The sequence below is a fragment of the Rattus norvegicus genome, chromosome 2, assembly GCF_036323735.1.
Source record: "Rattus norvegicus strain BN/NHsdMcwi chromosome 2, GRCr8, whole genome shotgun sequence".
NCBI lineage: Eukaryota > Metazoa > Chordata > Mammalia > Rodentia > Muridae > Rattus > Rattus norvegicus.
The window spans coordinates 44,716,722-44,839,518 of NC_086020.1; the positions used below are offsets into that span (position 1 = coordinate 44,716,722).

The following is a 122,797-nucleotide window of genomic DNA, read 5'->3' on the forward strand; positions in this document are numbered from 1 at the left end:
AAATGCGTATGGTTTAAGCCACCCTATCCATGGCATCTCACTGTGGCATCTGAGTTGAGTTCAAATCTCCTGGAAAAACAAAACGCTCGGCTCCAAAATAGGGGAGGGGCTTCGGTGACGTTTTTCTGAGACACAGAGACTAGCAACATGTCTTCCTTTAATGAATAAAAAGAGTTGGAATTCCATAATTCCCAGAACATCAAATCTGTAGGCTAATGGTACAAAAAGCCAAGACCTCATGCTGCCCTAGACACCTGCTCAAAGTACAGTCCATCACATTCAACAGAAATCACCCAGAGAGACTTCCCAGGCTGCAGCCCTACCATCTCCAAGTGTGATAATCCATCAAGCTGCTTTTGGAAGTGACACTGTGCTCCTGGGAACTCAGGCCACCCCCAAAACTCCAGTGACTGTTTCTAGCATCTTTGAAAGTATAACTACTGTTGGGATTTCAAAATCAAGTCAAGCTCTTTGGAGAAACACAGAGAAAGTCCAAGCAGGGTGTAGAACAATTCGTACTGGAGCCTTCTCCCAGACAGAAATGCAAGCACGGACGATTGAGTCATCTTCCCAGCCCTGGCCCTCCCATTCCCCCTGAACAGCTCTTTCTGCTTCCATGCCATATATATTCATAGCCTTTCTTTTCTCCTTGTTACAACGTAGACATGATACCCAGAGCTTAAGCCACCATATTAGACCACGAAGTAAATGATATTTGATGATTCATGATTTCTATCTCTGAATCTTAAATTTCTATTTCATTCATGTACCTAACCTGTAGTTTTCTTTTACCAATTGTTAGCTGACATTTACCTCTTTTATCCTTCAGCATTCTTCATGAACCCCAATCTGAGTGATTCAAAATGGCGGAGTGCTTTGACCACAAGAAAAGCTGGGTATCATTCCTGCTGTGACTCTTGCCAGGCAATAAACAGATGGACATGTAAGGAAACACAGGAACAAATTTTCTTCTCCAGGGGGTTGTGGGGTCCTTCTATTGCCATAGAAAGAACCTCATTGAAGTTCTTAAGTTTCCTTTGTGCTTACTTATGGAAGTTCTAACCTGTATTTCTCCTATTGCAACTTAGAGAAAAGCTTTACCATCTTTAAATGGAAAAAGAAAAGAAAAGAAACACAGGACTACCTGCTGCAGACAGCACTGAACTCCCAGATCACCAGTGCTCAACTCCCCGGTCACCCAGCACTCAACTCCCTGGTCACCCAGTGCTCAACTCCCCAGTCACCCAGTGCTCAACTCCCTGGTCACACATTGCTCAACTCCCAGGTCACCCAATGCTCAACTCTATGGTCAGCCAGTGCTCAACTTTCTGATCATCCATGGCGCAAACTTATTTGAGGTCTTACTAGCTGATAAGTCACTGTGGTAGAGTTGAGACAATGAAGCTCTCCAACAGCTGTTTCTGATTAGTATGCTTGGCTCTAAAGCCAAACTCCTGACTTGAGGCAAGAAGCCAATTATTTCTAAGCAAGGTTGAATCTTGACTTTGAAAACATTCAGGGATTAGACTATTCAATGAATCGGAAAAATGTTTGGCTGGATTTTGGGTTTATTTTATTTCATTTTTTTTCTTTTGAATAATTGCCTTCCTCCTGCTATCTGCAAACTCTAATATGGTTTTTCATGTCATACATATAAATGACCCTTTTTCAGTGACTCAGGATAAGTTCTGAAAATGATAAAGAATAGTGTGCTTCCTGGTACACTGTAGGTCTTAAATACATGGTATCTAAATTGACTTCTTTAGTTTTATGCTTTATGATTTCCATTCTCATATGGACCATACCACCCCAAAAGTATCCGTATCAGTAGGTATTATACCTGTGTTGTGCTTCAATAACTGAAAGCTCAAAACAAGGCCACTGATTTAAGAAAGTTTAGTAGTTATAGGCATGATGGCCCATGCCTTTAATCTCAGTGTCTGAGAGGCAGAGGTAGGTAGATAACTGTGAGTTCAAGGCCAGCCTGTTCTACCTAGTGCATTACAGGTGTCTAGGTCTACATGGTGATGTGATGTCTCAAACAAACAACAAAAAAATTTAACTCAGCAGCTAAAGGCGCCTGTCACCAAGCCTGATGACATGAGTTCAATCCCCACAGCCCACATAGAAGGAGAGAAGACTCTGCAAAGTCTGTCCTCTGACCTCCATGCATGCTCTATGGCATACACATGTATGCATGCACAAGTGCATGAGCACACATACATACATATACACACGCACACACACAAGAGCATATGCTAAATAAATAAATGTAATTTAACAATTTTAAGAGCACTATTCTAAATGTTGAGAAATCCAAGGTCAATGGGCTCCCCCTCTGGCGTGGCCCCTCCTACTGTGCCAGCCCACAGCAAAAGGCAAGAGAGCATGCAAGGGAAAGTGAGAGTAAAAATCTGAACTCTCTTCCTCCAACCCTTCTAAAATCCACACCAGTCCATTCCTAAAGACCGAGCCCTTGAGGCCTAAGCACTTCACAGAAGTCACCCTTAGTGCTGCTGCTCTGGAGGGGGCATTTCCAATGCACAATTTTGGGGGAAGCTCATTCTAAAATGAGCATTAGGATTTATGACTATTATTTTTATGTTCTAAATCTTGCTACAAAGTAGCAATTATAAAGAGAGTGTCAAAAGATGTATCCAAAAGTTGCCATCCTTGGAAGCACAAGACCATTTTTATACAAGGATGCATACATCCTTGGGCACAGTTATCACTGTGGTGACTGTCTGCAGTTACATATGAACATGAGAATTCCTCTTCCAAAGCTGCTGCAGGAAACCAGTTCAGCTCATACTTGCATATGCATAATGACAGGCATAGAACTCACAGTGGCTGTGATACAGATCAGATTAGGTGTCATCATCAACAGATGGATGGATAAAGAAAACTCGATACAGACACACACCGGTGACAAAAAATGAAAGCATGATGTTTTCAGGAAAATAGATGCAACTGATAATCTTTATGTCAAGAGAAAAGACCCAGGCTCAGAAAGGCAAACCCCATGTGTTTGCTTACATGAAGAACCCGTGCATGCGTGTGTATGTGTGCGTGCGTGCATGCGCACGTGCGTCATGAAAGGGAAAGGTGATGGTAAAAAGGAGAGGAAGAGATCTTTAGGGAGGTAGGGAGATAGGATAACGGAACACATTCAAAGAAGACAACATAGTCTGACTGTGGAAAGAAAAGGAATGAGCTAGAGAGGCAGGGGTGGTGTGGACCCAGGAAATGGGAGGGAGTACGGGAGAGGAACAAAGAGGAAAAGTGTAGCACATATACAAAAATACCATAAAGATGGGCTGACCAGCTCAGCTGCCTCCCAGGCCCCGCTCCTGGGCGCCAAGATGGCCCACCCCAACATCTACCAATGAATTGCAGGAATGCGTGAAGAGGCCAGTCATACAGATCCAAACCTACAGGATCTCCATGACACAGGGCAACAACAGAATGCCTAAGAGGAGTCTCAGTAAGAATTGATTGAGTAGCAGAAGTCAGAGGCCTTGGACCAGACCAATGAGTCACTGCAATGAACATTTGTAAGCAAAGAAGTGGACTAAAGGCTATACCATGGGACACAGTGTGACACAATACAGCTTCCACAATGAGTTTTTTTTCCTCTGTTGGAGGAAGGTTGCAAGGGTGGAAGGTAGGTACAGGGGAGGGGGAGATGAATGGGAGTGGGCTGCATGATATGAAATTTACAAAGAACCAATAAAAGGATAAAATTGGAAGAATTGTCCTGTGGAAGAGTTAGGGCGAGGATTGAAGGATCTGAAAGGGAGGGCAACCCCACAGGAAGACCAACAGCATCAACTAACCCGGACCCCTGGGAGCGCGCAGAGACTGAGCCACCAACCGAAGAGCGTACACGAAAAGGAAAGAAAAGAGAAGAAAAGAATGTGATAATGAAACCATTACTTTGTATGCTAACCTGAAAAGGCTAGTTTTAAAAATTCTCTTTAACTAAGACCTACCATGAAGCCATAAATTTCTATGCCAGAAGCAACTGGAAGACTGGCGCTTTCCCAGGCTGTGGCTTGGGTGACAAGGGAAAAGTCTGTGGGACACCCCGTAAATGGAGTGTGAAACTAGTATACCAACTACCCAGCAGTCACCTCCTTCCCACACACAAGCAAGTGCAGCTGCCTCCTCACTGGCTCCTTCACTGCCTCCTCGACACTTCCCTGGCAGCCAGTGGAATGTTTTCATTCCAAAGGCTTCTCCAGAGCTCTGAAGCTGTAGTGCATCGGCGGGAGCTGGGCAGCCCGGACACCCAGAATTCAGGGAACCTGAACTGGAAATCACCCCTGCGAGCTATCCCCACCTTATCCTTGGAGCAAGCTGGCCTGGAGTGGACCTTGAACTTGCCTCAGTTTGCTTCAGAGATTGGGTGCGAGCATACGGACCACTAACAGTCTAGCAATCTGCATCAAAAGCTTGCAGGTGGAATTTCATGCCTAAATTTCCTAAGAGGAAACAACCGAGGTTATTCTCTTAAAGGCTAGCCTTTGCTGTACAGCTCTTATGCACTTAAAAGCATGTCCACCAGCAAACAAACAAGAAAGGGATGTCGTATCCACTGCTTTTTTTATAATTCTGATGTTATAAACAGGGTTGGTTTGGGGATTTGTTTGTTTGTTTTTTCATTTATCTGGTGTACTATTTTTTTAACCCACTTTTCCTAACATCCTGTTGGGCCTACGCTGCTAAGAAAGCCTCTTATATACTTGGGGTTGGGAAAGGGGAGCCGGAAGGGAGGCTGCAGGGAAGATTGTGATGAATTTGAGCAGAAAATGTCTTTGACAAATGAAGCCTCTCTTCCCTTGCCTAATTCTGAAATGCCTCTAGCTTGAAAGTTCTCCATATGCTCATAGCTGTTATTTAGGTACACCACGCAATTTCTAAACAAAGAGCTTCATTCTTGGCCTCCACATACACAGCCTGCAACAGCAAGGCAATGTTCCACTGGATAAATATAGGAGAATCTGGAGCTGAATGAGACCACAGGCCTCTGTATAAAATGCAATTGGCAGTAACAATAGGACAGTATGGATAGTCAGGGCCGATCAGTCAGCCTGGGAGGAAACTTCTGCTCGTTTTCAGAGAGCTCCAACATTCCCATCAGTATTGCTCAGCTAGGGTTGATATAACAACACCTTACACTGAATGGCTTAAATTGCGGAAAGGTAGCCCCACAGTTTTGAGACTAAAGGTCTAAGACCGAGATCTTAGCAAGGGAGATTCCTTCTGAGGCTTTCAGAATCTGTTCTAGTTCTCTTCTGGATTCTGGTGGTTTTCTGACCATTGTTATTGCCTCTGGGCTTCCACCTTGAAATCCACATTTGTGTTCATATACTGCCCTTCTCATGGTGGGTGCTCATATACTGTCCTCCCCATGGGTGGGTATGTGCCTATGTGCACAGTTCCTCTTTCCATCAGCACTAAAACTAAGAGTCTAGGCATAACATGTGGTATCTGCAGAGCCCTTTTTCCAAACAAGCTCATACTCCTCAATACTGGAGATTAGGACTTGAACTTGTGAGGTAGCAGAGAGAGAAAGAGGAGACCCCTAACACTGCCTGCTATAAAACTTTCTAAAAGGGACCGATGATGTGCCTGGTGGGCAAGCATGCTTGCAACCAAGCCTGATAACATTAGTTTGATCCCCAAGATCGTCAGGTGAGAGAGGAAACCCAATCACAGGCTGTCCTCTGTACATGCGTGGGATTAATTAATTAATTAATTAATTAATTAAGCTTTGGCCATCCTGGTAAGTTTTCTGAACCATCATTGATGCCTCCAGAGAAGACCTGAGTCTGGAGTTCTCTGTTAAAATGAGAAAGGAGGGGCTGGGGATTTAGCTCAGTGGTAGAGCGCTTACCTAGGAAGCGCAAGGCCCTGGGTTCGGTCCCCAGCTCCGAAAAAAAAAAAAGAACCAAAAAAAAAAAAAAAAATGAAAAAAAGAGAAAGGAGACCACTCATCATCTCTCCAGTTCTGACCTTTCTGGCCTCTTCTCTCAGAAATTCAATGGCAAAAACCTCACTTCACTGAGAGGCACGCAGTCAGTATTCGTAAATCTCTTCAGCCAGGTTCCTCTACCTGAGCCTCTGAAGGAGGATTCCACAAGCCGAAATGGGGGAAGCAAGAGAGGGCTTTACCAACTAACTCCTTCCGGCTCCTGATCCCCCGCCCCACCCCCGCCCTAACTTCCGTTCCAGACTAACCCAGGATGACCCAGGCTCCTTCCAGCTCTCACCACGATTCCTTCGACTCACTCTCATATCAGAGAAACCACACCACAGATTTTCAACCTGTGGGTCATGACTTCTGGTGGGTTGGCAGACCCTTTCCCAGGAGTCACCTAAGACCCTCGGAAAACGTCTCATAACGTAGCAAAATTAGTTATGAAGTAGCATGGGAAATAATGTTGTGGTTACGAAGTCTCCACCACAGGAGGACTATAACAAAGGTTGACAATCACTGAACCACAGGGTTGTCTTCAGACATGCCAGCTCCCTGATCCAGAAAAGTTCGATTTTACCCAATTTGGATTAGCTATCCCAAGATCGTACTTACTCCAATAGAAGAAAAAGCTTGTGGTCAGTTCAGGGGTACCCTAATGAAAGCCAGTGGACACTTTCCAGGACACATGGGGGTCCTCAAAAAGTTCAGATTTTAAAAGGACAGAATCCTTCATAACTGAGGATGAAAATCAGCTCTGGAACACTGGGGCTTTGACACATGCACAATAGCTTTCGGGGACCTGCTCCCTGCAGCAGAAGCTGCTACACTTACAACCCACTTCATGAATTTTAAGCTTCCCACGGAAGGAGTAGGTGTTTATTGGCAAATAAAATATCCACCATCCACCCGAAACTGTCCTATATATTCTTTGCAAATATTAACCCGTTAAAATCCACACAGCCACTTGAAGCAAGTGCAAGTTGTCCCTCATTTTACCAACGAACACGGTGCACAAAATGTCAAGCAACTTGCCTGAGCACACCCAACCTTTGAGTGCTGGAGCCTAGATCTGAACTTTTGGTGTTAGTAGTCTGGGTGCCGAACTGCTGCAATGGAGGACTAACCACTAACTATAACTTTTAAGGAGTTGATAGAGCAAAACGGAAAAGGAAGTAACCGGAAGCTGCAGCTGAACCAAAACGCAGAGGACAAAACTCCTCCTCCTCCCTGTGGAACAGTCCTGGCATTTGAGCATGCGCTTTCTCCCACTCAAGGAACCTAGCCAGAGAATAAACAAAACTGTGTTCGCTGCGTGCGGGCCCTGCAGCATAGTGTGAACCGTCAAGGCGGATGTGCCTGCTCTTATCAAGACAGCATGGAATCTCAGAGCTGCTGGCTGGGCTGCAATGTCCCCTCTTTGCTTAATCTTCTGTAAAAGCAAATTCTAAAATGGCGAACAAAAAACCGGCCCAATTTTTATTTAAGAGTATGATTTACCCCTGTGGGGAGAAGAGTACTACCTAAACCTCCCACACTTCGTGCTCAGCTGTCACAGAGCCTCGCTGCCTCGCTGCCTCTGCCTCGGAGCAAGGAGCATGCTGGGACTGGCTTCTTTGGTTTTTGGGTAGGTTCTTCCCTCTTGGGGAAGAAGTTGACCATCACCCCCTTGGAAAGCACTCAGAAGCCCTCCCCCTCTTTAAACCAATCTGGACTACAGCATCTGTCAGATGCACCCGCAAGGTTGCTGCTTCTCTGCAAAGGCAGGGATCAGAGTGACTACAGCTGCTCACTAAACTAAGCTTAACAACCTTGTTTACTCTAGCAGGTTCCTGGTAAACAGTGCTGAGGCCGAGGGGCCTGTCCTGTTTACATTAGTGTGACATATCCCAGTTGGGGGTCCCAGAGCAGGGCAGAGGCTGCACTCCCCGAATGCCAGCTGTTTAGAGAGCCTTGTGTTTTGACAAATGGTGTTTATGTAAGGAACCACTGTTGATGCGATCTTTCTATCAACTCTGAGCTTATGACGTAGATGGGCGTTGTTCTATTTCAGGATATTCCAGGTCTCCCTGAAAAAGGAGAATCATCAGTATGTGTAAAGACGAGAAGTCCCCCAAAGGTCACACTCCAAACACAGTGTGACCTTCATGAGTTTTGGGCCTCTGTGTCAGCACGTCTTGACGTCAGCACTATCCGCATTTGGACTGGATAATTGTAGAAGCTGTCGAGCGCATTGTTCGGCTTCGGCAGCATCCCAATCCTTCGCAAACTAGATGCTAAGGCTACATTCTCCAAGTTATAGCAAACATTAAATGCTGCTAAATGTCCCTTGGAGGAGTGAACAAAGACACAGACCCATTACCCACCTGCGCCAAGAAGCACCACCACTCAAAGTTAAAAGACCGTAATTCTTCTAAAGGCCACAAAGGGCACAGACCTTTTGCAGACTGTGACGGGCAGAATTGTTTGCTCCGTTATCCGTGTGTCCTCAGAAAACCTGTTCTGATCCTGCTTGTTGAAACCTAGGGGCATGTATATCTAAAAGCCCTGAAGGAAAATTTCCAGAAAAGTCCAACTCAGCCAAAAAGGATGAGCGGCTGCCCTCCATATGGTCTCCTCGCTAGGTCCTTTTAAAAACATGTCCCGTTAACCTTAAAAAGGAAGGAGATTTGATGTGCTGTGTGATACAAATGAAACTTTTAGACTGTACACTAAGCATAACAGGCCAGTTACAAAACAAACACAGCATGACGGCACTTCCACACGGTACCTGGAGCAGCCAGATCATAGCCAGGAGGTGGAGCCGTGCATCCCCGGAGGTGGGAGTGGGGGCAGTGGGGAACTGTCGTTCACTGGATATAGAACTTCAGTTTTGCAGGATGGAGAGAGTTCTGGATGTATGGCGGTGTGCATGTTCACAGCGTTGCTGAACTGAACATATTTATGGTAACAGGATTTAAATGGTAAGGTTTAGGTTACGAGTTTTTATGACAACAAAAAGAAATACTAATAAAGGAAACTAGGAACAGACAGCAGGGCGAGGTCTCCTTGTGCTCTAACGAGGTCATATCCGAGGCCTGGAGGACCTCCTCTCCCATCCTAACCTATCCTTCCAGTCTGAATCCTGACAATGGACTGAATCCACCCCATGCCCTAACTGAAAAAAACAAAAAACAAACAAACAAAAAATAACAACTTAATAGCCTTTCCTCGCCAAGGGTGACTTGTTTCTCCAATGAATCCTATGTACATCTCAAACCATTCCTAATTTAGTCAAATTTCTGAAGTTTTGACCTTTTCGAGTTGATAACCAGGCGCTAAGAATTAAAGTAATAGGCTGAGGAATTCCCACACAGGGTCTACTAACTCCAGCACACACCAGAATGTCAATAGCCCGGTGGAGGGGGTGAAATAGAACAAGGTCACGGAAAGAAGACAGAGGCTGAGGTGGGGGTCATAGAATCTGGTTCTTTTCTAGAAGTTTCCATGATGACCAGGAAAGGACCCTCACACCTCAAGTTTGGTGGTTAATGATTCATCTGTAGCCTCCTGCGCTCGGTAAGTAGGAGCCAATGTGACAACCACCTACAAGTCATGTGCTCTTCTGTGGCTTTCAAAAAAGTTAAGCAGACTGTGTGCTCATTTCTTCTGGTGAGGATACCCAATGACACTTGAGAGTGTATATATGATCCTCCTTAGTGGCCAAGAGCTGCTGTCAGTGAGCACCCCAGCATGCCTACCTTGGAGTTCTCTCTGCTTTTATGAGGGCTGTGTTGCTACCCGATGCCAGTCTGGGTTTTTACAGTGGCATCTCCAAACTGCATTCCAAATAAGGAGTGTGCGTGCAAGGAAGTTGTTTTTTTTCTTAAGGCATACAGAAGGAAGTTATACCATTTGCAGAAAATGAATACAAGTGGAAATACTCATATTAAGCTAATTAAAGCCATCACAGGAAGACAAATACTGTGGTTTTTCTCATTTGTACTTCCTAGATTTTATAACTATATAAAATCATATATATGGTGAGAAACTATGTAGGGGAACAAAGAGGACCAATAGGAGGAGAAGGAAAAAGAAAACGTTCAGAAGTCTGAAGAAGAAATATGCTCAACATGCAGTGTACACATATATGAGAACTTAAAATAAAAGAGTCTGTGCATATAAGCACAGTTTATAATATATACTATGTATAATATATAATGGCATACATATAATATAGGAAAGCATGCCCCATATAATAACATACCACACACATACAGTAATATACATATAAAAATGCTTAAAACATCAGTATAGCTTATTTCTCTTGAAAACAATGTAGCTTTTCTTGCATCTCGATGTTAATGAAATCAACACAATCTTATCACTTAAATATAGTGCTTTTGTTTTGCCTAAAATATTACTATTAAATCAATGGTACAACCACCAGACTATCAGATATTGCAACGTGGAAACACATGAGTGAAATATACATGTTTAGTATTTAATAAAAACATCTGTGGCTTTTAGGATCAATCTGTATCCTAGAGCTGTCATTAATCAGGAGATGACGGTTGCTGAGGCAGTTTGCCCTGTCCTCGGTCACCTAGAAATGGCCTCCAGCTCATCTTTTGCATGAATGCTTTGGGGCATCCTATATTATTATGTGAATATTCTAGGGTCAGGTGACCTCTCGGATGGTTATGTAATAGCATTTCATTCCAGGTCAGCCAGGGTTGTATAGTGAGATCTGTCTCAAAAAAACATAAAAAGAAAAAAATCTATCTTTACTCTCTAAGAAATTAAAAAGTAGATAACCAAGGGCAAGGAATTTATAATTTCAAAGAAGGCAAATTTATATTAAACTAGGTATTCTAAGATATGAACCTGATAGTCATCTTCTTTTTACCACAGTGATCTCAATGCAAAACTAAATTTTCACACTAGACTGCAAGTTTTAAAATATCGAGGAATGGGCTTCAGTGATTTTAAAAGATTTAAAGTAGTAGTGTTATTAATTACCTACATATGTGTGTGGATATGGACACATGAATGCAAGTATCCATGGAAACCAAATCCTTGGAACCCTAGGAGCTGCGGATACAGATGGGTTTTAGTGGGCAGACACCAGTGCTGAGACTCAGACTCTAATCCTCTGAAAGACAGTTCTTAGTCGTTGGGCCGTCCTTCCAACCCAGGTCCATTGCTTTTGATATAAGAGTCAGTATCAGAAACAGTACTCCTTTAACCACCATGGAAAGGAGATTAAAACTCAGTCTCAGTAGACACTAAATTTATCCCTCTCCTGCCTCACTCTCCTGGGTGGTGGAATTCCAGACACGTGCCTGTATTCTTCTTATTAGAAATACATTTTTGTCTTGCCTTTACATTTTCCTGGAAGTAGGGTTTGTTTGGCTTGTTTTTTCGTGGCTGCTTGTTTGTTTGTTTGTTTGTTTGTTTGTTTTTTCTAGACAGGGACTTAACTTGTGTAATCTCGGCTGGAACTCAATACATAGACCAGGCTGGCTTCAAACTCATAGAAAGACACCTGTCTCTGACCCCTGAGTGCTAGAATTAAAGGTGTAAGGTTCCTCTTCCCAGCCCATTTTCATCCTTAATAAAATTTCATTTGTGTTAATTTCTATCTTTACATTTTAAAACATTGTGATAAAATGTGATTATTTCTTACAGCAATTGATACTGCATTTGCCCATCTGCTGTGGTTTATGTGTTCATGTTATTACATGAGTTTCCTTCAGTGCTTTTGGACTTGTTATGACTGTGTCCAATGAATTCAGAAGCCCTCCCTACCTTAGTGGATATTGCAATCTTACTGGAAGACGGGGAAGACTTACGGCAAGCTTATTTGCTGACACCAAGCATAGTAAAAGGTTAACTTTTTGACAAGACATAGAAACACCCATGTGTACTTAAGGAGTTTTATGTTGCAAACAACTAGGAGATTTATGATACCAGATGCTGATAACAAGTTTTAAAACGAAGTAAATTGAAACTCTTGATATTTCTTCAAGTGTAGGAAGGTCAGATTACCATACTGCTTTTCATCCTGTCCTGACAGGGCAATGGTCAACACAGGATATGCAGAGTCCTGATGACTGTGTGGAAGGTGGAGAACAGAGCCAGGGAAGGGTTTAGGAAAGCTATTGTGGTTTGAAAGGGAGGTCCTCCCGTATAAGCGTTGGTCAAATCTGAGTGCTTTGAGCTAGTCCAATTCCTAAAAGTGCAACATCTGTTATGAAATGTTTAGATAATATTAGCATGCTTTGAGACATACATAGAGGAGAGATATAGATGATAGATAGATAGATAGATGATTGATAGATGATAGATAGATAGATAGATAGATAGATAGATGATAGATAGATATGTGTATATGTGGTGTGTGTGTGTGTGTGTGTGTGTGTGTGTGTGTGTGTGTGTGTGTGTTGGAAGTATAGCATCAGCATATGATACCTTATAGTTAATTTATAAAGAAAGGAACCTGGGTATGAAAATCAAACTCTATTAAGACCAAAGGAAATGGCGCATCACCAAAGAGTAATACATCCTTTGTTAGAGGAAAAGCGAGATGGTGGTACTGTGCACCACCCACCTCCCCAGCTCCACTTCCAGGGGCTCCTACCACAGGCTTCCCCTTAAGAGTTCTGCCACCGTAAAACAGTCTAGTTATCCCTGCAAAGCTAATGCACTGTTCTTTTTATCATTTAATCCATTGATCTCCACTCCCAAAACCGGAGTCTCACATGCAATCCAATCATAAGACTAAGATAAAAAACAGTGTGCACTGCCTGACTCAAAAAATTTACATTGTTGTTGGGGATTTAGCTCAGCGGTAGAGCGCTTGCCTAGTGAGCGCAAGGCCCTGGGTTCGGTCCCCAGCTCCGAAAAAAAGAAAAAAAAAACTTACATTGTAATGGATCCAACAGAATGCCAACCAAATAAAAAAAAATCACTGCCCTGTATTCTAGAGGGATCTATAAGATGAGATTGAAGCAAAATGAAGTCTTTACCTTAAGGAGAAGAGGACTCAGGAAAGATTTGGGTCTGGGTTATTGAAAATGGCGGGAAGGAACACTAGATACTTAAGACAGAATTGAAATACATCGAGCGAGACATGGAGGAAAGATATCCATGGTGGAGGTCAGACCTGGCAGGACAAGGAGCTCGGTGAAGGACACCAAAGGTGAAGAACACCAGAATAAGAGCTTCTGATGATGACCTCTCAATGGTGCCACATTCTTCCAAAGGAGAAGACATTGATGACTTTCATAGCCCCAATCGTAGCAGCACCAATAGCAAGATAGATAGAGGATAGATAGGTGATAGATAGATAGATAGATAGATAGATAGATAGATAGATAGATAGATAGATAGATAGATTGTTAGATAGATTGTTAGATAGATGATGGGATAGATGATGGATGGATAGATAGATGATGAATAATAGATGATAGACAGACAGAATGAAAAAGGAGGTGGAGCTGTTAGAGTGACTGAGAGATGAAATGTGGAGAAGCATTAGCTACTTCAGAGTTGTAAGCACCCTGCCCATCCCTCCATCCAGCATCAAATGGGCAGAAACTAAGAGGAAGGGAGTGGTAAGAAAGCCACTGAGCAGCAGTTGCTGTGAAAGATGCCTTAGATAGGCAAGAGTCTGCAAGTGTGGAGAATAGCTGGTCTGCCTTACCAACTACTCCCTTCCCACCAATATTACAACATGCGGGTCCCCTTCAACCGTTTCTGTGAGCGATGCAGTCAGAGGAGGAGGTCACTGGTACCAATCAGTTGTTACCTTCCATGGATACCACATCAAACCTTTAACAATAGGAATGTATTGTCTCAGTTCTGGAGGCTACAAGTCTTAGAAGGTGTTGGCAGGGCCATCTCTAGGAGGTGCGGGAAGTTCTTCCTGGTTTTATTCCTTGGCATGCAGATGCATCCTTCTGGCTGGCTATTTCTATGAGGTACTCTCTGTGTGCAGCTGTGTCTTCATGTCATGTTTATAGAAGGACATCAGTCACATTGGATTAGGGGGAACCTGTCACACTTGTATAACGTCAACTTAAAATATACTCACCAAAAGTGAGTATTCTGGGGCACTAGGGATGAGAAATTCAACATATCTTTCTAGGGACACAACTCACAGCAGCCCAGTACCGAGCTTGTAGTTCAAAATCGTGAAAGAGAACTCTTTCCTCTCCATGCAGCTTACTCAGAGATCTTGCCCACTATAAGGTCAAAGACAGTAGACAGTGGTATAATCTAATACAGAAAGCAAGAGTAGCTCAATGCTTACAGGAGCAAAAGATATTTAATCCTCCTAATGCGAAAAGCTTGTATGAACCTGCAACTCCACTGTGATCTATGCCTCTGAAGTCTACAGCCTTCATTGCTCCATAAACATCAGATTCTACACTCCGCCTCATTATATAAGACCACACAGCACTTCATGGAAACATAAAGTAGGCAACTCGGTCCTTAAAGCCTATGTTTTAATCAGTTTGCAGCTAATCAGGCAAAGAGTGTATGTGGCTGTTGTTTGGGGACTATTGCAACATCTCCCAAAGACTGTAAATGTCCTTATTTGCAGCAAACTATACCCAAGATGTTAGCGAAACATAAGCCATTGCTATGCAGCTGTGCTACCGTGAGGACATGCTCTCTGCAGGTGAGGAAGGAAACAGACTTGGCAAGTAAAAAGCAAAGCTAGCAATCAAGAGGAAACTCAAGGCCAGGACAGGATGAGGAAGGCCTGCAGACAGCCATTTACCTCCAGTACACAGTAATTTAACTTTGTCTAAATATTCAGAGGCATTGCCAGGCAATGGTGGGACATGCCTTTGCGTCAGCACTTAGGAGGCAGAGGCAGGTGGATTTCTGAGTTCAAGGCCAGCCTGAAACAAAATCCACAACAAGTAGGGCTATACAAAGAAACCATGTCTAATGTGTGTGTCTGTATCTGTGTGTGTGTGACATATATATGATATCTATACCACACACACATAATTTATATATACATATATTTTCGGATGTGCTACCAAATAGCAGATACACAAACTCTTTGCCTTGTTAGCTACAAACTGATTTAAAAGATATGCTTTAAAATTGAGTTGCCTACTTTATGCTATATGATCTTATTCAATGAGGCAAATTGTAGAATCTGATGTATATATATATATATATATATATATATGTATAATATACCATACATATATGCCATATATGTATAATATATATGTATATATTTACCACATATATATTTACATATGGTGTGCAAGGAGCCTGGAGTTGAATTGGTTATGAACTTGGCTCAAACTGAGTTTCTAAGAGTTCTGATGGAATCAACAGACTTTTCATTTTCCTGATACAAAGAACTCTGAACTTCTAGGTGACTTTTAGTTTCTGTGCTTTAGTTTGCTTTCTCTGTTGCTGGGATAGAACATTAACCAAGAACTACTCAGGGAGAAATGGGTTTATTTCATCTCCCAGTTTACAGCCCATCATTGCAAGAAACCAGAGCTATGAAGAGACCTGGATTCAGAAGCCAAGGCAGAGGCCATGCAGACATGTTGTTTTGGGCTCACTCCCATGTCCTGCTTAGCCTGTTCTCTTATACAGCCAGGCCAGCCTACCCAGGGATGGCACTGCCCACAGCAGGCTAGGCTCTCCCATATCAATCAGCAATTGAAAAACTGCCCTGCAGACATGTCCACAAACTTATCTGATGGTGGCAATTCCTCACTGAGATTCCCTCTTTTCAGGTATGTCTAGATTCACATCAAGTTGGCAGAAACTAACAATGACACCCTGCAAATGATGACTGCTAGATAAGAAATGAGCGTCTTGAATACTAAGATCTGGAAGTTTTTGGAACTCACCTGGAGGTCAGGTCACCTTACGTTCCACCAATAGCATCATTGGAGAAAAATGCTACTTCTTTTTACAGAATCCTGATTTTTAACATCAACAATTAAGGCTTCAGGATTCAACCAAGGAAGCTGAGTGCAGTAGTGAACACCTTTGATCGAAGCAAGCCAGTCTCTGAGTTAGAGGCCAGCCTGGTCTACAGAGCAAGTTTCAGGACAGCCATGGCTATGCAGGGAAACCCTGTCTTGAAAAAACAATAAGCAATATTGAGAGAGGAAGGAAGGAAGGAAGGAAGGAAGGGAGGGAGGGAGGGAGGGAGGGAGGGAGGGAGGGAGGGAGGGAGGGAGGGAAGAGGGAGGGAAGGAAGGAAGGGAGAAAAGAAAGATCAAACAAGCAATCCTCCACTAAGCAGCCTGTTAAAGAGTTCTATCCAAGCCCCTAGCCATTCTCTAGTGACCGGGCTGAGATACACTTAATAGCCCCTTCCCATTGCTCTCATAGCACTCTATGCAAGAGTGACCCCATAGCCTTCTTTCCACTCTCCCACAGTTATCTCTTCTTTTAAGATTTATTTATTTACAGTGTTCTGTATGCTTATATGCCTGCATACCAGAAGAGGGCACCAGACTTCATTTTAGATGATTATGAGCCACCATGTAGGTGCTGGGAATTGAACTCAGAACCTTTGGAAAAGTAGCTGGTGCTCTTAACCTCTGAGCCATCTCTCCAGCCCTCCCACTGTAATCTTTAGCATCTTCTTTGACTCACTAAAGGGTCCCCATGTATATTTAAAAGTTCACAGCCCATTTCCTTATTCATCCTTGCCCTCTGCCCTCCCTGCCACTGCCTTACGTCTCCAAGAGCATTGAAATAACACAAACTACATTCCATTTCTTTCTCCACTCCCACGAGAGATGTCAGGCACACAGTCCATCATCTGTTGACCTTAACTGAAATGTCTATAGTCACAAACTAACATCTAATCCAGCATCTCAACAGACAGGAAGTATCCCCTACCTCAGGAGAATGTGGGATGTGAGGTCCCACACAGAGGACCAGTCAGCAAGTGCCATATAAAGGTGTTGCCTATGCCCCATCCCTCCTAGGTAGGGGTCCTTTTCTACCAGCTGCAGTCAGTGAACAGCAACTTCTCCTGTAGGTGTCTATTTAGACCATCTCAAACAGAGCCTGGGGGTCATGTGTGGCCACTTGTTTCAGAGTCCCAAGGTTCTTTCTCCTCTTATCTTTTGACTTAATTTGTTTCACTTACTTTCCTATTCATTTTGTATAGCGTCCCTGTGCCATGTGTGCTGGCTAGTTTTATGACAACTTGACACAGGCTAGAGACACTCAGTGGAGAGGTGGGAGCCTCCATTGAGAAATCCAGGTATTGGGGTTGGGGATTTAGCTCAGTGGTAGAGCGCTTGCCTAGGAAGCGCAAGGCCCTGGGTTCGGTCCCCAGCTCAAAAAAAAAAAAAGAACAAAAAAAGAAAAAGAAAAAAGAGAAATCCAGGTATGAGCAATACTGTGGGATATTTTCTTAATTAGCGATTAATGGGGAAGGGCCTGCCCATTACGAATGGGACCACCCCTGGGCAGATGGTCCTGAGTTCTATAAGAGAACAGGTTGAACAAGCATACCTACTGGGAAGCCTACCAGTAGGTATGGCCTCTGCACCAGCTCCTGCCTCTAGGTTCCAGCCCTGCTTGAGTTCCTGATCTTAATGCTTTTTATACTCAACTATTATGTGGAACTGTGAGTAGAATAAACCCTTTGCTGTGCACTATAGGAACTTCCACTGTCAAACATAACAATGCAGCTGCAGCAATGGAGAGATAGAGAAAACGATGGTGAGGAGAGTAGGATCAAAATAAACTCTGTGCATGTGTGGAATTGTCAAAGATAAGTTAGCACATCAGAACAGGACAGACCTAGGGATATAGCTCAGCAGAAGAGCTCTGACCTGGTGTACGTGAAGGCCTCGGGGTTCAATTCTCATTGTACACACAGGGGAGGGGGGGATCGGAATCTACACTATTAGAACCATGGCTATTACAGAAGTATGACTCACTGAACTGAGCATCTGGTTAATGTGAAAACCTGAGGTGGGTGGATTACAACTTCCCACCCTCAACAGACTGGAGTTTCTCTAAGTCAGTCCTACACCCCACAGCATCACCTGGGAACGTGTGCGAAATGTGCATTCCAGGCCCCAGCCCAGATGCTCTGAATCACAAACTCTAGATGGGACCAGCACTCTACACTGGAACACACTCTGCTCTAACCAGTGGCATGAGAACATTGAAAGCCAATTGAAGAAAGCATTCAGCATACACACACACAAACACACACACACACACACACACACACACACACACACCACACACACACATACACACACACATACACACACACACCACACACACACATACACACACACAAACACACACCACACACACACACCACACACACATACACACACACAAACACACACACACAAACACACATACACACACACACAAACACACACACACACCACACACACACCACACACAAACACATACACACACAAACACACATACACACACACACAAACACATACACACACACAAACACACATACACACACACACAAACACACACACACACACACACACACACGGTCTGTTGCAAGAGGCAGTGTGGGAGTATCTATCTGTTGTGTGTGAGCCTCAGCTCAGGTCTGGAGAGGGCTCAAGGTGAGCGTGTGTTCTTGGGTTCCGTCCTCAGCCCAGATCTGGTACGTCTTAGCAGTTTCACTGCTTTCTCTTAACCAGTGAGTCCTTTGCTCAAATCTCACAGGTGAGGGCTTGTGTGCCAAGGTGAGACTGTCATCGTGAACTGCTAAAATGCACTGTTCTCCTCCAAATTTTATTTTAACTGTGTGACCTATGACCTCAGAATCACAGATCATTTGTTCCTGTGATAGACTCTGTATTCCAGTGAGGCTCTGTGCAGTTAAGGACTCTGATGATCTCAAAGGCGACTCTGCTAGGCTGAGGAGCAGAGAAAGCAACTGGAATTTTTCCCTGTGGAAACAAACACAAGCCAGCCTTCACAGATCTTCTTCTCCTGAACTCTATTTCCACTTACAGCAGACTAGAGAAGTCTGAAGACACCTTTTTTTTTCAAAGATTTATTTATTGTATGTATACGAGTATACTGTCTCTGTCTTCAGACACACCAAAAGAGGACATCAGATCCCGATATAGATGGCTGTGAGCCACCATGTTGTTGCTGGGATTTGAACTCAGAACCCCTGGAAGAGCAGTCCGTGCTCTTAACCACTGAGCCATCTCTCCAGCCCCTGAAGACAGCATAAAACATACAAATCCCCTTTTAAAGTCACATGAAACATACAAAAATATTTTCATGAAAAGATCAAATAGCTAGTGAGAGACTGGAAAACTGGAAATTTGGAAATCGGGACCTACAACCAGGGCTGTCACCACGGCAGAGACAGAAGACAAGGCAGTACTTTTGTCATTTTATGAACACAACAGGAAGAAAATGAAGACTCTCAGGAGATACCGGAGCTGGGGGCGGGGCTTCCCAAGACTATCCTAGAAAGGAGCACAAGTTTGTATGCTGCTTGCCTGCAGGTTGCTCAGTTCAATTAACATGATATTCAAACACCTCCAGGCACCTAGTGAAAGCCAAATAAAAATCTTCTCCAAAAGAAGATATCATATTAAGTCTCAAATTATTTTTGCAAGTCCAGTCCAGCACATGGTACATGGTAAAATCGTAGCTCAGTGACTGGTGACACAGGCTTATATTCCAGCATTTGGGAGTCAGAAAGAGGAGAACTATGAGTTCAAAGTTAACCTTAGCTATACAATACATCCTAGACCAGCCTGGGTTAAATGAGACCTTATTACAAAAATATATAAAATATTTGCCATCGTCCTCACCATACTGAGCCCTGGGTTAAAATGTTGACAGAAGCCAAAGAAACCATGAAGTGTGTTGATATATATGAAACAATATATATCGCTCAATGTTGGCGTATGGTGGTCCCTGGTTCAAGGAACATATAGCTTCCAATCGCTCAGTTTAAGGAATGGAGAAGTCAACCAGAAATTTAGGAAGGGCAAAGACCCATAGCTGGGGCAGGGGCCCTGGAGAAACGAGTATTCATTGGCATTTGCAGTGGTCATCTAACTCTGAATCCTGAGTTCTGATCCCTTGTGTGGCTTCCCAAGCCAACAGCAGATGGACCTGGCAACATTCAAGTAAGGTACTCGCGGCTTTCCCGGGCAAAGGAGAATTTTCTATTATTTAGAGAGACAGGGAGCAGCCTGAAGGACAGACTGACATACAGCAACGCACAGCCTTTTGTCATGCCCAAATCAACATACCCTCAAAAAAACTGTTAAGTCAGAAGCCAGCGGAAGAGCAGGATCCACAATGTGCAAACAGAAACTTCTCACCTGCTCCTGTGTTTTAGGAACTATCCAACGTAAGCACAAGACCAAGTGTTGATAGAACTGTGTGAAGTGGTCATCCGTAGCCTGTCTGTGCTGTCCACTTTGCTTCCTCAGAGCATCAGTACCACAAGTGAGCCTAAAGAGCTTGTGTCTGTGTCTCCTATTTCCTTTGAGACAGGATGCCAGACTCCTCAGAAGCCATCCAGTGTGTGTGTGTGTGTGTGTGTGTGTGTGTGTGTGTGTGTGTGTGAGATCAGACACATTTCCTAGGTTAGTCTGATCCCAAAGTGCCTCCTCAGTAAATAAGCTGTTGTGTTCTCTCTTATAAAATATCCACCCCTTGTTTTGCTGTTGAAAGGAAGAGTAGAAAGACCTTGAACATTCGAAGAATTTTTTAAGTTTAATCTGAGGCCCAAGACAGAGGTGTGAAGTCTCCTGGCATGGAGAAAGGGTTATGGAGTCAAGAGAGGGCTGAACTCAGCATTCCTGCCTCTCTCTCTCTCTCTCTCCTTGGTTTGCCCCTTCCCCCTCCCCTCCTCTCCCTGTTTCCTTAGAAAGATAATCCCAGATAAACCACGACAGAAGTTCTCTACCTTTGAAGCCCAGTTCTCCATGACAACCTACATTCACAAAAGAAGTAATGGGGCAGGCTTTGGCTGAGTCTTTGGATGACAGGGTACAATGTTTAGTGAAGAAGATGACCATCCCACATCGGAGAAGCAGCTATGGGTGAAGAGGGAAACTAAGGGCTTGAGGCTGTTGAAGTTCTCAGAAAGGGAAAACAGGGACAGATCACTCTCCAGTCACAAACTCAGGGTAACCAGGCCAGTCGCTGCCTTTGCTACCTTCAGCTAAGACGGCCTCAGAATCGGAGCCCCGGCTTGACAGGGTCGTGTGGTCCCGAGGCTGTGTTGAATGGCATTGCCCTTCATAATGTACAGAGAGCTTGATGCACTATATTACCTCACTGAGACCTAATCTTCAACCTAGGAAACAAGCAGTGGGTTTTTATAATTCCCTTTGAAGGGTAACAATTCCTGGAGACAGGAAATTAAACACGTTACCAAGATTAGGCTGTTGATAGGTGGGCAGGTGCTGGCGCTGGGACGCCCATTCTGTCTAAGCCTTCTACCACCCAGCCATTTGAGAATTTCCCTCATCCCTGGATCCTGTATGCAGGTGGGGTCTATTATGTCATGACAACCAAGTCACTGAAGTTTAGAAAGTCAGTAATGATGTCAGTGTAACCTAATCAAGTTCCTGTCCTCACAGCAGCTGAAATATACTAACCATGCTCCCCACCCCGTGTGTGTGTGTGCGTGTGTGTGCGTGTGCGTGTGCGTGTGTGTGTGTGTGCGTGTGCATGTGTGTGTGTGTGCGTGTGCATGTGTGTGTGTGTGTTCCAGAATAGTAATTTTCTTGGAAACATATCAGAATTCAAAATAGACTTGCAACATTTTTGATAGATTGTGGATGGATGGATGGATGGATGGATGGATGGATGGATGGATGGATGGACAGACGGATGGACAGATGGATGAATGGGCAGATGGACAGTGAAAGGAAATACTTGCAATGATCTAGCATGGATATTCATGTCTTGGAAGCAAACCACAATTGCACTTCTCCCTTCCACGAATCTATACCACAGACGTACACTAAAAATATATGATTCTGTAGAAGAAGGTAAAGCTTGGAATGTACTTCAAATCAGATTCAGGAACACAGTTTTGTGGAAGAGCCACATCTAGAATGACTTCATTTTATTAGTGAGGAAAGTGGGATTATGGAGCTTACTTGAGGTTACACAACTCGTGAGGGACTAACTCCATAACCCAGTACTTGAAGCTCTGTTGGCACTGCCATTAGATGCTTTGACCAGAAGACATCCCCCAGTACCAATCATGTGAGTCCTAGAGACAGCTCCACTGCCCGCAAGGACCACATTTGGCCATCTTATACAGCCAAATGTGGCACATCTTTTCTCCCACAACTTAGATGGGAGATCAGAAATGTTAACTGAGAAGAAAGCCTGGCTTATTAGTCCCATCTTAAGCAGAGGAAACAGGATTAGAATGAAGCATGCAGCCAAATACAGCATGGCTTTCTGACTGTACAATTCATCCTTCAAGACACTACAGGGTCAGGCTGGAGAGACGGCTCAGTGTTAAGAGCACCGACTGCTCTTCCAGAGGTCCCGAGTTTAAATCCCAGCACCCACATGGTGGCTCATAACCATCTGTAATGAGATCTGATGCCCTCTTCTGGTGTCTGGAAACAGTGACAGTGTACTCATATATAATAAATAAATAAACCTTTTTTAAAAAGAAAAGGAAAAAAAAGACATGATAGGGTGTCTTGAGCATGACACAGGACCCCCCAGGGTCTACTATCACCTGAGAGGAGGGTCTAATCTGAATTAACAGAAAGATACAGATGGAGAGGCTCACTCTTCCCAGAAGACTCAGTATGTCCTAAAAGGACCAAAGTTAGCACTCTTTGAAAAGGAACTGGGAGACGTCCCTGCAGGAATACATGTTCAGAAACACTGTCTACAACAAGTGTGTGTGTGTGTGTGTGTGTGTGTGTGTGTGTGTGTGTGTGTGTTTCGTGAGCAAATCATGAAGCCAGAGAAGTGGTGTGAAGAAAAATGCAAAGCAAGCACAAAGGTTTGAGTGAGACTGTGTAGAGAGAACCATCTTGGATATTAGGGCCGCTCTCGGAGCTAGTCAACAAACACTACTTTTAGAGGAAAACAGCCTTGGAGACGGGATGAATTTTTGCCGACAGTGTTTTGCTGCCCTCTAGTGTTCAATTTCTATTTTTAAAAATGCGGTCAACACATCTGGGTTAACATGGTCTTTCTGTCCTTTCCAATCTCCCAGAACTTAATGATTTCCTGACTGTCATTGCACTAGGCAGATTAAATCACAAACTACGTTCAGTTAAAGACACAAATTTTGGTGCTTCTGACTAACACAGGATCTTACTGTGTAGCTCAGCCTGGCCTTGACCTCACTGTGTTCTTCCCTCAGCCACCCAAATGGAGCATGCATGCACCATCAGGTCTGGTGCATATAGAGACTTTTATGAAAATGTAACATATACATATGAGTGAATAGTGTTAACAATAAATGTACCGTCCAGTTCAAAAGAAAGTGAGAATGAAAGGTTGTGATGTTTTTTACCAAAAAAAAAAAAAATTTGAGAAGGCAGACATGTTTTTCATCATGTGAATATCACATAAAATATACACTTACCAAGTCATCATGTGGTACTGATAAATATGTAAAAATGTGTATTCCAATTTTAAAATAATAATTCTAAAAATCTAACACATGACAACTGCTTAGCACATAAATGTCCTTTCTGGGTAGAGATATTCAGTTCTGTGCAATACATGCATTCTTGTGCAATAAAAAGATACCTATAATTAGTGACCCTGTATTATTCAGTTTAAATGTAAACTTTTCCTTTTAAACTTTTGCCTCTCCTTCAGATATCATCCACTAAACTGGGTGGCTTAGTCCCACAAGCCAGAAGGAAACCTGAAAGAGCAAAGATAAAGCCAGGCTGTAAGTCACTGTTTAGGTTACTCTAATATAGTTTAAGGAAAAAGTAACGCTATGCCTGAGAGAAGTCTTCAGTACCCCGGTGACTTCCCAACCAGAGCAGGCATCTGAACACTAGTGTTTTGTGTATAGAACCTTAGCCCCAGCGCTTTTGAAAAAAATAGTATCAAGATATGTCTGTTATAAGAAAAAAGAGAAGAGAAGGAAGGAAGGAAGGAAGGAAGGAAGGAAGGAAGGAAGGAAGGAAGGGCTCCCCATGTGCAGCTGGAGACATGGCTCAGCAGTTAAGAGCACTTGTTGCTCTTCCAGAAGACATGGGTTTGATTCTTCACATTCACATAATGGCTTACAGCTGTGCCTAGCTCTAGTTCCAGAGGATCTGGTGCCCTCTTCTGGCCTCTGTAGACATTAGGCACACATGTGATCCGTGTCTGCTTGTGTGTGTGATGCCATGTTTCCTGACATAATGATAATTAATTAAACCTCTGAAATGTAAGCCAGCCCCAATTAAAAAGCTGGTTTTTTTAAATAAGAATTATGTGGCCATGGTTTCTCTTCTGAGCTATAGAAACCCTAAGACAGGGTGATACTTGGATTTGGAAGAACCCTCAATGACATGGTGCTAGGAAGGTGGCACACGTTGCACACATGCCCCTAGGTCCTAGTACTGGCCCTTCTTCTTTGCTCTCTCAGCCAAACGACGACATGCATCCTGACCTGTGAATTAGCCAGCAAACAGCAGAGTTATAGGAGGGATGAGGATGGAGAGTGCAAGACAGCCTTGTCTGCCTTCACGTGATTGTAAACTGCTGCCTGTCCTGCACTTAGGATCACTCTAGGCAACCGGTAACCAACGTCTGCTGATAAATACATACCAAGGTTCAATACACCACCTCTGAGGAACAGAGGCAGGACTCCTGAATTCCTATTTGAAAGTTTGGGGGGTTTTCAGCTGTGTGTGTGTGTGTGTGTGTGTGTTATATTTTTATAATATTTTTATAAAATTATTATATTTGTTAAAGGACTTGTCACATGAAAGCAGGAATTGTTTTAAAACTGCCTTGCAGATGTGGACAGTCATTAAAGTAGGGGGTGCTAGGACTCCAGTGGGAAAGGTGCCATTCACTAAGACTCTTCAGTACTTTTTTATTGGCGGGGAGAAGGGTGGGGTGGAGTGGGGTCAGGGTTTCTCCATATAACCCTGGCTGACCTAGAACTAGCTCTGTAGACCAGGCTGGCCTCAAATTTGACATCCACCTGCCCCCCCACCCCAACCCACCCCACCTTGGTGCTGGGATTAAAGGCATTCGCCACAAGCATCAGGCCCTTCAGAACATGTTTAAATGTGTTTTGTTGTGTTGGTATTCTTGCAACAAGATACCTGTGCAATTCTATGCATATATTAATCTCATTTCCTTCAGAAAAATGAAAGCCATGATAACTTCTTGGATACAAAGTTACCATGTGTGCTGTGCCAGTAGACATCAAGAGCTCTTTGGCCCCCTCTGCTGGTCACTAAGATATATACTTGTGAAAACACTCAAGTCTAAGAAGCTCACTTGAAGCTAGCAAATTCCTTAGTTGAGGTTTCTCAGAGCAGCAGGGAAGAGTGTGTGTGTGTGTGTGTGTGTGTGTGTGTGTGTGTGTGTGTGTGTGTGTGTGTGTGTGTGTGTGTGTGTGTGTAGTCTTCAAATATATTTGACATTTGTTGTCATGTCAGAAAAGGAATTGTTTCCATTTCTGAGTCCAAAGGGCTTCTTTTCCTCAGCCAATAATTTCACAAAGCTCTAAGATGTGTTTTTCTAAATGTTTCATCTGTAGACAGAATACCAAATAGAAACTTGCTTGTGAACTTTGCTTGCTTTTTCAGGTAAATTCAAGGAGTTATGCAGACAGAAACACTGAGATTTGTGAGTAGCCTAAAGTTACTGAGGGCTAGGCAGTGGTGGCACATGCCTTTAATCCCAGCACTAGGAGATAGAGATCTCTGAGTTCCAGGACAGCCAAGGCTATACAGAGAAACCCTGTCTTGTAAAACCAAAACAAACAAATGAACAAAAGAACAAAAACAACAAAAAACCCCAACAGTCTAAACCTTCTCCAACTCCTGCTCAGCAGAGGATTGTCCTGGAAGAGAGCCAGGGGAACAAGAATACACTTACCTAATGTCTCTAATGTATCTGGAGGGCATAGGTAATTCCAAGGCACCCTATGGATTCTCACTGTTTTAGATTACAAATGTAATATACAGTTGCCTTTAAGACTATACAATACTTTATTCTTTTTTAAATCTCCTCCAAGTCAAGTAGAGCTCATGCATGTATCCAAGAACCAGTGAGGCTGTGAGCTCCAAGACAACATGGCTACACTGAGACTAACTCTGTAGGTAAAATTCTGACTATGTAAGCAGTTCCTGTTCTACCACCCACATAAAAAGGCAAGCATGACAGCACAAATTTATAAGCCCGTGTCTTAGTTAGGGTTTTATTACTATGAAGAGATACCATGGCCAAGGCAACTCTTAGAAAAGAAAGCATTTAATTGGGGGTGGCTTACAATTTCAGAGGTTCAGTCCATTATCATCATGACAGGAACCATGGCAGCATCCAGGCAGATTTGGTGCTGGAGGAGCCAAGAGTTCTACATCTTGATCCAAAGACATCTAGATCCAAAGACAGCCAGGAGGAAACTGTCTTCTACAGGCAGTCAAGAAGAGGCTCTCTTCCACATTGGGTAGAGCTGAACATAAGAAGAGACTTCAAAGCCCACCCTTAGAGTGACACACTTTCTCCAACAAGGCCATGCCTCCTAATAGTGCCACTCCCCATGGGTCAAGCATTCGATCAGCCCCAAACCTATTTAAACCACCACAACCCAGTACCAGGGAATGGAGACTGGAGGATCCCTGTGTTTGCTGGCCACTTAGTCCAGCCAATCACTAAGTTCCAGGTTCAGTAAGAGACCCTATGTGTTGGTTCCAGATCCTATCAGATGCTATGAAAAGCGCTCCACACACCACACACTTAGACTTATATATCTGAATGCTTGATCTCTAATTCATAGAAATGTTTTGAGAAGAATTAAGAGGCATAGGCTGATTAGAGGGGTTTTGATAATGGGGATGGGATGGTGAGCTTTGAAGCTTCAAAAGCCTACTCCAGGCCCATTCTCTTTTCCTCCAACTTGCAGATAAGATGCTACTGCACCAGCACCATGTCTGCCTACCTCCTGCCATGCTTCCCACTGGTCATGGGCTCACCCACTGAAACTGTAAGCAAGCCCCCAATTAAATATTTTAATTAACAAGTTGCCTTTCGCATGATGTCTCTTCAGAGCAACAGAACAGTAATTAACCCTACCTCAAAAACAAAACAAACAACAACAAAACAAGATAGAAATAAAGAAAGACACCTGGACACTAACCTCCACAAGTGCATATAGGAAGCATAAACCTGCATGCATACACACACAGAAAATAAAATTTTAAAAACTTCCTTTGGGTTATGAAACATAAAACATAAATTGGTACAGCCTGTTTTAAAGGCATTGCCACAAAATTAAATAAAGGCAGTTCCACAGAATCTATCTTTAAGATCATTTTTAAATTTTTATTCTCTATGACCCAAAATTAATACATTTTTACCTCTGTGACTTTCCTTACAAAGGGACAGGCTGGTGAGATAGTTCAGTGGAGAAAAGGTACCTACTCACGCTTGATGGCCTGAGATCAATCCTTGGGACTTACTTAGTGGAAAAAGAGAACTAACTTCTGCAAGTTGTCCTCTGACATCCACAAACGCACAATGTTGCACATAACACACACACACACACACACACACACACACACACACACATACCACCACCACCACCAACAACAACAACAACAACAAACAACAAAAACTATCTTGAAAATTAAAACAAAATAAAAGAAAAAAAGAAAGGAGGGAGAGAGGAAGATAAGAAGGGAGGAGGAAGGGACTTATCTGGCCCTACTTCCTATTTACTCTGCTTCCTGACAGCAGATGTAATATGATCAGCTTCCTTGTTCATTCATTCATCCATCAAAAATCTTATAGTTATACTAGGTCCAGCTGGTATGAAGCCACTGGACGTTCTTAGAGTGAATCACTCTGGTCGGAGAAAGCATTCCAATATGGAGCCTAGAGATCATGGAGCGAGTATGTTGTTTTGAAGTCAGCCAGATGGAGCTGCCAAAAGCTGCAACAGATTGTCCCCTGCACTGGGATCCACAGCAGCAGACTTGTTCCTCAACAACAGGGTTTAGATTTACTGAATTCATGCTTGCCTAAATAAATTATTGTAGGATTTTTCCTTCCCCAACTCTAGTCCTTGGTTCTCTCTTCAAACACACTTGGTTTTATCAGAATGTGTATCCTGAATATATTTCTTAGTGTAACCAAAGTCCCAGCCTGGACTCTGAGGGCTCCAACACGGTAAGTCCAGTCACATCCCTGTTATATAATCCTTTTTCTCTAAGATAGAAACAGGCAGAGAAGCTTAAGCAGAAAAGTAAATAACTCAAAGTAGCATCAGGAAGTCCCTGAAACTGATGAGTTCCACTAGACCCTTACCTGAAGGAGTAAACACTGAAAGCCACGAGTCCTTTTCAGAGTTAGTGAAGCTGAACTACAAAGAAGACTGTCAAAGGAAAAATGTTGCAAAGACTCTGAGACCAGACCAATTGCCTGAAAGAAACAGAAACCTACTATACTGACTGGAAGAGGTTTAGACTAGAGTCACTTAGAAAGGACACTCTCCAAACTGTTGAGCTGCCTACAGACTGTGCAGTATGTTCTGGGTTTCTCAGCTTTTGTAAATTGTCACCCATGTTGAAGTGGACCTTGGTGCAGCTGTCTGAGTCATTTCTGTTCCTATAAGTAACTAACCTCACCCATTTTCCTGTAACCCCAATAAAACTCATTGGTTGACCAAGTTGGGCTTTGATGATATCCGTACTTAGGTGTGTTGTGAGATCCCTGACAGGGGTGAGTAGACATGTGTGTGTCTCCTAGGAAAAGTTCTGTAGACAATAATCTCCATAAGCAAAGCAGACAAAACTAATGATGAAAGGCTTTTTGCTAAAACGGCCGTTTTAAAAATGAAAATGAAGTATTTTAGCCTAAATTCAGAGTACTGACCTGAGCTACAGGCCTAAATAATCAGTTGGGGCAGGGGATAAGGTAAGCATAACCTGCCAGCCTTTGCTAAATTGTGGTCAAGTTTATTATTATGAGGCCTGGTTCTTCAGAGTGAACTGACGAGCCCTTGTTGTCTCTTTGATACCTCAACCCAGCATATCCTGCTTACCATAACTCTTCACCCTTTAGAAGCTGTATCTAGCCTCTACCTATCCCCTGAAATTCTGTGATAAACATTGAACAAAATGTCTACTCCTCCCCAACCATGGGTGTGTGACCAGGCCTGGCCTATAACTCACCTTTTCTCTGCTCTTGTCCACAGAAGGCAGAAGCAGAATCTCCCAGGGTTGCTAAGCTTTCTGCATTAGAAGGCAATTAAGCATACGTTAGTAGAACATGTGCTTCAAGAATCTAGTTTTATGGCCATCTTTCACATCCTCTGAAGCATCATCTTATTAAATGAGCAGTTACAGTTTTGAGATCTGGTAAAGATGAGGTTGAATTAAGGAAATATTTAACCTAGTGTGAGTGGGACATAGTTATATTAAGGTGGATTTACTATAATTCTTCATGAGTCACTGGTTTTCCCATACATGGGTCTATTGCTGTAAGCAAGTTTTTTCCTGCTTCTCTAGGTTAGTAAGTTGTGGAGTTGGGATTCAGTTATAGCATCAATAACATTAACATTTCCTGTGGTTTTCACCATGTTTCCACCTCTCTTCTTGGCCTCTGCAGCCCTTACCTCAACTCTCTAACACCTCCTCACCAGCCTTCACCCATTTAGACATTTTTGGTATTGTTAATATACTGCTGATCTTAATTGTGGTAACAGTTTAAACAAAGAAAATATAATTTATATGCCATTTCAGCTTTTTGAAGTCTCAAAGTCCACTCCCAGTGATGACACCCTTCACCCAGTGAGGTCACACCTACTGCAACAAGGTCCTTCTCATATAGTGCCACTCCTCAGTCAGGTCACTAAGCATTCAAACATATGAGACTTTGGGAGCCCTTCTTATTCAAACCACAGGCATTCTTACTTCAAAGGCTGCTTAACAACAGCCACCAAAATAGAAAAAAGTAAATTACCTAAAATTAGAAGGTCATTTGTATATAGAACACACTTGGTGGAATTTTTTCTCAAAGTTAAAAATTTTAGAAATTCATAAGCTATAAAACTGAAAAAGAGGGCTGGAGAGATGGCTCAGAGGTTATGAGCACTGGCTATTCTTCCAGAGGTCCTGAGTTCAATTCCCAGCAACCACATGGTGGTTCACAACCATCTGTAAAGGGATCTGATGCCCTCTTCTGGTCTGTCTGAAGACAATGACAGTGTACTCACATACATAAAATAAAAGTAAATCTTAAGAAAAAACCAGAATGATTAAAACTAGAAGATACTGTCAGATGAGATGACTCACACCTTTAATCCTAGCACTTTGGGGGCAGAAGCAGGTGAAGCTCTGAGAGTTCAAAACCAGCCTGGTCTACAAAGAGTTTTCCAGGACAGCCAGGGCTATTATACAAAGAAACCTTGTCTTTTAAAAAACAAGCAAACAAACAAACAAACAAAGCCTAGAAGATATTCTTGTATACTACTACTAATAATAATAAAGACAAATTACTTGATGAGGAAAGATGGATTAATGGACTGTCTTTTTCTTTTAGGGGTGAGAAACTACATTGACATTTAGCCCAGCCTCCCTATTAGCTGGGGAACTACAGGAAAAGTAAAAAAAAAAAAAAAATGTTTTTTCTTAATTAAAAAAAACAAAAGATAAGAGGGCTAAAGAAGTGACCCAGCGCTTAAGAACACTTGTTGCTCTTACAGAAAATCCAGGATTAGTTCCCAGCACCCACAAGGCAGCTCACTACTCAACAGTAACTACAGTTCAAGGAAATCTAACACTTCTGGCTCTGTGTCATTCAGGCATGAATGTGGTATATATACATACATGCAAGTAAAATACACACAAGAATAAAAAGGGAAAAATATAAATAAGATGCTGTGAAATGTTGTCTTCTGGACATAACATGCCGGTTGTACTCATAAATTCACAGCACCTATGGTTACCTGCAAGGAGGCGGCAAAATGATGAAGGTGGGAAAGGGATGTGCTGAGGTAATCAGAAGTGTGAAACATAAAAGCAGGTATGATCAAAATATACTGTATACATGTATAAAGTTATCAAAGAATAAGAGGTATCAAAACACTTTTTAATTCCCAAAACAGAGGCAAAGGTAGTTGGACCTCAGCCTCAATTTCAATGCCAGCCTAATTTGTATAGCAAATTCCATGAAGCTCTAAGCTCTAGTCTCTCTCTCCTCTCTCTCTCTCTCTCTCTCTCTCTCTCTCTCTCTCTCTCTCTCACACACACACACACACACACACACACACACACTACTTTTTAAATAAACATTTTTTTCCTCACGTAGTCTCACTATGTAACCCTGGTTGGTCTTGAACTCACAGAGATCTACCTTCCCATCTGTAGTGTTGGGACTGAAGGTGTTCCAAACCATGACTGACAAATATTCTTAATGTAAATGTTCTATTGGGTTGATTTTTGTTTTAATGTCTTTGGGAGAGTGAATTTGTTGCATAGGCTGGTCTTCATCTCCTAGGCCTAAGTAATCTTTCCACTTAATAAAAACAAAAGTTAAAGACTTGGTGTAGTGGCACATGCCAGCAGTTTCAGCTTTGAGCGGTGCAGAATCAAGGCTGGTTCAGATACATAGCAAGCCTGAGGCCAGTAATGGGCTGCATTAAACTCTGTCTCAAGAAGCACAAAGTGCAAAAGAGTGGCCATATCACAGATGCACTTGATCGAAATCTCAATTCCATATTTTCCTAGTCATAGAACTGAAATTCTTCCTATCCTTCCTTACAGTGACTTTGGTGAACTCCAGGGCCACAGTGCCCTAAACTGGCCATAGGACAAGCAGCTCTCTTCAGTCATCCTTTGCTATTCATGAGGTACTGGTTTGAGGGACACTGAAGATATCAAAATCCAGATCCAAATGTCACCTATACAATTGTATAACCTAAACATATCCTACCAAATATTGTATATAATCTCAACATATTTATATCAATGCAGTGTAAATATCGTAACTTATCATATGGTAGTATTTGAATAATTTAAAGAAAGATTTGCATAATCATTTTTAGATATTTTCAATTCCTGATTGGTTGACTCTATACATGACTCTATACATGCCAATAAAGAGGGCTGGCTGTATTGACCATCAGAGTGACTGAGTGCAGCATATTCTCAAATTTCAGATTCCAAACAGTAACAGGGACAAGAACCCATATTTTTCTATACTTACGAGCTACATGTAAATAGTCCTCACTTTTTTAATTAGCAGTACAGGAACCCCAAATTCACACAAAGAAGTTCATGCATTTTGTAAGAAGCATATCAAAATCATAAATAGAAAATGCAAAAATGTCCTTACCATTCTAAATGATTTAAATATCTACTCTGAAAAGAAAGGCAGTCATTGAAAAGTACAATAGCAAACAATTGGGATGAAGGGCCCATGATAGCTCAAGAACCCTACCAAGTATAGAACTCACCCTCTTAACCAGGAAACTAACTGCAATATCGCAAGTCATTAATGTTTCCTGAAGAATTAGAAATGAACAAACCGGGGTTGGGGATTTAGCTCAGTGGTAGAGCGCTTGCCTAGCAAGCGCAAGGCACTCGGTTCGGTCCCCAGCTCCGAAAAATAGAAAAGAAAAAAAAAAAAAAAAAGAAATGAACAAACAGTACACTTGTCATGAAATTGTGAAACTATCTTACAATGAATAGGGCCATTTCAAGTTGTATCAAAACAAAAGAGGCGGGAATGTAATTCATAGTTTATTGTACATATGCAAGATAATTTGAAGTGTAGAAAAGTGTTAGTGTATAGAAATAGCAATGTAAGTCAAAGGATGCTCAATTTTCTTTTAGAAGAGCCATTTATAGATAGACAGTTGCTGAAAATTAGGACTAACTTTTCCAGTAAGAGAATGATCTCCCAACAACAGTATTAATAACGTGTCAGCAGCGGGAGGATGCTCAAATTTTAATGTAGTCTTCCTAAGATGTTTTGCAACATTATGACACTTGAGGGCACTAGAGCTCCATGCTTTCTTCCCACGTAAGATTTTTTTGCTTTGATTTTCCAAATTCTGCTGGGCCTAGTGGCCCAAATCTATAATTCTGACACCTGCAAGTGGAAGTAAGATGTTGAAGGTCATCCTTGTCTGTGTAGCAAGTCTGAGGCCATCCTTTGCAGCACGAGACATACACACTCTGGCAGGGGAGTTACATTCTCAAGAATTCACACCCTTCAGTGCACAGTTATAAAAAGATATGATATATGTATTATATAACTATATGTAAATATATACATATAATAGTTATATATTCATTATAATATATACACATATATATACATGTATGTATATATATGGTTTTCCTCAAGACAGGACCTCCCTCCAACTCAAGAAGAGCCACCTGTCCTTAAGAGCTAGAATTAAAGATACGCACCATTGTGCCAGGAGATAAAAACTGTGAAACCATTGTATAGGAGGGGCTGCTTTGGCTGGCTATTTTGTTAGTGAATTCCAGGATAGTCTTAAACTCATTGTATAGACAAGGATGACCATGGACTTTTTGAGTCTTCTGCTTCAGCTTTAGTGCAGGAATGTACTATGAATCAAACCCAGGGCTTTATGCAGCAAAGTTACATCAGCTCCTTTAATGAAGTCCAGGTCCTTATTCAACCTTTCCTCAGTCCTAGTATCCCAAGAAGTTTTCAGTTAATACATGCTCCTCTATTTGACTTTACTAAAGGCCACACCTGAAGGAGTTCCTTACTCATAAGGCAGTTATTAAGCAAACATAATAAGGACTTAGAAATTAAGATGCTCACAGATAAAGCGCATTTAAGTCTAGCATTCCAGTTTTAACATAGGACCCTTGCTGTATATGGTTCACCAACCTTTTTCTTCCCTTTTCCAGAGGTCTTCATATCACCTAGGCTGGCCTCTACCTCCCAAATGCTGGAATTCGCACCACCACCTGTCTCTAGTTTACCAGTCTCACCCTTATAACCTTTTTAAGCACCATTTCTTCTGAACCCAAAAGCTCTATAGAATGCCTTTACAGACATTCCTGTTGCCTACAAATTCCTTCCACTCTTGCATCCATCCCCTTGATAGTCATTCATGAAGCCCAAGCAAGAGAGCTGTAACATAGTAAACTTTTTTTCCCCTACCTTGCATTACCCACCTAGCTGATGGGCAATAAAGTCATACTTCTAGGATAGAACACGTAATCTATAACTTGCTTTTTTACCCTCAGGCCATTAATACTCTACTATTTTATTCCCTACAAGAGATCTACTACAGAGAAGCCAAGAAATTACCTCACACCAGGGCAGAGTGGCACAAATCCTTAATCCCAATAAACTAGGGTCAGAGGCAGGCAGCTTTCTGTGCGCTCAAGGCTAGCCTGGTCTAGAGTTCAGGTTAGCAAAAGCTACATGGTAAGACCCTGTCTTAAAATAAAATTAAATTAAAATCTCCCTTTTGGTGGACATAGGTCTATCCTTTAAAACTGTCCCATTTCACCAGTTTCCCCATTTTCTCAGTAAATCTTCATTTATGTTGCACTGATAAATCTCACTAATTTAGAATGAAATATATTTTAGCTTTGGTTGAGTACAGCCTTACAGATGAATTAAAAATAAAACTGTTGGGGTTGAAGAGATGGCTCAGTAGTTAAGAGCACTAAATGCTCTTCCAGGATTTCGGAGTTCAATTCCCAGCAACCACATAGTGGCTCACAACCATCTGTAATGGGATCTGATGCCCTCTTCTGGTATGTCTGAAGACAGTTACAGAGTATTCAAGTAAATAAATAAGTCTTTAAAAATAAACTTGTTTCCTTCAAAGCTTAAAAACAATTTTAAAAAGCACAACATTCAAAGAAACAATCACACCTAAACTTCCATTCTAAAGTTTCTAGCAGCCTAAATCTTAGTATTTCCAACAGGGACCAGCAACCTACTTATTTTCTATAGCTGCTTTGGTTATACAAGGATACCACTGAATATGTTGTAAAACAGATCACGTGAATACAGAGGAGGGAAGGCCAGACTGAAGAGAACCCAATTAAGTAACATTTCACCTCACTATGTGTTAACTTCTTATAAAAAAAACTCTTCAGTCTCTGCTCCACTTTGTCCCTGTGCCCAGAATAGAGGAATGCTAGGATGCTGAGGAGGGTGGGTAGGTGGGGGAGCACCCTCACAGAAGTAGGGTAAGGGGGGATGGAATAGGGGGTTTGCAGAGGGGAAATTGGGAAGGGGGATAGCATTTAAAATGTAAATAAAACATACAATTTTTTTAAAGAAGCCCTCTACTTACTCATTAGTTTCTTTCCCTCTCCTTCTTTAGACAATGGAGAAACTATTACATGGCATTAAGGTGCCATGTGCATACAACCTGTAACCCCAACAGTTTAACCTCTGAAGCAGGAGGGAAGCTGTAGATTCAAAGCCACTCTGAGCTACAGAATGAGCTCAAAGTCAGCTTTGGGTTACTGGGACAAAAAAATAAAGCATTAAAAATTTTAAAATCCTGGGGGGATAAATGGAAGACAAAAATGAAGAGGTTAAGCATTCTTGCAGAGTACTAGAATTAGGTTCCCAGCACCCACCACAAAACATTCACAACCACCTGTGACTCATCTCAAGGGGATCTGGAACAGTGTATTGGCCTCTGCCCACAGCCATGCTTATATGGGCAGCATACTCTACCTACTGAGAAGTAGCATACTAGAATCAAAGTGATTTTTTTCTCTTTTAGCGTCAAGAGCACCCTACAACCTAATTTTCTCAAAACAACCATGTGATCTAGAGCTTGAGTTCACCAAGGCTCTCACTAAAAGTGGATTCTCTAGCTCCTTATCCTTATACCATTAGCACTCCAGAAAGCAATAAACTTTCAATAAAATTTCAAAGAAATGAGTTGGCATGCCAAACCCAACTTACCTTATGGTAGAACTTACCTTATTTATACAAAGTTTGGAGTGGTATGACTAACAAAAATAATTTTGAAGTATCTTCAAGTATGGAAGACAAACTTTCCAATAATTTCACAAGGAAATGGTTTACCATTGAAATCCAATGATCACACTGTGTCAAAACGGTCTTTTAAAGACTGAAGATGATCAGACTACCAAGCTTACAACTGAGCATAATGCCAAATAAAGACAGCAGAGATGGCAGCTGTTTATCTTACTGAGAACCCAGCTACTTCATGTCCTTACAACAGAGTCTGTTTAAACATAATTCTGAACAGTCCTGGGCTCAAACAGTAACAATGTAGTTTGCAGTAGAACAGGTAGAGCCTGGCAGTGGTGGCACACACCTTTAATTCTAGACTCAGAAGTCAGAAAAGCAGGAGGATCTATCTCCATGCTCCATGTAGCCTGGTCTGTAAGATTAGTTCCACCATAGCCAAATCTTCCCAAAGAAACTATCTCAAAAAGAAAACAAGCAAAAACACCCAACCAACCAAACAGCCAGAACTTTATGGAATGATCACTATGGTTTAGGAGTCAAACCAAGCACATGAAATGATTCTTAAACTCACAATAACCCAATGTGGGATGGAGATTAATGCCTAGAGTTAAGAATCTTGATTAAAATCGAAACTCAAAAGAGTAAAACCAACCTAGATGGATTTCTAACACTTTGTCCATAATTGAGGATTTCTAGCAAGAGCTTAAAATTGACAGCCCAGGCTCCACCATGTAACAGAACTAAGCGCGCCCGGGGGGGGGGGGGGGGGGGACACCACGACGGACACAGCTGTAACTTTGCCTTTAAGCTAGTCCTTACAACAAACTAGCAGACAATTCTGAGCATTACTACTAAAGGCGCTCTTACACAGCACTCAGCCCTGCTGTACAAGACACACCACAATGGGTCCTAGTAGACCATATGTGAACCATTCCTGCCATATTGTGTCTACAAAATAAAACTCCATACTGGTTACAAAGATAGGGCCCAGGGGTTCATAGGGTCCTGCCCCTTCCCTGAACAATTACACATAATTACACACATACCCTAAATAACTGACAGGGGAACGAGACATTTTCTTCAGTGTTGTAGCCACTGGTAGAGTTGTCTGTTGATTGCTGTCTGTAAGTAGATGAGGGTAGGTGAAAGGCAAGACTAGAGCCTGTGACTAGGCCGTGAAAAAGTCGAGCTGAGAATTTTAGAGATGGGAACAGAGATAGGAAAGAGGGGAGAAGGAAGATGGAGGAAGAGAAGGATGACCCAGATCCATGGGGCTTTAAAGAGCCACAGGTAGCTATGAATATCATATAAGGGATGATTACAGGGCAATTTGTCCAATCTAAGTGGGCACCTTATATTAATATCAACTGGCTCTGAGTTTATGGTGTGGTCATTTTGTGGGTTGAGAATTTACTATTTCTGACAAATTACAAGCCTCTAAAGTTTTGATTTTACTGGGTTACAGGGATTTGTTAACAGCTAACCGCAAGATGGGTGGTCGCTGCATGGGGCTAGCTAGAGAGTAGCCTGCATTAGCATGGGATGGAAAATCCATTTTTGTTATTTCCCACTACAGGTGTCCTCCATGCTTCCATAAACAGTAACAACAAATTCGCTGAGTCACCAAAAAACTATCAAAACAACGAAACTCAAACACAAACTCCACAAAAAGTAAAAAGAAGGGGAAAGGGAGAAGAGAAATACAAAACCAGATGAAAACAGATGTGGGTATTAGTTGGGAACTGAGACTAACAATACATGGAAGAGGAGGAGGAAATAATAGGAAGGAAATAGGACCAAAATACATCATGTTCATGTAAGAAATGTCATAATGAAATAATGTCTAATATATCCTAATAGAAAGTATTGAATATCATAAAATATTCAACTTGTATAGGTTACATCTTCTAAGTAAAGAAAAACTAATAATTATAAAATCTATTACCTAGGCTAAGTAATGAACTATACAGTCCCAAATACTGAACAAAGGATTCCGGGTTAAAATGACCCCGGCTCTACTTGGAATACACTGCTATGGCTAATGCTACTGTTCAACCTCACCCATGGAAACAAACAGAAGAACCAAAGCCTCTGCACTACTTGGTTCTTTTACAGATTTTGCTATCCTTACAAAGCCCTCTGCCCATGGCCTTTCCAACTGCTACCATAAGCTCAGAAAATCTTCCCAAAAGCCAAGCACCCAGTTTCCAACTGCTGATACTTTTAATTTCCATAAATATATTAAATTCAAATAAACATAGAAGTATAAACTCAAAAATAGCAAGATTGGTTTATGATAGAAGTTTTATGTTAAAATTTAGGCTGCTGGAATGTGTGGTTTTTAAACCTTAATTTTGCTAATATCCATAAGCATTGTTAGGCTATTATAATTCGTTTAAAATTTACAGATAACAAATGAGTCTTGAGTGTGACTTAAGAAAAAGGAAGAAAGGCTTCCAATGTCAGAATTCCTTTGGGCATACCACAATCTCTTCATAAAAGGTTTTACAATATAGACAGAAACTAGGAAACTAAGCTGGAAAAGACAATTGAAAAATTGTTTAATGTGAGATTTGGATTAGCTTATTGGGTGAATTTAATATACTTATGGAAATTACAATCTTTCTAAATCTATATCTTAAATTCAAACAAGATACATTTTTTGGAATGCTATTTTAAGTAGGATTACCATAAGGATTCTGCTCATTAATTACAATTTATACAAGAAATCCAAGAGTGAGGAATCAAACACTTAGAAAAAGTTAAGCCCAAAGAAATTTGGGACAGTGCGTTTTTGTTCAACACCTTGATTGTGGTGCTTTGCAGAAAATGAATATTCAAAGGCAAGTATTCAAACTGCGGGCCTGACAACCATGAACTAAGTTCTGTTCAACAGTCCCACACTACACCTACAATTTAACCATTCTGCATTTGTAGGCTCTCTTTTTTTAATTCAAACTGATTTTAAAAAGTTTTTGACTCAAACTTTTACTAGAAGCCAATTCGTTAGACAGCAAGTTAAAACTATGATGCCTAAATACTCTTAAATTATATGTATATGTGTCCATCCTCTAATCAAATGTGCTTACGCCATCACTTTATGGGTAGAACATCATATTTATAAAACACTAATTATACTAAGATACAATAAACATTAGCTAAGAGCTACCTAGATTGAAATAAAAGCCAAAGAATTGTCTAAATACAAAAATGCCCCAAAACAAGTTTTCATTACCCTATTTCACCAGCTTTGTCATACTATCCATTAGGTACCCTTGTAGCTGATAAACTTAGCTTTTCCGATTTAGAATGGATTATGGTAAACTCCAAAATAAAAGGCCCATTTTTAAAAACCTGTGTTTAGTATTTTGTCATACTTATCCTCAAAATTTTTTATGAGAGATAAATGTAGTGGGTTTTTTTTTGGGTTTTTTTTTTTTGGGGGGGGGGGGGGTTTAATTTCTCCATTACCCTAGCGTTGGCAGGAAACAAAACAAGAAAACAGTAAAGCCTAGCTTATGGTAAAAGCTGGGGACTAATGTGAAAACAAATAAAAATATTGTAGCCTTTTGAGATAAAAGTAAGTTCTTAGAAAAAGACCAGTCTGGCATAAAACTCCAAAACCATCTGGCCTATGACTACTGTCTTTATAATAATACTACACTGCATCCCTTATCAGGTACCTCACAACTACTTGCAATTCCAGCTCCAGGGGACCTTGCCTCCTCATATGCAGAATATACTGATATGAGATTGGGATAGAGGAATAAAAGCACCTGAGAGTAAACCAAGCTTGAAAATCAGTTACAAACATATAGCTCTAACATACTATCTAAACAAAAAGATTCTAATTTGATGTGCAAATGAAAATAGTCAACTTTCTCCAAATATCTTTGTGAAACTGATAAAATGTAAGCTTTTTCTAAGCTCAAAGGAATTGCATTTTAACAAAGAAATAAAGCATGTATAGAGACCAGTATCTTGAACACTCCAAAGAACAACAATATTCTGAAAATCCAGTTTATTTTCCATGTTGTGGACAGATCCAGTCAGTGATCAGGTTTTCTGCATGTGTAATAATTTATCAAAATAAGTTTTCCCACAACTTTTCCAATCACCTCTGAAAATCCTGATCTGACAGTATACCAAATAAAGCTCTGGACAAGCACCTCCTAAAGCTTGGAAGAACGCCCGGCACGTCTCCTCTCTCGCACTCACTGCACTACGAAAGACTAAAGAGAAATTTGTTCTGAAAGGTGACTTGCTTAGTACAAGAGTTGAGTTCAAGAAGTTAATGTTTTAGTGCACTTTGCTCCAGTTTTAGCCAACATGCTACATTTTCCTTTTTGCTGTTGCTTTGTTTTAGGGGGAAGTGGGGTGAGGAGGTGCACAAAGTAGAGTTGAAGATTTCCACTGTTGGAAAAAGAGAGGACTCTGCAAGCAAAACTGGAAGCTGCCTTGTACCTTAAGACCTGAACATTTTAAGACAGAAGCTTTGCAAAACATTACACAATTTTTTATTATTAAATGAGAAAATCTCATTTGTTACATCGTCACATTGCTAGTCAAGAGAAATGCTGCAGTGATGAAGAAAGTCAATGTTGGATCAACCAAAGTCCTCATTTCTACAACATTCATTTACAAAGAAATAATGTTCAACACAGCCCAACACAACATTCTTGGTTTTCTTCATATTGAAGTCCCCCAAAAAAATCATCTTCTAATGGGGTAGGTTCACTACATAAATTATAGTTCTTCATTTTTACAATTCACCCCAAACTGCATGAGAGATGTATCACACTAAAATTTCTAAAGCTGTGAGGAAATCCTTCACACATCGTCATCATCTGATGTGTCACTGCTACTTGTCTCTGTGTCATCATTCTCAATTGTGGGTTTGAAAGTGCTGTTTTTCCAGGGTCCAAACTTGAAGTCACAGATCAGGCCGTTTTTCAAAATACCATTTTTTCTCAGACCATTCTTCTGTAACTAAAATGTCAAAAACAAGCAAATTAATTTTATCCCCAAAATTACTACATTAATAAACATAATCATGATCATAATAAAGTTTTCATTGTATCTTATCCTGAAAATTCCAGAAGTACATCAAACCCCCATAATGAAATATTTCAATAGTAACAATTGACCAATGTATTCTAAAAAATATCTCTAACAAAATTAATCTAGTCTTAGTTGAGCATGATAGCCTAAATCTGCTAGCACTTTATAAAAGACATGGAGATCTTAAATTCAAGGTAAACTCTAGCTACATAGAATTCCAGGCCAGTAAGGCAACATAGCAAGACCTTGTTACAAAATGGAAATTAAGCCGGTAGGATTTGCTGAAGGAGGCAGAGGGAGGAAGATCACAAAATGGAAATTAAAATCCATTATTTGAGTAAAACAAACATTAATGACCTACCAAACAAACAGCTACTATAAAACACTAAGAACAGAGGTATTGGAAATACAAAGAGTAGGTGTGACTCAAAACTGTTACACTAAAGCTGTAAACCTTTCCAAACTGTTGTTGTTTCCATAAACACTGTCAGGTGCTATAAACCAGCCACCATTAAGCTGATCTCTTCATTTTCATGACCTAAACTAACAAACCCAGCAGCTGGTTTTTTCGGCTTTATAGAATAAGTAACACTAAGTGTTCATACAAAGTGTGAGTCGTGTGAGTCCTATGACTAACCAAGCAAATTCAGACCTAAGAAAAAAGTCTTAATACCCAAACTGTGGGGGGAAAACTGAACATGATGATAGTGGTGGTGGTGATGATGATGATGATGATACACCGAGTCAAATATCATCTCTCAAAAAAGGAAAAAGACACCCTAAATTAAAAGTAACATAAAACTATAAAACTAATGACAACACATATTAACTCAGAAATTATGAATTTCTCTCATGAAAGACATTAGGCTAGTTTTCATATACACAGTTTCTAGAGATAAAATTCAGCTACACACATATAGGCACTGTCTATATGTTTTATGGATGAGAAAGTTAATTGTAAGAATTTCTATTCAAATCCAAAGAGCTATAGTCAGTCAGTCAGTCTCTCTCTCTCTCTCTCTCTCTCTCTCTCTCTCTCTCTCTCTCTCTCACACGCACACGCACACGCACACACACACGCACACTCGGTGGGGGGAATACAGGGAGGGAAGTGCTTGAAGGGAAAGTTTCCCTTCCCGTTTGATTCTCTTTTTCTTTCATAGCATTTTCTATCTTGATTTAATTTTGTCACTCGCCTCCCACCACTGAACACATCCATTTCTAATGTTCCTAGCCACCATGACACTTATGTCTGGTCCCTCTCTGAAAAAAATGTTTCTTCTCTATACATCAAAGTTCTATTTTTACTTCACACAATTTATGAGTCAGTATTATCTTATCTGTCACAAGCCAAAAAATCATCCATGGGGGCTGGAGAGATGGCTCAGCGGTTAAGAGCACTGACTGTTCTTCCAGAGGTCCTGAGTTCAAATCCCAGCAACCACATGGTGGCTCACAACCATCTGTAATGAGATCTGATGCCCTCTGCTGGTGTGTCAGAAGACAGCTACAGTGTGTGCTCACATATATACAATAAATAATCTTTTAAAAAAGTTGTCTTCAGGGGTTAGGGATTTAGCTCAGTGGTAGAGCGCTTGCCTAGCAAGCGCAAGGCCCTGGGTTCGGTCCCCAGCTCCGAAAAAAAGAAAAAAAAAAAGAAGTTGTCTTCAGAATTCTCTAGTCTGCTGTAAGTGAAAATAGAGTTTGGGAGATCTGTGAAGGCTGGCTTGCATTTGTTTCCACGGAGAAAAATTAAGTACATTAAACAAATAAGTCTTTTTAAAAAAATCATCTGTAAAGAACTCCAATGAAAACAAAATCTGAGTATGCTGGTACACACCTGTGTACAGGTGTGTGTATATATGTCAATGCATGGGGCAGGTGTGCATATCAAGTATCCTCCTCAATTCTTCCACATTCATTCCTTCATGGAACATGAGGCCTATAAAAACTACAAGTTCTGCCTGTAACATGCAGTGGCAAGGAAATGAAGATTGTGAACTTAAGGCCAACCTGAACTACCAAGTCAGACCTATAGCTGAATGGGCTATATCCAGATATTATCAACCACATAAATTAATCAATTAATCCATCATCTATCCACCCATTCATTCATAAACACTCAGCTTGCCAACAAATCTATCTTTTTTGTTACTGGCTCACATGTGTGCTCAAGGGTGTGCCTATATTTCAATGGATGTGGTGGGTGGAGGATGATGCCAGGCACCTTCCTCAATTCCTCTCTTTTTTAAAAGGGCCTTTCTTGGTATGTACACCCTGAAAGAAATTAGCCAAAAAGTACAAAATACATGATATAACCCACAGACTGAAAGAAGTTTAACAAGAAGGAAGGCCCAAGTGAGGATGCTTCAATCACACTCAGAAGGGGGAACAAAATAATCACAAAAGGCAGAGGGAGGGAGAGATGTGGGTGGGAGAGGGGAGAGGAAGGGGAAAGAGAGGACAGGATAAGGTATGGGGGAGACAGAAAAGATGCCCAGAAGGCCAGGAGAATGAATTAAATGTGGATGACCTTATCCAAAATGCCCAACAGTGGGGAGAATGGAACCTGAAGAGAACACCTCCAGAAGAAAGACAGGGCCCCTAAGTTTGAGGGATGGGATCACCAACTCAACTTCAAAATTTCTGACCCAGAATTGTCCCTGTCTAAAAGAAATGCAGGTACTAAAAATGGAGCAGAGAATAAAGAAAAGGCCATCCAGTGACCAGGCTAACTTGAGAACCCATTGCATGCCCAGGCACCAAATCCTGACACTATTACGATGCCGTGTTGTGCCTTCAGGAGGGTATCGTGGCTGTCCTCTGAGAGGCTCTACTGCCAGCTGACTCAAACAGATGCAAGAGACTTACAGTCAACCACTGGACTGAGGTTGGGGACACCTATGGAAGAGTTAGAGGAAGGATTAAGGAGCTGAAAGGGATGGCAACCCCGTAGGAAAATCAATAGTGTCAATTAACCTGAACTCCTGGGAGCTCCCAGAGACTAAGCCATCAACCAAACAGCAAAAACGGGCTGACCCCGCCTTCCCCACCCCCATACACATATGTAGGAGAGGACTGCCTTGTCAGGCCTCAGTGAAAAAGGATGTGCTTAATTCTGTAGAGACTTGATGCCCCCAGGGAATGGGGACAGGGGGACCCTCTTAGAGGCAAAGGAGAGGGGGTAGTGGTGAAGAGCTCTGGAGAGTAAACTAAGAGGGGGAGCAACATTTGGAATGTAAATAAATAAAATGAGGGGGGGTGTCTGAACCTGGAGTTCTGCCTCACTCTCCAGCACTGAGATAAAAGAACGCACTGCTATGTCTGGCTTTTTTCTTATGGAGGTGGTAGAAATTAGCTCTTCATGTTTGCACAGCAATCACTTTACATCCCCTCAGTTCCAAATCTTATCGTTTTATTCCTTCTATTTTCTATAAGCTTGTGCATCCTCCAGAGACATCTAACAACATTTTAAAGCCTTTTATTAAAATCAACTCCTTTTTCCTTCTATACTCCTACTTATAAATATTATTACATTTCGGTATTTCAAAATCCTGATGCTTGTAATTCAGGTAATTTTATTCTCAAACACCACCTTACCTTACCCCTAACATTTCTCTAGTGTAATCTATAATTGCTGCAACATATTCCCAACTTAACAATTTGATTCTACGCTCAGGATCTATACTTACAATGTATACTTTTTAAGTCCACCTCCTATCTTAACGAAATCTTTAGTGAACCTAATAATGAACCTGTAATGAGCACAACCCAACTCCTGATTTGACATCCAAGTCCTTCCTATTCTGATTAAGGGTTAAGTAAAGCAAGTAAGCCAACCAAACTTGGGTTCAAATTCTACTTGTTCTACTCATAAACTCAGAAGCTATAGTTTTCTCATCTATCCAGCAGTGCTAATAATAGTATCTACATCCTAACAACTTAAGGAAGCATTTTAAGGAAGCACTTGGCATGGTACCTAGTGGGAATTATGAGCAAGTTAACAGCACGCTGTGTTGTCACACTGTATGTCACTGGTCTCGAATTCATAGTATGCAAAAATAGTATTTTTGTGACAGTTAGGTATTTTATTATCAAAAAGGTTTAGCTACCTGCCTCAGCTGTCACACGGTTTTAAAGTCAATTACCTTGATAATATACTATCCTCAGAATACTATTCATAGCAAGGGTACTCAGTACATTTTTTTTAAAGATTTATTTTATATATGAGAGTACACTATCACTCTCTCTGTTTTCAGACACACCAGAAGAGGGCATCAGAACCCATTACAGATGGTTGTGAGCCACCATGTGGTTGCTATGAATTGAACTTGGAACCTCTTGAGAAGCAGTTAATGCTCTTAACCACTGAGCAAGCCATCTCTCCAACCCTACTCAGTACATTTTAAATGATGCTTTTCTTTAAACTCAAAATAAATTGTCCAAGCTGGAAAGTAGCTTAGTTGTTGAGCACTAGCTTAGTAGCATGCACTGTAGAAAGAAGCTCACTCCTAAGGACAGAAACTAGATGGGTAAGTGAATGCCAGGGGCCTGAACTGGGTATAAAGACAAATAAAAAAAACTCTAAATGGTGATGAAACTGTTCTTCTTGAGTACTATCAATTCATACAACAGGGCAAAAACACTCAACCATCTGAAGTGAAATTCTGTATGTAAAATATGTACATGCTCAACAAAAAGAACTAGAAAAGAATAAAATTATGTTTGTAGAAGACAGTGTTAACAGACAATCCAAAAACCAACATCCTCCCCATCAAGAAATACTCTGAATTTAATATAACAAGGTTATAGTATATAAAAATCAACATGGAAAAGTCAGCTGTTTCTAACAGTGATAACTCAGTGAAAACTGTTTAGAAAACAATTCCATTTATATAATGATTAAAGTTCACAAGGAGGTTTAAAGACTGATATACTCTAAACCCACACCAAAACATCTATCCTATGCTCATAGTTTGGAAGATTTAATTGTGGTAGGATATAAACATTACCCCAAATGTTTACAGATCCAATGCAATCCCATTTGAATCAACAGTGGCATTTGTTAAAGGGCAAAAGGAAAGGGAAATCCAACCTTCTAGTAGAATAGGGAAGGGCAGACAAAAGAAGGTAAGGGTTGCGTAGGGATCAAATTCACTATATACATGTATAAAATTAAACAATGAAACCACTAGTTATGTAATTTACATACATTAATATAAAAGGTTTTTAAGATAGATATAGAGAAGTCAGAGACAATGGTGGCATGCACTTTTAATGCCAGCACTTGGAGGAAGAGGCAGAGGCAAATGGATATCTGAGTTTTAGATCAGTCTGGAGACTCTACAGATCAAGCAGGGATCTAACAGAGAAACCCTGTCTTGGGAGGGGAAGAAATGATATATAAAGAGAAAAGAAAATTCCCTATAAAATTTTCATGGAAGATAATCTTTTAAACAATCTTTTAAAGCAAAGTTAAAAGACCATACCTTCTTGACTCTCAAAACTCACCACAAAAATAGTTATAAAAACAATTAGACAGAACTTACAGATGTGGGGCATTTGCCTAGCCAGCACTGCCTAGTGATCCTCAGCACTGCATGAACTAGGCATGGTACACAGAATAAGCCTGCTATCTCAGCACATCAAGAAACCTAACTAAATTTGAGGTCATTCTCCCTAACTACAGGAGTTACAGGGCAACCAGTGCTAAAGACTGTCTTAAAAAGAAAATGACTCAACCCGACATGGACCAAACAAATAGCCCAGGAAGAAACCTATGTGTATATATACTTAGCTTGGGTACCTGTTACCTATCTATTTACTTTAAAATGTTTATAGCACTTGGTAGAGGGAGGGGCATCAGACAACCTTAAAGAGCTAGTTTGGTTTCTCTGTCCATTAAAGGGTCAGACTTAAGTTACCAGACTTGATGGCAACTGTACCTATCTGATGAGCCTTCTATCTCACTAGGCCTGCCCAGACCAGAAGTTAGGGACAGACAGTCTTCAATAAACAGTACTAGAGAAAGGATACTTATGACTGTTACATCTTTGTTTAAGTAGATTAAACATCATCCAGGAGATATAGTTCTGGACTGTTAATGAAAATGTTTCCAGAGAGGAATAACTAAATATTGGTGGTACCATTCCATGAACTGAGAGTGAATGAATAAAGGGGAAAAGGAGAAAGCCAGCTGAATACCTGCATTCTCCTTCCTCCCTTTCCTCGTCATTACCACAATCAAATTACTCATGCCACCATGCCTAACCACCCAAAACTGGGCCAAAATCACCTTCCATCCCTAAGTTGCTTCGGTTAGCACTGGGTCATATTAACACACAAAAAGTAACTTAATCCCTAATGAGGTTGGACCTTTACTGTATACTATTATTAACAGAAAACCTAAACACGGAGATCTAAAACTTGAAAGATACAGATGAAAAACTTCAGAATTTTCATCACAAGTACAAGCACCTAAAGTCTTTTTTTTTTTCCTCCCAGAGCTGGGGACCGAACCCAGGGCCTTTCGCTTCCTAGGCAAGCACTCTACCACTGAGCTAAATCCCCAACCCCTTAAAGTCTTTAAAAAAAAAAAAAAAAAAGATAAATCAGGCAAATCAAAATGTTTTCGTAACCTGAGCTACAATCAAAAGCTAGGTTGTGTTTGACCAGCAAGCACAAAGCTCCAGTCTTGATCCTGCCACCATCACCCGTCCCTCCAATCAGGATAAAAAGGCAACCCACAGAATGGGAAAAAATATTTGCAAATCAAGTATGTAATAGAAGTTAAATGTTTACAGCATATAACAAACTTTTACAACTCAATGACAAAAAATCTGATTTTAAAAACTGGCAATGGGGCTGGAGAGATGACTCAAATGGTTAAAAGTACTGGCTGCTCTTCCAGAAGACAGAGGTTCTAATTTACCCACATGGTGGCTCATAAACATAGGTAACTCCATCTCTCCATCTCTGAAGGATTCCATGCCTCTGCTGACCTCTATAGGCACCAACTGCAAGCACGCGCGCGCGCACACACACACACACACACACACACACACACACACACACACACACACACCACACACACACACACACAGATAGAAGGGAATGGAGGATGTTTCAGTGATATGACATAGGCTGGATTTATTATATATGATCTCCAGCATGGAGTGGATGGAAGAGTGAGCTTTTAAAAAAAAAAAAAAACATTTGAACAGAAATTTACGCAAAGAAGTTACACAAATGGATTAATAAGCTCATGAAAGATGATCAAATTACACTGTGGTGAATTGAATGAGTTCCCAGACTCATAAATTTTAAAGTCCCCAGCTGAGTTTGAAGATTAACAAGTATAGCACTGTTGGAGTACATGTGCCACTGGGAGTGGGTTTTGAGATTTCGTTCTCTGCCCCTCTTCCCTCCTCTTCCCCTCCCCATCTTCTATTTTAGTCTAAGACTGTAAGCTCTGAGTTACTGCTCCAGTACAACCATGCCTACCTGCCACCATGTCCCTTACCATCCTCATCATGAACCCTAAACCCCTGAAAGGATGAGTTCCAAATAAACTCTCCCTTCCGTGAAGTGTAGTTGGTCATAGTTGTTATCACACCAACAGAAAAATAACTAAGACACTAGTCATTAGAGAAACATTCACCAAAACTACTGAGTTACCAACTTATACTGTAAGAGAAGACACAAAGAAAGTTTCTCTACAATGACCTAATGATGAAGCGAAACTAGAATTCTTGTGCTATTAGCAGGAAGTGTAAAATGGTATATATTCCACAGGGAAACAGCATAATGATCTCTCAGCTTTCTTAAATTGTATTTCTAAAAGATTTATTTTGTTTAATGTGCACGTGTGAGTACTTACATGTACATTTGTGCACTATGACATGCCTAGTCCCCAGAAAAGGCAATGTGATCCCATTACTGGAGTTACATGCCTATAGGCCATGTCAGATACCCACCCAAAGTGAGTACTTGGAAGTGAACATGGGTCCTCTGCAAGAAGCTCTTAACACTGAACCATCTCTCCAGCCCCTAAATCTATTGACCATAAAATGTACATGTGATGACAGAGGACATGTTTTGTCCTACCCAGTAGGTCCTAGGGATCCAACTCAGGCTGTCAGGCTTTGTGGCAAGTACCTTTATTTACTTAGCCATCCCGTAACTCCTAGACCTTTACTTTTTTAAACTGTGTCTCTCAGTCTGTGTGTCATACATGTATACAACACATTTGTTAATTCACTTGTGATCAGTTATATCCTTCCATCATGTGATTTTTCTTTAATTTATTTATTCTTATGTGGTGCTTTGTCTGCATGTGTATTTGTGTGGGGAAATCAGAACTATAATTATAGGCAGTTGTGAGCTGTCTTGTAGGTGCTGGGAACTGAGCTCAGTTCCTCTGGAAGAACAGCCAATGTTCTTAACTACTGAGTCGTCTCTCCAGCACACCACCATGTAGATTTTGAGTATCCAAAGGCAAGTTGTCAGGTTTGGTGGTAAATCCCTTCACCTACTATCATAACCTGGGCCCAACTTTCTTGTTGGGAAATTGTAGAGATGGCTAGTAGTGATAGTTGTCCAACAGCGAAAATACATTTAAGCGACAGAGAGACAGACATACAGATAGACAGGAGGGAGAGACAGAGAGAATGAGAATATGTGTGTTTGGTTGCAGGAGTGAGTATGGGGGGGGTGGTAAGGGAGGGGAGGCTGGTAAACTAGTAAATTTTATGTGGGTTTTTTTTTATACAATTTGGAAGTACAATGAGAATAAAGTCCACACTCAAGTTATTATGGCTGCTTCATGAAAGACTCCAAAGTATTTCGGCAATGTTTCTAAAGGTCATAGTACCAACCATAATATTTCTATATAGAAATAAGTTACAGGATGGAGAGATGGCTCAGCAGTTAAGAGCACTGCCTGCTCTTCCAGAGATCCCAAGTTCAATTCCCAACATTGGCTCACAACCATCTGTAGTAGGATCCAATGCCCTCTTCTGGTGTATCTGAAGACAGCTACAATGTACTCATTTACTTTGAATAAATAAATATTTAAAAAATGAAAATCAATTATACATATATGAAAGTAATTTTTTAACCTATTATGGATTAAAAAATAACTTTTTGATGCTCTATCAAATATTTCCTACTAATTCTTTCAGAAAGAAAGATACAAAAACCAAAAGAAAGATAGTTTAAAATATTATTTTTTTTGAAAGGATCAAAGACAGAGTTAACTAAAATGTTACCCATATCAAATCAATACCAAATTAAAAGTTTAGACAACAAAAATTTGGATGCATAGTGTTTACCTGGATACTGAATACACAAAAAGTCACTGCTGCAGATTTGTCTCAAAGGGAATTCTAGCCTATGGCGTGATGGCTAGAACAAATAAAACTTAAACTTCCCCACCACTAATGTTTCCCTATAATTTGGTTGAGCTTAGATTTTCTTACCTGTTCACTAATAACTTGGAATTCTCTCATTTCATCCTCAGTTAAGGGAGCACATGTTTCATCATTTTCACTGTCTTCCTGCCAGCCCATCTCTTTTAATAATCTGAAAAGTAAAGTATGTTTAATTTACAGCTTCACCTAGGTTGGGCAATTATTACCTTTATACTATATAAAAGAAAACATGATCCACAATCTATTATATATAGTCCCCAAGATACAAAATGCCTTCAGAGTTTATTTTTTTAAAAATGAGTAATTGATCAAGTAAACCATATCTGGTAGTAAATGAACTGCCTAATTGTGTGGATCTTTAGGGACAGGGTCCTCTATGCTGGAAACTTGCAACGGGAAGAGTCAAAAATAGTAAGTGGCAAATCCTTGTAGCGAGAGTATTAATAATGCCACTTTTGCTTCTTCTTAAATATCACCACAATCTAGCATATTCTAGACTGGCTCATTAGGATTTCTACTTGAAAGACTGCAAAAGCTTGTTCTATCTTTATACTTCATTCTGCTACAGGTATGCCTTGAGTGTATGTCACCATCCTTAGTACACAACTCAATCTAAAAATGAGGCATTATGTGCAACAGTAACAGAAAAATGATTTTTCAAAGCTCTCAACTTACAGCTAAGTAGTGGATATTGGCTAACAACAGTTTTACTCTTCGTAATTTATTTTTTTACAAAATTCTTCAATTTTTAGGAAAATACTAACAGAACTAACCATTTTGACCTGGACAAGCATGCAACACATGAGACAGTAACTTTAAAGTTTCTGCTTCTTCTTCTTCTTTTTTTTTTTTTTTTTTTTTTTTTTTTGGGTTCTTTTTTTCAGAGCTGGGGACCAAACACAGGGCCTTGCGCTTCCTAGGTAAGCGCTCTATCTGCTTCTTTTAAGGCCAATTTTTATGGCAATTTTTAAACACTGCTCTTCACTCCTTAGGTATTTCTGATATTTCTATTTGCATATCTTTCAACTTGCATCTATTGAATATCGAGTTGTTATGGATTTCAGAGATTTTTTTTAATGTTTCAAGGAAGGTCTCAAAGAACTTATTATTACTTATGAGTCCTGAATAGTATCTAACATTCTATTCATATTTTAGAGAATAAGAATTACAAGTCATTTAAGTAAAATAATTTGCTTATTTCACAGCAAATGAGAAAAACATTTTAGTTTTCTGACTCCCAAATTATGATGTACCATGCTGAACTATTTCTTCAAAGCCAGTATGTTAAAGTAAACATTAATTCTTTGACCTCTATCCACTGGCTTTTCTGATACACTGTCTTGACTATAACGTAGATGACCGTCCTTAAGAGTGGCTTTTTTTTTTTTTTTTTTTGGTTCTTTTTTTCAGAGCTGGGGACCGAACCCAGGGCCTTGCGCTTCCTAGGTAAGCGCTCTACCACTGAGCTAAATCCCCAGCCCCAAGAGTGGCATTTTTACTTAACCCTAATCACTCGATATCATTTAACCCAAATCTCATAAACTAAGACTAATAAAACTTACTGCTTTTGCTATGACCACATTTTTACTTACTTTATTGTTAATAACTGACAAAACATTTGTGACACCCTGGGTTCAATCCTCAACACTAAAAGAAAATGGGGAAGGAACCAAGTATTCTTAACTCTCCAGCTGTTAAATAAACATGATTGATTACTTAAAAAAACCAAATTATCATTAGAAATTGTTGTTCATAACTGATAAATGCATTTACTCTAAGATTATATGCAATTAAGAACTGCAAAGTGAAAACTGAAGCTTCAAGAAAGAAATATCAGTTTCATTTTAAAAAAGAATCTAAAAGCTGAAGCTTTGTGAACTTAGGAAAGAATGCTCAGTGCTTAGACGCTGCCTAGCAAACATGAGGTCCTAGGTTCAATCTCCAACTCCGAACTTGCGGTTAAGAGTGACCATAATGTATCTGCCTAGTGAATAAATGCTTACAAAGTTCCAGTTGAGAATTCGATTTCCTAAATTTAAATACTAATTACACTATTTCCTGATTTTGAGACACTAAATAATCAACCTTGCATCTAGGAGACAAAAAATAGTCAATGAAAGACATACAAGGATAAAAATCATCAAAGAACTCTCAATGTATACATTTATTCATTTCTGTATGTATACACATACACAAATGTTTTCAGTAATGCACATGGACTTTTTTCCTTTTTTCCTCACATACTGTGATGATACACAGACAGTATCACTAGCATGTAACTTGCACCCACGTAGAGGTTGTTCATTATACAACTAGGTGTGCTTAGTTTTACAGATTCTACCCCGTGTTTTAAAGGATGTTATATAGGATGTGCACATTCTGCTATTAATAACTTTAGACAGCTTCTCACTTTCGGCCTCTCAACAATATCTTCATATAACTAGTTCATATACCTGTCCCTGTGCACCATTCAGTATTTTCCTTTCTCTATGAACAATCTAACTTATTTAGACAAACGGTCTATAAGATAAGCATTCCTAATATTTTTTAATGCTCACAAAATGTACAAATGTTCACGTATATGCACAACATATTCAATTCCCAGCATCCACATGGCAGCTCACAGCCATCTGTAACTCCAGTTCCAGAGTATCCAATGCCCTCCCTGACCTCTGTAGGCACTAGGCACACATGTGGTACAGACTTAAGTGCAGGCAAATGCTTAAGCACATTTAAAAAAAAAATGGTCAATTAGCCATACTACTCAGCAATTAAAAAGAACAAAATACTGATATACCTTACAAGAGAAATAAAAATAAGATTAAAACAACACAAAAAAAGCAAACATATAATTCCACTAAGTCAAATCTATAAACAGACCAGTGACTACCAAAATGAAAGTGAAATAATTAAACTACAATGCAAACAGAACTGTGAGTGCAATAAAAATCACCTGCCCGTTTAAAAATAAGTGAAACTTACTTTTTAACAAACACATTCAAAGCAAATAAACTAGAGCTAGGTGTGGTGGTGCATACCTTACTTAGATCCCAGCACTCAGGAAGCAGTGCCAGACATCTCTAAGAGCCAGAACCCAGCATCATAAAAATAAACCTATCAATCACTTAAACTTGTAATAAAACATTGAACAGAGATGATGCCAGAAGTAGAAATAAATTTTAAAAAGTAGAAATAATCACTAACCTGTGTTCTGCCTCAAGTGAACTGGAAAGAACATCAGTTTGTGGAAAAGTCGAAGAACGAATGATCTGTTGAGAAATCACCGAGGCATTGCCGTTCTCCTGTGGGATTTCATTTTCATCAAAGTTTCTGTTTATATCTCTTTCTTGGTGAGTACTATTGCTGTTATGCAAATTAAATGAGTCGTCATCCTGATTTTTAGAGAATTTAAAAAATAAACAGTGAGTTCTAGAGAACAAGTAACAGATACTGTTTAGATTCTCATAGAAATACACAAATCTAAACTATTTCATTGTCATTAAATTTCAAAGGCATTAAAATCTATATAGTGAATATATTAAGACCAAAAAGATGAAGATATAAAAGAAAAGAATATCCCTGCTGGACTCAGTCCTACATCAATCTTCCTGCTTCAGTCTACAATTCTTTTAATTCTAAGTATGTGCCACAGTGCCCAGCACAGAATTTTTTTTTTAAAGTATAGATTTGTGTCTAGGAATTGTATAAATTACATGTACATGCCTGTAATTTCAGCCTCTGACTAATAGGCTAAGGCTAAGGATCATAAAATACATGTCAATTTCCAAAAAAATTCACCAAACCAATAAAACCTGCATATTTTTGCATAAAAATTGAAAAACACAAAATGAGAAAAGTTTCTGAAAAAACAAGCTAGCCATGCGACGGTGGTGCAGCATGAGGAGAAGTGGTGGTGGAGGCAGCAGTGCAGCAGAAAGGTCTCCGAGTTCAAGAACGGCATGCTTTAGCAAGTACCAGGACAGCCCCGGCCCCTCCAAGCTAGCTGGTTTTCTTTATAGGGAGATAATTTTTTTTAAGCTTCAATTTCAAAATAGGTTTATTGTGGGCTTATTTACAACAGTGTGAATGTAAGGGCACAACTAGGGATGGTGACAAGATTGAATGAGTAGAAATCTGTTACCACCAATAGGTCTGAAGACAAAAGGGGGAAAAAACGAGAAATCAATAGGGAAGGAATCAAAGAAGTAGCCTGCTGAGGATACACACAGGAAGGGACACTAGGGATTGGGGGCTCTGATCTCACTATCTTTCTATTTCCTGCTGGGGCTCCTCAAAGCTGAATCTAATGCAAAGCAGAGCTCATTTCTAATCTTGCAAAGGAATTCAATGATTAAAACAGAATAATAAAAAAAGTCATTAAGTTTATCTAAAATTGTACAGACCTGTACCCTTAAAACATCACTGTTCCACCCATCACAAATACTTTTGCCCGAGCTGGTCTGACAATGTATGTCTGTCCAGTTTTCTAGAGGCAGAGGCAGGCTGCCTGCTGCAGTGGCAGGAGACTGGTGACTCTTGGTCAGAACTCAGGAGGCAAAGGTAAGTGGATCTCTGAGTTTGAGAAGAGCCTAGTCTACAGAATGAGTTCCAGGACAGTCAAGACTACACAGAGAAACCTGGACTATACATTATCCCCTGGAATATCCACCCAGAGAAGACCTGCTAGCATAGGCTTAGCGGGAGGAAAACCAAAGATAAAGTTTTAACTAGAGTTTGTCAAGGTCCAAATACCCACATACTGTAAACACGTTGCTGTCAAGAGTCGCTGATTACCTTCTCTGAGCCAGCATGGCTTTCATCTTCATGCTCCTCTTCTACTCTGTCCCTTTTCAATGCTTTCAAAAATTCACTTTTTTTATCACTGCGCATTCGTGTCAGTTTAGTTAAACGAGGCTGCTGATTAAGTTTGTCAACAGGCGAAGAAGAATTTGAACGATTACACTAATGGGAAATTCAGAAATGCTAATGAACATGTAATAAGGTAATCAACATCAAAATACAGTTCACTATTATCACAACTTCTCATTGTACATTCATTTATAAGGTAAAACTGATGATTCTAAAATATAGTTCAAAGTAAACTTCTAAACAATGTGTATTTGTTTGACATTAAATGGGTTAACTATGGGACAGCAATCTTTAATTCCACAGAAATAAATCATAATAAGGCTTAGTTACTTGCACTAGAGTGAATATTTAATAAAGAACAATAAACCAGTTGGAAACATTGATCCTACTTTAACAGTAGATTTTACAGATCCGAAATTCTGCAGATAAAAACATAAATTATACATGGCTTTGATATTGCAATATGGGACACAAACTCCCTAGTCTGGGTTTCAAAAATAAAACTACCTGAGCTACCACATACTCACATCTACCTTTCCTCCCACTGCTCTCTCTAAAACAATTACTACTATTTAAGTGTCCGTCACTGCCAAAACAAGACTATACAAATCCACGTCTGTGTCAAGATTACTCCTACAGTAAAACTTCCATAAGTATCAAATAAAACTACAATTATTTTAACACTTTAACAATTATTTGTAATAAATGAATATAAATGGGAGTTCCACTATTTTCTCTGTTGTCTAGAACGCTTAGGAATTTACATTTTTAATTTCTATTCCTCAAAGTATAATAATGCAAATAAAATGAGTTATCTGAACTAAATTCACTGAAGAAAAAAATGAGAGCATCTCATCCTTAATGAACTGATGTACCTACTAAATTGTTAAACCATAAGGATTTAGTAACAGGGAATCACAACCTATGTCAGAAAGCTAAGGAAAAATGGTCATTTATGAACATGAGTTTCAGACCAACCTGAGCAACACAGCAAAACCCTGTCCTTTTACTTTTAAATACATTTCTCAAGACATGTTCAGTGGCATACCTCTTTCACTGAATTTGTTGATGGGCTAATATTCTTGGCCGTTGACTTAAAAGTATTAAAGTTGCCAACACCATATGTAGATTCATGAGGAAAAGAAGTTCCAACTTTGTTTTCTTTAGTTTGGCTTTTCCATTGTGTAGGCTAAGAAAAACAGAAGAAGCAATCTTAATAAAAACAAATTTATGAAAAGAGATAATGGGAACACACTAAGCAATGACGACATATAGCTCATAAAAGTTCCACCATCTCTCCATGGTCCTTTGACCTTTGTGCCTTTTGTTTTATCTATGTAGTCCACTAGCTAGCCTAAAACTCAAATTAGGCCCCTCAGTGCTGAGATTACAGGCACAAACCACAACACAATTTTTTAAAGGAAAAAAAAAATCACCTAAATCTGGGGCAGATCAGTGGTTCAGTGTCTCTTACAGACAGCTCAAATTCAGCTCCCAGTAAGTATCAAATTCAGGTGGCTCACAATAACCAGCAACTCCACAATCACCTGTCATACCTCTGGTCTCTTCAGGCACACACCCATACACATGATTTAAAAGTAATAAAAGGAACCCAGGTGTGCAAGCACATGCACTCTAGAGGCAGAGGCTGGCCTGAAGATTCTGTACCTAATCTACAGAATCTAAGCCAGCCAGAGCTACATAGAGACCAGTTTCAAAAATAAAACCAAGTAACACTGAATATAATGATAAAGGGAACTGGGAAGATGCTCAGTGGATGAAGGTACCTGTCTCTGAACCTGAGTCCAATCCCTGGGGACTATAGGTAGAAGACTCCTAAAAGCTGTCCTCTGACCTCCACCTGTACGCTGTAGCACATGTTAACTAATCAACTACACACAAAAAAAATGTGATTTGTAAACTAAATACATCTTTTTTTTTAATCTAAATTATGGTTATTTCCAAAACTCAAAAGGACTTTCCTCTTTGTCTCACAATAAAACTCATTCAAAACTTTACAACGTAGCTCCAAATAAATAGTGTAATGCATGTAGCACGCAAATATATCCTACAACATCCAGCAGAGCAGAAAATTTAAGTTTAACTTTCTCTTAAAATACAGAGGAAGTAAAAATAAAATGTTTGTATACATGAACCTACTACAAAATACATGGAGACTACTACAAAAAAACAGCAACTGGTCAAAGTGCACAAAATAACTGAGTGTATGTGTGCCAGTTCACAAATGGCACATCTATAACAAATGTGGCTTACACATAGGACTTACTTTTGTAGGTGGAACAGCAGGTTTGGGGACTAAGCCTTTATAAACACTCGGACCAGTTCCATTCTTAACTGGTTGTGACTGGAGGTTTCCTGCTACTGGGAATCCAGATAGCTGTAAGTCTTTTGTATTACCTTTCTTAATGACCAGCATTCTTGGAGTTCTAGATTTAGGATTCGGGGGATATTCTGCATAAATAAAGCACAAAAAAGTGTTATATACAATTTCAAATTTTAGGATAAAATCACCCTAGCAAACCTCAACAGAATTTTAAAAAATAGTAATATCAGCTGGTTTGGGGTTAATCTGAGTAAATCAAATTCCAGCTTAAAGTTAAAATCTTATAAAATGTAAGAAATGGGTAATTCTTACTAATACAGATAACTACAAGTTAAAAGATATAAATGAAAAACCAGAATTAAAATTTATATAATTTTCACCTGTTTAAAAATAAAATCTGTAAACTCTCCATGCTAATAAGTCAAGGCTTACAATACGAAAGCTCTAGCTTCTGCTTATGCTAGTCTTAAAACTTTTGTCAAAATCTCTTTTTTTTAAATCCTTCTATTATACTAGTAAACTCATAATCAATAAGTGAGGACTAACAGTCCCAATATTTCTAAATGTCTATTAATCAACTAGAAGTTAAAAATAAAAAGATTATTTTCATAATACCAATTCATTAAAATATTTAACAGTCCGTCTACTTATAAAATAAGACGTCACATCATGTGAGGTCAGGGCAACCAACTCAATCTGTTTTCTAAAGCTAGTACTGGGAATAACTAGTAGATAAATATTTTTTTCTCAAGACTTGCTAAAAGTATGAAATTTTTCCCTGGAATTTAGTAAGTTTATATGTATAATCAAACAGGTATTATGCATAATTACCATTATAAAGTATATTCTACATGCCTTATAAAAATTTCTGAAAGTTATGTTTCACAATTAGAAAATTTACAATAATTAGATACAATAGTTCACTTAGACCAAAACCTCTGAAGAAAATCTAAAATAAAATTAGCTCAGAATATTAATGACACACTTTATGAATTGATAATCTAGGTGGACATTTGTGCTGATACCCTGTCCCCAAACTACCAACTTCCTATCATGGTATTAAAACTGTAAGAACTCCTTGTAAAACTTGGAAAGAGGGGTTGGGGATTTAGCTCAGTGGTAGAGCGCTTGCCTAGGAAGCGCAAGGCCCTGGGTTCGGTCCCAAGCTCCGAAAAAAAAAGAACCCAAAAAAAAAAAAAAAAAAAAAAAAGAAAAGAAAACTTGGAAAGACTCAGTTCATCTAAGACTCCAAACTCTCCAAAAGATCAAACTGACATTTCATCTACTGCCATGCTGACAGACAAATGAGAGCTTAGAAAAAAATGAGAAATCTTACCAAAAATCAAATATATATTCAATTATTAGGGAAAATATCCTATAAGTTTTGGTACCTAAAAGACCTAATAGCTTGAAAATAACTTTCAAACACATAACACAAAGAAAACTGTCAAAGTAGTTTAACTAAGTATATTATTATACAATGAAGAAAACCAAAAATAAAAATGAAGATCTGAAATATAGAATAACAAATACTAGACACTCAACTGTTTTAGCAGTTTTTAGAAAAAAGGTAATAGCATGAATAAACTATTAATAATAAACATTAAGAAAAATCCAGGCTCTTAGCTGGGTATGATTGGTGGCAGAGTTTTGGCCTGCTTATGCTAAAACTGAGACACTGCTTGATTCCTCCTACCAAGAGGTTCCTTAAGAGTGTCGTGGTGGCATTTATAGTCCTAGCACTTAAAAAAAAGGAGATAGGAGTACCAAACTTGTTTCATTTAACACAGTAATGTCAAAACAGGGGGAAGAAAATTCATGGTAGTCCATGGTTAAGATTCAGTGCTCTCAAAAGGGGAGAAAGAGGTTGGAATTATATAAGACAATATCTTAGGCTAGAATTTTAAATAACATCAAAGAATGTGAGGCATAACTGATGTTTACAAAATACAAAAGGTAATGAGTTTCAGGGAATCAGATATCAGGCTTTGAAACAGGAACATTTCAATCAGTACATCACAAACATGACTGATAAGATCTGTTCAATATGGCTAAGCAACTAAGTTCATCCTCCTTCCCTCAGATTCTTTTACATTACGCTACTGTAATGGACCAAGTAAGTAAATAAGCTATATCGAAGTAGAGGTGCCAGCAATAGGGTGATCAATAGACACTGCCAAAGGAAGATGTGAAGGGAAAAGATTCAGTTTAGAATGGGCACTGAGAAGTTTAACAGCTGAGAATGATCTAATAATCTGCCCTGTAGACTCTCAGAAGCAATGAAATGAAATGAAAATGTCAACTTTTGATGGAAGTAAAACAGAATTTTTTCAGCCGAAATTATGTAATTCATAACCTATTCTCTGTTTAAACATCAAGAAAATGGTTTGACAAAGGTTGAAAACATGAACAAATAAAATTTTTATAAATATATGTCATCACTGCATTTAAAAGCACAAACAAGATGGATGTGGTGTTGGTACATGCCTGCATACCCAAAGTTTGAGAAGTTGAGGGAATAGTCACAAGGTTCACATTGGCCTGCACTGCCTACTGAGACCCTAACTCAAAAAAGGAATGTGTGGCATATGAAAAGGAGGCAGAAAAGACAGAGTATACAGACAAGTTCGCTTTTGTTTTGTTTTAGTTTTGAGCCTCAAATTAATTCTGACTACAAATTTCACCTTTCCTAAAATTGGATTCCTTGAAGCAAGAAATACTCTGGCTGTTTCTTCAATGAGGTCCTCAGTGCAAAGAATGATGGACTGTCCTATAAAGAAGAAAGGTGAAGCCTAAGAAATCACTCTCAGAAGACTCAGTAGCAAAAAGTAAGAGATGATAAAAGTCTCAGAAGATAAGGAATTCCTTGATAAGGAGTGAAGAGAAGCAAATATTGTGTTATGTTTTATGAATTTATATTAAGTATCATGATGCAGAGAAAAATGGGATTTTGTACATGATTATTAAATCTAATACTAACTTCTAAGTCGTTCTAACCTTACTGTTCAACTTTATAGAGTTGGTCTTTCACTTATAAAAAACAGTCTTGTTTCATAAAATAAATTTTTGGTATTTAAATAATTTATACAAAATACTCACAAAAAGGGATATGCTATCTTCAGAACAGTAACTCAAAAAGGTATGCTTTTCCTAGTACTTAATGTTAACATGTAAGAGTAAAAGAAGGCCATGTGTTGGTGGCACATGCCTTTAATCCCAGCACCTGGGAGGCAGAGGCAGACATATCACTGTGAATTGGAGGTCAGACAGGAATGTTACAGAGAAACACTGCCTCAATCAATCAATCAATCAATCAATCAATATGTAAAGGCCTACTTATATCCTATAAAGCTAGTCTGAATAAACTATACAAACGCTGACCAGTTAAGAAAATTTTCTTGAGACCAGTGAGAGTTAATAACTCAGCAAGTAAGGACATCTGTCACCACACCTGACAAACTAAGTTTTAATTCCCATGGGTCTACATGTTGGAAAGACAGAAGTGTCTTCCACAAGCTGTTCTCTAAACTCTACGTGCACCACTGCCATTTTTACCCACAAACCACAAAATAAAGCATTTTTTGTTTACTATATAAATAAAAAGTGCAATTCTTTAAAGGAAGTTTTCCTAGGGTCAGAGAGCTCACTGGGCAACCATAGAGACCAAAGTTCAAACCCTTAACACCTACATCAAAGCTGATGTGACCCCATGCATGCCTATAATCCCAGCATTGTGGGTAGCAGAGACTAGAGGACCACTGGTCTTATTGGCTGCCAGCACTGCTCCAGATTCAGTGAGGTAACCTGACTCAAATAATGTGGAGAATATCAAAGCAGAAACCCCTATTCTCTTCTGGTCTCTGTGGCCAACTTTGGAACTAACCCGGGCTACATAAGAAAAATCAGAACATTGCTTCAAATAACAAACTCAGAACAGGAAGACTGAGCATTTGAAGGCAATCTTGGCTACAGACCTTGAACATTTCAATTCACTGACCAAATCTTTTTGTCTTTCAATATGGTCTTCATAGAGTTACCCACTGCACATAATCTGATTCCATCACTGTATTTATTACTGCCTTTCTGGCCTACTACCTACAAGTTTCATTTTTACCTTTTAATGATTCTGTAATTCCTTTCACTTATAGGATGTGAACAAAGCAATTGATATTGACCAAACACTTGTGTCATAATAAAAGACTTCTGAGTAAGAAAACGAAGGAGCTAGAGAGATGGCTCAGTGGTTAAGAGGACTGACTGCTTATCCAGAGGTCTTGAGTTCAAAATTCCAGCAAACACATGGTGGCTCACAACCATCTGTAATGAGATCTAACTGGTGTGTCTGAAGACAGCTACAGTATACTCATATATATAATAAATAAACCTTTTAAAAAAAAAGGAAAAGCAGTAATTTTGTGTTTTGTGATCACCTTCATCTCTCATATAAGAGAATTCACTCAAAAAATAAATTATCTATCATGTATCTAAATAACTAATAAAAGATCTGACACTAGGACCTAGACCTAGCTGATTCCAAAGGCAGTGGTCTTAACAACTATACTGATAGAGAAAATGGAAATCCAGACAGGTGTATTTTACAAAATGGTTAGTATCCCTAACTAAAAATATTATCTGAATGGTCCAATAAGAAACTTGCAATTTATTTATTTCCAAGTTGAGTCAAGGCTAGCACTGAGTTGAGGCTACTTTAGAGTCCTGTCTTAACAGAAGGGTCATTTTTAATGTATATATGCACATAACCAAGTAGAAAAGTATCATTTGAAATACATTTTCAAAAGAATTTTAAAATTTCCTATGACAATATTGACAATATATCAGATTCAAAAGAATCTATATCAACCAATGAAATTAAATTCCTATTGTGAACTTATTTTAACAGAGAAAAACAATCTGCTAAATATTATTCCTTTAAAAAAAAAAACACTGGGTTGTGCTAGGTTTGAATGTTCTTATTTAAGAAATCTGTTTGGATCTGCAGCTGTTTAATCAGTTAGGTGTACATTTAGTAAGTATCAACAGAGATGGGTGACTGTCCTCTAATAAGATCTACTGCTTTACTCATATAAAGAATGCTTCACAAGCTATGTGCAATGTCATATGCCTATAATTACAGAGTTTCAAAAATATAGGCAGAAAGATCAGCGGATGTCAAGCCCGTAAGACCCTGAATCAAGGTAAGTAGGGAAGAGTAAAGAATGGGAAAAGGGGAAAGGGGATGCGATTGAAATGTCTTTTTTAAAATCTTTCTGTGCTTCCTAGATATTAGAATTACAATTGTGTGCACCATACCCAACTAAGCAAGTTATGTTCCTGACAAAAGATTTACTTTCAAGTTGTCTACTCAGTCTTAAAACTGCTCGATTCCCTTCTTCTTACAATGTTAAATTTTTCACTCCTTTTACGTAAGACAGACAGTAGAGGAATGTTATTTCAATACTCAAACAAAATGATCCATCACCATAATACTATTTCATTTTTCAATCCGTACAGTTAGGGCTAACTATGTTCCAGTTCTCTAGTTAATGAGAAATGCATTGGGTTTTCGGTTTGCGTGTTTGTTTGTTTGTTTGTTTGTTTGTTTGTTTTGGGGGGGTTGTCGTTGTTTTAAGTGGTGGTGGTGGTGAGACTGGTTGTTAATATGCTTTAGTTCAGAATGCTAAACAAAAAGATTTTATTAATGTATGTGCCTTATACTAAAAAGTACTATACCAGTTATAAGCAAAAATCATAGACCATCATCATACTACATACAAATATAAATGCTGACCAGAAGATTCTATTAATTCAAAAATTATTCTTCCATGACTTTATATCTTAAGCACTAACTTAAGAACAATCATGGTGATATGCTATTGGCCTATAGCACTCATTAGGACTTCTGTTAAGTTCCCTCAGTAACTTACACATACACACTCAGCCTTCTTTCTCCTTGCTCCTCAACCCTCAAATAAGGCAACAAAATCATTTTAAAATTCTCAGTTACACACTGCCAAGTATCAAGAATTGCTATTTCAGTATCATGTTATTACATAGAGATTACTTAATAATCATTAACCTTTTTTTTAACCAAATATAGCTTTGATCCAGGTTTATACATACAAGCTTGGATGCAGATGTTCCCAATTAAAGCCACTAAATCCTAAGTAAAAATAAACTTAAATAAACTTAAATAAACTTTATTTTAAATAACTTAATTTCCCTCAAATTGTTTTTAAATTTGAGTATCATATTAAGAATAGCCCATTTGTGATTGACAAAGTCATAGTTTGGGAAACAATTTTCACTTTACAAGTACTAAATTTTTTTTAGTAAATTTTTGCTTACCTGGTAGTATCATTAGAAAAGTTCTACTGAAGTCTTTGCTAAAATCCTTTCATCTTCCTCAGGAACATAGCTACTCTAAATGTTGCAATAAGGAAAAGCATACTTGGGAACCCAGGGTGTTAAATGAGAAAGGAATAGAGTGTACTGTGATACAATTTAGAGTTTCATTGTATTCCTATGGGAAGCACTCAAAATTTAACCATTAACCATTCCACAATTAACCTTTTGTTTTATTACTAATGCAGACACATATCTTAGTTTACATAAACAGTTTTCCTCCCCTTTAAATATTTTTTCAACTAGTACTTAAAATCCTTAAATCAACTTAGAAACAACAGAACCAAAATCTTTATATTAATACATTTAGTCTAGTCTTCAAAACTGTCTTTTTCTTTAAATCATATCTAAGATGAAGTCAACCAAGGACAGTACCACAATATTATCTTATAGTTTATATGACAAATGCTGACATTCATGATTTTTAAAATTTACTTTACTAAAATCCAAATCATCCCTAATTTCTTAGAGTCTATTTAACACTTTAAAGGTGATTCTATATTCTTATGCAATCAGTTGTTCCCAGAAAAACTGAATAATAAGGAAACATACCTAAGAGAGGAGCTTGGGAGATTTTTTTGGTTGGGTATGTGTGTGTCTGGGCGTGTAGGCCTGGGGAGAGTGGTAGAAATACTAATTTGCAATACAGAAAAAACAATGCCATTCACATGGTTCTAACAAAAATGTCTGACCACCCCCTCCCCCACACTCAAAAGACATTAAATTAAGAGGGAGAGCAAAAGAAAACAAAGTAATTCCCCAATTTTACTCCATAAATACAATTAAGACTAGTACGGAAAGTGGCAAAGTTTAAAATAATGCCATTATTATTAGGACTAGCATGCTCTCATAAGCCACAATCCTTTTATAAAGTAGGTTGTTGGTTTTCAATTTAAATGCTACAAATGAACACGTCTACAAATTTTAAAATGGATAGCACGTTTAACGTGGTATCAAATTCGTTTATTTTCCAGAAATCTTATAAAAACTTCATTATTTTAAACTTCACTTAAATCTTTTAAAAGCTTTCTAATTTGTACTATGAGTGCAGTTTCTTCTATAAGATATTATCAAATTAAACTCAACAGTTTTAAAAGGGAGTTATTTGCCAGAAACTCATTAAGCTTTAAAAAACTAAATCAAGTAACTTCAAATATAGACTAGTCAAAAGGAAATCTATACAATTAAACAGTCTATACACAACCAATTTCATACATAAAGATTAATTTCATATTACAATATGACTAAAAGTACTTGTTTTCCAAGTTAGTCAAATTTTAAAAATAAGAAACTAAGAATTTAACTATATATTGAATTGTCTGAGATTAGGCCACTCAAAACTTCATTTAACCAGGAATCATTCTCAAAAAGATCAAATACATAATGTCACTAGCATGTGTAAATTATTTCAAATCAAGTTTATACCCCCAAAGTCTTCCCCTTTTAAAGATATTACTTCAGTAGCTTAGCACATCAAGTGCAGTTATTAAAGAGCTTTACTGTATCCTATTTGGTACTCTTTAAAAAAGAAAACCTACAAATACAATATATTCTGTCCCTCAAAAATTAAATAAAGTATTACTTACCCCATACGCCCGCAGCTAAAGATTTATTCTGATTTGGTTCTCTCTCATATTCAGGATTTAAAGATGGCTAAAAGAAAATTAAATTTTAAAATTTAACAGTATGTAAGAGTTTCACATATCAAAGATATTTTAAAACAATCAGTTATATATTTAATAATTGAGGAACATGAAATAGCTATAACTAATTCTCCATAAATTTTTGCATTCAATTTTCTCAGCTCTCCATTGCTAGTTGTAGACAAAGAAAATCTTTATCTTCCTCTAATGTCTGAGAAATATTTAGAATAAAGAGAACACAGACACAGGGGTGAGAATGTAGCATAATGGTAGAGTACTGGTCTAATACATGCCAGGCCCTTAGTTAAATATTCAACACTACCAAAAGACAAAACCACCAAAGATCCCAGATTGAATATTTAACTCAGAGCCTGGCCTATATAGCAGCTGCTATTTAGAAAGCATAGGAAACAGTAACAGTCAAGTAGTTCAAGGGAGGCTGATCAACACAGCAGTAAATGGAAAACCCCAAACAAAAGTATAATACTTTCTACACTATAAAATTATGAACAATGAGATGAAAATTATACTATTTGCCAATTCTATAAGGTGCTGTATGTCTCAATGGGCTGCTTCTGTTAAAACACCCATTCTAAACACATGGAAGGATGAGGCAAGATAATTCAGAGTGCCATCCTGAGAACACAGTAAGATTCAATGACAGTCTATGTGAGAGAGCCTGTCTCAAAGAAATAATAGAACTAAATAGGATTGTATGGGGTTGGGGATTTAGCTTGCCTAGGAAGCGCAAGGCCCTGGGTTCAGTCCCCAGCTCCGAAAAAAAAGAAAAGAAAAAAAAAAAGGATTGTATGCTAGTCAACTTTTTCTGTAACTTGCATAAATAAATCCTGTCTTAATAAAGTAACAGAAAGAAACACACACATTCCCCCAAAGCAAAGCATGAAATTCTTTTCAAGGAATGTTAGGGATTACTCAAAAGAGAAAAGCATTAATGAATACTCCAATCTTGGAAGATGTTTAAACTCTAGAATCCTAAGACTGATACTATTATTCTAGGTTGCTTTCGTATTACCTGGCAATATAGCCTTCTTTCCTTAAGAAAGATACTTATGAAAAATAGAATGAAACCAGGTACAAATACTTTTAAATATACAGAGATGAATACTTATTAGCACGGAATTAACATTACTATAAAGTCCGTAAGAATGTTTATGTATACCAGTATAACTAATTCCTTCACAGAAAACAAAACAGAATTAAGTTTATCTGTTGGCTATATATATCCTTTTAATTATACTATAGCATTAAATACACAATAAACTATATAGCTTATAAATATATTCATTTATATGCATATACATATATATTAAAAAACTATGCCTATACTTCAGGTCTGAAGTAGAGTAACTGATTACCACTATCTTAGAACTGGAGGTGAGGGACAATAAAATAATAGCAATTGGGGTGGGGTGTTATGGTGGGGAGTTGAAACAGGGTCTCATTCCGCTGTAGCCCTGGCTAACCTGAAACTCACTATGTAGTCAAGACTGGCCTCAAACTCAGAGAGATGAGTCTGTCTCTGCTCCCATGCCAGGCAGACATTAGCTTTTACTAAGAGCTTAATTACTTTCTATGTATTTCTGAAGGCTAACCACTAGTATTGGATAAACAAATGGTACAAGTAACATTATAAGGGCTGAACAGGATGTATTTGCATATTAAGAAACTCTTTCTCCTCTCTCCCAACCTTTCCTCCCCTTCCCCAACACCTCTCTCAACGAAAGGCACAACAAAAACGTCTTAACATGAAAAAGAGAAGACTGTTTACATAGGATGATAAGGGAGAAAATTACATAATTTTATTATGATCCCATACACACACATACATACATACACACACACACACACTTTTTTAAAGAGTTTATACTGTGCTACGTATTTAATTCACTATATTGTTTAATGCACTGTGAGAGAACACTAGTATCCCCAGTCTGATTATGTAAATTAAATTTTCTGGTGATGGTGAAGTAGAAAAACAGACCACTCAACTGGTTAAGGTACAGAAACTTCCACTGTTACTTGGTAATAATATCTAAAACAAATCTATGACTATTCATTTTTTGTAAGCACCCCCCTGTCTCACGTCCAATTATGACCACCTTTTCCCTTCAGCTACCTGAAATACAGCCAAAAAATATCCAAATACCTCAATCTTGAGTTATCAAAGCTTCAGATCAAAGCACTACATTTAGAAAGTAAAATCCTTTACACTAGACTCATCCTTTCTTCTTCAAAAGTTTTTAATTTTAGTGATGCTGGGGACTGAACCAGGACCTCTTACATAAGCAGCACATGTCCTATCACAGAGCTACATATTCTCCCCAGTTTCATAGTGCTGACGAGGCTTGTTCTTTCTGATCAATTAAGTCCCAGATTCAATGTTACATAGAAGACTCTTGACTTCCCCAACCAAGGTGGCTACTCAGTCACTTCCTCTTCATATTCTCTACAAAATACAAATTTATTTTTTCATTAAATGTTTTGAATCTTTCCACTAGGAGTAAGAGCTCAATAAAAACAGTTCTCCCCTGTCACATTAAACTGTATAACTGAGCAACAACAATCTCATACAGCCACTCAAATAGTACTAATAATAAATGAATGTATGTAAAATTTAAATTATCAGGAATAACTGAGAGCCAAGAACAGTGGTTAGCACACAGCTATAAACCCAGCAATTGTGAATTAAATGCAGAAGGATCGGTTAGGCTACACAAGACCCTCACTCAAACAACAAAATCCCAAAAGTAAGAAGGTCATTTTTCTGTAATTTAAGAAGTATAGTGTTGGGGGCTAAAGAGATGGCTCAGCGGTTAAGAGCCCTGACTGCTCTTCCAGAGGTCCTGAGTTCAATTCCAGCAACCACATGGTGGCTCACAACCATCTGTAATGAGAGCTGATGCCCTCTTCTGGTGTGTCTAAAGATAGCTACAGTGTACTTCTATATAATAAATAAATAAATCTTAAAAAAAAAAAAGTAGTGTGTTTAGAGAAAACACATACTGAGACAAGGAAAAAGATGAAAAATCTGCTTTCATTAACACATGAGTCCTTAAGTTTCAGACCAGCCTAGCCTGGGCAACTCATGTCTCAAATCAACCAGCAAAATGCCTTTTCAAGATGATGCATGAATACACATTTGTGTGTGTGTGTGTATGTGTGTGTGTGTGTGTGTGTGTGTGTGTGTGTGTGTGTATGAATGTATCTATATATGTAAACACACACACACACACACACAGGAATGAGAGTTTATATGAAGCTACTAGGTCTAAGGTAAAGTATTCACTTTTCTATAAGGAATGAAAACAACATAAATATGCCAAAAGATTCTGGAAGAAGTGAGAAGAGGAAGGGAATTAGTTTAAGGCAACAAAAACCACTTGAAAGAGGGTAGTAGAAGCACATAGCCTCCGACCTGCCACCCTGACTTCAATTACCTGGATACACATTCTAAAAGGAGAAACAACTCCCAAAACTTATCCTCTAGAGGCTGTGTGAAGTGGCTCGTGCCTTTAAATCTCAGTACTTGGAAGGAAGAGGCAGTGAATTCAAGGCCAGTTTGGTATATACTGTGAATGCCAGGGTAGCAAGAACTATGGTAAGACCCTATCTCAAAATACTAGTATTAAGGACAAATATGTACTAGAATTTATATTAGTGGCCATGACTAAATAGGTTAAAAAATTAACAAGGAGAAGCAAGGGTCTCAGAAAGCTCAGTTCACTCTTGTAGGGAGGTCATTGTGGAACAGAGATACTCACATCATGGGTGCAGGAAACAAAAAGAAGGGGGTGTCTGACTGTACTACATTCTCCTTTAGTTCCTTTTATTCTTTTGGACCCCATCCTGGCCACACTTTTAGGTTGAGTATGGCCCCTTAGTTAATCTTAATCCGCTTTGGAACTGGCAGCCTGGTCTATATGACAAGTTCTAGGTTATCCAGGGCTACATAGTAAGACCCAGTCTCAATAAAAGTCAAAGTCTGACCTCCACAATCACAGACACACTGTGGCCTGCACCAACACACATACAAGTGCATTAAAAAAAAAAATCTGTGATTCCATATAAAATAAAGAACTAAGTAACAGTGACTCATGCTTGAATTCAACTCAGCCTAGGCATGAAACCCTTAACCAATACAAAACACCCACAACTGGACAAGCACCTGTTAGGATGACCCTACAGAAAATTACCTGTACTAATTTAAAAAACAGCCTAGGAGTGCCTTGATACTAAATGGCACTTGCAGAAACATCATTTGTATTAAAATTGTGAAAAACTTACAAAATCCTCAGCCTCAAACTGTCTGCGTTCTCTTTTGTCTTCTTTCCTCCCAGTTTCATTGTCAGGGATGTTGTTTTCATGTAGTCCTTGGCTTTTTCCAGAATGGAAAATACTGCTACGAGAACGGGAATTTCCACCATGGTATCCCCCTCGATGATTTATGTTTTCTGTACCATTTCTGCCATGCGTACGCCATCCATTTTTTTCTTTCCTCCCAAAATTACCTTTATTTGATAACAGTAAAGTAATATAAATTCAAAGATAGTTACACTTAATGACTGAATAGCAATCAAAACATCCTAAAGATTATGAAAAAAAATGAGTTCTATTATTCCTTAGAACATTACCTCCATTAGGACGTCCAATACCAGAATCAAAGCCATCTGAAGAATTGTGTCGTCGACGACTCACATCATAACGATTTTCTGTCCATGAAAAATTTTCAGAATGCTTCTCAAAATTCAATGATGACTGCAATACAAATACATTTATTTATTAAACCTAAATTTTAAAATCAGTAACACACCAATTTATAACTAAGTTTATAAAAGGTTAAGAATACATGCAGTTACTTCCAAGGTATTTGAAATATGTATGAAAATAAACATTGTTAGTCTCTCTTTTTCTGCTTGACAGGAAAGAAATTTTAATTTTCCCTGAAAATTTCAAGAACTACGTCTATTTGTCCAATAATAATAATAATAATAATAATAATAATAATAATAATAATAATAATAATAATAGCAGCAATAGTAACAATACAATACTCCAAGAAAAGCAAGTTAAAATGTGCTGGCTTTTCTTGTAACAAAGTATAATATTCTATGTACTTCATTCTACTTGATATAAACATTTTCATTGTTTTATTCTACAGCAAGAGAAATTAAATTGTCAAGGGTCGGAGAGATGGCTCAGTGGTTAAGAGCACTAACTGCTCTGAGAAAGTCCTGAGTTCAATACCCAGCAACCACATGGTAGCTCACAACCATCTGTAATGGGATCCCATGCCCTCTTCTGGTGGGTCTGAATAAAAAATAAATCTTTTTTAAAAATCCATGAACAAACAAGAAAAGGCTTGTCTAGGTCTAGAGAAACGAAGAAAGACTGAAAAACTATTTCAGTCCTTTCTATTTCTAAAGAAGAAAAATGTAAACAGACCTTATTTTAAATGACTGAAATACCATACTGCTGAGCAAGACCACCTTTACTAACAGACAGAATACAGAATACCTCTGACATGTGAGTTATAATGGCTCCATAGACTTACCAATGACTTGAAATCTTTTGCTGAAAGCAAAACTTGTACTTGGCCTTATAGATATCCTATGGGTAACTAAACAGGGCAAGAAGACTTTGCACCTCTGCCTTCACAGTATCCACCTCCTTTGCTGCCTTTACCTTTGAATTGTATCTCTGCTCAACTATCCACATAGATATCTTAGTCATTTAGGAAATGTTTATCCTAAATCGGCTGTAAAGATTGACAATGAAATCCCCAACAATCTCTTTTCTTTTCCTCAGATTAATGAGGATGAAAAGGTAACCAAACCTCTTTAAAAAATTCGCAGGGACATCATAACTCTGTGCTTACATATATGCAAGGTTCCTAGATACCCCGTATCTCTGACCACCTGAGTGAAGCCTCAAGGTCTCCACCTAAAACTACAGGGGTATGCCACCAATGCCATGTCTATACGGTAGGGGAATGAACATGTATGCTAAGCATACTCCACCAACTGAACTACAGTCCCCATCCTTATGTAATGTTTTTACAGTAAGTACAAAACTATTCAATTTCCTTAACACAGCCTTAATACACTAAAGAAGGTGAAGATAGGGGTTGGGGATTTAGCTCAGTGGTAGAGCGCTTGCCTAGGAAGCGCAAGGCCCTGGGTTCGGTCCCCAGCTCCGAAAAAAAAGAACCAAAAAAAAAAAAAAAAAAAAAAAAAAAAAAGAAGGTGAAGATAAAAACCACCAGAACACTTAACAAGCATCAATAAAACCCTGTATCATGACTTTCCAACAAAAATTATCTGACATCATCTATCAATACCTGTAACAGGGGCTAGAGAGATGGCTTGGCGATTAAGAGCACTCAATATTCTTCCAAAGAACCCAAGTTCAATTCCCAGTACCCACAAGGCAGCTCAAAGCTGTCTGTAAATCCAAGATCTGACACCCTCACACAGACATATAAGAAGGACATTAAAAAAAAAACTATAGTAACACTCAGGAGTGGTAGTATAGCCTGTAATCCCAGTAACTAGCAAGGCAGAGGGATCTGAGTTCTAAGATAGCAATGGCTACAGGGAGAACCAGTCTCAAGACAAAACAAAACAAAATCTAAAGCTAGTTAATACTGCTATTGGATACATGTAGCTATAAGGCACTTGAAATAATACTGGTTCAAATTAAACTTCAATGGTTCATATTTAATTAAACTGACTCACAGAGGGATGACTGTTCTACTCATGGTGAAGAATCTATGTTCTTTACAAATAATTATCAAAGATACAATTTAAGAGATGTGGGAAAAACAGAAACTAAGTAACTGAAGCAAAAGCCAGATGTGGTGACAAGCACCTGTAATCTCAAGACTACAGATACTGGAGCAGACAAGTTTGGGTTGTGTGGTGAAAATAAAACCTGCAGAGATTATATAACAAGATCTCATCTCAAACAGAAAAAAATCTAAAGTCAGTATACGCTTAATATCAAAACCAACTGTATCTATCAAGTTAGGCATGGTACTCCACACCTCCCAGTGTTTAGGAGGCAGAAGATACCATCCGTGAGTTGTGGCCAGTCTGATTGTTAAGTCCAGGATAGCAGGTGGGGGTGGTGAGATTTAGTTGTAGAGATGACTAAGCTATTAAAAGCACTAGCTGCTCTTATTATAGAGGACCAGGGTGTAATTCCCAGCAACCAAACAGTAACTTTAACTCCAGTTTAAAGTATCTGACCCCCTCTTCTGACCTCCATGGGCACCAGACACCATGTGGCAAATACAGACATACAGGCAGGCAAAACATTCATACACAAAAAATTTTCAAAAATATTTTTTTTGGTTCTTTTTTTTTTTTTCGGAGCTGGGGACCGAACCCAGGGCCTTGCGCTTCCTAGGCAAGTGCTCTACCACTGAGCTAAATCCCCAACCCCTCAAAAATATTTTTTAAAAAAGTTTATAAGCCATTACTTGTTTAGATGAAAAATTATAAACAAGGAACCTTGAAGTAGATGTTCATTAATTTAGTGCTTGCCTAGATCATATGCAAGGCCCGTCCGTGGTTAAATTCCTAGTCTCGCACATCCACACTCAGCCATACCCATGGGAGGGGAAGCAAGGACTACAACCACCACACAGAAAGCCAAAAGATTTTAATGACACACCTCCCAAAAGGGATGGAATGTTTTATAAATCTTAATTTACTTCCATTAATGAGTTATTTATTTCCATTAACAAATTAAATGTCGACCTACAGAGAAATAAGAAATTAAAGTGACATTGTGTACATGAATGCCCCATAATAAAACTCATTAACTCTTAACTTCACAAAAAGTTCATTTACATATATATGCTTAAAGGAAAAAGTGATTTTTGGACTCATCCTTTGTTTTTATTAGCATATATTAGTTCTATATAGTGATGAGTTTCATTATAGCTTTCTTACCCTTAAATTTTGATATCACTCCCATCACTCTCTTGTCTACTCCTATGTTTCTACTTTTACAGTTTTTGTTGTTGTGCTGACCCAATGCATTTCATTAAGGTTGCTTAGAGTACCAGAGTGAGGGCTTTTTACAGCACCATGGGCATCTTAACAGTGCTACACCACTGAAGAAAATGCCTGCTTGTCCAGCAACCATTGGCTACCAATACATTCTTGGGAGGGGTAGGTGAGAACTTGTGAGTCCCTCACCATTCCTAACACCAGGAGAGCAGGCAAAATGTTGTGTTTCACAATTGCTATGAATTCAGGAGTGACCAGCCATGCCATGCATGGAAGGCAGCATTCGGCAATATTCCACTCCTTCCTTTCTTAGATGCTTTCAGTCCTCTCTTGCAAGATGTCCCCTTAAGCCTTGAGGGCTGATATTAATTTATCATTCACATCCATAGTAAGAATAAATTTTCTATCCATTTTTCACTCAACATTCAAGAGTCATGTTCTACGATTATTCAAGCTGGCCTGAACCTGCTGGAAATCCCTTCACCTTATCCGTCAGATAACAGGTGTACAATAAACTCAGGTATATTCAACATTTTAGTTAGGTCGTTTGCTTTCGGACAGTCTATTATGTAGCTCTGGATGTCCCAGAACTCAACCAGGCTGGCCTTGCATTCCCTGCCCGCCCTGGCCCACTACCCTCTGCCCCTGGAGTGCTGAGCCTTGCCCCTCAAATAGCTTCTGAAGGGTTGGGAAACAATCCCCTCCACAAAAGGAGGAGAAAGCATTTTAACAAACTCAACATTACCTATTTGTGACTGTTTAAAAGCACCTTAACTAAAAGAAAAAAAATCTGGCATGCTAGGATGAAAAGAAGAGCTGCTATTAAGGACGCCTACTTTAAAGGACAAGATATTTAACATCACCAATTACATTTAGCTATGTGCTATGAGTCACAACTATTGTGAGGGACAATCTTCTTTGGTACCAAAAGTCTGTACATTCCTCGCTGAGCCCACCCAAAATACAAGGTCTTAATCATTTTATACCAGAGCCTGTTCAAACTTGTGTCTTTCTCAAAGGTAAAGAACAGAAGAAAAACCTATTGGACATTTACTCCATCACTAACAAAACAAAACAACAATAAAAACAACAACAAAACTGGAGTGACAAGTGTCCACTAAGTAGGGTATTTACATGCTGGGATCCGGGAATCAATCTCTTAACCCTTCTCCCTCTAGCTTCCCCCCATAGGCTCATGTAGATACAACTTTTGGGTTTATATTGTGCAACCGTAACACCAAATGTTAGGTTACTTTAAGCTGCCTTGACTTGGTAATACATGACTCCAAGGTTATCTTGTTTGACCAAGAAAAAGAAAGTGTATCACCTACACATATCTCTACCATCCAGCACTTTTCCACAGCTTGGTGAATTCTGGCCACCTCCTGCTGCTGCTAGGAATACTGACAGTAACCTTAATTACATGTTGTACCAGACAAATTAAATGAATTTGGTTTCAGCATCAATTAATCAGCATTTAACAAAAGTGGAACATCATGTGAAAATTCAGGTTTAGTCAAGAGTATGTAGGGGCTGAGTAGGTAGGTAGTTGGAAAAGGAAATCTACCATGTGCCCACCCTGTGCATCCCCATTCAATTTTTTTTAAGTGCTAAAAATGCCAATACCATATTGCTTTTCCCATGGACCATTTCTTATAGTCATGTTTGCATGAATGAACACCAAGTAGCAACCTCCTCTGAAACAAAGAGAATGATTTTTTGTTTGGAGTTTTGGTTTTGGTTTGTTTTAATTATTTATGTCACATATACACTGTTGATCTCTTCATGCACATCAGAAGAGGGCATTGGATCCCATTACAGATGGTTATGAGCCACCATGTGGTTGCTGGGAATTGAACTCAGGACCTCTGGAAGAGCAGTCAGTGCTCTTAACCACTGAGCCATCTCTCCAGCCGAAGTTTGGTTTTTCAAAACAGGGTTTCTCTATGCACCCCTGGTTGTCCTGAACTTGCTTTGTAGCCCCAGGCTGACCTCAAACTCATAGTTGGCCTCTACCTCCCAAGTATTGGGATTGAAAGTGTACACTACCATCACCTGGCAAAAACAAGTTTATTATAAATGCAGATGATTCTATAAACTAGATGCAAAGGAAGCACGTTCCCAGGCCCTCATTCCTGTTGTGAACCTCCAAAGACCTCAGAAAGCCTGACAAACCAGTACCTGTCTCCTTCAGTTTTACTGTTTGCTAAATCACCAGTCATATACTTGTCTCCCATTTAAGGATCTTTAGAATCGTTAGTCTTCTACTAACAACCCAAAACAGTAGAATTATGTTTAATTGCTTGCAAAAAAAATAATAATAATACAATGCAGGACTTTTCAAAGTCTGCTGAAAAATTGCCAGTGTAGTAAAATACAAATAAGAAACAAGACACAGAAAGTTGGTATTCAAGAATATAATTGTCGGGCTGGTGAGATGGCTCAGTGGTTAAGAGCACTGACAGCAACCACATGGTGGCTCACAACCATCTGTAGTGGGATCTTGATGCCCTCTTCTGGTGTGTCTGAAGACAGCAACAAGTATACTCATATAACTAAAATAAATAAATCTTAAAAAAAAAAAAGGAGAAAAAAGAACATCATTGTCCATATAAAAATGTCAAGATGGACTAAGGCACAGGGTTATTGGTAGCAGAGTACTTGCACCTGATAGGCCCTGGATTCAATACCCCGTCACCAGCAACACACACAACAAAGTATGGACTAAGCAAGAATGCTAAATAGAACCTAACTTGAGATACAATATTACTACTAAAACCTTAATTTAAAAAAAACTACTTAAAATATACTAAGGTATTATATTTATATCTAGCGAAATACATAAAGGATGGAAAAATAATTTAACTTAAAAGACACTAAAGAAAACAATCAAGACCATATATACCTCTGTATATATTTCTCCAGTCCATCAGAAGAAAAGTAACTCAGAAAAAGATATCAAGAGGTCACACACAGAAACGTCCCAACAAGAGGGAAGTGGACTGTGAAGAAGTAAATAGTAAGGACATGTTGAAGTGTATATGCTGTATTTCCAAAGTAATACAAATAAGACAAAATGTTTAGGATATGACCTTGTAGGTAACTGTATACTTAAATATTTTGTTACAAACTTGTGTATAGTATTTTTCAGAACATTAAAACAGGACTGGGTATGCCAATAACTGACAGTACTTTCTTAGCTAGCATGTATAAGATAATAACCTCAAACTCCAGAACCACCCCTCCCCAAAAGGACTTTTTTTTCCTTTGAGACAGACCATACAGTCCTGGCTGTCGGAGAACTCGCTCTGTAGACCAAGCTATTCTGAAACTAAGAGATCAGACTGTCTCTGCCTCCTGAGAAATAGTACTAAAGCATGCTCAACCACAGCCTGGCCAAAAAAAGGGACAAATCTTAAAGTGAGTTATCTACAGGAACTTATACAGCTCTAATAGTTTAGAGGAAATTATTTCTCTTTTCCTAACCTGTATCCCTATTTACAAAATGAGACTCTCTAGAATGAACACTAGACCTAAATACTGAAAAATAGTCTTTTCAGCACCACAAGAACTGTTCTCTAAAACAGACCATATTGTAGAACACAAAGCAAATCTTAACAAAGACTATAGAACAAATGGGTTATTAATGAAAGAAAAATTTAACTCCTAGAACTAGGAACTGGGGATACAGCTCAGTTGGTAGAGTACTTATCACCAGATTTGGTCCCTAGCATGTCAAAACAGACAGCACATGTAACAGTCCCAGTACACAAGAAGTAGAGGGAAGAAGGCCAGAAAAAAATAAAGATCATCTCTCAGCTAAAGAGTTTGAGGCCATTGCCTAGCAAGCGCAAGGTCCTGGGTTCGGTCCCCAGCTCCGAAAAAAAGAAAAAAGGAAAAAAAAAAAAAAAAAAAAAAAAAGAGTTTGAGACCAGTCTGTTTTCAAAAACAAAAATGGTCTCTTCTATTTTCTCTGAACACTACTATACCTTAATAAAAATGTATATAAACACACGAAAACAAGTCTACATAGTATGTTATGTCCCACAAGGATAATTCAATTAACTGAAGTACCAGTCTGAATTTTGGGATTCCTTTATCCTACTAAAGATGCAATTAAAAGGTATTTTCAATATAAGCCTGCTTACATTGTTAAGTGTTAAAATAGTCTTAATATAACCACTGCTTTTTAACTATGGCATGAAAGAACAAATAACCAAGATGATCCAATGTAATGGACCATACTAGGAGACTAAAACAGGAAGACTGTAAATTTGAAATCAGCCAATGCAAACCAAGCTGGGCTACTAAGTAAATTTGAAGCCACTCGGAGATACACAAAGATCTTATATTTTAAAATAAATTTAAAAATGGCAATGATACTCTTGATAGCCACATAATACTAAAACACAAATATGCAGTTTTCACCTCTAGTAGAATGTCATCGTAATGTGTTTTGTTTTAAATTTTCTACAACCAACAAGCCTTTTGCCCTCTTTTCTTGCTTTCTTCCAATACAGGAGACTGAACTAGGGGCCTTAGAGCACACTATACAAAGGGTCAGCCATCCAGCAAGGTCCAGCTCTAGCTAGCTCATCTATCCTTCTAACAATGCACTCCTGGGATCTTCTTTTTCTACATTTACTACTTTGAAAGTTACAGAAACCTGTTCACAGGGATTGTTTATCTCTTCTATAGTCAAGGTAACAGAATGAGATGGACTCCCTTACTGACCTGGAACTCACCAATTAAGCTGGGTTGACTCAGGGAATTCCCAGGGACCTTGTCTCACTCTCCCCTAGTGCTGGAATTAAAAAGGCACAGACCAGATTTTCCAGGATGAAAATCAGGTCCTCATACTCCCACAGCAAGTCTTTTTAACCTAGAGATATCTGATCTCCCCAGCCCAAAATGGTTTGGTTTGTATTATTATTGTTTAAGGTGGTCTCACCATGTATCCAAGCTGGCCTGGAGCAGAACTTGGTATACAGACCACACAGACCTCAAACCCAAGAGATTCACCTACCTCTACCTGACTGCTGAAATTAATGGCATGTGTCACTATACCTTACGGAAATGTTACGTTTACAGCAGGCCAGATCCAACTAGGCTAAATGGGTGAAGGTGCTTGCTGCCAAGAAAATCTGAATGGGTCCTTTGGAACCCATGTGGTGTGAGACAACTCCACAAATTCCACAAATTATCCTGACCTCCACATGCACACTGTGAAGAAAGAGATTTTGGGGGGGGGGGGGGGATGGGACACATGAGAGAGCGCACTGCTTGGTTAAGAGCACTCACTGCTCTTCCAGAGAACCCACATAGTAATTCACAATCATCTGTAACTCCAGTTGCAGGAGATGAGATACCCCTCTTCTGGTCTCTGTGGACACCATGGAATGTGCATGGTACACAATACATGCATACACATGTACACTCATACATAAGAAAGTTGGGGAAAATATTAACAGATTCAGAAAAAATTTAAAGCAACTGCTTATAAAAAGAACAAAAGAACCAAGAAAGTACGAACTAGTAAAAAGGCAACTGAAACTTGTTTTAATTACATCAAACTATATGCGAAAACACTATGTAAACCGCCCTAAGGCAGAGGCATAATCAGACACATGTAGTTTGTATTTTGACCACATGATGGAGCTAAAATACTACATATCTCAGGCACACAGCCAGCTGTAACATCACCCTTAATTTATCTGTACATCATTCCAAACAAAAATTGAGGACTATCATTATACTGAACTAAAGAACATGACAGTAATGCTTATTCTATATACTCAAGATTAAAAGGAGAGACATGATACAAAGAAAAATAAAAATCTCAGTAGAGAACAAGCAGTTAATGACAAACAGAAATCTAAGATTGGTGACAAGACCAAAAGAAGCTGAGAAGTTATAATTTAAAAAAAAAAATTGGGGTTGGGGATTTAGCTCAGTGGTAGAGCGCTTGCCTAAGAAGCGCAAGGCCCTGGGTTCGGTCCCCAGCTCCGAAAAAAAGAACCAAAAAAAAAAAAAAAAATTACCAGAGTGAAGAATGGTGGCACAAACAAAGGCAGGCAGATCTGAGTTTCAGGACAGCCAGAGACATATAGAGCCTTGTCTCAAAAACATACAAAAATCCCCAAAACAAAGCAAAAGCTTGTATTTGTCCCTTTAAGGCAGTAGTTTTCAACTTGTGGGGAAGGGGGCCATCATGACCCCTTTGGCAAAACTCTTTTCTCCAAAAATATCTACATTATGACTCATAACAGTAGCAAAATTAGAGTTATTAAGTAGCAGCAAAAATAATTTCATGGTGGGGGGGTCACCACATAATGAGGAACTACATTAATGGACTGTAGGCATTAGGAGGGCTGAGAACCACTCACTGCTTTAGGATAAGAAAAAGAAGACTCATACTAACTACTTCAGATTGACAACCACTTAAATTGATGACTACTCTTGAGAAGTAATGGAACATCTAGTTAGAAAAATCTGGAACTGAACTTGGGTGTCAAGCGCCTATAAGCTTAGCTACTGAGAGCAGAAACAGAAGAATCATACAAGTTCAATACCTGGCTGAACTACACAGAATGTTTGAAACTAACCTGGGCAATTTGATGAGATTCTATCCCCCCAAAAAAGGGCAATGGGCACTGTCAAAAATATGTATTCCAGAATTCTGAAGTGTGATGGAAGATGTTTGAAAGTTCAAAGGTCATATTCCACCACATAGATTCAGGTCAATATGAGCTACATAAAACCCTATCTTTAAAAAAAAAAAAAGTTTAAATAAACAAAAATTAGTAAAGAGCACTAGCTCAGCCAGAGTGTTTGGTACTTGCCTGGAATGGTCAGACCTTAGGTTTGGGATGAGGAGTTACACTGTAACAATCCTCTGCCTAGGTTATTGATATTTACATAATAAGACTTAAAAACTTTTTAATGGCAATTTGACTTTCCAAATAGCTTTTATTGATATGTTTTGTTAGTTAAGACTTTTTACAAATAGAGTAAGCCTTACATTACTTTACACAAAATGGCAAAAGGAAAGAGAAGAGTAAAAGAAACCCATGTGTACAAACTCCAAAGTAGGTTTTTGGAGGGGGGGGGGGGTTGCCTATAAAGTGGATACGGTCTGAGAAAAGGCTAGCACAGATTGTTATTAACTATGCATGAGGAAATAAGCACAAAAACAGTAACAAAAATTAATCTAGGTTGGATATGATGGAACACACCTATAATCCCAGCACTTGGGAAGACAGGATAAAAAAATACTAGAGACCTTGGGTTAAGAAGTAATTTTTTTCCTAACCCAATCCCTCCCTAACCATGATTATTAGTAGTGGCACATGGAATTCCAGCCCTTGAGAGGCTGAGGCAGGTGGATCTCTTGCAGGCCAGTTTAATCTACAGAGTTCGAGGACAGCAAAGGCTGTAAAGAGAAACCTGCTTGGAAAAACAAACAAACAAACAAACAAACAAACGGGAAAAAAAGTAAGGCATAGTAGTGACACTTGCCTTTAATTCCAGAAGTTAGGAGGCAGAGGCAATTGGATTTGTTTGTCTAAGATCAACCTGGTCTACCTAGTGAGTTCCAGACAGCCAAGACTATAAAGTGAAAATCTTGTCTTAAAAAAAAAAGGGGGGGGGGTGAAATTTTAAAAATAAGTGACTCTCCAGTAAGTCCTCTTCCCTAACAATTCAAGTCTTTTTCTCAATAGTCTTACAGTCTACAAAATAAAATGTTAATCATTTTTCTCTAATTCCAAAAGGAATCCTATGTCAAAAACATAGAATAAGTCTAAATTCTAGTCAAGTTTCATAGTATCTAAAAATGAGCAACTTAACACTCTAAAGAAATTTGTACATGACAAAGAGTTTAAATGATCAGTAAGATTCATCTTCAAACTAATCTAATGTATAGGGAAATAACACATTTTAAGGGAACAATTTTCCAAAATAAAAATCATTCTCCTGAGTTATTTTTAATAAACATTTATAAAAAACTACCTGTATACTAAAAGTACTACTAGATGGCTACCTGACCATAGTAAAGGCCCAGATTAACAAGCAAGCACATGATCAAGACTGGACGGATTCCTCTACACCACAAAGAAACAATGCAGAATATAGTTTTTTTTAAGCACTGCTTCTAGCAAGGAGTAATCTGTCCAATCTAGAATCTAGATTAATTTGAAAATACTTTTCTTAGTGGGATTTAAAGAGGGCATTTTAGAATAAGTTAGCTGTTATTAAACTAGGTAAAATAATGGTATCCTTTAACTTTAAATATAGAGTAGAAACAAGTTATTAAATTTGATCTCTGCTATATGTATGTTTAGTAAATGAAATATTTTTGGTCTGTGTCCCTGTACCTTGTTACAAACCTCCTAAAAGCTGTAGAAATCCTCAGGTGCTAAGAAAGTTTCTGAAAGGATTTTCCCAATAATCCTATTCATCTATATCCTTTATAAGGCTAACAAAGCAAGTACTTCTCTGAGTTCTGTAAGACATCCTAGAAAGTTCATCTAATACACTGAAGAGGTCTGTGGGGATTCTGGTTTGTGATCAGTTAATCAGAGGGGATATGGTGGCACAGGCCAGAAATTCCACCTGAAAAAAGAAGCATGATTGAAAATGCAAAGCCATCCTGTCCAAGTAAGATAGCCTCAATAAGTCAACAAACAACATTTAAAGACACCACTAACAAGTCAGTTATGAGGCTGACTCTCAACCTCTGTAACTCAATCATAATTATATTATAGGCTATCCAATTGGTGACCACTAAACACTGACTAGTGTATAAGAAAAAGAAAAATCTGGTCAGAGATGTTTTGTATTTACAAGTAAAAAGGAACAAAGAAGTGTGCTCTTCCCCACTCTCTTGTTAACACAAAGAAGAAAGAACGGAGAATAAGACAGAAGAAAAGAAAGGGGTGATGGTGTATGCCTGTAATCCCTGAACTTGGTAGGTTGATTCCTAACACTCTGGAGAATTTACCATATTTTGAAAAAAGATGCCACTTCTGCCAGTGAAGTCTTGAATGTTAATAAACATAATTCATACCACAAACTATGGCCATTCTTACTAATTTGTAAGAATGTGTATGTCTTGAGTCAATGTCTCTCTCTTCATTTGCTATGCATCTTGGGACAAATTTGAGACTTTACATGTTTATTTTGTTTTTACCAACTTCTCCACTGATTGTTTTATGACCATATGTAGCGCTCGAGCCACCACCTACTCTCCAGTCCCCCTGTAACTGTAGACAAGGATTCTGTCCAACTATAAAAGGTATATTCCAAGTGAGAGTAGTCATGAAACCAGGGCTCTTTTTCTCTGCCCAAACCCATTCACAACTGAAAGTTCTATTTCAGATTTTTCAGGCCAAGGATATTAAGTTCCAAATTTCTCTTAGCTCAGCTACATAAGAAATAAGATTTTTATAATGTTAAAGTAGTATTCAAAGGAATTCTTCAAAACACAACATAAGCAAGTTTAAGCCTAGCAGTACCCTTCAGACACAGTAGAGATTTGCTCTACTCTGAACAAGGAACAGTAAGCTAAACCAATAAACCAGACAGCAGAGAGAATCAGGCAAACAACTAAGAAGAGACTTCCTTCTGAGGTCAGAATAAACTTCAAAGATAGGCCTCAAAAACCACCTTTTATCTAATTAAACTGAGTCAGAACAAGGAGCAATTTATGCCCTAGGGCATTGTTGAAAACAGCAACCAACCAGCAATTAATGAAGCCTAGAAGGAGGTGTGATATCAAATGAAGCAGACAGCTTTACAGGGAAATCAGTATACAATACAGAACCCCTAAAAAACTTCTTATCCCAGAATGACTGTGCCCATGTTTTTTACTCTGGAATACAATCATTTGACTTCTGTTAATAACAGAGGTCAGTAATTAAAATTCAAAAAACACGAAGTAGGAATAAATCTGAAACATAACATTCATGATATTATGATCAAATTAAATATCTGGCAAAATACTCTGCAAACTTTTAAGGTATATGCTAAGGTATTATTACTATTTAGCAGAAAAGCAATACAATTTTTTTAAAGATCTGTTCAAAGTTAACGAAATTAAAATATACAGACTCTCAACAATACAAAAGCCACCTTGAACAAAGATAGGGCATAAAAACTGTTTTCACTTTTCTCCTTATATTGTGACGTAAGTCCAGGCCTTGTACAGGTTAGAGACTCACTCTTACCACTGAGCCACAGTCCACTCCACCCCAAGTCTTCACATTTTAGTTACATTTGTATACAACATGAGCAAAATAGAGGCAGACAGAAAGGCAGAGATGCAGGAAAAAAAGTACCTTTGTTGATGATGGAGGAGTAGGAAAATTAAGCCAGGCTGGAGCAAAGTCATGCTGCGCCATTTAGGTCCAGTCTCTCCAACTCAGTGAAACAAGGCTTCAACACCTCATGGCAAGTCCCTGTCACATAAAAATGGAAAAAATTAGATCTGTAGTTTCTGGCCAAAATTATATCCTTATGCTGTATCTGAAATTACAATTGGCTGGACATGGTGGCACATGCCTTTAAAACCCAGCACTCAAAGCCAGCCTAATCTATATAGCAAGTTTCAGAACAGCTGAGGCTACATGGTGAGAGACCCTGTCTCAAGACAAGAAAAAAACCTATTACAAATTTTAAGATTCCATTTGCAATTGCTAAATCATAATAAGAGGCCATTGTTTTGAACTAAGTTCCTGAAGTAGACTCCAACAGACCAAACTAAAATAAAAATGAAGTTTCCTGGCCAAGCAAGGGGTGGTAAACACACCTTTGAGCCCAATACTTAATCCAGCCATCTAGAGGCAGATGCAGGCAGAAGTCTTGAGTTCAAGGCCTACCCAGTCTATATAGTGAGTTCCAGAACAGACAGCCAGGGCTACAAAGAGAAACACTGTGTGTGTGTGTGGGGGGGGGGGGGGGAGATATGATGAAATTTCCCATACTAAAATTCCACATCACCAATCAGTTACTTGTTGCCATCCTACCCTGCATCCCCCCAAAAGGGGAAGAGGGGTAATAGCCAACTTTCTAAACAGACCAGTTTCAAAACACCCTATTAAGTTTTTCTCCAATTTCATCCTTGCCCCAAAAGAGTAACCTGATATTAAGCAATTATCTACTACTGTCTCCCTGATCTACCTTTTTCTTCTGTTTCCTTCTTCATCTCCTGTATCTACAAAGCCTACATACAGCCCATCTAGACATGTTCTCTCTTTTATAGAAAAAGATTTCCCAATTTCTAAAAGAGCAAATAAGACCAGTAAGATCTTTCTCTTTTCACATAATGAAGTTCTAGTTATTAAAAAGATCAGTTGCAACTGGGTGTAGCAGCTCAAGCTTTTAATCCCAGCACTCAGGAAACAGAGGCAGATCTCTGAGTTTGAGGCTAGCCTAGTCTACTTATTGAGTTCCAGGTAAGGCTACATAGAAATCATCTAGAAAAAAAAAAAAACACAAATGGACCTTTGTATGTTACTGCTATAAATTTAAGGTGTACAACCACTATACATTTGGCAATCCTTCAAAAAGTTGAAGACATAATTACCCTATTGTTCACAATACCTTTTTCAGTATGCTCAAAGAACTAAAAATCATACTTAGCAATTTGTATACCAATGTTTGCAGCAGCACTTCGCAATCATCAAAAAGTAAAATCTCAAATTTCCATAAACAGACAAAAGAATAAGCAAAATAAACACAATGAAATGTTAGTCATTAAAAGCTTAAATACTGTTATGAGCATGAACAAGCTAAGCTAACTAGCCAGGCGGCAGTGGTAGAGCACACCTTGATAATCCTGGAATTTAGGAGGTGGAGGCAGAAGCAGTCACATCTGACTTCAAAGCCAGCCTCATCTACAGAGAGGGTTCCAGGACAAGAAGTACACAGACAAACTGCCTTGAAAAAAAAACAATAATAAGCATGCTAACTAGAAAAAAGGCGGACGCGCGCGGGCGCGCGCACACCCACAGAAAATCACATGACTCCAGCTCTCTTAAGAAATAAATCTAGGGCTAGAGAGATAGCCCCACTGACTGCTCTTCCAGCGGTCCTAAGTTCCATTCCCAGCAACCACATGGTGGCTAACAACCATCTGTAATGGAATCCAATGCCCTCTTCTGATGTGTCTGAAGACAGCGTCAATGCACTCACAAACATGAAATAAATAAACCTTAAAAAAAAATGTTAGAAGTATCTCATGGATATAGAACTAAATTACCAATGAAAACCATACAACTTAAATGTTAAGTTTTACTTCAATGAAAACAAACAACAGGAACAATGTATTATAGCCATTCAATAAACTATAAATCGATAACAATAAATAATAAAATGCATAAGATAAATAAAAATATAATAAATCTATAGCTTCCCTATACAATTTTAAGTACACCCCCATTCTAAAATGTATTACAACTCTGCATATAGCAGCCTCAAACACCACCTTAATAAACAGATCATAGTGAAATTCACTAGTAATGAACGATTTGAGAACATTGTGTCTCACAGAGTAGAGAGCAATAAACAAAACCAAGCATCTCTCCTGACTCTACCCCAAAGATACCTAGCTCCTATATAAACACAAGAGCCTTAGGCAGACAAGATAATGCAAGGTTGAGGGTACTTCGCCAACCCTGACTATGTAAACTTTAGAAACCACATGGTAGAAGAGAGTCAATTCTCAAAGGTTAAACTGTGGTCTGGAAATCAAGATATCGTGAAAGGCCCATGCCCCCATGAAAAGGCAATCTAGCTCAAAAAAATTCAAGAACGGTATGTTATAAGGCTGGAGAAATGGCTCAGTAGGTAAAAGGCGCCTGCTGCCTAGTCTGATGAATTGAGTCCAACCCCCAGGCCCACATAGTTAAAGCAGAGAACAGAGACCTCCATACTGTCTTCCCCACATGCACTACGGCACACATGTGAATAACAAAATAAATGATTAAAATATAATTTAAAAATTCAAAAACAAAAATTAGGCTACGAAAGTCAAGAAAAAAATTTGTATATAAGCTGTTAAGCATGTTCATTCTTTGGCACTGAACTGAAGTCTTTCTCAACCATTCTCAATGTATTTACTGAATAAGTGTTTGAACCTCAATCTCAAAAATTCAGCTGGTCTACTAAGCCAGATTGCTCCTGGGATCCCATTTCTACCAATGGGATTATAAGTGAACTTCCACAACCACTCATGAATCTGGTCTTTTCAGAATGAAATATGGATGTTGGAATTCCCACTGGTAGCTTCTCATTATCATTGATCTCCATTCAGTCATCTTGCCTTTAAGCTCAGTTATTTTATCTTCTTGACTTATTCTGTTCTATTCCACAAAATTTTACTAACTTCCAATGCTTTTCATTCCAGCATTTCAGATCGGTTTTTTTCTCAAATATTTCAATCTCTTAAAAAACAATAGTTTCATATCTTGTATGGGCTTGCTTTTTTTTCTATTTTGTTATTCTCAATCAGATTCTTACTTTCTTCTTTCATCTTTTTGAATATACTTAAAAAAAATCATTCTTTTGCATTCTGTCTGGAATTTCATCGGGACTCTTACTCGGTGCCATTACTGTATGATTAGTCATTTGGGCACAGGGATATGTTACCTTGCATTTTCATAGTTCCCCACTTTGGGTTGCCTTCTGGGTCTCTTTACTACCTGACAGTAGAATATTAACAGCAGCAACCATGGGTATTACCACTATGCAAATGTCATACTTGCCAGCTAACAACAGTGGCCCCTTTAACATCAATAGCTGTCAAGAGTTTAAACAACCAACAATAGTATGGAGTATACTGGGATTTTAGTTACTAAGAGTAGGAATGGAAGGAAGTAGAATGGAAAAGGATAGAGATAAGTATTGAACTGATTTTGAGAAAAATCAAGGTAGGTAAAGCAGTAAGGAAGGGCAAGCTGGGGATACCACTAAAGAATATTAAACCTATGGGTGGTTGTAATTAAGAGATTAAAAAAGGAGAAAAGCAGGCAGTTGTGGCACATGCTTTTTTAATCTGGACACTTGAGAGACACAAGTGAAACTGAGTTTGAGGCCAGCCTGGTATATATACATAAGTGAAACCCTGTCTTAGAGAAAAAAAATGTGTGATTACTATTCTAAAGGACCTGGCACACACAAAGCTGCTCACAATTGTCAATAACTCCAATTTCAGGAGATCTGACTCCTTACAACTACTCACACACAAAGGTCACAGACAGATAGGACAGCAAAAACATACATACATTCATACACACACACACACACACACACACAGAGAGAGAGAGAGAGAGAGAGAGAGAGAGGTATTTATTTTTTAAATCTTTAAAGTAGCCTACGCAACATGCATATATACTTATGACCCTAGCACTGGGAAGGAGGATCAGTAGTTCAACTCAAGGTTATCTGCAACTACTCTGCCAGTTCTTGAAGCCTGGTGAGATCCTGTTTACTAAATGCTATATCAAAAAAACAAAGCACTATGAACATGGACCATAACCTTTAAAAGCCAAAGAGAGGCAGGGGGCTTCTACTGTTTGGCTAATTTTAAGAGTGTGGACACAAAACAAAGAACCATTTTTTTCCTGATATCAAACTCTGATTATAGAAATAAGACCTCATAGGTTTGCCACTTACCAAAATTTACTGCAATTTACTTACATGAAAAGAAAAACATACAAGAATATTATAAAACTGTTGTATTTGTTAAAGGATTACACAAATACATGTCTAAATGTTCTCCCCTCCAAGAAACACCATTTATAATTTCAACAAGAAATATATTCTGGAAACAGGATGTCTTTAATATTTAATGTTAAGATTTCTAGAGGGCGGGGGCTGGGGATTTAGCTCAGTGGTAGAGCGCTTACCTAGGAAGCGCAAGGCCCTGGGTTCGGTCCCCAGCTCCGAAAAAAAGAACCAAAAAAAAAAAAAAAAAGATTTCTAGAGGGCAATACACAATATACTTACAATAGAAACACATACCTTTAAAAAACTTTACAAGGCTGAAAACATAGCTTAAGCTGTGAATACAGCTCACGCTGAGCTAACATTTGACCTCAGTAGCATCATGCATGCATATCATGAGAGCCATATCATAAGAGATCCTTATCATATGAGATCTTGGTTTCAACTACAATTCACCAGGAAGGAAGGAAGGAAAGAAGGAAGGAAGGAAGGAAGGAAGGAAGGAAGGAAGGAAGGAAAAAAGGAAGGAAGGAAGGAAGGAAGGAAGGAAGGAAGGAAGGAAGGGAGGGAGGGAGGGAGGGAGGGAGGGAGGGAGGGGAAATAGGCAAAATCTTATGTAGAGCTAAAGAAATGATGTCTACCACCAGTTAAGAGCATTTTATATTAAGTACTCTTAATAGGACACAGCATCCACACTGGGCAGCTGGCAACTGGCAATTAATTCAATATCAAAAAATATTACGGGGTTGGGGATTTAACTCAGTGGTAGAGCGCTTGCCTAGGAAGCGCAAGGCCCTGGGTTCGGTCCCCAGCTCTGGAAAAAAAGAACCAAAAAAAAAATTACTAGTTTTGGTTCTAAGACAAAGTCATTTACAGCAGGTTGGCCTCAAATTAACTAAGTGAGGAGAGCCTTGATAAAACTCCTGATCCTCCTGCCTCTTCTTCCCAAGTACTGAAACTACAGTCTTCCTCCACAAGGCCAGGTTATTTGGTGCTGGAGTACTAGTCTCAGGATCTCAGGGCTTTGATGCATGCTCAGGAAACAATACCAACTGAGCTACATCCTCAGTTCCTACAGAACAAATTCAAGGTTGAAGCTTCATGAACTTCCTCCTTTGATAGACTAAGAGACCTTGAACTTGAAGGGGCAAGGAGAGGTTGTGCATGAAAGGTTTAGAGGGAAGACTGATAAAAGGAAAAAAATCATTATAATCTCAAAAAAATTTTAACAATTAAGTGCACAAATTTATACTTACTGGGTTTCCTCACAAAACTGAAGCTGGCTAAATCTTCAACAAATCAGTCTACATGGACTTTTGTATTTTAAGAGTTGGTAATGGTAAATTTTAAACTAGAATTGTACTGCAGTGTGAACTAATTGGGACAAATTTTAATTCAAATCAATTTACTGAATGGCCAACATAAGCAATTTGGACTAAACAAAGATACAAGGCACAAAAAAAGCAGTCAAGCCCCAACAAGCTAATGAATAATTGTAAAACTAGTCTACAGCCACAGATCCCTTCAGGTGACTTTTAGGAATAATTTTTCCTCAGAAGTATTTACTATTAGAAAAGTACAGGATACAGCATGGCCCCACGGTCTGTAATTTCAGCACTCAGGAAGCTAAAGCAAAAGTAATGCTACAAGTTCATGGCCAGCCTACAAGTAATGCTACAAGTACATAGCAAGACAGTCTGAGAAAGCCAAAAAAGTATAGCCAGGAATTTTATCACCTGTCTGTAATCCAAGCACTTGGAGACGGAAGCAGGGGATTACAAACTTAAGGTCATTCATTGCTATATAGAGAATTACAGGCCAACTTTAAGTGTCAACATTGTAGCACTCCTATAAAAAGGATAAAGGGGGCAGAATTAGAATTATAGCCCTTTCCAAAATTTAAATAAAATATGTAATCTGTTGCCTACTCTTTAAGTAGTCCTGAGTCCTCTTTTATTTTATAAATGTATAAAAATTTCTGCATTACACTACAATACAGCCATAGTCTTGATACTGTTTTAAAAGATCTTAGTGTTTGTCCAAATAAACTGTGAAACCTTAATTTATCTTTAGTTTGTGTTTCTTTTTTTTTTTTAATATTTTATTTAATGTATATGAGTACATTGTAGCTGTCTTGAGATACAACAGAATCTGTTACAGGTGGTTGTGAGCCACCATGTGGTTGCTGGGAATTGAACTCAGGACCTCTGGAAGAGCAGTCAGAGCTCTTAACCGCTGAGCCATCTCTCCAGCCCCGAGTTTGTGTTTCTTACACCTAACTCTACTAGGCTTAAGAAATTCCACAGATGACTTAGTTCAATGATACAACACTAAACAAAACAAATGTCTAAACAAAACAAAATGTCTTTATAGCAATAGTATGATCGAAAACATTCTTGGAAAACCTAAAATTACCTTATTACGTAGAATTTCACTTTTTAGAACAAGGTTTATACACTAGGATCAATAGCTATCATGCAGCTATCCTTTAAAGGAGAAGCCACTGTTTAGTATTTTCAAATTTCCACAGCCCAATACACAAGACTTTTAATTAAGCAGAAAATGAAACTATCTTTGATGTCCAATACATAAAGATAATATTTATCACTGTTTCTCCCTGCCTCCTTAAAGACTTGACTGCGGTGAGGGGGGGCGAGAGGCATGTGTGTGCAACAGCTTGTGTTGAAACTAGAGAACTTTGATCTCTTTCACATTATAGGTGTTCTAAGAATCAAACTCAAACTATCAAGCTTGGGCCATTATGCACTGAGCTGCCTCAGCCCTCAATAAATGTTTTAAAAGAAATTTTGCTATTTACAACAAAGTAACAGGCCTCATAATTATGTATTCAAGACAGACCAACTTTCTAGGATCACATAATCTTTTTTTAGTTTAGCTTATTGAGTTAGCTACATTAAACTATAAAATGTAGGTCTTAATTGTGTACACAGGAAAAAATTAGCAATATAGTCAAAATTTGCTCCCCATCAACTCTGGCCCCTTAGGCTCCAAACAGGTAGTATCTTCTTAGAAAATTAAGTATTTGTAAGGTTTTTCCTTAACTAGACTAAGAACAAAACATTTGCAGTCACTTTACTCCCCACTTCACCTTTTCTCTTTTTTTTTTTTTTTGGGGGGGGGGGGGCTGCATCTAGCTTACACAAGTAAGTCTTTGAAGCACATTCAAGTACTTCTCAACCTAATTCACAGTCTCCAGGATCACTTCAGCTCAGCACTCACCTATTAGTTACTTGTCAAAGCTCCATCTTAGCATGTTTTTTCAGAGCTCTGTTTGGTAAATCCCTAAAAAGCAAGATTACACTAAAATACTTCAGTTCCTGCCAGGCATAGTAGTAGCACACACCAGCGCTCAAGAAACAGAAGCAGGAGGATTTCTGAGGCCAGCCTGTTCTACAGAATGAGTTTCAGGACAACCATGGCTACACAGAGATCGACCCTGTCTTGAAAAAACAAAGGAAAGAAAATACTACCTTCTTTCATTCCCTCCTCTCAAATAATACAACGCATAGTGACATATAATTGTTAGACATTATTTGATAGACAGTCATAGCTGGGGCAGCCAGATGGGGAAACATAATGCTTCCTATGCAAGCTTGGAAACCCAAGTTTCAGTTCCAGAAGCCACATAAAGGTGAGATAAGAGAACATACTTGTCCTCTTAACTCCATACACACATAAAAAATGTCAGTCTCCCTGTCTGAAACTCTGAGCTGGAAATTATGTTTACCACTTTATCTCAAAGTTGATTCTGGCCATTTAGTGATAAATGGCAAAACAGCCTTTATCAGGTAAACAAATGTAGATGTTCATACAACAAATGATGCAAACTTAAGCAAGAAAAACAGCTTCTGTATGGTCTGACAACAAATCAATTTGGCTATAATCCTATAAAAACAAAATTCACTAGTCCCCAAGCAGTTAAGCATCAACCTATAATAAAAATACTAACTACATATACCAAATTTAAACCTCAAAAAAGAATAAAATATCTATAATGTGAGTGATCCTTTGACTTTTCTATAATTTCACTCAATAAACAGTAAATAAATGAGAAAAAGTCCTTGCCCTTAAAGTTTACATAAGGACAGGCCAAAAAAAAACAAAAAAAAAAAACAAAAAAAAAAAACAAAAAAAAAAAAAAAACGGTAAATGAGGCTAAAATGAAAAATAGAGAGTTGCCCACTACCTACAATAGTTAAGACAGAGTAGTAAGAGAAAGTCTCACATATCTGAATTAAAACACAACTAGCCAGGTGCAGTACTGCACAAAAACAGACCCAACTAGTTGAAAGGTTAGAGCAAGAGAATTTCTGGAGCACGAGTTCCAAATCAGCAAGCACTCTCCCTGCGAAGAAAGGAAATCAGGGAAGAGAAAGGTAGTAGAGGGAAGAGGATGGATGAGCTAATAAAAACTGAGGGGGAGAAAAACAAAAAACAAAGAACATAGCCCTTACACCTGTGGGTTGTGACCTCTTTGAGGTGAAGAACCCTTTCACAAGGATTGAATATTATACATCCTGCCTATCAGATATTTACAACAATAGCAGAATTACAGTTATGAAATAGTAACAAAATAATTGTATGGTTGGGGGGGTCACCTCAACCTGAAGAACTGTATTAAAGGGTTCTAGAATTAGAAGACTGAAAATCACTAGCCTTACACAATAAGAAAACTAGTGTTTTCAAGGATAAGAAAGGCAGCCAAAGGTCAATGGGTACTAAGATCATAAAGCTGCAGAGGAAAAATAAGAAACAATGTAAAGACTTACACAACAGCATGTTTAGTTCCAATGAAAGACACTGAAGGCTTTTAGGCAGAAACTTTACCTTTTCTTTGTTTTTAAATATGTGTCCATTACCAAGTTTAGCACAGTTGCAGAGAGGATAAAGAGGTATAAATAGAATCCCCTGGAACTGGAGTTGCAGGCAGTGTGCAGCCCAGGGTGGTTGAAACCAAACTTAAGAAATCTGCAAAAGTCCCCACACTTCACCTAAGTCATCTCTATGGCCCCAATTACCACCACTTTTAAAGGATCATATACTCTGTAAGTAAGCTATATAGTACAAATGATAAAGAAAGGAGGCAAATGCAGTCATTCAAATGAAAATAGGATGTTTCTTGTACGATTGCAGAAAGCAATGGAATAAAAGACTGGAGAGTTGGGGTGGAACAAATAGAATAGCTAAGAGTCCATGGAGAATGGAAGCTAAAGGTGATTGCCATGTGTTTCAGTTTGATAAGGTAGATCAGGAAAACATTAACTGAGATAAAAATGAAGAGGAAAAAAAAAAAGAGTAGCATTTATGAGACCACTTGCCCAGCAGACATAAAAGTGCTTAAGACTCTAAATTCAATGCCTTCCCACAAAAGGCCAAGGCTGTAGCTCAATAGTAGTAGTGTGCTTGTCTAGCCCGATCTCTCTAGTTCTTTGAGATTTGGGGGGGGGGGGGGGGTTGCCTTGAAGGTATGGAGTAACATCACAATTTTATATGTAGAGAAATCATGAAAGATAGTTACATAATATGAAGATCTGGACTGGACATTTAAGGTTATCTAAATAGGGTCAGGCCTGATGATCCATACCTATAACCCAGAACTCAAGAAATGGACTGCCACAAGTTCAAGGTCAGTCTGACCAACACAGGTTTGTAGGCCAACCAAGATGTTATCTCAAAAAAAGAAAAACTTGTATGTAAAAGTATCATTTAAAGCTATGATACCATACCACAGATTACCGAAGTAATCATACCCAAGAACAATCCAAGAGTATAATCCATTGTCTTAACAAGTTTATATGTGTGTATAAATATTTCGAATCACCACACACACTAAATCTATTGATCAAAAAAAAATCTATTGATCAAATCAGTCCCTTCATTTTTTTATTTACCTACATTCTCCAACTCATTCTCTCCTTCTTGGCTAATCCCATGGTACTAGACACCCCATTTTCAGTTGTCTGTTTTTGTATTTGGTTTGGGGGTAGTTGTTGAGACAAGGTTTCACTATGTAGCCAGAGTTGGGCTAGCCTTGCTTTGCAGAGTAGGCAAACCTTTTGACTCTGATTCCACTGGGCTGAGATTTCAGGTCTAAGCCATCACCCAACATTCCATTCATTTTTTTTAAGACTGATTTACTTATTATATTTAAGTACACTATCACTGTCTTCAGACACACCAGAAGAGGGCATCAGATCTCATTACAGATGTTTGTGAGCCACCATGTGGTTGCTGGGAATTGAACTCAGGACCTCTCAACAAGCAGTGCTCTTAACCACTGAACCATCTCTCGAGCAGCCCCAATATCCCAAATTCTTACACTGTAGACCTCAACCCCAAATGGTATCACCTAACTGAATGTAGGAGTGGTGAAAAACCTGACAGCAGTAAAAGGATTAAAAGGATTCTCCATGCCTGACAACCAAAAACAATAATCTGACATTATTGTTCTGACAGTATTGACCCATACTGCATCAGGCACTTTCACTGCACAGAACATTGCATCAGGCAATGTTCTAAATCCAACATTCACTTCACTCTGCCTGTGCTGTCATACATACCACACAGGCTTCTAACACAAATGAAAAACAAATGTTGCCTCAAACACCTCAGATTCAAAACTATATTAATCAAGACTATACTACGCTATCAAATGCAGTACTTTAGACAAAATATTCTTTTAAACATAATGCTTTAATCACAGAAAACAAAGATTTATTTTGCTATCACCATTCGTTATCATGTACCAAATCTTTGGATTGTATTATGTTAGAATATGATTTTTAAGAAACATTATTTGAAGGGGTTGGGGATTTAGTTCAGTGGTAGGGTGCTTGCCTAGCAAGCGCAAGGCCCTGGGTTCGGTCCCCAGCTCCGAAGGAAAAAAAAAAAGAAACATTATTTGAGGGTCAAAATAGGTCAGTAAAGTTAAAGAGGTGAGCTCAGACTTGATTTCCCAGGACACATGGGAGGAGAAAGAAACCAAAATAAGTTATCCTCTGACCTCCACATGCAGCCTGTGGCACTTATGCCCACACACACAATATATGGATAGATGGAATGATGAGTGGTCAGGTAGGTAAATTAAAAAAAAAGAAAAGAAAAACAAACAACTTTAGTTACTTGGGGTTTTGTTTGCTTGCTTTAAATTGGAAGATTTGGGGCTAGGGATTTAGCTCAGTGGTAGAGCGCTTACCTAGGAAGCGCAAGGCCCTGGGTTCAGTCCCCAGCTCCGAAAAAAAGAACCAAAAAAAAAAAAAAAAAAAAAAAAAAGAACTAAATTGGAAGATTTACTTGGTGCTTTTTGGTTGTTTCTGTTGTTTTGATGGTATTTTTTAAAAAGGTTTCACATACAACAAACTAGTCTACAATTCACTACATAGCTAAACTCCTGATCCCCAAACTTGGAACTGAATCCTCAAGTTCCAAGATTACAAGAATGCACCACCATGGCTGCTGAGTTTAATTAACTGTTTAATGGACTTTGTCTTAAGAGTAGGACAGACTTATCCAACAATTTCTGAAAGGACTTTAAACATGCCTTTGCCAATATGTGTTAAGTTCATGATCTGTGCTCTCAGATAAAAAGGAAGCTACTTTTGCCATGGTGCTGATGACTACTTACTCACAGGTGAAAAAGCAGGTCTACATAGAAAGCTTCTGTGACAGAAAACCCCTACTCCCCACCTTCCGGAACCCCACAACAGCCTAAACAGAAAGCCATGAAAGAGAAATCTTAAAAATTGTGATAAGGAAGCAGAAGTGTAGCTCTCACAATTGATGGCTTCTGACATGGATGCAGGGATGCGGGGGAGGGGGAAGAACTCAGTTTTAAGGGGCTGGCCACGAGTTTGCACATTCTCCAGTGAGTATATAGGCAACAGAAATCAGGATTTTTTTTTTTATCTTATTTGGGAGGATCTTAAGGGTGGAGACTGACCTGGAATGACTGGAAGTATGTGCTCACATGCTCCCAATTCATGATGTAAGATTCCAGAATAATCACTAAAAGCTGTATGAGAAATAACTGCCATTTTGCAGTGTACTCAAAATAGACATTCTCAGCACTATCATCACTAACACACGAAAGAATGTTGAAGATAGTTTACATCCTAGTTTCAAATATTCAAAGATTTAATTCTTGAAATAATCACACCCAGACACAGTGAGGAAAGTTTGTAAATAATAATATTAATAATATTAATAAGCATCACCATCATCATCATCATCATCATCATCACACCCAGACATGGTGAGGCAAGTTTGTAATCTCAGAATTTTGGAGATGGAAGTAAGATCAGTGAGTAAGAAGCCAGGTTGGGCAATCTGATATACTCTGTCTCAAAAATATTCTTTATTGATGGAATGAAATGGTAAATACAGAGTTCAAGGACCGCCAGAGCTATACAAAAAAACCCTGTCTCTAAAAAAATTTAATATATTTTAAAAAGTGAAAACTAATCAAGAATTTTTTTTTTTCCGGAGCTGGGGACCGAACCCAGGGCCTTGCGCTTCCTAGGTAAGCGCTCTACCACTGAGCTAAATCCCCAGCCCCAAGAATTTTTTTTTTAAAAGACACCAGATGAGAGCTGGAGAGATGGCTCAAAGGTTAAGAGCATTGACTGCTCTTCCAGAGTTCCTGAGTTCAAATCCCAGCAACCACATGGTGGCTCACAACCATCTGCAATAGGATCCAACACTGTCTAAAGACAGCTACGGTGGTTCATATACATAAAATAAATAAAATCTTTAAAAAAAATACACCAGATGAACTGTCTAGAGGTAGATGTCTTTGATCTCAGCACTGGGAAGGTAGAAGCAAGGTAACGCCCAAATTCAAAAGCAGCCTGTTTTATATAGTGAGTTCAATGTCAACACATAATGGGCACAAAGTGTAAAAGGATGTTTTATATTCTAGATTGATCATACTTATGATATACATTCAAATGCATTATGTTAATATAAATTCCATTCATTTACCTTGCTTATTTTAAGTATATATTATTTTGATCTAATATGAAAGAGGGTATTTTGCTTCAAAAAAGATGGGTTAATTCTATCAACTAAGCTGGATTGAGAAGAGCCTAAGAGATTAATAAAACACTGTCTAAGTGTGCACTTCCACAGAATTAGACAATTAGACTGGGAGTAGGGGGGAGAGCCAGTTGAGTTAGCTAGTGTATTCTCTGCTTCCCTCTCTGCTCCCTACTTGCTAATGCCTTGAGAGCAGATCTGCTCTGCCCTTGCACTGAAGGTACATGCTAAAATAAATCTTTCCTTACTTGAAATGGTTTCCTTGAGGTTTTTAATCACAACAAAAGTCTACAAAATATAGTTCAGTGGTGTATTCTTTTCCTGGGTGCTCTTTTTTTGTTGCCCTAGGCTCTATCTACAACTCCAAAAATACATGAAGTATATACCTAGGCTTGATAACATTTTCTTGTATACCTAGAACTTGGAAGGCAAAGGGCTAGCCTGAACTACAGAGACCTGTATTCTAAAGAGGGAGGGAGAGGGGGAGGGAGGGAAGGGGGAAGAGGAAGAAGGGGAAGAGGAAAAAAATGAAGAGGAGGGAAGAGGAGGGACTGACAGGGAGGAGGGAGATAAAAGTAGGGAGAGAAAGATCTCCAGAGATTTCAATCATATCACAAAGTTCTAGTAGACAGGAAAACTGGAAAATTGGGATAAGAGCCACTACTAGTTTACTGGAACAGAAATTACTTGGCAAAATTCAATCCCAGCATCAACTCAAAAGAGAGAAAGCAGGAGGAAAAAAAGAAAAACAAATTCAAATTCTGGCCTTGTCACCTAACCCCTCAGGTCAATTATTTAATTGTACACTGAATTTGTTTGTGACTCAAGATGGCTCAGAGGTTAAGAGCACCTACTTCTCTAGTAGAGGACTTGTGTTTTATTCCCAGAACCCACATGTTCCTGAATGATGACTAGCAACCTGCAACCGTATCATAGTCACCTAAGAATATAAAATTTAGTTGCTACACAAAATCTTTTGAGGCAGAGTAGTATTTTACTTTTCTCAATAGCATCTTAAAAACTGTAAGTCTTGATAAAGAAATATATGGGTTCAGAAGAAACACTAGTTGTATAACCTTGGCAAAACATTTGAAATCCCTGTGCCTACATCTTCCCACACAGAGAAGGCCTTCCCCACATGAGACTAAAACACAGGGTTATCCCTGAGGCTCAGAATAACATAGAACATGGTATAAACACTGATAAACATTACTTAGTAGATATTAGGATTCATTCATTGCTGAACATGAAAGAATACCTTGTAATCTCAGCATTCAACAGCCTGCGGCAAGAAATCACAGAAAGTTCAAGTCCAGCCTGGGATATATGGTAAGATCCTGTCTCAAAAATATCTAAAATAAAAGACTGTCTACAACAACAAAGTTTTAATGGATAAATATGCCAAGTATAGTGAAATACACCTGTGATCTCAGCACTAGGGAGGCTGAGGCAGGATTTGTAAATTTCAAGCCAGAGTAGGCTACAAAGCAAAGAATGCAGAAGGGTGAGGGGAGGGGAGGGGGGAAGTGGGAGAAGGGAGAAGGGGTGGAAGAGGACAGCTGTGGCTATCTTTATTCTTAAATACTTCAATACTTCTCTGGAAATATACAAACGACCCAATTAGTATATAAAAATATCCTATTAGTCATTAGAGAAAGTATATCAAAAACTGTTTACAAAGGGGCAACTAGGGGCTAGAAAGACAACTGGTTGGTAAGAGCTCTTGCTGCTGCAAAGGATAGATTACCAGCACCCACATCAGACACACAACTGCCTGTAACCAGCTCCATGGGATCTGGTGCCTCTGGCCTCTAGCATGCATACAAACACACACACACAAACGATTTAAAAAAAAAAAAAGAGGAGGAGAAGGAGGAAGAGGAGGAAGAGGGTATCTTGGCAGAGAGGCAGAGGCCAGCATGGTCTACAGAGAGTTCTAGGATAGCCAGAGAGCTAGACAGAGAAATCCTGTCTAGAAAACTCAAGAATAGGGGCTGGGGATTTAGCTCAATGGTAGAGCGCTTACCTAGGAAGCGCAAGGTCCTGGGTTCGGTCCCCAGCTCCGGAAAAAAAAAAAGAAAACTCAAGAATGTTACTGGGGAGGGTGGATCTAGAGATTTTGCAATTAAGAGCACTGAATGCTCTTCAAGAAGACCTGGGTTCGGGGTTGGGGATTTAGCTCAGTGGTAGAGCGCTTGCCTAGGAAGCGCAAGGCCCTGGGTTCGGTCCCCAGCTCCGGGGAAAAAAAAAAAAAAGACCTGGGTCCTCTGTTCCCAGCATCCACAAGGGCAGTCCACCTGTGTCTGTTAACTCCAGTTCCAAAGAATTCAATCCCAAGTTAATAAAGATGGAGAAAAAAGGGGCTGGGGATTTAGCTCAGTGGTAGAGCGCTTACCTAGGAAGCGCAAGGCCCTGGGTTCGGTCCCCAGCTCCAAAAAAAAGAAAAAAAAAAAAAAAAAAAAAAGATGGAGAAAAAATAAAGCTTATCATGAAAGCGTAAAAAGAAAACAAAAACAAAAAACAATGCCCTCTTCTCATTAGACACAAATGTGACACTACTGTGCAGGCAAAACTCATACATATAAAAAACAAAATCTTTTAATTTATTTACTATGCTAACTGATAAACAATAAACAAAGATGAGGTTATAGCTCAGCACTTGTCTTCAGTGTGATTAAAATTCATCCTAAAAAAGAAAAATACCTTACCTCCACAAGTCATAGAGCAGCTGGAAAGTTAGTAAAGTACACACACACACACACACACACACACACACACACACACACACACACACACACATATATATATGGAGAGAGAGAGAGAGATTATATATAGAATATGTCTGCTCTAGGAGATCCAAGTAGATTGTGGTCCTAGCTGATATTGCAGGTATTTAGTGAAAAACCTGAAGGGAGCCAAAACATCAGCTAAGCTGTTTTTGATATTTTGGGACAGTTTCTAAAACTTTTTACAGAATAGGATAAAAAGCAACAGGTTAGCTCCTTCCTTAAAGGAAAAAATTCTAGCATAGCAAATCAAACTTTGAAATGGGGAAGCAAAGTTGTATGTCTTAAGAAGTAAAAAACACAACTTAAGATTGGCATGAATGGAATCCAGGTGATGCCATTAACAAAAACAAGAAATAGAATGGCTTGGGATAATGTAATAAATATAAACACTGGGGGCTGGAGAGATGGCTCAGAGGTTAAGAGCACTGACTGCTCTTCCAGAGGTCCTGAGTTCAATTCCCAGCAACCACATGGTGGCTCACAACCATCTGTAATGGGATCTGATGCCCTCTCCTGGTGTGTCTGAAGTCAGCTACAGTGTACTCATGCATAAAAATAAATAATTAAAAAAAATAAATAAATATAAACACTGTCAAACACTGGTTTGACATATAAACTGAATTAAGTAGATAATTTTATAACTTTACATACAACTTCACAATTCACATCATTTCCATCAGTTTAATATAAAGAACTAAGGCAAAAATTATGGTAAATACACAGTATCACAATTTCTTTTTCTAGATACCTCATATCCTCAAAATTACCCTTATCTTACATCATACCTGCATTTAAACTATTATATCAAAGTCTCATCAGGGCCTGTGACATAGATTACCAGGTATTGTCACTTGCTGCAGAACCTAAAAGCTGGAAGGCCAAGATACACATATTGCAAAGAACCCATTTTCTGAGAGCTGTCTTGACTTTCACATGAATGTAGGTGTACAGACAGGTATACCCAAACATAAATATATACATACAGTCTTTCATTCTAAGTGATACAGACAAGGCCAACTATGGTGATGTGGACCTATAATTCCTCTAACTGAGGAGGCAGAAGCAAGAGGATCTCACCAGCAGCTTTAAAAACAAAAACCTATGTAGTAATCTCAGTCCAAAAGCAGAAAGAAAAGCACAAATATTTAGATCCACATCTGTAAGATACTATATGGTTGAAAACCACATTTCAATTTGTAACTAAAAGCAAAGATCGTCCAAGTTAACGAGTAGCAAAACTAAACACGAGGTTCTCTTTTTTAGCTTCTCCAATCTCTATAGTATAATCAGGATTAACCCAAGAGGAATGATATACAGAAAAATAAATAAATAAATAAATGCCAAGGAAAATGTTCAAATAGAAGGAATGGTATCTACAAGACAGAATAAGTAAAGTATAATTTCTAAGAGTATAGACTGGGCTGGGGCTAGACTTTGTCTACCATAGATGAGTAAACGAGTTTAAAGCATAATAATTAAAAGTACAGACTGAGCGGAGAGTACTACTCTGGGTGAGAACTTGTCTAGCATGAAAGCACATCCTTAATACAAAACAAAACAAAAAACCATCAGGCAGGGGATAAAAGTATGGGCAGAGTCAGATCACTTGGATTCTAATTCTAAGCAAGCAACTCTATTCCCACCTCAACTTCTCTAAATCGTAACTGTCTCATACCGCTATAATTACACTACTTTCCTCATAGTTGTCAAGAATGGATATGACGGGGCTGGAGAGATGGCTTAGCGGTTAAGAGCGCTGACTGCTCTTCCAGAGGTCCTGAGTTCAATTCCCAGCAACCACATGGGGGCTCACAACCATCTGAAATGGGATCCGATGCCCTCTTCTGGTATATCTGAAGTCAGTTACAGTGTATCACATACATGAAATAAAATAAACCTTAAAAAAAAAAAGAATGGATATGACGTAAAAGTATGGAGGAAAACACAACACCATAATCTATAACTCTAGTTATCATAATTACAAAAAAAAAAAAAAAACAGCCAGAGGAAGAGGAACTAGAAGTGAAAGAGGGAAGCAGTTCTAGCAGCACTTTAATTACTAACTAGTGATTCTATACAGTTCAATCTCAAAGTAAAACACTGAAAAGCTGCCAATATTCAGATGGGTTGGAAATATAGCTCAGTGGTTAGCACTTGGTTTAGCTTCCACAAAACCCTATGTTCAGCCCAGCTTCAGTGGAGGGCCATGCCTATAATTAATTTCGGCTCTGGAGAGACAGAGACAAGAGTTCAGAAGTCTAAGGTCGGCTTTGAAGTCAGCTTGGACAACATGAGACCCTGTCTTAGAACACAAGTTCAGGGGTGGGAGAGATGGCTCAGGGATGAATAACAACTGGCTGCTCTTCCAGAGGACCTCAGTTTGATTTCCAGCACCAATGTGGAGTAGCTCACAACTGCCTATAACTCTCTCCTCTGGATGCCACAAGCACTGACATACTTTACAAAATTTAAGTATATACAACTGGTTTTTTTTTTTTTTTTTTGGTTCTTTTTTTCGGAGCTGGGGACCGAACCCAGGGCCTTGCGCTTCCTAGGTAAGCGCTCTACCACTGAGCTAAATCCCCAGCCCCTACAACTGGTTTTTTGTTTTTGTTTTTTGTGACTAGGTTTCCCTGCCAGAGATCCACCTGCCTCTTCCATCCACCTGCCAGGATTAAAGGGGTCCAAGCACTACACCCAGCCACCGTACATCAGCTGTTCACAGACTACTCCAGGAGTCAAATTTTCAAAGCTGATTTCTAGAGTTAATTTACCCTGGTATCAGTGCTCGGGAACAGAAGAAATTCCAAGATCACAAGAAAACAAATGTTATGTTGTTATTTTCTATGGACAAAGATTAGGTGATCTCAGTTCTCCTAACTTTCCTCACAGTATTAAAAATAGGTATCATATGAAAGTATGGAACAAAACAACACTATAATCTACAACTGCTAGTTATTGTAATTACTTCAAAAAGACAAGAGTAAGGGGAACTAAAAGTGTGAAAGGGAGGGTTTTTTTGAGGGGTCCCCTCTGCCCACCAGTTTTTTGAGCCTTACTCTGAAACTGTAGACTAGGCACTACATGACTGTCTCTTGAATGCTGGGATAAAAGGCTCACAGGACCTACTTTGTTTCTTACTCACATTTAAGATGTATACAATTATACAAATAACTTCAAAAGCCAATTAATAGAATACAGACTCTCTCAAGTGATAGATGTTCTCATCAATTTTTACATAAATTAAGACAAAACCAATTAAAACAACTGCACACAAGACCTGGCATGTCAACATACAGGTGAATTTCAGCATATTTAAAAGTCAGGAGGACACCATGTTCCAGGCCACCCTCAATACATAACTGCCAATATTTTTTAATGTTTAAGAACAACTAAAGAGCTTTCAACACAGAAAATAAATATAATCTAGTCTGTTGGAATATAGAGAACTGAACTCTAATTCCAACTTCAGAGCAGAAAATAAATGTTAAACATGACTATCCAAATACTGACTTTAGACTATCACATCTTTTGATTTAAAGAAACTAACATAATTCAACAGGTTAGCAAAACTGTTTAGAAATAAACAATTTACTCAAGTTATAAAATGTTGGGAAAGTGTTGAAAAATAACATTTTTCTACCTCAGAAAAAGTATTTTGGATGAAGTAAACTAAATGCAGCTATACTCATCTATTTTCTAATAGTTGAATTAAAACACCTTCAGAATGCACAAACACACTGAAAAAGTAATTGTAATAACTAATAGAAAATAAAAACCAGTCCAGGTTGAAGAACTGGCCCAGTGGTTAAGAGCACATACAGTTGTTACAGATGACCTGAGTTCGACTCCAGGCAGGCAGCTGACAACTGCTTATAATTACAACTCCATGTGATCTAATACCCCTCCAACCTCCCACTCAAGTAAGCAATAATTAAAATAATATATATTATAGTATCACTAAAGATTCTTACATTTGTAAAAAGATTTCAACTACAGCAATTACTATCCAAACTTAAACAAATAAAATACTGTCTATGAACTTAAACCAGCAGAAGAGAGCTTATATATATACATATATGTGTATTATGACATACATATAAGTAATACACATAAATATGTTATGTATATAGTTTAAAGATTAAATCAACTTGCTCAATTCTTATGCTTTTTCCCCAGTAATCTTTAACTGAAGAGTATGGAATACAAACTGCTTCAATAAATTGTTTCAAAAACTTGTCTGTAATGGGTTAAAATATATAGAGTAGTTGTGCCTTAAAACAACTATTTCATAAGATATCAAATTTAAAGCCAAACTTGCATTATTTTGTGTTACACTACCTCTAAACTAGATCTCTAAACTGTATGTTTAGTAATGCAGTCTAAACTCACATTTAGAAAAGAAACTGGGAATCAAGACACATGACATTTAGAATGTAAAACCAACCAGACACGTGAATTGTATAGGATTTTTTCTAAGTTTCTACCATTCTGTTACTCATAAAGTGTAGTGATTACTGACCAGAGGCATTTAAGTTTTTCAACTTTAAAAATACAAGAACTTTTAAAAGACTGTAATATCTGAAACATTTGTAAACCTTAAAATCTTCTCCATTTCAATTTACTAATAGCTAAATGGCGGGCTATTTTCGGACTTCAGAAATTTAATCAAAAACATTTTTTTCAAGAAACTGAAAGGTTTCCAAAAATAAGACAGGATCAATTTGACTCTTACTACAGATTACAAATGAACATCTAATGTGCTCACCATAGAGGTACTTACAAATTCCAAGGGGACTGCACAGGAAGGTGTTGATTTTTTCTCTATAAGCTTTATGTTTTCCAGTTTGTTTTTTTATTTTGTATCCTCTGAAATATCCAAGTTCTTTGAAGATACTTAACCTATGACTATTTGACATAGAGTTACTTGAAGTCAGCTACCCATATTTATTTTGAAGTTTTCATATGGCTAGATCCAGAATTAGCCAAGTTCCTTGGATTCAAGAGCAAGGTCTTCTTTACTATTCCATGTATTTGTCACTGTTGTACTTATCCAATCCAGATGAAATATCCAATTTATGTGCCAAAAAGCAGAAACAAAAAGAAAAATTTCACATCTGAAGATTACGTCTAAACATCAGCGTATACAGACAACAAAGAGCTATCTCAACACTACCATGCTGCTGTGGAACTGGAACATCTTACATTCCCAAGTAAATAAAAGATAAGAAGAAAAAAACTCTGTATTCTTTCAATGTCTTCATTTAGAAAAGCTGTCCCATTGTAATATGAAAAGAGCTGAAGTCAAAAATTACTAAAACTTTTAATAAAGGTAAAAAGAACTGCCACAAAACTTCAGCAATATTTAAACAGTAATTTGAAACTGCTGAAACTACTCAGTACACAAATCAAACATATCTTACAGTTTTGGCTGAAGAACACCAACAGGAGAGGGGGAAGAGACAAAATTAACACCAGACGAAATACTTTAACCACTTATATAATCCGTTTGAACCAAAATACTGAAGAAATGGCTGGGTCTTTTAAGTAGCTCGTTGTTCACTACTATCATTCACTTCAGAGATGATTCTTGCCAATTTTAATAAACTTCTGGGGCAAAATTACCCCAAACAAAAACAAACTGTAATTCCAAAATGGCCACTTGAAATATCCGGGGCCTTTAAACAAAACCTAGATGATGATCTTCATATCTGCCAAACTCAGTCACCTGTAAAAGTTGTATATAAAAGAAAAACTTAAGTCAGTTTTTATTTTCAAATTAAAATTAACCACCACTTTGAAAAAAATTAACCTCTAGGAAATTTTTTTATCTACATAGTCCTAAAAAAAAGAGCTGGGGAAAAAGTCGCTTCCTGGCACTTGAGAGTCTACTGAATGAAGGGGAACTGTGGGTGGGTATCATTGAGGACAGAGTTCCGACTGGAACTGGGAACTGCGTGCAGGTAGAATACTGGAGGTTGTTATGTACCAAACTTAAAACTTTGAGCAAATATTAAAACTATGAAATTGGCACAGGATCTTATCACTGATCCTCCTAATTCTATCCCATGTGTCAAAGGAAAACAAATGGACAGGTGGTGCTGCCACGGAGCGTTAGTAAACCTAACTCCGAGAATGAGAGGCAAAAGGAGAATGACGCTCCTTCCAAAATGCAATCTCTGAGAGAATGGAGCAGCTGGATTTTACCCACGAAGGCTGGGTAGGAAGGTGGGAGGGGAGCGTGGCAAGAAGAGTGGCTAAGATTCGCCTGAGACTGACTTGCCAGCCTCAGAAAGCAGCAGTGGGCTAAAGGTGTACGTTCCCGTTTCCTTGTTTTAAGCAAACAGGTTTCGGCCAAAACTCAAGGAGTGGGAGGTGCGGGTCCGACTCGCCCACCACGTTAAGGATGGTGTCCTCCCCCGAAAAATAACAGGTCCCGTCGGACTCGGAGCCGACACGACTTCGGAGCGCAGGTAGCGCTCGCCTCGGCGAGCAACTACCACGGCAACTGCCACGGAGCCGGGCGCGGCGGGGAGGGCGAAGCTCCGCCGAGCACACGGCGGAAGGCCACAGCTCGGCCGCGACTCGCCCCGGGCTGGCTTGGTGGTGCCCAGGAAGGCGCGTGCCCCGGCCTGGGGCAGCCCGACGCCGCCGGCGCCCCAGCCGTTCCCGGCCTCCGCCAAACACCCCCCCACGGCCGCCGAGGCCCGCCGCCCACCTCGCCCCACAGCCGCCGCCTCCGCTCCGCCGAGCTGAGTCAACGCCGAGGGCGGGCGCCCCGCGCCTCACGCCGCCCCCCGGCCGCCCGCAGCCTCACGCCTCGCGCCACCAACGCCGCTCCCGACCCCTCAAGCCCCAACGCCGACACGGGTACCCTCTGGTCCCCGGGACTCCGGTACGGGGCCCAGGGGACTGTGTTACCTTCTGCCCCACCAGAGGTGCCCCTGGCCTGGGGGTGCCGCTGCGCTCGATCCCGGGAGGAGGTTTTCGGTACTTTGAATAATCCCCTTTTGCCGCTTTTCCCTCCCCCACAACCAGTCTCAGTCCCAAAATGGCGCCGACCCGATCCGCAATGTTCTGGGCCAAGTCTCGCGAGATCGTGGAAGGTGGCGAGGAGGGGGAAGGAACCAGAGAGGTTGAGAAGTAGAGAAGGAAGGCGGGGCGAGAGGAAAGAGGAGGAAGAAAGGGTGTAGAAGCAGCCGTGCAAACGAACCCACTGGGCGGGGCAGCAGGAGGAGGGCCTCCACCACAGAACCTTCTGGCCCAAGTAACCGCTCACGCCCCGGTCAAAGAAGCTCCGCCCTCTACGTCGGCGCCTGGGGGAGGGTAAGGGGCGGGGCTAGTCCGGAGGCGGGGCTTTGAGGAGGACCCGGAGGCTGGGCCGCGCGCGGGGTGGCGTGGGGCGGGGGAGGCGGAGGCTCGGCGCGGTGACGTCAGGAGCAGCTGGAGCCGGGGATTACCCCCTGCTGCTGACGTGAGGACGGTGAACAATCCGGAACGTTCGGTGGAAGGGGGAATTCCCGGCCGTTCCCTGAGGAGCGCCTCTTTGCAGCCGCGGGCCCTCCCCGAGCTCGGGACGGTGGGGTGAAGAGGACGAGCGCGGGCGGGCAGGCGGGCTCGCAGGACCTGCGGCGCTCCTCAGTCTGCCGAGCCACGAAGCCCGGAACGGCCGGTTGCGGGCGCCGCTCGGCTCCGCCTGTAGCCGCGGCTCGCAGGCGGCTCAGCGCGGACTCTCAGCGCTACGTGGGCGGAGCCGGCCCTGCCTGAGTGATTGGGCGCCGCGATCGCGCGCCACGCGGAGCGTGCGGGACGTTAACACGCGGAAACCGGGGTAGGAGGCGCGCGAGGCTCGACTGCAGCCTCGGTTCCTCCCGAGTGCAAAGGGCTGCCAGATGGCACCGCACTATAATTTGTCTTTCTAATAACTCTTAAAGGAGGTGCATTATTTCACCAGCGTTATCCTGGGAATCCGCAAAGCACAAACATTAGTTTGTTTTTTTTTAAATAAATGTTACGGTATTCAGTCTCCCTACTAGTCGCCAAAGGTTCACTCTGGAAAGGGTGAAGATGGCATTCCAAGAGGAATAAAAGGAGAATAAACAAGGGGGAAGCATCCTAAAGAAGGAAAATAAAACTCGCCTCTACCTTCTACCGAACCATTGGAGCGTCATTTCCTAAAAACTTTTTATATGCATTATCGCGTTTGTAGTCTAGTGCGTTGCTCCTACAAGTTCGCCGAAACACCACTGTAATGTCAACACCTTAATTTGTACCTTAACCTTTACCCATCTTAGAGATTGCCACCTTGGGCAATTAATAAATGCCCCCCTAGGTACAAAGAGAAAGGGCTTAAAACTATAGGATACTTTAATCCTGCCAAGATGTTTTCCTCGTTTTTTTACATAAGCTGGTTCCATATTTTTAAAGTGTTCCAATTACTCCCTGGATCCTGGCTACTCAACGTAACTACTAGGTTTAAAGTTCAGTTTGTTTTAGGTGGGTTTGTAAACGGAGCGAGTGAGGGCGGGAGGGGCAAGGATTCCTGTTGCTGTCTCAGCTCTAAGGAGCTATGTAGATAAACCTTAAATACCTGATTCTTCTGCCTCTGCTTTACAAGTGCTGGGATCGCAGCCATGCCCCAGCACACCTAGCTCTGTCTTAGGTCTTAATCCAAACTTTTTCCACCACACCAGGCTTGTGTCCATAAAAATAACGTATATTTAAAGAGAACTCAGGTTGCCTTTGGTTTTTGCTAGGATCTCGGCTATGTAGTAGTAGCCCAGGCTGGTCTGAGGTTCTCCTTATCCCTTTAAAAAACCACACCACCTGGTTTCTATTTCTAAGAATTGATATCAAACTGGGCAGAACGGGAAGAGGGGTAACTTTATGGAGACATGAGAAGAAAAAGGAGCCCCTTTTTCAGGAATTTAATACAATGAACAACACCTACCATGAGGAGTACTTTTTATAGAAAACTATTCCAAGAACGTTAAAATATCCTGGAGTCATGGCTTAACACCTGTAATCCCAGCACTGCCTATGAGTTCACATTAGCCTGGTCAATATAGCAAAATCCCAGGCTAGTCAGGGCTACAAATGAGACCCCTGCTCAGATGTAAAAGAATGTTAAAATAGCAATGAACTGTGACTAGGTAAGAACATGTAACCTTCCATGCGGTCTTACTCCATGCCCAGATATTTTTCTAGAAATTTGAAACAAGAAACAGTAACAACATCCTAACTTCCCTTACAACCCTAGTGATTCAGGCTTTTACTTGGCAAGGAGAGTGGTCTGAGACAGGGTCTCTCTGTGTAACCTTGGCTGTCCTGAACTCATCCTGTAGACCAAACTGGCCTTCAACTCAGAGATCCTCCTGCCTCCACCTCCCTAGTGCTGGGATTAAAGTCAAGCACCACCTATCTGGGTTTTAACCTTTTCAACTGTTAACTGCCCAGTGTATCTCAAGAACCACCCTGTGGTCTTCAATTCTGTAGCAAGCCTTTAAACTTAACTTCAAAGCACACCAAAACCTTATATAGATACTGTAAAGACAATGAAATTTGACCGGACTTGAAAGGCCCACAGCCATGCTCCTGGGTGTGGTGGTCTTTCACTGAGTCCTTTGTTTTACCCACTGGAGTGAGCAAATCAATGCTTTAAAAACCAATCTCTAAGTCTACTCTAACCCTGCTTCACACCAGCTTGTCCTGGAATTCTTTCTGTAGTGAAGTCAAAGGTCCAGAGTTACCTGGAAAGGAGTCTCACAACAGCTAACCTGGCAGCTGAGTTCTGCAGTGCGAGCTGTGTCAACTTATCCCTGCACCACTTACAGAACCAAGAGAACAATTTTAAAGTGCCAGGTTTGAATGTGCACACTGGAATTCAGGAGCTCGAGACCACAAGACTCTGTTTCAAAAAGCTAGTAAGGAGAACAGGAGAACTGCAAATGTTTAAGGGAAAGATGTCAGAGTAAAGGGGGGATCTTTACAGCTCTATACCTGCTAAGAGCACGTGTTTCTTGTCTAATCTCAGAAAACACAAGGTAAATACAAGGACCTGTTAGCAGTTTCCTGACTGCCCATTGTTTTCTTTTCCCCAGTTAAGGAAGTCTACACAAGGCACATCAACTAATAGATTACAAGTGAACACAACACTATACCTTCTGGGGGAAGAGATCTTGCACTCCTGTAACCAAGCTCTCTGAGATTTTTCTCTTTTATTTACCAGAAATTTTAAATTAGTTCTTAGAGTAACTTTCTATGTATTAGCCACATACCACCAATATATATAGCCCAAGATCATATCAGCCCAAATATACAATACTGAATAAGCTAAGATTTCTTTTTTCCCAACTTACAGGTAAGAGTAAAAACTGGGAAATTGAAAAGTCTACAAACTGAGAACTAGTTTTTTTTTAAAAGGAAAGGTGCACATGCAAGACCCTGGGTACTGATACTCTCTAGAGCCACAGAAATAAATGGGTTTGCTTTCTCCTCCAATTACAGATTTAAAAGGCAGAATTTTGAAAGGCAAGGGAAGCCAACTATTATTCAAAGAGGTCAGTTAGGGTTTAAAGAAAAGCCTGCAGGCAGGTAAGCGTCACTCTCAGCATCTGCCCAGAGGTGAAGAGAACTGATAGGTGAGAAAGGCTTTGGCTTAAGCTGCCTAGTAAACAGGAAACTAGAGAAACAATTAGAATGCTCAGAACCTGAAACACAGGGCTGGTAGGAAAGAGTTTCAGGAGCTGGGGATTCTGGGAAGTAAAAGGGCATTATCTCATTAAAGGGAAAATTTCCCACCATCTTTCTTGAGGGGAGTTCATTGGGTTTTTGTGTTGTGTTTTGTTTTGTTTTGTTTTGGGGGGGCGTGGTGTTGGTTTGGTTTGGTTTTGAAACAGGATTTCTCTGTGTTACAACAGCCCTGGAGGTCCTGGAAATTGCTTCTAGACCAGGCTAACCTCAAACTCACAGAGATCAGCCTGTCTCTACCTGCAGAGTGCTGGGATGAAAGGCACACAGCACTACCACCTACTCCAGAACCTTCCTTCTTGACCATAAAGAAACGAATATTCTCTTAATGGGCCTTTATAGTCACTGTGTCAGTATGATCTCCCAACCGCACAAAAAAAAAACAATAAATGACAATTTGAATAGACCTCACAGCTGGACTTTTGTTTTATACACTGTTGTGCATATATTTGAATATATGAAATAGGATATATTTGAATATACTATTTTATGGTTAATATTTAAAACAATTTCCACACTGGTAAGACGGCTCAGCAGGTAAAGGCATTTGCAGCCAGACTGACTTCAAGTCCTGAAACCTATATTGTGGAAGAAGAGAACCCACCTCCTACCAGTTGTCTCCTAACCAAAACACAAACTCATTCATGTGCGCGCGAGTGCACACACACGCACGCACGCACACACACACACACACACACACACACACACACACAGAGCACAGCACAAAAAACAAGTAAAATAACTAAACTGCTCCTAAAGTGGGAAACAACTTTAAGGAATAAAGTACACATTTGAAATATTTATGTGGGGAACCTTTAAAAATTTTTGAAATCTGGTATTCCTCTTCGGTGTTCTCATTATAAAGCCTTAGCTACTTCCACATGTGGTCCTAAAAAAACGTGGGTCCTGGAAAGTGGGTCTCCTCAAGAGCAGTAAAGGATCTTAACCTCTGAGCCGTTTCTGTGTAGCTCCTGGTTGCTGAATGGCAACTGTCTTTACCTGACTTTACCGCCAGACTCAAAGATCCTTAAAAACAATGTTACTTCCCTAGGCTCATCCACAGCAACCAGTAGTTTCAGGCAAGCTATGAGCTCCCAGGAATGTTTGTTGAATGCATGGCTTCCCACTGTGAAGATTAACTTTAATTGCCAACTTGATTGAACTGAAGACTGCCTGCAAGATTAATAAAGCACACCTCTGAGGGTGTCTGTAAGGGCAATCACAGAGATCAAGGGGGCTCCGACCTAATGAATGGATTAACCATTGAGGAGTTCATTAATATGACGAATGCCATTCATAGGAGGCGGTGAAAGGCAGGAGGGAGGGATGTGTCCCTGTGTGCTGTATTTTGCCCTAGCCCTTTTCCCATCTCCCCTGCTTTGCTTCCAGTCACGATGATGAGCTCCTCTGTTCCAGTGCCCAGTTCCAGTTTCCCTCTCCCTGCCTGGCACTGGTTTCAGCAGAGAAGGGCACACCCGCCTTTAGACTTTGTGTTAACTACACACTGTCTGGACTCGGGATTTCTGTTATCCTTCAAAGTTCTCCCCCAAGAATTCCTTCCTTTGCCTGGTCCGCTTCTCAAATTCTTACTATCTTCAAAGACCCAGTTGAGGCAGCACCCTGGAGATAAAGCCTGACTGACCTCTGAAACCATATGCACATTTTATCTGTCCTCCTTTGTAACCTTCCTGGATAGTCTCTGGGACACTGTTCTTTTTTTTTTTTTTTTTTTTTTTTTTTTTTTTTTTTTTTTTAATATCTCGCTCTCCCCTCTCCCGTTCCTTGTTGATAAGACCTTGCTATGTAGCTGTAGCTATCCTTGAACTTTTGCAGTCCTGCCTCTGCCTTCCAAATGCTGAGATAATGGGCATGCTCCACCATGGCCATCTGCCTTTCAGGGACTTGGTTCTAATCATCCGCTTTGCCCCACCAGTGTTCACACCATAGTAGACTCCAATAAAAGGAAGGTTTTGGGGAAATGGTCTTCCTATGCACCTCAAACTGACCCCACACTCATCTTCTTCCTGCCTCTGCCCCTTGAGAGCCAGCATGACATAAGCACCCCTCCATCCCTGTACATGGCTCGTGAGTTGAGTTTTACTGCTTATTGATGCTTGAACCCCCCTTACTAGTCAGGCGATGGACGCATCAGTACCTGGCAGACCAGACTCTGAGGTTACTGCTAATACAGTTACTGTAATACAATTTCAAGGCTACTGTACAACATGAAGAAGTCTCCCCATCTTCTCACTGTTGAGGATCCTGCCCCTTCACACATAACTCACACTGAAGCTCCAATGTCTTACTGGGAGAAAAATCAGAAACACCAGAGAGTTTCTCCTTGGTGTATCCACATCCCTCTTACTTCCTGGCAAGTTTCACAGATCGCTGCTGATCAGTGAGTCCCACTCCTCAAAGGACGGCACAAAAGAACTCTTGCTCCATCCACTACAGTCTCCCCAGCACCTAGTACAAGGCTGGCCTAGAGTAGGCAATACATCCTAAAGAATGAACGGTTAATAAACATCATTATGTATTATTTATTTAGCCATAGTGGGGATTGATACATGCTAGGCAAATATTCTAGTACCAATTTATATTCCAAACCCAAGATTTTTTTTTTTTAGAACGGTTTCAGGAATACAGCGACGTGGTTTTACTTTGTTTTAACTACCGTTGTTTCAGCCCTGTGGTTTTGAGGTTTTGCTTTGTTTTCCCTATCACTGTGAGAAGGCGAAAGCGATGTCTCATGGGTGAAGAGCGCTGACTGAATGTCTAGAGGACCCAGGCTCAATTCCCAGCACTCACATGGCAGTTCGCAACTCTTGTTACGAGGGATTCATGAGTAGTTCTGGCCTTCACACACATGTGGTGCACAGACACACATGCAGACAAAACACATTAAAAAAAGAAAAAAGAAAAAAAAAACAATTTCCCTGGGTCTTCAGATTTTTCATTTCTGAAACCTGGTTAAAGAATCATTATGCTTCCCTTTTAATTTTTACAATTTATTACTTGAAAATGTATACATACATACAAGGTACCTTGATCGCATCTACTTCCAAATCCCTCCTTCCAACACCCACCAGGCCGCCCAACACCTCATCCCAACTTCACGTCCTTTTTCTTATTAATAATCCACTGAGTCAAAGAAGTAGGGCCTATCTGAGCATGAGTGTGGGGTCATCCCCTGTGGTATGGGCAACCTACCAGTGGCCACTCGCCCAGAGAAAAGGGAATCTGCCTTCACCAGCAGCCATCAACTGCCAGTAGCTCCTCTTAGCTGAGGATAATTCACTTGTTATGGTGCTGAACATTTAGTTAGGGGTAGGGATGGGACTCAGCTGGTAAATTGCTTACTAGCACTCATAAAGCCCTGGGTTCAATCCCTAGTACTGAAGGCAGGGGGCTAGAGAGATGGCTCAGTGGTTAAGAGTACTGGCCATTCTTCCAGAGGTCCTGAGTTCAAATCCCAGCAACCACATGGTAGCTCACTGCCGTCTGTAATGAGATATAATGCCCTCTTCTGGTGTGTCTGAAGACAGCCACAGTGTACTCATATATAATATTTAAATGAATAAATAATTTTTTTAAAAGTAGAGGCACGAGGATTCCTTGAATGAGATCATGTCTAAAAATGAATAAATAAAAGATTGCAACTTGACAGGATCTAAAATGACAACACACACACACACACACACACACACACACACACACACACACACACACGGAGCTTTGCAAACTTCATGAGAAAAGTGGCTGCCCATAGCAAATACATGGAAACCCTCCCAATTACTCCCCTCAAACAAACTCATATTCCTTATAACATCAAGAAGATCAATTGTCTAATGAGCGTGTAGGAAAACGGACAGGCCGAAGGACATGATTAAAGGAAACCACAGAAGGAAGACTAGGAGTCTCTCCTTTGGTGCCCAGTATTCAGGTTGCCTTGTTTCTGACTTAGTGTAGTCATGGGTCACCCCAACATTAGTGAGTATAGGAGTTGTGGTCACACTGTGAGTCTTGGGGACTGGACTAAGGTGGCAAGCACCTTTACACAGGAGCCATCTCGTGGCCCACTAACCGGCTTTTGTTACAGGTTCGTGAGAACTTGTTGGATCTTGTAGAGATGTCTAAAAGCCCAGCCCTGGGGAGGCAGAACAATGAAAAGTTGCATAACAACCCAGGCCACACGAGATTCTAGCTCAAAATTCGAACAGTGTTAAAAATATTCGTAAGAGAGTAAGGTCTTAGTACATACTTCAGAACTGAATATTTTTTAAGTTTGTTGTGACCCTTCTGATTTTTTTTTCTCAAGCGGATATATGCCATTCACATACACATGTATATTTTAGTAACATTGGGGTATTTTCTATACAACAAGTACTCTGCAATTGGATTTTTCCATATGTTTTAGCTAAAGTTATCTAGAATCACAGAACTTACAGAGTGTCTCTATATATTAAGAAAAATTATTGGAATGACTTACAGTCTTGCCATCCAACTAACCTAATGATGGGCAGCTGGGAATGGGAAGTCCAAGAGTCTTATTGTTGCTCAGTCCACAAGGCGGGATGTTTTAGCTGGTCTTCTGCATAAGCTGGAAACCTGAAGAAGTAGGTTCCAACAAGTAAGTAAGAAACTTGCCTTCTTCTGACGTCCTTATATAGGCCTCTAGCTGAAGGTATGGCCCAGATTAAAGGTGTGTGCCACCATGCCTACCCCTATTTGGAACTTTATTTGGAACTTGCTCTGGCCCAGGCTGGCCTTGAACTCACAGATCCGCTTGCCTCTGTCTCCTGGGATTAGAGGTGCCTATCACTTTGCCTGGGCCTAAGCTTTTCATGGCCACCATGTGTCAAGATCCAGGTCAAAATCCTGTGTCTTCCAGCCTCAAGATCTGGATCACAGGTGAGCCCTCCTCCATTTCTGGATTGTAGTTCACTCCAGATGTAGTCAAGTTGACAACTGGGAATAGCCATCACAATCCACCCCTTGTCAACTTGACACAAATCATATCTCATGAGCAAATGAAAACAATAGTCAGAAAACACCTACCATAAAACTGTTTCTCATATAACTGCATTATAAATTTACAATAGGTCAATGTCCCTTGCGAAACAGCCTTTTTAGTAACAAAATAAAGCAGAAGCACTCGTGTCACTTATAATCCTCGTTTCTGCAACCAGTCATGTGGTCTTCGATGGTATTTATAACTACCTTCCTTTACTACCCCTCCTGCATTTCCTCTGTTTTCTGAAGGCATCTATCTCAGCAGGTCTTTTCCTGGAGGAGTGACCCATACCTTCGTTCCTGATGGGTCTGCGTCCTTTGCCATCCTGCTTGGATTGGGTTGTTGCAGTTTCTCATTGACTTTAATCACAGGACATGGTAGTACTAAGAGATCCCTTTAGGGATCTCCTGCACTCAGACATAATCCTTCTTACCTCCATTGTGGAGAGGCAGTCCAATTTCCCAATGGTAATCTGTATCTACCACCCCTCCTAACACCGTTATTCGTTTCTTAGCCTGTTGTTCAATGGCATTAGAAGCCCAAAATGACCAGGGGGAAGTCTGAGCTTCCAGTTCAATGAAATGTTTGGTGTAGCTCCTGGTAAAAGCACTCTCCCCTCTGGAACCAAAATTTCTAGGCCAGCAGAAGCTAGAGTTGTGGGGACAGGAAGCAAAAACTTTCCTAGAGAGTCACTAGGAGTGACAGTGAGTGGAACTATTCCCCTTTCCATCCCTTGATTCCTGGACCTGTGGATCCTGACTATGGGAAAAACTGTACCACAGATGAGATACTGATTCAAAGCATATGCTGCCGTCTGAGGAACCCTGCCCCAGCCCTCCAACCTGCTGCCACCTACTTGGCACCATAACTGCGTCATCAAAAGGCCATTCCATCTTTCTACCAGGCCAGCTGCTTCAGATGGTGGAGAACATGCTAAGACCAGTGGATTCCACTGTCACACTTCTCTGGCTGTGAAATGAATTTTTTAGTCGGAAGCAATACTCATTGGAATAGCATGATGGTGGATAAGACATTCTGTAAGTCTACGGATGGTGGTTTTGGCAGACACATTACATGCAGGAAAGGCAAATCCATAACCAGAATAAGTATCTTCTCCAGTAAGAACAAAACGCCCTTTCTGTTATGGTCTGACCCCCGCCGCCCTATTATTTGTTCCATGCCTGCCAGTCACTGACACAGAGAAGTGACTCTCCTCAAGGACATGCGGACCACATACCCCTGTTTTGTTCTATATGTTCTGAATGTTCTGTATGAGGTTTGATAATCTTAAGAAATTCCACAAAGCTTTAAGTAGGACTCATCAAATCAACTGTCAATATGAACTGTTATATCTAAAATGGCTTGAGTCAGAGCTGACCACTGGGCAGCCCTTCCTGCACCTACGTATGAGCTCACTGTGGTTTTTGTGGCAGACACTGAAGAATGCTAATAATAAGCCAAAAAGTTATGATTATAATACTCTGTTATCTATCTCAATGTTCTGAAATTCCCCTGTTCACCACCCATCTACCACCCCCCTTAACTTACTCAGGACCAATCAGCTTAAAGGTTAGGGATAATACTTTGACTAATAAGTCAACTGCTCCCCCTCCTTGCCCTTTAAACTTTGAAACCTAGTTTTTCCTATAAAAAGCCTACCCTGAGAGCAGACTAGTACCACAGTACTGTGGTATACATTCAATAATCTGTTCTTGCTTAACTGAGATGATGGTATACACATGGTTTGAGTGTTGATTTCCTGAACACCAACACTTTCCATGGAGGAAGTGGTCCAATATGGTCAGGCTGCCACCAGGTTGCTGGCTGGTCACCTTGAGGAATGATGCCATACCTGGGCTCAGTGTTGGTCTCTGCTGTTGGCAGATCTGGCACTCAGCAGAAGCTGTAGTCAGGTCCACCTTGGTGAGTAGAAGTCCATGTTGTTGACCCCCGTCTTGGCCACCATGGACACTTTGTTCATGTGCCCATTAAGCAGTGACAGGGATGGTGGGGGTGGGGAGGCTGACTGTCCACAGAACGGGTCATCTTATCTACTTGATTATTGAACCCCTCCTCAGCTGAAATCACCTTTTGGTGACATGGGACACAAGTATCTTCACATCCTTTGCCCATTGGAGAGATCTATCCACATACTTCTTCCCAGATGTCTCTCTCACCAATTTTCCAATCATGATCTTTCCAAGTCCCTGACCATCCAGCCAATCCATTGGCTACAGCCCATGAGTTAGTGAACAATCGTACATCTGGCCATTTCTTCTTCCAAACGAACTGTAATATCATATGTACTGTCTGAAGTTTCACCCACTGTGAAGATTTCCCTTCACCAGTATCTTTCAGGATTGTCCCAACCCCTTCTATTCTTGACTTTAAAGCCTTTCAACTCCTTCACTGCCTAAACTTGGCTCTTCTGAATCTTGCTCAGTAGACCAGGCTGGCCTTGAACTCAGAGATCTGGTCTCTGTCTCCTGGGATTAATGACATGTACTACCTTACCTGGGCCTAAACTTTTCATGGCCACTATATCTCAAGATCCTGATCAAAAGCATGTGTCATTCCACATCAAGATCCGGATCAAAAACCTGTGTCTTCCAACCTCAAGATCTGGATCACAGGTGTGTCCTCCATTTCTGGGTTGTAGTTCACTCCAGATATAGTCAAGTTGACAACTGGGAGTAGTCAACACATCATATATATTTTTATTGCTTATTTTTATTCTAGTTTATGTGTATGTGTTTTGTGTCTGCTACATACATGTGTGCTACATACAGATGCCAGCAGAAGGCATTGGAGCCCCAGAAGCTGGAATTATAGGCAGTTGTGAGCTGTCTGACCTGGGTGCTGCTATGGAACTCAGATCCGCAGGAAGAGCAGAGTGCTTTTAACCCCTGAGCCAGTTCTCCAACCATATATGTATATATTTTAAAGCGTGTGGCGAGTGTACATTTATGTAGAACACAGTGGCATTTTAATACATGTCTACACTGTGCTATTCAAAGCAAGTCAGCATCCCCTCCAACCTTTGCTGTTTCCCTTTTCCTTTCTTCTAAAAACTCCAAGGTGATGGTGGCACATGGCTTTAATACCAGGGCTCAGGTGGATCTCTGTGAGTTCGAGACCAGCCTGGTCTACAGAGCTAGTTCCAGGACAGCCAGGGCTACACAGAGAAACCCTGTTTCAAAAAACAAAACAAAACAACAAACAACAAAACAAACAGAAACCCAAAACAAAAAAACCAATGAGCGTCCTACTTTTCGGTAGGGGGAGAATGTGCCACAGTGCGTGTGGAGGTCAGAGGATAATTAATATTATGTGGGTTCCAGGGACCAAGCTCAAACTACCTAACTTGTACAGCAAGTGCCTTTCCACCATGAGCCATCTCACCAGCTGCCACCCTTTCTTTATGATGAAACCATGAGAATCCCTTTGTAATATATATTCCATAGTTATGTATACTCACCGCTCTGTGAAACAGCGTGAGCTGTCTGACCGTCTGACCCGGGTGCTGCTATAGAACGCGGATCGGCAGGAAGAGCAGCTTGCGCTTTTAACCCCTGAGCCATTTCTCCAACCATATATGTCTATAAAGTGGAACGCCACACCTTCTGCCCCCATTGATCAACCCTGATAACTGCCCTTTTGCTTCTATGAGATCAACTTGGCTAGCTTCCGTAGGGGAGAGATGTCCCACGTCTTCCTGTGTCTGGAGTATTTCACTTAGCCTGACCGTCTCCAACCCAGTAGCATTGAATGACAGGACAGCGCTCCTCTCCGCTCAACCGTATTTCATTGTATATAAGTGCCATGCTTTCTTTATTCATTCATCAGTTCGTCGTCACTGCTTAGGTGGCTTCCATTCCAGGGCCTTTGTGTTTTCACTTCAGTAAACAGACATACATTCATGTTTGTTTCTTCGGCATTCTGACTTCATTTTTACTAGATATATATCCTGGAGTGGAATTGCTTGATAGATATGTGGCTGTTCTGTTTCTAGGTTTTTGTCATGTTTTGATGTGGTTTTTCAGACAAGGTTTCCAGTTGCTGAACCCCGTCTTGAACTGACTAAGTAATAAAAGACGGTCTCATACTCCAGTTCCTCCTTATTTGTACCTCCCAAGCACTGGGACTCTAGGTCTGTGACTCCTCTCCTGTCTCTTTAATTTCTTAAGCTTTCATATTCCTTTTCCAGAATGGTGGTACTAATTTAGCTTTACTAGCAAGAGTGTGAGAGAGGCTGTGGAGTCCGCTTAGCAGTTGAAAGCACTTATTGCTCTAACAGAGGAAGTGGGCGTGGTTCCCAGCACCCACTTAGTAGCTTACAACCATCCAGCCACCCATAACTCCAGTTCAAGGTGATCTGACATCCTCTTACGACCTCCAAGGACACGCATAGTGCACATACATGCAGGCAGGCAGAACACTTATATACACACAAAAAATTCAGTAAATCTACCAAAAACAAAATTTAAGTATGAGAGTTCCCCTCACCAGAATTTATTATTTTTCTACTTCCCTTTGGTGCTAGTGGTGAGGATTGAACCTAGAGCCTCGCATGTTTGAACTAGCAGTGCTAGCACTGAGCCACAACCCTAATCCCATTCTCCTCCCCTACCTCTCTCTAGGACCATTCATTTAACTTCACATTTCACTCTCAGATGAGATGGGGAAAAGAAGCCAGCAGTTACAACACTAAACAAGTCTGTGGTTCTTCAGCGAAGACAACAGAGCTTATGTCATCTTTATTGAGGTGCTGGGTGACCGTAAGAGGCTGAACACTGCTGCTGTCTCCCAGGTCAATAACATGAAATGAGGCAGGTGTCGAACTCCCTGTGGAAAGGATCTCCGTGGTGATCATAGGTGACAGGGCCCATGGCCGCTGCCCACAGAGAATGAGGCTTTCACAGTCCAGGATCTGGTGCACAGGAAGTCAGCAGTACCATCACAGAGGAGACCTGGGAAATCACTGTCCTTGGGTCTGTACCCAGGATCTTGTGCAGAGTGTCTCCATAAAGACAAAAACGGGGGCTGACTGCTTCCTTTCCCTTGATTTGGGGATTGTGTCCTGTGACCTCATGAGCATGTGGAAACATTGCCCATTAGTGCCCCTCTGATCGAGCCTCTGGGAAACAGCTCTGGACGCCCTACAGATCTTTTTTCCCTTGGAGGCAACCTCGTCTTCAGCTTTACCTTCCAGTAGAACAGCCCTGGTTTCCCAGTTACTCCAAGATCTAATCAGAGGGCTTGAGGCCTTCCTGCCTCCTCTTGCCCCTCCTTTCCCTTCATCTATGCAGGCTGTTACTCAATGTCCAGCGTGGTATGTTGCATGTTTGCTCCCGGGGCACTTACTATGCAAATGATGCAGCAGAATCCGAGTGTGTCCCTTCACTCCCCTGGCCTAGGCGGCTCTCTATTTTGAGACAGGGTCTCACTACGTAGCCCAGGCTAGCCTTGGACTCATAAACCTCAGACCTTGGCTTCTAAACTGCTTGGATTACAGGCATGATCCACCATGCCCAATCGTCTTTTTTCCCCCAAAATCTGCATGAGCGTTTTGGCAGTATGTCTGTATTCAACCATGCCTTATATACACACACTTATATCCTGGTGCCCCAGGATGTCAGTTCTCCTAGAACTGGAGTTTTACACATGGTTGTGAGCCACTATGTGGTACTGGAAATTGAATCTTGTCCTCTGGAAGAGAACTGGTGCTCCTAACTGATCAGCCATCCGTTTAGCCCCATCTTTCTTCTCTTTCTTTCTTTCTTTTCTTCCTTCCTTCCTTCCTTCTTTCTTTTCAAATATTTATTAAGCTAGCTATGGTGGTGGCACATGTCTTTAATCCCAGATCTCAGGAGGCAGAGTCAGGAGGATCTGAGTTCAAAGCCAGTTTGGCCTATGTTGTGACTTCTAGGATAGCCAAAGCTACATAGTGAGACCCTTATTAAATATGAGAGAGAGAGAGAGAGAGAGAGAGAGAGAGAGAGAGAGAGAGAGAGAGAGAGAGAGGGAGAGGGAGAGGGAGAGGGAGAGGGAGAGGGAGAGGGAGAGGGAGAGGGAGAGGGAGAGGGAGAGGGAGAGGGAGAGGGAGAGAGGGAGAGAGTCGCCTGATGTGGGTGCTAGGAACATAACTCAAGAATTCATGTCCTCTATAAAAACAGTCAGTGCTTAACCCCTGGGCCAGCACAGTCCTTAGCTATTTTTTTTTTCTTTTCTTTTTTTCGGAGCTGGGGACCGAACCCAGGGCCTTGCGCTTCCTAGGCAAGCGCTTTACCACTGAGCTAGAGCTAAATCCCCACCCCAGCTATCTTATTTTTAATAGTAGCTATTTAACCAGAGTGAGGTGATGTCTCCTTGTGGTCTGCCTTCCTTCCTTCCTTCCCTCCTTCCTTCCTTCCTTCCCTCCTTCCTTCCTTCCTTCCTTCCTTCCTTCCCTTCTTAATTTTCAAGACAGTTTCTCACTATATAGTCCTAATTGGCCTGAAAATCACTATATAGTACAGGCTGGCCTGGATTCTACTGTCTCTGCCTCC

General features: G+C 39.7%; 1 protein-coding gene across 12 annotated transcripts; it reads right to left on the reverse strand.

The window, feature by feature from the left end:
• Positions 1-40,139: 40,139 nt before the first annotated feature.
• Gpbp1 (GC-rich promoter binding protein 1) lies at positions 40,140-107,560 on the reverse strand. 12 transcript variants are annotated; one of them, NM_001106410.2, is made up of 13 exons: positions 107,408-107,560; positions 105,270-106,214; positions 84,257-84,376; positions 70,536-70,659; positions 70,189-70,412; positions 65,827-65,893; positions 64,793-64,852; positions 57,782-57,966; positions 56,543-56,683; positions 55,420-55,587; positions 53,830-54,017; positions 50,674-50,776; positions 40,140-41,122 (listed from the first exon to the last, which is right to left on the reverse strand). In NM_001106410.2, the coding sequence occupies exons 3-13, from the start codon at positions 84,317-84,319 to the stop codon at positions 40,964-40,966; spliced, it is 1,482 nt and encodes a 493-aa protein (NP_001099880.1). In that variant the 5' UTR covers positions 84,320-84,376; positions 105,270-106,214; positions 107,408-107,560; the 3' UTR covers positions 40,140-40,963. The 12 variants fall into 12 exon arrangements, with proteins under 12 accessions (NP_001099880.1, XP_017446197.1, XP_038957863.1 ...); XM_017590708.2 differs by having other exon boundaries at positions 105,255-106,214; positions 107,408-107,546; XM_039101935.2 differs by lacking the exon at positions 107,408-107,560 and adding an exon at positions 107,205-107,291.
• Between the last annotated feature and the right edge of the window lie 15,237 nt (positions 107,561-122,797).

Bases quoted from the DNA above. Each gene is read 5' to 3' on its own strand.
- Gpbp1 (NM_001106410.2), bottom strand. From the start codon at position 84,319: ATGGCGCAGCATGACTTTGCTCCAGCCTGGCTTAATTTTCCTACTCCT. The intron at 70,413-70,535 runs GTAATGTTCTAA...TATCAAATAAAG, and splicing joins TATTGGACGTCCTAATGGAG to GTAATTTTGGGAGGAAAGAA. The intron at 65,894-70,188 runs GTAAGTTTTTCA...ATTTTCTTTTAG, and splicing joins AGTTTGAGGCTGAGGATTTT to CCATCTTTAAATCCTGAATA.